Source organism: Nannospalax galili, unplaced genomic scaffold, assembly GCF_000622305.1.
Source record: "Nannospalax galili isolate Female #2095 unplaced genomic scaffold, S.galili_v1.0 scaffold77, whole genome shotgun sequence".
NCBI classification, from domain to species: domain Eukaryota; kingdom Metazoa; phylum Chordata; class Mammalia; order Rodentia; family Spalacidae; genus Nannospalax; species Nannospalax galili.
In genome coordinates this window covers 2,367,591-2,501,221 of record NW_008341457.1, presented here as the reverse complement: position 1 = coordinate 2,501,221, position 133,631 = coordinate 2,367,591, and the positions used below count along the sequence as shown (strand labels likewise).

At 52.7% G+C, this 133,631-nt stretch overlaps 7 protein-coding genes and 1 pseudogene across 23 annotated transcripts in view; 2 read left to right on the top strand and 6 right to left on the bottom strand.

Annotated features, from left to right (window-relative positions):
* Gng7 (G protein subunit gamma 7) overlaps window positions 1-7,206 on the bottom strand; it is a 62,258-nt gene extending 55,052 nt beyond the window's left edge. Inside the window, exon 1 of the mRNA XM_008837089.3 lies at window positions 7,113-7,206. The gene's annotated coding sequence lies outside the window, so the exon portion shown is untranslated. The remainder of the gene's footprint in view (window positions 1-7,112) is intronic.
* Window positions 7,207-13,503: 6,297 nt separating this feature from the next.
* Diras1 (DIRAS family GTPase 1) lies at window positions 13,504-17,309 on the bottom strand. Its single transcript, XM_008837088.1, has 2 exons — window positions 17,241-17,309; window positions 13,504-14,222 (listed from the first exon to the last, which is right to left on the bottom strand). The coding sequence occupies exon 2, from the start codon at window positions 14,164-14,166 to the stop codon at window positions 13,570-13,572; it is 597 nt and encodes a 198-aa protein (XP_008835310.1). The 5' UTR covers window positions 14,167-14,222; window positions 17,241-17,309; the 3' UTR covers window positions 13,504-13,569.
* A 3,285-nt stretch (window positions 17,310-20,594) lies between these two features.
* Window positions 20,595-22,449, bottom strand: LOC103737281 (annotated as a pseudogene).
* Window positions 22,450-25,993: 3,544 nt separating this feature from the next.
* On the bottom strand, window positions 25,994-33,526 carry Slc39a3 (solute carrier family 39 member 3). Of its 2 annotated transcripts, none has more exons than XM_008837086.3 (4): window positions 33,379-33,526; window positions 31,849-31,967; window positions 30,327-30,647; window positions 25,994-26,762 (listed from the first exon to the last, which is right to left on the bottom strand). In XM_008837086.3, the coding sequence occupies exons 3-4, from the start codon at window positions 30,534-30,536 to the stop codon at window positions 26,016-26,018; spliced, it is 957 nt and encodes a 318-aa protein (XP_008835308.1). In that variant the 5' UTR covers window positions 30,537-30,647; window positions 31,849-31,967; window positions 33,379-33,526; the 3' UTR covers window positions 25,994-26,015. The 2 variants fall into 2 exon arrangements, with proteins under 2 accessions (XP_008835308.1, XP_008835309.1); XM_008837087.3 differs by having other exon boundaries at window positions 31,867-31,967.
* A 5,487-nt stretch (window positions 33,527-39,013) lies between these two features.
* Sgta (small glutamine rich tetratricopeptide repeat containing alpha) lies at window positions 39,014-57,291 on the bottom strand. Of its 4 annotated transcripts, XM_029565403.1 has the most exons (14): window positions 57,159-57,291; window positions 56,684-56,860; window positions 55,468-55,579; window positions 49,085-49,219; window positions 48,097-48,203; window positions 47,826-47,910; window positions 46,524-46,623; window positions 44,843-44,947; window positions 44,059-44,197; window positions 43,680-43,742; window positions 42,485-42,522; window positions 41,454-41,540; window positions 41,248-41,370; window positions 39,014-40,020 (listed from the first exon to the last, which is right to left on the bottom strand). In XM_029565403.1, the coding sequence occupies exons 4-13, from the start codon at window positions 49,182-49,184 to the stop codon at window positions 41,253-41,255; spliced, it is 942 nt and encodes a 313-aa protein (XP_029421263.1). In that variant the 5' UTR covers window positions 49,185-49,219; window positions 55,468-55,579; window positions 56,684-56,860; window positions 57,159-57,291; the 3' UTR covers window positions 39,014-40,020; window positions 41,248-41,252. The 4 variants fall into 4 exon arrangements, with proteins under 4 accessions (XP_029421263.1, XP_008835306.1, XP_029421264.1 ...); XM_008837084.2 differs by lacking the exon at window positions 55,468-55,579; XM_029565404.1 differs by lacking the exon at window positions 55,468-55,579 and having other exon boundaries at window positions 47,826-47,898.
* A 7,854-nt stretch (window positions 57,292-65,145) lies between these two features.
* Window positions 65,146-82,387, top strand: Thop1 (thimet oligopeptidase 1). The gene is made up of 13 exons (XM_008837083.2): window positions 65,146-65,301; window positions 69,883-70,095; window positions 73,721-73,869; window positions 76,164-76,271; window positions 77,087-77,189; window positions 77,634-77,794; window positions 78,810-78,945; window positions 79,185-79,551; window positions 79,674-79,875; window positions 80,985-81,171; window positions 81,344-81,472; window positions 81,804-81,940; window positions 82,024-82,387. The coding sequence occupies exons 1-13, from the start codon at window positions 65,286-65,288 to the stop codon at window positions 82,174-82,176; spliced, it is 2,061 nt and encodes a 686-aa protein (XP_008835305.1). The 5' UTR covers window positions 65,146-65,285; the 3' UTR covers window positions 82,177-82,387.
* A 2,148-nt stretch (window positions 82,388-84,535) lies between these two features.
* Creb3l3 (cAMP responsive element binding protein 3 like 3) lies at window positions 84,536-95,304 on the bottom strand. Of its 6 annotated transcripts, none has more exons than XM_017799109.2 (11): window positions 95,167-95,298; window positions 93,790-93,968; window positions 92,335-92,466; window positions 91,661-91,955; window positions 90,264-90,370; window positions 89,305-89,442; window positions 88,192-88,298; window positions 87,454-87,522; window positions 86,656-86,740; window positions 86,256-86,352; window positions 84,536-85,546 (listed from the first exon to the last, which is right to left on the bottom strand). In XM_017799109.2, exons 2-11 carry the CDS (start codon window positions 93,898-93,900, stop codon window positions 85,227-85,229), a joined length of 1,461 nt encoding a protein of 486 aa, XP_017654598.2. In that variant the 5' UTR covers window positions 93,901-93,968; window positions 95,167-95,298; the 3' UTR covers window positions 84,536-85,226. The 6 variants fall into 6 exon arrangements, with proteins under 6 accessions (XP_017654598.2, XP_017654600.2, XP_008835303.1 ...); XM_017799111.2 differs by having other exon boundaries at window positions 91,661-91,904; XM_029565402.1 differs by having other exon boundaries at window positions 85,284-85,556; window positions 86,256-86,308; window positions 95,167-95,304.
* An 8,822-nt stretch (window positions 95,305-104,126) lies between these two features.
* Window positions 104,127-121,306, top strand: Map2k2 (mitogen-activated protein kinase kinase 2). 8 transcript variants are annotated; one of them, XM_008837080.3, is made up of 11 exons: window positions 104,127-104,436; window positions 105,965-106,175; window positions 111,211-111,357; window positions 114,290-114,367; window positions 115,266-115,317; window positions 115,391-115,515; window positions 115,619-115,832; window positions 117,462-117,526; window positions 118,740-118,801; window positions 119,702-119,747; window positions 121,036-121,306. In XM_008837080.3, the coding sequence occupies exons 1-11, from the start codon at window positions 104,345-104,347 to the stop codon at window positions 121,144-121,146; spliced, it is 1,203 nt and encodes a 400-aa protein (XP_008835302.1). In that variant the 5' UTR covers window positions 104,127-104,344; the 3' UTR covers window positions 121,147-121,306. The 8 variants fall into 8 exon arrangements, 6 of the variants coding, with proteins under 6 accessions (XP_008835302.1, XP_029421258.1, XP_029421257.1 ...); XR_003850132.1 differs by having other exon boundaries at window positions 104,165-104,436; window positions 115,623-115,832; window positions 121,036-121,134; XM_029565394.1 differs by lacking the exon at window positions 117,462-117,526 and having other exon boundaries at window positions 104,163-104,436; window positions 115,623-115,832.
* Window positions 121,307-133,631: the final 12,325 nt, after the last annotated feature.

Here is a 133,631-nt window from a genome sequence, read left to right as displayed (position 1 = left end):
TCTCTCTCTCTCTCTCTCTCTCTCTCTCTCTCTGTCTCTCTCTCCTTCCTGGTCACCAGTAGCTAAGCAGCTTTCCTCCACACTCTCCAGCACATCACAATCTAAAAGCAGCATACAGACCTAGCTGACCCGGATTCAGACCCTGCGCGCGCATGGATGCACACACACACACACACACACACACAAGACTAACACACACCCCGGTAAGGAGAAACATGCCCAAATATGCATACTGCACCCTACACAGACCCTCCACGGCCTCAGCCTCCTGTGACCCTCCCTCCTCCACAGACATCTGCAGCCCTGAAGCTTGGGATAGGTATGTGTTTCTAGCATGTGAGTCCTTAGAACCTTCCAGAACACTTAGCAATGGCTAGTTGCTCTGTACTGCTGGGTAAGGATGTTTTGGTCCCTTCTGGTCACACCGACTGGAGTGGGGGACACAGTCAGACACAAATGGGCCGCACTTGCATCTCGGTCCTGGTGAGACCCCAGCCTCCCAAAGGACCCCCGAGTTGTCTCCTGTCTCTACAGGACACTCAGCTCTGAAGGGGTCATTACTACAGTTGTTACTACAGGAACCAGAAGTGTGTTACCCAGAACCGTGTTAACTCCCCAGAGGGAACAGCCACTTAATTACACCTCCACTTGCTGGTCTGGATTCTTCCAGGGACCAGGCCAGCCACATCCCCCGAGAGAAGCAGGGCCCCACATCCAAGTTCAAGTGTGCGTGCATCACCTACATCACCACAATACCACACAAGAGCAGATGGTCCACTCCACACAGTGTTCCTTCCCAGATGTCAATCAAGGATGATGCTGTCCCCCAGGCTCTCGGTGCAACCCTATATGGCTGACACACTGGGTGCTCCTGACACAGCGGAGACTGTAGTCATGGCTCAGTACCCTGCAGGACCAGGATGTCCCACCTGACGTTGATACTGGGGGCTATTGGGGGAGCGTGGGGATAGGGGGTGGAGGTTAGAAGAGGACATCAGATCCCCTGGAACTGGAGTTACAGATGGTTGTTAGCTGCCATGTGAGTGCTGGGAACCGAACCTGGGTCCTCTGCAAGAGCAGCCAGTGCTCTTAACCACCGAACCAGCTCTCCAGCCCCATGATTTATGTTTTGGGTTTTTTTGTTTTGCTTTGCTTTTGGAGACAGTCTCCCTGTAGCCCTTGGCTGGCCTGGAACTCCCTATGTAGCCCAGGCTGACCTCAATCTCACCTGCCTCTGCCTCCCAAGTACTGGGACTAAAGGCATGTGCCATTATGCCTCATTCTTTTTTGAGAGAAGGTCCGTCCTACTGTTGTAGTCCAGGCTGGCCTAGTACTTGAAATCCTTCTGCCTCAGGAAACATGGCCAGCACCGCTGGACAAAATGCCAGCAGAGGGAGCTGCCTGCAGTGGCCGCTCACTGTGGGGACGGGGAGACATAGATGAGGGGCAGCTGCAAACCAGATGGATGGAGACACTCTGCTCAGCAGTCCCCATCTTTACAGACACCCCCAAAGCACTGCTCTCGCAAAGAGCTGCAGATGTACAAAGAGAACCCCACAAGGCACAGAAGCACAAATGGGTGACCTGGGTTTGAGGGTGACTAATGGACCCTCTGAGGGCTTTCTGTAGTGTACTTAGACTAAGAGAGCCCAACACTCATCTTCAAAATAAAATGTGAATAATCTTCCCAATGGGAGGATTTGAAACAGCCAGAAGGTAGAAGCAGCCAAATAGATGAGTGAGCGCACACAATGGGGCCTCTGTACAATGGGATATTATCAGGCTGGAAAACACGATCACAGATAGACCTTAAGACATTAAGCCAGTTAAAGAAGCCAGATGCAAACAGCTATGCCAAATATAAAATGTCAGAGGAGGGGAGAGATGGGAAGTGGATTTGAGGGGTGCCAAGGGGCTGTGGTGGGAGGGGGAGGGATGGGAGTTAATGTTGATGAGAGGCAGAATTTCAGTTTGGGAAGATGTAGCCCAGGCTGGTCCCAACTTCACTAGTAGCCAAGGATGACCCTGAACCCCTGATCCTCCTGCCTCCACCTCCTGAGTGCTGGGATGATAGGCATGCGCCACCTTATCTGGTTTATGGGGTGTTGGGGATGGAACCCAGGGCTCTGTGCATGCTAGACAAGCTCTGCCCACTGGCTAAAGCACTCTTCCCATTGAGCTACAAGCACCCCACCAACTGAGCTATTACAGTAATACCCCATCTCAGTTCTCTCTCTCTCTCTCTCTCCCTCCCTCCCTCCCTCCCTGCCTCCCTCCCTCCCTCCTGGTCTTTTTGAGATAAAGTTTTAGACCTGGCTGGCCTTGAACTCACAGAGATTTGCCTGCCTCTGCCTCTGACCCCCCACCCCGAGTGCTAGGATTACAGGCGTGCACCACCACACTCAGCTTCCAATCTCAGTTCTGACCCTGGGGGACCCTGAGCGATGTCTGTGGTCATGTGTGGCTGTCAAGACTTGAGGAGCTCCTGGCATGGAGTGGGTGGAGGCCAGGGATGCTGCTCAGCACCCTGCAGGGCTCTGGATGTCCCACACCAAATACATCAACTCCAGTAACCCTCCTTGGGGGGATAAAACCCACTTTCGGGTGACATGGAGGAGACTTGCAAACACAGGGGTCTCTGCCCCACTTGTCCCGCTCAAGTAGTGGTCAGTCTCCAGCCCCCACTCCTGGGTCTGTACCCACCTCTCTACCCCCAAACAACTAATTTTGTTGGTTTTACTCTGTGTTGTGCTTTGTTACAAATTTTTTTGCATGTGTGGGCACCTGTGTACACGTATGGAGCCAGAGGAGCCATCAGGTCTCCTGGTCTATCTCTCCACCTATTCCCTTGAGCCAGGGTCTCTCACTGAACCTGGAGCCAGGCTGGCAGCCAGCAATCCTCACATTCTGTTTCTGTGCCCCAGTGATGGAGTTACAGGTGTATATGAGGCCATGCCCAACTTATTATGTGGGTGCTGGGGATTCGAACTCAGGTCCTCATTTACCCAATGAGATGTTTGGGTTTTTAAAGGTATCATCTGGCTGTGTATCCCAGGCTGACCTGGAACTCAAGGTCCTCCCGCCTTGACCTCCCAAGTGCACCCAGGCCTGAGACACCCTATCTCTAAGAGCTGAACGGCATCTCCTGGCTTCTACCCCACTGCAACTCCAGGCCATGAGCACAAGCTCCCCATTCATTCATGTGGTGCTGGGGACCTGGCACAAGTTCTGGGGTTTAAATCAGGCTCACACTGCTTGTGAGAAAGGACTATTTCAGTCAAAGCAGAGATGGGGATGGGGCCAGGAGTTGCACTGTCAGCCAGTCTACAGATTAGATATTGACTATAGTCAGGCAGAGGTAACGTGCTAGAGGGAAAGAGTCTGGGGTCTCAGGGGCTCCCAGCAAAATGACACAGCTTGAGTTCATGTAAGATCAGTTCAGAGAGATAGAAAAATCAAGATAAAACCACCCCAGTTCAGTTCAGTAGGTTCAGTTTACTCATGGCCAAGATAAAGCCACTCTGACCACACAATTCCCAACAATCAAAAGACAGAAACAGTCCAACGATGGACATACAGCATGATCCACCCACACACTGGAGTATCACACAGTCCTGAATAGGAGTTTAGGCTCTGACAGACAACACAGCGTGGAGGGACCCCGAGGGCATCATGCGCAGCGAGAAACCCAGAAACCAAAGGCCACGGTGTGAGGCTACGTGACAGGAAGCGTCCAGAACAGGGGAATCCAGAGACAGGAAGAGTTGATTTGTGGGTGCAGGTAGGGGTGGCACTGGGGAAGGACAGGGTGATGGCTCATGGGGAGAAGAGATATTATTAGGGTGATAACAGTGTATCAAATTGCCAGATAGGAAGATTCATGGCCACATAGCAAGACAAGCTTACCCAAAACCTGAATTATTATGCTTAAAATGGTTGAATTTTAAAATATGTAAATTACACCTCCATTTTAAAAATGAAAAGCTACAAGATTATTTTATAGAGTTCTCAGGAAGAACCGGCAACTGTTTCTAGAAGGCTCTCAGATGCTTCCCCTAAATCTGGCCACCCACCCCAAAAGAAGAAGGCGGGGAAGGGTCTCCCAGGAGCCAGGGAGAAAGTGGCCAGTCCAAGGAGGGGCAGAGCTGGCACATGGAGGTCTGTGGGGAACTAGGGTCACCCATTTGGTTCCAGACCATGATTTTTTGTTTGTTTGGTTGGTTGGTATTCTACCAGGGTCTTACTATGTAGCCTAGTCTGGTCTCAGTCCCACAGAGATCTGCCTGCCTCTGCCTGAGTGCTGGGATCAATGGCATGTGCCAACATAAGAATTTAGTAAATATTTTTTCTTTTTGCAGTACTAGGAACAGAACCCAGGGCCAGGTACAGGCTGGGCAAGAACTCACCACTGAGCCCTGCCTGTCTGCAGCCCAGGAAAGTATCATTTTATTTATTCATTTATCTATCTGTCTATCTATCTATCATCTATCTATCTAACTATCTATCATCTATCATCTATCTATTTATTTATTGGTCTTTTTGAGACAGGGTCTGCCTGTAGCCCCAGCTGTCCTAGAACTCACTATGTAGACCAGACCCGCCTTGAACTCACAAAGATCCGCCTGCCTCTGCCTCCCGAGTGCTGGGATTAAAGGCTTGTACCACCACGCCAGGCCGAAAATGTTATTTTTTTAAAACTATCACTATTTCTAGAAGCAAATAGAAATCTTGTAACAACACCTTGGGGGAAAAGCAGTTTTTTCTGTTACTATATGGCTGCCTGAAAGAAAAAAGAAATTCTATGTTGTGTAAACACAGCTGAGGCCTTTACAGGGAGGGTCATGCTAGCTACTGCTGCTGAGGCCCCACATTTGACAAAATAAAAACAATTATCAGAAGTCTTCAAGATCGTTCACAATTGTAAGTGTGGGCAGACTTCGGAGCCTGTGATGGCGCTGTTAGTCACAAACTCAAAGTCAAAGCAAGGACTCAAGAGCCATGTGGAGCCACGCATCCTGGCGCACACCTGTCATTCCAGCACTAGGAATGAGGCAAAGGAGGAGGATCAGGAGTTCAGGGCCAGCTTCAGCTACATAGTGAGATCCAAGTCAGCCTGGGCTACTGCGACCAGGTCTCAAAAACAAGTCGCATGGAAAAATTCATGTAGAAACAGTATGGGGGTGGGGTGGGGGGGACAAAGTATACTGGCACATATGTTTGTAACACCAGCATCTAGACTGAGGCAGGAGGATTGCCATGAGTTCCAGCCCTATTTCCCACACTGGGGATTCTAAGGCTGTCATGCTACCCGTGAGCCACGCCTCCAGCCCCTCACTGGGGGATTCTAGGCTGTCACTCTATCCTGAGCCACGCCCCAGCCCCTCACTGGGGATTCTAGGCTGTCACTCTACCCTGAGCCACGCCCCCAGCCCCTCACTGGGGATTCTAGGCTGTCACTCCACCCCCTAAGCCACGCCCCCAGCCCCTCACTGGGGATTCTAGGCAAGGGCTCTAAGCATAATTTAAAGTTGTTTTCATAGGAAACAGTTTTGTCAACTTCAGCATCCATGAATCCTAGCCTAGGTCCTTCCTATGGGGTGTCCTGGGCTCTGCAGGGTTCTGAGCATCCTCTTCAGCGTCGGCCCACTCCAGGCTCTCTGAGACAGCCACATATGTCCCATGGGCAGGAGAGTCATCCTAGTGAGAACCAACCTTACAGACCAAACTGACTTATGCTTCATTTACTATTTTGTTTTTTTTTTGAGAGGGTCTCATGTAGCCCAGGCTGGCCTCACATTTACCATCCTCCTGCCTCAGCTGCCTGAGGACCAGAGACCAGGCCTGCCACCACCAGGCCCAGCACAGGGCCACTGTCATTTGCACCCTATCTTATGGAAAGACTCAGGGCAGTTGATGCTTCTCTTCTGTGGCAGACCTGATTTTGCACTCCCACCCACCCTGAAAATGTAGCTGAGCAGATCCAGCCCATACTGGCCCTGGCTGGATACTACGGGCATCGGTCCATGGCCTGTGGCTATCATGCCCGCTGTGCCCCCTCTGACTGGGCGTGAAGAGCAGCGAGCAAGACCTGAACATCGAGCCCTAAAGAAACTGCAAGGACTAGTCTGTGAACTTGATGAACTTGGTGTGGGTCCCTGACACTAGAACAGTCTTCAGGCTCTTAGCAGGCGACCCCCCAACCTTGATTCATCTGCCACCCACCTCCGCCCTGGCACCCCCCAAAACCAGAAAAGAATTAATTGCCACCTCCACACCTGAACATCACTGTCCCTGAAACGCCCACACGCACTTTCTGAAAACTTCAGTCACCCATGGGAGCTCTAGTGCACCCTGAGTTTAACCCTATGGAGTGGAGGCTCCATCCCCAGAATGGAACACAGCCCTTCTCCCATCTCTAACTGCAACCGACTCCTGACTGCACCCCACCCTGACTGCACCTCACTCTTCTGAATGCACCCCAGTCTTCTGACTGCATTTCACTCCTGACTGTACCCCATTCCTGACTGCACCCCCTCCTCTGTACCCCACTCCTCTCTGATTGTACCCCACTCTCTGGTGACCCTAACTCTGCTGCACCCCACTCTCTGATGAACTCCCCACTGTGGCGAACCCCCCTTTCATGCTCCCCACTCTCTGATCAACTCCCCATTGTGATAACCCTCTACTCTCTGATGAACCCCCACTCTCATGCTCCCCATTTTCTGATGAACCCCTTTCAAGCCCCCCACTCTCATGACCCCCCCTCAAGCCCCCCACTCTCATGAACCCTCCCATGCCCCCCACTCCCTGATCAATCCCTCTCATGCCCCCCACTCTCTGATGAATCCCCACTCTCACACCCCCCACTCTCAGGTGAACCCCAACTCTCATGCTCCCCACTCTGATGAATCCCCCTTCCATGCCCCCCATTCTCTGATGAACGCCCCTCATGACCCCACTCTCATGACCCCCCTCAATCCCCCCACTCTCATGAACCCTCCCATGCCCCCCCGCTCTCTGATGAACCCCCCTGATGACCCCATTCTCATGACCCCCCTCATGTCCCCACTCCTGTCCGCGCACCCTGACTTTCCCGCCTGCTCTCTGCTCACCTTCTCCCGCCGCCAATCTGTCGCTCCAGCGCGAAGCTCTGGGTGCTGCGGGGCCTCAAGCTGCTCCTCCGCGGGGCGGGGCCTCCTGGCGAGAGGGGCGGAGCCTCCGTGACCATCCTGTCCTGTCAATCAGGAGCCAGGAAGGCAGAGGCTGCACCGGGGGCGGAGCGTCGGGCAGGCAACCGGGTAGGCTGCGCCCTGTGCAGCGGGGAGGGGCTTCGGGCGAGGGGGTGTGGGGCGGGGAGTGGGGGGCCCGTGTGGCAGCTGCGCTGACCACTCACAGCTGGAGGGCGGGGTTATGCTAATAGGAAGATTGGCAGGTGGGGGAGAGACAGTGAGGGGCCTGCTGTGCAGCCCGAGACAGCACGGTGCCTCTCAGAGTGAGAGTTCAAATTCCACGCGGGGACCCAGATTCGAATCCTACGCCGAGGCGACCGGTAGCAGGAGGGTGGAAATATTAACAATACATATATATTTTTTTTATTTGTTTGCTTGGGATTTTTGGTTTTGAGACAGGGTCTCACTACGCAGGCTTTCCATGAACTCTGTGTAGACCAGGCTGGCCTCAGTCTCAATGAGATCCGCCTGCCTCTGCCTCTGCCTCCCGAGTGAGGGGATTCATAGAGGCCGGAAGAGGACGTCGGATCCCTTGGAACTGGAGTTACAGATGGCTGTTAGCTGCCACGTGAGTGCTGGGAACCGAACCCGGGTCCTGTGCAAGAACAGCCAGTGCTGTTAACTGCTGAGCCCACTCTCCAGCCCCTCTATCTCTAGTTTTAAAATCTTTTTCTCATCTATTTATATATTGGGTTGTTTTTTGTTTTTTTTTTCCAGTACTAGGCATGGACCCAGGACTTCAGGCCTGTGAAGCAAGTGCTCTGCTGAATGAGACCCTCAGCCATCTTTTTACTTTTTGTTTTGAGACGGAATCACACTGAATTGTCCAGGCTGGCCTCGAAGTCCCTCCATAGCTGAGGCTGACTGTGAGCTTGCAATCCTGCCTTGGCCTCCCAAATGCTGTGAATGCTGTGATGTGGCATGGCTGAATATCCTTTTTTTTTTTTTCTAGTCAGGGTCTCATGTAGCCCATGCTGACCTCAAATTTATGTGAGTCCCCATCTCAACACCGAAACTGATTCCCCTGGCTCCATCTCCTGAGTGCTGGGATGACTCTGTGCATCATCATGCCTGGTGCTAGGGATGAACCCAGGGCTGCAAGTGTGCTGGGTTCATTCCTAGCTGGTAGAGCTTGTATCTCTACCCACTGAGCTACAAGCACTCTGCCCACTAAGCTACAAACACTCTGCCCACTGAGTCCCAGGTCCTGTGTATGCATTTTTGCTCCCCTACTGATCTTGCTGACACCAGCAGAGTCTCTGCAGATACCTGTCTATCCAGGAAAAGAACCCAATAGAGTCACCGTGTTGGGTGACCTCAGGATCCTGGTTTAGACATTCTGTGATCACCAGCTGCCAGTCCATGTACTGGGCTTCCCCAGGCTCCTGTGATCCCTCTAGGAACCTTATTGCTACACCCTCGGCTCTGGCCCACTCCGTGTAGGGTTCCATGCTGTGCACAGAGAAACCAGGCTCCTAGCCATAGTGGTTCCCCCTCTGGGCCTGGCACCACCCCTTTCCCAGGCTGTCCTCAGACTATACCCCTCCACCGGAACCACTTAGCAAACAGGAACCACCTGTTAGTGACTCCACATGACATCAGTCCTAGCTATCCTCAAAAGAATTTAAATTTAGAGTGGGCCTTTAAGGGCATATACCTGACATTCCAACACATGGAAGGATGAGGCAGGATCCCCGTAAGTTTGAGGCCTGTCTCAACATCAAAACAAAACAAAACAAAACAAAAACACTAAGAGGGCCTGTGAGAGGGCTCAGCGGGTAAAGGGACTTGCCACCAAGACTGATGAGCTGAGTTCAATCCCCAGGACACACTTGGTAGAAAGAGCGAACGGACTCTGTAATTTGTCCTCTGACCTTCATACATGCATGGTGGCACATACACAATAAATAAATAAATAAAATATAATTTAAAAATAAAGCTGGGTGTGGTGGCGCATGCCTTTAATCCCAGCACTTAGGAGGCAGAGGCAGGTGGATCTCTGTGAGTTCAAGGCCAGCCTGGTTTACATAGTGAATTCCAGGCCAGCGGGGGCTACAGGGAGACCCTGTCTCAAAAACATGCCCCCCCCAAAAAAAAAGATGCTTCAGGGCTGGAGAGATGACTCAGCGGTTAAGAACATTGACTGTTCTTGCAAAAGATCCAGGTTCGAATCCTAGCACCCACATGGCAATTAAACAACTGTCCGTAACTCCAGTTCCAGGGGATCCGCCAGCCTCTTCTGTCCTCCTTGGGCATTACGGGACACAGTGCACTTACCTACATGCAAGCAATACACGCATACACATAAAATGAAAATAATAAAATATTTTTAAATTAAAAATAAAAATAAGCAGGGCAGAAGCTAGAGGGATGGCTCAGCGGTTAAGAATACTGGCTGTTCTTGCAAAAGACCGGGGTTCGACTGCCAGCACCCACATAGCACCTAACAACTGTCTGTAACTCCGGTTCCAGGGGATCTGACAGCCTCTTCTGTCCTCCTGGGGCACTGCATGACACAGGTGCACTTACCTACATGTAGGCAATACATACATACACATAAAAAATAATAAATAAAATATTGTTAAAAATAAATAAGCAGGGCATAGTGGTACATGTTTTGAATCCCAGCACTCTGGAGGCTGAGGCAGGAGAATGGCCAGGAATTTAAGATCTTACAGAGTAAGATTTGATATTTAAAAACTGTGGGAAGCCAGGTATGGTGGCCCACTCCTTTAATCCCAGCACTTGGGAGGCAGAGGCAGGCAGATCTCTGTAAGATTGAGACTGAGGTCAACCTGGTCTACATAGCAAGTTCCAGGCCAGCCAAAGATACAAGGAGGCCCTGTCTCAAAAAAAAAAAAAAGATTGATTTATTTACTTATTTATTTGTGTGTGTGTGTGTGTGTGTGTGTGCCTATTGTTTTAAGGCAGGGTCTCTTCATGACAATGGGAATCTCATTTTCTGTGCTATGCTATAAAACAGCAAGACAGTACAATCCTCCTGCCTCTGTCCCCTCAGAGGTGGCTACAGGTATGCACAGACACCCAACCTGTCATATGGGCACTGGCCTGTTAACCACTGAACCATCTCTCCAACCCGTTGCTGATTTGATAATAAACTAAACGTAATTTTATTTTTAAATTTTGATTTACTTATTTTTATTATATGTGTATAAGTGTATTGTCTGTTTTTTGTAGACAGGTACACCTGTGTCATGAAGTGCCCAAAAATATCAGAATCCAGGGCGTTGGATCCCCTGGAACTAGACTTACAGAAGGTTGTTAGCTGCCACATGGTGCTGGGAACTGAACTCAGGTCCTTGGCAAGAGCAGCCAGTGCTCTTAACTGCTGAGCCATCTCTCCAGTCCCTGTTGCTGCTTTTGCTGTTTGCTTTGGGTTGTTTTTTTGTTTTTGTTTTTTAGTTTTTTAGGGGGGATGTTGTTCGGCTGGTTGGTTTTGTTTGTTTGTTTGTTGTTGTTTTTGAGACAGGGTCTTACTGTATAGTCCTGGCTGGCCTGAAACTTACTATGTAGAACAGTCTGGCCTTGATCTGCCTTTGGTGTTTTAAGACTGTCTCCCCCTGCAGGGCGTGGTGGCTCACTCCTTTAATCCCAGCACTCGGGAGGCAGAGGCAGGCGGATCTCTGTGAGTTCAAGGCCAGCCTGGTTTACATAGTGAGTTCCAGGCCAGTTGGGCTACAGGGAGACCCTGTCTCAAAAAGACCAAAAAAATAAATTAAATAAATAAATAAAAAGAGTGTCTCCCTCTGATTCTGGGATTGTAGGAGCAGCCACACACGGCGTTCCATCAGGATGTCACAGCTGAAGACCTAAGAGCTGAGGACCAGCTCCCCTCCTCCCCTAGCACCAGGGTCAGGTATACAGTGATGCCTATTACACAGCGGATGGATGCATGCATGAGGACTCAGCTCTTCCAGTCTGTTCCTTAAGCAGCAGGTCTTCTGAGATGTCCCCACCTGGGCTGGGGCAGGGGTGAAGGTCGATGCGCAGAACACCTTCCTGGGAAGTAACCAGGGACAGAGGAGGCTTCAGGGAGACGGGGGAGGGGAGATTGAGGGGGGCTTAGAAGGCAGGTGGGAGATGGAGTCTGAGAAGTGGGAGAGGCTGCTGTATCCATTCCTTTGTGTTAGCTAGGGTCCCAGAATGTCTGTGACCTTAGTACCTGTTTCCTTATGTCCCACCCAATCACCTCCTCCATCCCTCCTCCATCCCTCTCCATCCCTCCTCCATCCCTCTCCGTCCCTCCCTCTCCATCCACCCCCTCCCCACCACCTGTGGCCAGCACTTGCTGCCCCACAGAAGCCTTGGAGGAGCAGGATCCACTGCTTTATTGCAGGAAGACTATGTCTACAGCGAATGGTACACGGACCCCACTCGGGGTGGGGCTCCCACATGCGGGGGGCAGGGATGGGTCACTTCAAGCAAGGCCTGGTAGGGTCCCCAGCACCAGAGACACCCGGGCAGGGAGGCCAGAGGGGCCTGGGGTGGTCCCCAGAGATTGTGCTATCAGGGTGTGTCCCTGAGAAAGGGCTGCGATCCCCTCCCCCTGAAACTGTCCAGCCAGGACGGCATCTGTTGGAGCCCAAGACTGGCCAGAGGTCAGGGCTCAGCTATGCTGGACTAAGCTGTGGCCCTGGGGCTCAAACTGCCATGGTCCAGATTCTCCACAGGAGAGTCCAGATGGGCCAGCGTGCAGACTCGGCAGACCATGGGGGTCTGTCCCCTGCCTCTTGTCTCTGTCTCTGTCTCTGTCTCCCTCTGTCTCTGATCTCTCTGTCTCTATATCTCTGTATCTGTCTCTCTCTATCTCTGTCTCTCATACACACAGCCAAGGCCCCAGCCCACAGCCCATATAAGGTAATGAGTACGTTCTCCAAGGGCCGCCATGTCTCTTGTTCTGCAGCACTAGCTGACTGACTTGGTCGGAGCCAGTTTACCACAGACTGGAACAGGACCCAGTGCTCCTTGGACAGGCAGAAAGGACAGGTTTACAGACAAACTGTGCCACCCACTCCCCAAAACACAGAGACCCATGCAGACACACCGCAATGTTGGGGCCACCACAGGCCCTGTGCAGACCCAAGCAAGAATACCCCATCCTGCAACAGACACACACCCAACCATGCACAGCCACACAAACACAATTCCACAGTCACTTTTGCATGTGGGACGCAGCCTCAGTGGTCCACGTGAGTCATCCAGACGCTCACAAACACCCTAAGGCTCCCTGACAGGGAACACGCCCGGCGGACAGCTTCTTGGATGCCCATGGCCAGCAGAGTCTGGCTCTGGAGCCCCTGGGGTGGGCAGGTGTTTGTCCCATCGCCCCACACAAGGCTTCACTGGTGTCTGTCCCCTCAGTCTTCAGCATCCTGGGTCCCCAATCAGGGGTCAGTGCTGAGGTTCCATTGTCCTGATGTCTCTGTCCCAACATAAGGTGGGTGTCCAAGCAAGCATCATCCAGACAACTGCTCCACACTCAGGGTGCCAGGGCCTCTGCACCTCCCCTGGGGGGACTGTTGTGCCTGTACTGTCCCCGGCTTGTGCTGTGGGTGTCTGCTGGTCCTGGGATGACGTTGGGGCTGGTGGGGCGCCGATGCAGGCCCTGTGTTTATTGCCTGGTGACCTGAGGCCCACCCCGAGGGCCCCTCTACCCCAGGATGCAGACGGTGGGGGAGGCGGGAGTATTGGGAACCTGGGGGAGGGGCAGAGGTCAGAGGTCATAGGGATAGAACAGGACCAGGTGAAAGAAAGAGGGTAGTCTGAGGTCAATGGAACTCCCCTGGAAGGTCACAGTGATCGAATGTGGGGGATGGATGCAGGTCTGGCTAGGGACACCCAAGGGAGGGAACATGGGGTCCTCAGACCCAGGTGACAGCCTTGGGCCCCGGCAGAGCCAAGGGGCTCCTGTAGCCCACTCCCTGGTCTCAAATACACAGGGGTAACTCTCCAGCATGTGATTGTGGGGTACAGACAGAACTGGGAGGGGGGTAACAGGGGGATGGGCTGAGGTGGGTGGGACCCACAGCGTTGGTTTCCCAAGACCTGAGTGGAAGAGGGAGGAGAGATGTAGGAAGATGGAGCGGAGGGAGGAGGGAGAGGGAGGAGCAGGAGTCAGAAGAGGAGCTGGGAGGGGAGGAGGAGGAGGAGGGACGTGGGAGGAAAAGAGAGAGTGGTGGAGAGAGGAAGGGGGAGGGGAGGAGGGAAAGCAAGAGAGGGGAGGAGGGGGAGGACAGAGAGGGGAGGAGGGAGAAGGGAGGGGAGGAGGGAGGAGGGGGAGGGAGGGGAGGAGCGGGAGCGGTGGGCAGCTCTGTGGCTGCTACATGAGTGCACACTTGCCCTTGATGCGGTCTGCCCTCTTCTGCTTGCCTGTACGCTTGCCGTCCACGCTGAGGCTGACGTTGCGGCGTGTCTCAAGCGTCAGCAGCTCTTGGAAGAGTTCCTTGACGTTGTGGTTCATCTTGGCTGAGGTCTCCATGAAGCCACACTTCCATGCCTGGGCCACGGCCTGCGCGTCGCGGGTGTCCACCTCACGCTGCGTCTCATCACACTTGTTACCCACCAGCATGACGGGGATGCCGTCCACGCTGCCCTTGATCTGCAGGATGAGGTCGTAGATGGGTCCCAGCTCCTCCAGCGACTGCTTGCTGGTCACAGAGAAGACCAGGATGAAGGCATGGCCCTTGGAGATGGACAGGCGCTGCATGGCCGGGAACTGGTGACTGCCCGTCGTGTCCGTGATCTGCAGTGTGCACACGCTCTTGTCACAGCTGATCACTTGGCGGTAGGTGTCCTCAATAGTGGGGATGTAGGTGTCACGGAAAGTCCCCTTCACGAAGCGCAGCACCAGCGAGCTCTTGCCCACGCCACCCGCACCGAACACCACCACTCGGTAGTCATTGCTTTGTTCTGGCATCTTCTTCCAGAGCCGGCTGGGTGGACAGGGCCGACTGCTCGAACCCCAGACCGACCCTGTTGGAGATGGGACAGTCAGACACTAGAGGCCACCTGGGCTCCAGAGGTCAGGGAGGATGCGACGTTAGTCCCTTCTGCATCCCACCCAGGTATGTCCTCCTGTCCCTGCTGATGCTGCACTTGTGCCCCATGGGATCCCAGCCAACACCATGGTTTGCTTTTCTTCCTGACAAAATATAGGGCCTGGAGCTCCCAGGGAGACTGTGAGCTGGAGGAGGCAGGGGTCAGGCTGGGACACAAAGTTCCTCACACCTTTAGTCCCAGCACTCAGGAGGTAGAGGCAGGTGGATCTCTGTGAGTTGAAGGCCAGCTGGAGTTACAGGGAGACCCTGTCTCAAAGACCAAAAAGGCTGGGCTTGGTGGCGCACGCCTTTAATCCCTGCACTCGGGAGGCAGAGGCAGGCGGATCTCTGGGAGTTCAAGGTCAGCCTGGTCTACATAGTGAGTTCCAGGACAGCTGGGGCTACAGGGAGACCCTGTCCCAGCCTCAGAGCCTCCCCTCAGCCTGGCTTCTCCAGGCTGGCTTCTCCCAACCCCCAGCTCCATCCAGGCAATCTGCCTGAACACCCTGAGTCTGGGTTTCCTCCTGCCCCTTCCTGTGGGCCAAAGACCCCAAGGTGGCAGGATACTGAGGAACAATACCCAAGGTGAACCTCTGTGTCCCCCATGTGCACAGAAACAAACACAGAGAGAAGGAAAGGTAAAAAGGGGGGAATTCCGTTTCATCAGGTGTGGTGGTGCATGCCTGTGATCCCAGAACTTGAGGACTGAGGCAGGAGAAGGGCAAGTTCTGAGCCAGCTGGAGCTACAAAGTGAAATCCTGTTTCAAAACAAACTTAGAGCCAGACATGGTGGTAAACGCCTTTAATCCCAGCATTTGGGAGGCAGAGGCAAGCGGATCTTTGTGAGCTCGAGGCCAGCCTGGTCTACATAGTGAGTTCCAGGACAGCTGGGGGTACAGGGAGACCCTGTCTCAAAAAGACCAAAAAAACAAAGCAAAACAAAACAAAAGCAAAGACAGAAACAAGAAAGTGGGAAAAAAACACCCACACAGAACCAAAAAACCAAACACAACCACCAGCAACAGCAAATCCAAAAAGCATTTCAGGGCCTCAGCTCCAGATGTGCTGCATACTGGCTGGTGGCCCAGCCCTGGGACTTCACAGCGTAAATAGCATTCTGTCCCTACAAAAACGTGACCCAGACACTGGGCACATCCAAGAACTATAATTTCTAAATCATGACTCTCTGACTCCCTGGAGAAAGCTAAAACTGAAGCTAAGTTGAAAAACTATTTGTTCCCTAAACTCTCAGCTCCTGCTCTGTTCCACTGTGTCTCTCACAGAACTCCCCGCGAGGGATTCCTCTGACTCTTCTCTTTGCTCAGAGAGGTTCATTGGTCTCTGAAGGTCACACAGCACAAAGATTCCTCAAGTACTGGATGTTGAGGGGAAACTGGGGGCTTGGAGGGGAGTATAGAGAGCAGAAGGATGGTCCCCTAGAATCAGTGTCCCTCATTTTAACTTTTTTTCATCCTCAAGCTGTTTCCCACAGTATAAGCCCCAGACGTGTGACTCAGGGCAAGCAGGCTGTGTCCCTGGGCCTCAGTTTTCTGTTCTGTGAAATAGGAGCCTTCTCACAGGGGTACTGGACCAGGTTCCTGTACAATCAAAGGACAGAACCTCAGGCCTAGACTGCACCCCCCCCCCAATCAGGAGCCTCCTCCAAGATCTGGAGAGTCAGAAGTATCTTTGCAAACCCCTAGGGTTCTGCAGATAAGACTGTGAGGCCCCCCTATAGGGTCTGAAGATACATTGGGAATAATCAGAAACAATAAATATAGTAAAGGAAAAAAATACAAGAGCTGTTGCCAACCCTGCTGACACGCCATGCAAACTTCTGGAAGCTGGAGACTGACTAATGGGAGGATCTGGATGTGGATTCTACAAAACGCAGGGGTTGCTCAGCCTGGAGAGGAGACTGAGGGGCAGTTGGCATGGGGCTGTCCCTGGCTCAGCAGACTTAACATTTTCCTTGGGGAATAACTTGAGCACTACAGGCTCTGTGACACTGTCCCCCCTGGGTTGGGGGGAGAGTCTGGGGGACATGATGATGGTGGGTTCTTCTGCCCCTCCCAAATGCAGTCGTTGTCTGCCTGTGGGTGCTGAGGATTGTGGTTCCCACCCTTTGGAGAGTTCCCTGGGAGAGATGCTGAGGCCTGGGGTCCTCTATAAAACCTGGGTGCACCTGGTGCTGTGAATACCCATCCCTCAGGGACCAGATACAGAACCTTGAACTTGAAGCTGGTAGATTTCTACTCAAGGTCATGGCATCTTGGCGGTGGCAAGTCTCAGGGGGACTTAAAGCTGGAGGGGGTGCTCTGCTCCACTGCCATGCCCTGGGGAATCTGAGGGTGCTCAGCCACCCACCTCAGGTTACCCAGGCCCTGGGCCAGTCTAGCCAGAGCTCTGAGTCCACCGGTCAGCACAGCCAGGGCCCTGGGACCCTGAAGTCACCTTACATGCAGAAACCTGGGGTGGCCTTGGCCAGGGGAGGGTCTGGTGGTGGTTACAAATGGGGGCACCTGACAGAGGCTGTGGACCAGTGGAGGGGAGTTAACAGACAAGGTATTTTAGGGATTAGGAGAAAAGAGAGGGTTCCCCTGGAATGGGAGGGCGGCCGGAGTGGAGACAAGGGGGTCCTGGCAGAGGGGCTTGGTTGGGGAGGAGTGCAGGGCTCTGTGACTGGTGTTGGGGGATCTCAAGGCTCAGCAGGAAGCTTAGGGAAGGGATTGATGTGGGACCAGGCCAGGGGTCGGGGGGTGGTCCCTGTGGGTGGTCTGGCCAGGCAGAGGTGGGGCGGGCCCAGGAGCTGTCCATGGTGGCTCCCGCAGGCGCAGGGGGACATGCAGGGCCTGGTGAGGGGTCCGGGAGGGTGGGGCCCGAAACAAAGGGATGCGGGTGGCCCTTGGGACCCCTCCCTTCTCTCGGTGGCCGCGGCCGCCCCGCCGCCTACCTGGGCCGCTGTGGTCCCCGCCGCTGAGCTGCCGTCCGCGCCGCCGCAGTCCCAGCTCTGTCTCCGCCCCGGCCGCGCTCCGCCCCACCCGCCCCGCCCGCGGGGACCCGAGCCCCGGGCGCCACCAGCCCAAGGTCACGGTCAGCACCCGCCCTGGCTATCCATCAGCATCCAGGGGGAGGACTGCAAGGCGATGGGAGGACCATTCATCAGCACCCCCACCCCCACCCCCGCACCACGTGGCCACCTGCGCCCCTGGGGACCTCAAGGTGGGTGACAAGGCCTGTGCTTTTCTGTGAGCCTAGATGGATGGATAGCGTCCGAGCTGCAAAGCGGGAGGGCTGGGGGTGGGGGCAGTGTCCTGATCAGATCCATGGGGGACAGGAGAGGGTGATAGGAGGGTGAATGTGAGTCCAGTAACAGATCTACATGTGTGAAGGTGGGGAAGGCAGAGCCAGGGAATTACTGTGAGTTCAAGGCCAACCTGGGCCAGAGTAGGGATCCCTGTAGGGGGAAAAAAGGGAAGGAGGGGGAAGGGAAGGAGGAAGGAGAGAAAGAAAAGAAAAATGAAAGAATAAAAGGAGAAACATCTCAGGGCTGGAGATGGCTTGGCCAATAAGAGCACTGACTGCTCTTGCAGAGGACCCTGGTTTGGTTCCCAGCACCCACATGGCAGCTAACAATCATCCACAACTCCAGTTCCACCAGATGCATGATTATACTTTTTCAAGTGTCTTGTCTTTTTTGAACATATACTAGCATTTTGGATACTTAGGACTTTGGTTTTTTTGGTTTTTTTTTCTTGTCTTTTTGAAGCAGGGTCTCCCTGTAGCCCCGGCTGTCCTGGAACTCACTATGTAGACCAGGCTGGCCTTGAACTCACAGAGATCCGCCTTCCTCTACCTCCCGAGTGCTGGGATTAAAGGCGTGCGCCACCACGTCCGGCTATAAAATTATTTTTTTTAAAAAAAGCACTGGCTGCTATTGCAGAGGACCCAGGGTCAGTTCCCAGCACCCACATGGCAGCTAACAACTCCAGTTCCTGGGGACTTGACGCCCTCTAATGACACTCTCAGGCATTACATGTAATGTGGCACCGCACACAGACACATAAGTTTTAGAATATAAAAAGGAAATGAAGAGCTAAAGAGCTAAGTTCTGGCCTGTGACCCTGGCACTGGAGAGGCTGAGGCAGGAGGATGACATGTTCTGGGGCAACCTGGGCTCTATGAAACTGTAGCTCAATAAAATAAGTGGAGAGTGGGCTTGGGCTGCTTTGTACATCACTGGGGATGGGGATAGCCCATTGAGAGGAATAAGGGCAGGTCGCCCTGGAGGGATCTAGGAGCTGTGGGAAGGTGGGGTTGGGTAAGGTAGGCCAAGCTGGCCTCAATCTCACAGAGATCCACTGCCTTTGCCTCCATGCTTGGGTTTTTTGAGACAGGTTTCCTGTAGCCCAGGCTGGCTACTCGCTATGTAATGAAGGAGGACCCTGAGCCTCTGGTCCCCCTGCTTCCACTTTCCAAGTGCTAGGATGACAGGCATGCAGCACCACATCTGGCCTAAAACAATCCTCATCCATCATTCCAGACCCCCAGACTCCCCCCTCCAGCCTGCCGTTCTGCTGGGCTGCAACACCACATTGCCCATGGTTCCCTTCTCCCTGGGTCAAAGCCCAGCTTCCCAGCCTGGGGTTCAGATGTCTCTGTGGTGTCACCCTCACTCTCCCATTTGTGCCCCATCCGTCATAGGCTTCCTGGAGTTGTCTCCTGAATTTACCCCCTTCCAACCTTGGCCTCCAGGGTGTCTGCTGTCACACTGCCTGCAGAAACGGAGAGAGTCGGCCCCATTCAGGACGACTTCTCCCACAGAGCTGCCCTCAGCCTCAGTTTCCCTGTCTGTGACTCAAGATCTCTGTCACCCCTCAGAGTTGGTGGGAACAAATCCACAGGGGCCTTCCTTTCTGGGGGTGCTGTGTGCTCAGGGTTGGCACTCCAGCTTCCTCCTCTCTGATGGTCACCTGGTCCTGAGTGTCCAATGGGCTCTAGGTCCGGCAGTGGCTGAGTCTCTGGCTCTAGGCCTGGCAAGCTGACTCATGTGTAGAAGCCGGGTACTATTTATAGTTCCCAGGCCAGGCTCTGGGCCTTGGGAGCCACTGGGAGACAAGCCTCAGTTCCCGCCTCTCTCACCCTCAAACCACGGATCAACATCCTTCAGTGGCTGGCTGGGACATATGCTCAGCCCCAGCATGACACGCTGCACAGGGCAGATTTGTGGCATCAGAACTCAGGCGCTGGAACTTGGAGTCCTGGGCCTGCCTGCAAGGCTCTGTACACCTACCACCTCTTTGCCAGGCTCCTGGACACCCCCAGAGGCTGGAGTGGTAAGGAAGGGCCAGGGCAATGGCTCAGTCAGTAAAGTGCTTACAGGCCCCTGGACCTGAGATCCGATTCCCAGAACCCACACAAAAAAGCCTGGCATGGCGGTGCACACCTGGAATCCCAACACTGGAGACACTGGGATCCCTGGGGCTGGCTGGCCTGGCAGTCCAGCTGAATTGGAGAGCTCCAGGCCAAGGTGAGACCCTGCTTCAAAAAAGAAAGTGAGGGCTGGAGAGCCAGCTCAATAGTTAAGAGCACTGGGTGCTCTTACAGAGAACTCAGTTTTGGTTTCCAGCACCCACATGGTGGCTAACAACCATCTATAACTCCAGTTCCAGGAGGATCTGACGCCCTCTTCTGGCCTCCAGGGGCATTGCATGGACATAGTGCATTTACATACCTGCAAGAAAACCACTTATACACATTAAAATAAATAAAACAGCATGGTGGCACACATCATTGATCCCAGCACTCCAGAGGTAGAGGCAGGTGAATCTCTGTGAGGTCCATGCCCGCCTGGTCTACATAGCAGTTCTGGGCCAGCTGGAGCTACAAGGAGACCCTGTCTCAAAAAAAAAAAAAAGTGTGTGAATAAAAAAAATTTTTTTTTTGGTCTTTTGGAGACAGGGTCTCCCTGTAGCCCCAGCTGTCCTGGAACCCACTATGTAGACCAGGCTGGCCTTGAACTCACAGAGATCCACCTGTCTCTGCCTCCCGAGTGCTGGGATTAAAGGCATGCGCCACCACACCTGGCATGAATAAAGATTTTTTAAAAAATACATTATAGCCGGGCATGGTGGTGCACGCCTGTCGTCCCAGCACTTGGGGGACAGAGACAGGCAGATCTCTGTGAGTTCAAGGTTAGCCTGGTCTACATAGCAGTCCTAGGCCAGCTGAAGCTATGGGGAGACCCTGTCTCAAAAAAAAATTGTGAATAAAGATTTTTTTTAATATATTATTTTTATTTTGGGGGGTAAATTGTAATTTTTTTATTGGAAAACAAATATACAACTTGGAATGGATTTGAGGCAAATTGTGCCATAAACAAATTTTCTTTAAGTGGCTAAATAAAGTTTAAAAAGCAAGTAAAAATAAAATGTTTCTGGTACAATACCAGCAGTACAAAAAAACAGTGTAGGAGCACCTGGATAAAACACCCGCTTTGCAATAGTGCAACTTTTTTTTTTTTTGGTCTTTTTGAGACAGGGTCTCCCTGTAGCCCCAGCTGTCCTAGAACTCACTATGTAGACCAGGCTGGCCTCAATGGCCTCAAACTCACAAAAATCCACCTGCCTCTGCCTCTGAAGTGCTGGGATTAAAGGCGTGCACCACCACACCCGGCATCAGTGCAACTTTCAAGTACATATTGTTGACTGTCCATAGTCCATGCAGTTACAACTCCACACTTCAACAACATGCTGACAGTACCTGAAAACTACTTTAAAAAAGGCATAACCCAGATGTTCCCTCATTTGACCAACTCCATCTGAGTTTAGATGTGCAGAAGGGCTTAGACATACCCAGAGTAAGCCACGTGCCACACGCTGTCCTTTGAAGGACAGTGACAGTAGTTAAGGGACGAAAACACGGAGTAGTGAAGTCCTAATTACACACATGCGGTTTTTTTGGCAGTGGGGGAAACTTTTTACAGGTAAGTTACAAAGAAAAGACAAACAATTTCATACAAGATATTTAACACATTCTGTCAATGTCTTCACTTTCCTGTCATCATTTGTACAAACTCTTCCGATGGCCATCACCATCATTATCTGCTTCCCTGATCATCTCATCCACTCTTCACCTGTAACTTCTCTCCAAGGTTTGTCATCACATGGCAAAGCTCTGCTGCACTGATGTGGCCACTGCATCCTTATCAAACCCACGGAATGCTTCTCTCATCTCTTCTTCACTGCCTGTGTCTTTCATTTTTCTTGCCGTCATTGTCAGAAATTCAGGGAAGTCAATTGTGCCATCACCATCTGCATCTACTTCATTAATCATGTCCTGTAACTGCTTCTCTATGGTTCTGCTCAAGAGACCTCATTACAGTTCCCAGTTCCTTTGTTTTTATAGTTCCATCACCACCCTTGTTAAATAGTGAAAAGGCTTCTTTGAATTCTGCAATCTGCTCCTCAGTCAGTTGGTCAGCCATGCTGCAAGGACTACCGGTTTCCAAGATGTTACTGTACAACTGTTCAGCTTGCAGGTATGAGTGTATTGCCTGCATGTATGTAAGTGCACCCGTGTCGTGCAATGCCGCGGAGGTCAGAAGCGGGCTTTGGATTCCCCTGGAACTGGAGTTAAGGACGGTTCATAGCTGCCATGTGGGTGCTGGGAATTGAACCTGGGTCCTCTGCAAGAGCAGTCAGTGCTCTTAACCGCTGAGCCATCTCTCCAGCCCTCTGTGAATAAAGTTTTAATATAAAAGCAGGGGCTGGGCCATGGCCCAATGGGTAAAGTGCTTATAGCTCAGTGGATAGCCCTCTCACCTAGCATGGAGGATGCCTGGGTTCATCCCCAGCAGCACATAAACCAGGCATGATGGTATACACCTGTCATTCCAGCACTGGAGGTGGAGGCAGGAGGATCAGGAGCTCAAGCTTCTTGCCTATATAGGCGAGTTAGAGGCCAGCCTGGGCTACATTTCAAGGGAAAGAAAGAAAGAAGAGCAAGATGGCTCAGTAGATGAAGGTGCTTGGCACCAAGCCTGACAACCTGGGCTCAATCCCCAAAACACACGTTAGAATGAGAGAACTTTCTCCTCCAAGTTGTCCTCTGACCTCCTTTGTGAGTGCTTTGACACAGACACTCCCAACACAGAGACACAGACACAGCTACAGACACAGACACAGACAGACAGACAGACACACACACACACACACACACACACACACACACATTTTGTGGGGGAGGCTGGAGAGCTAACTCTGGTTAAGGGCACTGGCTGCTCTTGCAGAGGACCCAGATTCAGTTCCAAGCCCCCACATAGTGGCTAACAACTATCCCTAACTCCAGTTCCAGGGGAATCCCAACGCCCTCTTCTGTCCTCTGCAGGTACTGCACACATGTGGTGCACTTACATGCATAAACATAAAACCAAACAAGCACTGGACTCTTAAGAGTCCATTTTGCTTGCTAACACCTGCACCCTGCAATCCAGAGTTCCCCTGGGCAACACACCTGCCACCTAGCTCCAGTCCTGGAGAGGCCTGTGCTGTCCCTCCAGCACATATGGGTTTGTTCACCACCACCTGAAGGACATGTGGATACTGGATCTTTCGTCATCATCAATACAAAGCCTCTTCATTGTGTCCAGGCCACTCTGGTCACCAGAAAAGAAGACTGGGCTCTGGGCCCAAGGCCTTTTGCACAATCAGTTTGATGAATTGGAAAATGTGTTTGTGCAGCTGCCTGTGTACATGGAGGCCAGAGATTGGCTTTGGGCATCTTCTTCAGGTGCCTTCTACCTTTTTTTCCTCTTTTTCTTTTTCAAGGCAGTCTCACTATGCAGCCCCAACGTGGCCTAGAACTCGCTATGTAGCCCAAGTTGGCCTCAATCTCTCAGAGATCCACCTGTCTATACCTCCCAAATGCTGAAATTAAAGGCGTGTACCATCATGTCCAGCTTAATTTTGTGTGGGTGTGTGTGGTGGTGTCAGAGGACAACTTGTGAGAATCAGTTCTCGTCTTCCACCATATGGATTTGGGGCTCAAAATCAGATCGTCAGGCTTGGCAGCAAGCCCCTTCCCCCTTGTTGGCCCTGCCCAGTTGGCGGGGGGGCATCCAGTGCTGACATATTAGTGTGTTACTGTCCATCTCTCTCGGTGAATGTGAGCTGCCTTTCCTCAGTTCTAGGATTCACCAGGTGATGCATCCCAGTAGACTCTGACACCTGAGTATATGTGTGACTTTCCAGAGTCCCAGGGTTACTGGCATGGAGTAGGCAGACGCTAGGGACACTGCTCAGCACCCAGCTGGACCTGGGACTCCCCAGAGAACCTGGCCAGGCTGAGCAGCTGCCTAGGGCAGGAAGGGTGGTCAAGGAGGTCTGCATGGAGTACAGGTGGGGCGAGGGGCAGGGACACCGTCTTGCCTACTCACAACTCATGAGATGCAGGAATGGGGGCAGGAGCCTGGCTGTCTCCACCCCACCCACACTAATAATGTCTGTGACAGGAGCACAAACAAGAGACAACAGAAGTTGGCACCCCATTATTAGCAGTGGATCATCCTCAAAGCTGGGCTGAGGGCCCCGCCTTCACCTCCCTCTCTGGGGAACAGGGAGCCCCAACCAGCCTTGTCCCCACTGTGGGTCCCTGCATGGGCCAGTCCGTACTTTGGCCTGAGCCTTGTGAGATGGTGAACAGAGCCTCCCCTCTGATGCTCCCCTAGTGTGACAGACATATGTAGGACACCAGAGCCACAGTCTCCTGACAATCAGAGGACATGGAAAGTGCTTGAGAGGACAGGTTCTCTCATGGTGGCCATGGCTAGTGGGCTGGTGGCTGTGGGCAGTGCCACCCCCCTCATGCAAGCACATGAGCGTACACACATGATCAGATAGGACCAATTGGCCACGTCAGGGAGGGGCCCTGGAGAAGGCTTAGCACCACAGGCCTGTCATATGGGCAAAACGGCCACCCTACCACTTTCCCATCCCAACATGAGCCCCTAGCTCATCACCTGCCCCGAGGGGTGTCCTGCAGGTGAGACGTGAGGTTGGCCACACCCCTTGGCCACAGCAGGCAGGAGGGGTGACCTGGGGCCAAGGGTGGCATAGGGCAGCAAGGTCCCATGGCCATTCCATACCTGGCCAGGCATGGCTGCAGTTTGGGGGCTGGGTAGGTGGGAAGGTGAACAGAAAGGCTGGTGACAAATGTCACAAGGGCCTAGGTCCCCAAATCACTAGGCTGAGACCTCGGATGGAGCCACCCAGACCCCAAAATCTGACTGGAGAGGCCAGTGAGTGGGCACTTGGGGTGGTAAGAACTGGGAGTTCTGGTGGGGAGGACCAGGCCCAGGTGGCAGGCCTGTAGGCTGGCTGGTGTCCACAGGGCTGTGGGGGGGGTGCTGTTGCTTCATACAGTGGGGGATGCATGCTGGAGCTGACTGCACAGAGGACTGCAGCTGTCCTACCCCAGGCCAGCCTTTGTCACCTACAGGCTGGCTCCTCAAAGAGGGACATGGTGACTCCACGTGGGTCTTCTAGATGCCCTGTGGGGGGATGTGGAAGTAAGGAAGGGGTGTTAAAGCAATCATAGGGCACTGTGGCCACATCCCCACACCCACAGGGACAGTTGGACTTGGGACTTGGAAAAGGGTATCCAGAAGGTCCCAACAGAAGTTGCTGGAAAGGAGGTGGCAAGGTCTCGTCCAGCCGTTGGGGTAGGGGCCTACATTTGCCTCAGGTCTGGAGGTGGGGTATCAACCTGGCTTATTTACAATGCTGAGGTGGCCCTGACTTCAGGGGTCTGGGGACAGCACTAGAAGCCCAGCAGTCCCCAAGGCCCTCTCTCCCTGTGCTTTGGGTCCTGTGAGCAGAGCCTTGCAGGAGATACCCTCAGACAAGTCATTTCCAATCCTGCCCCTAGTGACAGGGTCCTGGCAGGATTCTGACATGGGCAGAGTGTTGGGGGGAGTTGGCCCAGCAGATGGGCCTGGACACAGGGCCTTGAGTTGGCAGCAGCCATGCCAGGATGAGTGTCTTCAGTAGAGTCCTTCTTGCACTGTCCCAAGATGCTGGGGTTGCCATGGCGACAGGTAAAATGGCTGCTGGGAGCACTGCTGGGCTGCCTGCTGCCTGCCTCCTGGGTAAGGTTCCCAGAGGGTATGACACCTGCCTCTTATACCCCGCTTCAGGGTCCCAGGAAACCAGGACAGCCCCATGTGGGGACCATGCAAAAGCCAGGAATGGAAGGGGTGCTCTGGAGGGCTCTGGGCTGGTGCAGGACTGCCTGTCCCTGGGAGGTATGGCCTCCAAGCACAGGACAGAAGGCCATTCCACTGACCCCATCTACATGTGAGATTGTTTCAGAAAGTCACGGGGCACCTTGGAACTCCACCCATCCCTGGGGAATCTGGAGACCAGCAGTGGCCAGGGCCTTGGTGGGAGGGACCATAGGACACACTGGGCCCTGGGGCCATGCTGTGCTCTTTGAGGCCAGGATGACTCTACGCACAGGAGCTTGTGTCCCCGTCCCACCTCCTGTGGTACCAGGCCCCACACCCCAGGTGACACAGCCACACAGCTTTGGTACAGAAACTTTTAAGAGGGTTTGAAAGCAGCGTGGCACCCTAAGGTGCAGGGTGATGGTGGGTGGTCTCATGTGGCCATCCAGGATGGCAGGGTCATAGCCTGTGTCCTGCAGGGGCTGTGCTGAGGAGGCGGCCCGCTCACCACTTGAGGAAGACCATGCCAGCCAGAATGGCATAGCCCAGCACCAGGAAGAGGACTTTGAGCAGCTGATCACTCCTCTCCTCCAGCTCCTTGGCTAGAATCTCCAGGAAGGTGACAAACAGGAAAGTGCCACCCGCCAGACCCTGCAGCAGCACTGATGCCACACTGCTGGCCACACTGCGGGCACTCTCAATGCCCAGGCCCAGCCCAATACCCACTGGGATCATGGCGCTCACAGTGACTGCCAGCTTGACTGCATCCCTCAGAGGCACAGCGCTGCGGGCCATGCTGATGCCCAGAGCCACAGCTACGAGCGTTTCGTGGACTGCCACACCCACAAACAGGCTGACTATGCGGTCGCCCTCCTCCTGTAGGCCCAGCGCCAGGCCCTCAAACACAGAGTGGGCAGACAGCGCAAAGACCAGGCTGAGCAGGCGTAGGGGACCCGGGCGCCCCAGCTCCCGCAACCGCAGCCCTGTACCATGGCCATGCGCTGTGGGCTCAGGGTACAGGCCACGGCCACGCATGCCACCCATGCCCACAAATGGGCTCTCGTACTCTGAGTCGCTGCCCGCGTCGGAGCCCGCGTTGAAGGTCTCAAGGTCGATGAAGGATGGCTTCTCCCGGCGGAAGGTGAGGACCAGCTGCTCCAGGAACACGGTGATGAAGAAGCCCAGCAGCATGAGGGTCTCAGCCAGGGGGTAGTCAGTGCTGATGTGGCCGAGGCTCAGCACCTGCTGCAGCTGCAGGGACATGTGGGGGATGAGTTGTCAAGGCGTCAGGCTTCCCTACCCCACCAGGGAGCACTCAGGCTGAGGCAGGAGGATGGCAAGGTGAAGTCCAACCTAGGCTACATGTAGACCTTGTCTCAAAAAGGTGAGCAATATACATCTAATATAAGTGGCAGGATTTGAACATGGCCAGCCTAGGTGCAGAGGGCCAAGGGACAGTGACAAGAGAGAAGAAAATAAGACAACTGACCCTTTCACCACCCAGGTGATGGCCAGGACCTGCAGAATAATGGGAAGAGAACCAAGGCCAAAGTCAGAATACTCTGTAAGATATATATGTTCTCAAGTGGGTTCTAAAAAAAAAGGTGAGCAATAGGCCAGCAGCAGGCAAGTGGCACACAGCTTTAACCCCAGCACTCGGGAGGCAGAGGCAGGCGGATCTTTGTGAGTTCAAGGTCACCCTGGTCTACATAGTGAGTTCCAGGACAGCTGGGGCTACAAGGAGACCCTGTCTCAAAAACAAAAAAAGAAAGAAAAAAAGTTCATTAATACCACAAGTTAAAATAGACAGGGCAGCCAGAGTGTTTCAGAGCCTAGCATGTCAGAGGAGAGGCTCTGGACTCCATCCCCATCATGACAATAAAGTAAATAACTGAAGCTGGGCGTGGTGGCGCACACCTTTGATCCCAGCACTTGGGAGGCAGAGGCAGGAGGATCTTTGTGAGTTCAAGGCCAGCCTGGTCTACATAGTGAGTTCCAGGACAGCTGGGGCTACAAGGAGACCCTGTCTCAAAAAGACAATAATAATAGATAAATAAATACATAAAAATGCCTCTCTCTCTCTCTCTCTGAGACACTGTACAGGCTGGAACTCATTATATAGCTCAGAAACTTTTTTTTTTTAAACAAAATAAAGGAGGGCTGGTGAGATGGCTCAGGGAAAAAAAGTGATTGCTGTCAAGCCTGAGGACCTGAGTTGGAACTCCAGGACCCACATGGTGGAAAGAGAGAATCTGGTCCCACAAGTTGTGCTTTGACCTCCCCTCCACATATGTTCCATAGTGCAGGTACACACACAATAAATAGCTTAAAAATTAAAACAAGGGGCTGGAGAGATGCTCAGTGGTTAATAGCACTAACTGCTCCTGTGAGAACTTGGGTTCAGTTCCCAGCACGCACATGGCAGCTAACAACTGTCTGTAATTCCAGTTCCAGGGCATCCTACACCTTTTTCTGTCCTCCACAGGCACTGCATGACACAGGTGTACTAACACAGATGCAGGCAATACACTCATATACATAAAAATTTTAAAACATTTAAACATTAAAAGGTGGATGACACCTGAGGGACATCACTGAAGACTGTTCTCCATGCATATGTACACACACACACACACACACACACACACACACACACACACACACACCCATCCGGCTTCTGGCCTTCCTCCCAGGTCCTCCTGTGGTCCACCCTGAATGCCATGGTCCACAGAGCTTCCTAGGGACACCTCCATCCCCAGGGGCAATGGCTGCAGTCCATCCACCTGGCCCTCTGAACACACCCACCTGGATGGCAGGTGCTGAGGTGACCCTGTGACCCAGGTGCCTGTGGGACTGAGGATGCCTACTCTAACCTGCCAGTCAGAACCTGCCTGACCTGTGTGGACCATGCCTACCTTGGGAAGGCCTGGGGTCCCTGGCCCATCTTCCCTCTTCTGCCACCTGGTGAAGAAAGGCCCCATTCCAGGCCCCTCCAGGTGCCCTGAGACTTGAGCACCCCATCCCTCTGGGGTATGTGAGGGGCTGCAACTCCTGCCTCATCTCCTGACCCCATGGCCAAGCCTCAGTAGGGCCTTCTGGGCAGCAGCCATCTTGATGGCATGCCAAGGGCACAGGTCAGGTGACAGGCACCAAGTGGCCAGAGACAAGGAAGTTCCACAACCCTAGTCAGGGGTGGATGCTGGGCACCAGGGCCAGACACAAAGAAGTTCCTGGCCAGAGGCACACTGCCGGTTCTGGTTTTTGGGTTGTTTTTTGAAACAGGGTCTCATGTGGCCCAGGATGGCTTGAGCTCACTATGTAGCCAAGGATAACCCTGAACTCCTGATCCTCCTGCCTCAGCCTCCCCAGTGCTGGGGTGACAGCTGTGCATCATCACACTTGGTTATGAGATGCTGGGGATGAATCCACATTTTTTTTTTTTGACTGGGGAGGTGTCCTGGGCCCTGCAGGGTGCTGAGAAGCGTTCCCAGCTTTCATCCACTCCAAGCTGGGCAGTTCACACTGCCACACGTGTGCTGACAGGCCAGGTGCCCCAGAGGGGCAGAACGGTCCCTAGTAATCTCCCACTGTAGAAGGTGTTTCCATGGCGAGGCCACTGGGCAGGCTGAGGGCACATGGACCTGAGTCTTCATGAACCTTGCCTGGGACACTGCAACTCATGGGGACACAGCTGCTCCAGAAATGGACAGTCAGCAGACGGCTCAGCTGCAACATCCAGTGACAAGTGGGCCCCAGGTCTGACAGGCAGCCAGGATGTGAACTGGCCGTTCCTGGTCACACCCCTTGATGGGACCACAGCCCAGGACACATCCTGATGGTTGCCTCATGTGTCCCTGAGATAGAGGACCCCACTAAGCTCTGCCCAAACTCCTAACCCTGCTGTGACCCTGTGAGAGGACACATACATGCCGTGTCACTGGCATTTGTTACACAGCAAGAGCTGACAGATACAGGCAAGGAGGGGCAGCCACAAGCAACTCCAGACATGGTCTGTGTGTTCTGGAATGGGTGTCCAGTGGGTGACTGGGCTGACCCGTCTAGTCTTGACCCTGGTCTAACCCACACCCCATGATTACTAGACAGGGCAGAGGGGAAGCAGCTGACGTGAGGTTACACAGCAGTTTATTTCCTCTTTCCCACTCCACAGCCTCCCTGTTGAAAACCTATCAGAGGGGCTGGGAATGGTTCAGTGGGCAAGTGTTCCCCAGGCCAGTGTGAGGAGCTGGATCCCTAGAATCCACGTAAGAGCTGAGCATGCTGGGATGTGCTTGTAAGCCAGGCACAGGGAGGCAGAGACAGAGGATCCTGGGGCCTGACTAAAAAAGGAACAGGTTTAGTGAGAGACCCTGTCTTGAAACACAAGGTGGGACTGGACAGATGCTCAGCAGTTAAGAGCACTGGTGCTCTTACAGAGGACCCAGGTTCAGTGCCCAGCACCCACATGATGGTTAACAACTGTCAGTAACTGCAGTTCCAGGGGATCCACGCCCTCTTCTGACTCTGGAGGAACTGCACACACACATCACACATATACATACAAAAGACCCACATAAAGATAAATAAAATATTAAAATATTAAAAAAAATAAAGTGGACAGAAACTAAGAAAGACATCATCAGCCTCTGTCCTCTCCACATGCAAGAGCACACTCAGGAGGTGGAGGGTTCCTGAGGGACAGCAGCTGAGGCCACCCTTTGCTTGCACATGCCTGTGTCCTTGTGTACACACACAGAGAAAACCCACCAGCACCACTGGCCCTGAAAGGCAAAAGCCGCATAGCCGGGGAGGCCTCACCTTGTCCCTCACGGCAGGCAGCAGCGCATTGAAACAGGTAGCCAGGAAGACACCACCGCCGAAGCTGTTGCAGAGAGACAGGATCTTCCTGGAGCGGTGTGCCTTCTCGAAGTCAGTCTCCATGACTTTGACGGGCAGCAGGGAGCCCAGCAGCATGAAGAGGAACACGCCTACCATGCACAGCACCTTGGCCACCAGCAGCTTCGACATGGTGTCAGCCTGGGTCACTCGGTCAGTACCACGGGGCCAAAGCACACATGGACCCTACAGGGGCTACCGGACCCAGCTGCATGGCTGGGAGCTCACGGCTCTGTCCGACAGCTGTGAGGATTGGGGCAGCCAAGCCATTAGCTTCATAGTCCATGCCCCCCATCCCACAGAGCCCGCTAATCCTCCCTGACTCATGCAGTCACTGCACATGGTGTCAATTATGTTCAGCTTTCACAGACAGCTATGGAGACACTCTGTAAAGCGCCTGCTGTGCAAGTGTGAGGACCTGAGTTCGAATCCCACGATCCACATAAAATGCCAGCTGTGGTGGTGGTGTGCTCCTGTAATTGTAGCGATGGGAGGGTCCCTGGGGATTGCTGACAAATTAATTAGCCAAATTGGCCACCTCCAGGTTCAGTGAGAGACCCTGCCTCAAAAAATAAGGTGGAAAGGCTGGAGAGACACATCAGCAATTAGGAACACTGGCTGCCTTTGCAGAGGACCCAGGTTCAGGCCCCAGCACCCACATACCAGCTAACAAACATGTAACTCCAGCATCTGACACCATCTTTTGGCTTCTGTGTGTATTGCACTCACATGTGCACAGACACATACATACACATAATTAAAAATAAAATTAGGGGGGCTGCTGAGCTGGCTCAGTGGTTAAGAGCCCAGGCTGCTCTTGCAAAGAAGCTGGGTTTGGTTCCCAGCTCCCACATGGAGGCTAACAACACCTCTAACTCTAGTTCCAGAGGATCAGACACCCTCCCTGGCTTCTGCAGGCATTGCACAACAGGGGTGCACTTACATACATACGGGCAATACATGCTTATACATTTTTTTTTTAAAAAAAGGCTGGGCGTGGTGGTGCCACCTTTAATTCCAGCACTGGGGTGGCAGAGACAGGTGTACTCCTCTAAGTTCAACAAGGCCAGCCTGGGCTACATAATGAGAGAGCCTGTCGCAAAATGAAATAAAGGACAACCTAGCCTCCTCAGATCACAACCTAGGGACCATACTGGTTCAGTGGCTTCCGTGCTGCACTGCAGAAGCACAGAACGTTCCTATCATTGCCAGAATATTCTCAGCGAATTTTAACCTTTACCCACGGGAAGGGTGTGTGTGACAGGTGCTCACCTCCCTCAGCCCACCCCAACTCTCCTGAGATTCAGCATGAGCCCCTCCTTGACCTAGGGCCTTTGCACAGACGGCCCCTCTGCCCACAGCAGCCCAGCTCTGGGCCCTCCCAGCTCCTGCCTCTATCTGCTGGCCCTCAGAATGGTGTCCTCCAGATGAACTCCTGCAGTACCTTATTCTGTGTACCCACCAGGAGGCCTGGTGCAGGACAGGTGTGAGGTGACAGCTAGTTGAGCAGATGCAGCTGTTGTGGAGGCCTTCTCACATGGATCAAGTGGAGGAGACTGTGACCTGCACAAAGACACATCCGCCTTGCGAGAAGACCTGGCTCCTATTGTCTGGGTGGTGCTGACCACCCCCTCTGCTCCCTACACTTCATTAGCCTTTAGGTGTCGTACCACAGATTCCCTGCCCCCACTCCCCACCTTCCTCCTATTCCCAGCATGAGAGGAAAACGTATTTTTTAGGGTATCTCAGCACTCTGGAGGTAGAGATGGGGGACTACCAGGGCAAACTAACAGCCAGACTAGCTAAACTGGAAGCTGGAAAGCTTGGGTTCACATGGAAAGTGGAGGTGCTGGAGAGCTGGCTTGGTGCTTAAGAGCACTGGCTGCTCTTGCAGAGACCTGGGTTCAGTTCCCAGCATCAACATGACAGCTAACAACCATCTGTAACCCCAGTTCCAAAGGATCTGACGCCCTTTTCTGACCTCCACAGGTACTGCACAACAAGGGTGCACTTACATGCAGACATACACTCATTCACATGGAATAAACATAATATTGCAGCTGGGTGTGGTGGCGCACGCCTTTAATCCCAGCACTTGGGAGGCAGAGGCAGGTGGATTTCTGTGAGTTGAAGGCCAGTCACACTCATTCACATGGAATAAACATAATATTGCAGCTGGGTGTGGTGGCGCACGCCTTTAATCCCAGCACTTGGGAGGCAGAGGCAGGTGGATTTCTGTGAGTTCAAGGCCAGTCTGGTCTCCATAGTGAATCCATGCTAGCTGTGACTACTGGGAGACCCTGTCTCAAAAAGATATAAATAAATAATAAATAAATAAATAAATAAATAAATAAATAAATACTAACAATAACAATATTGCTAGGCTTGGTGGCGCATGGTGGCGCATGCCTTTAATCCCAGCACTGGGGAGACAGGCAGGCAGAGTTCTGAGCTCGAGGCCAGCTGGGTTACATAGTGAGAACCTGCCTCAAAATAAATAAATAAATAAAAGATAAATCAATAAATATAGTGAAATAAAATAGAAATAAGTTAAAATGAAATCAAATAAAATTTGAGTTAAATTTCAAAAATTAAAATCAATTTAAAAATGAAACAAAATTTTAAATGAAGTAAAAAAATTAGAAACTACAATAAAGTAAAAATAAATAAATCACTTAACATTGTCCCTCCTCGACCGTGAGAACCAAAGGCAAAGCGAATACAGCAGGCGCCCAATAAATACCTGCTGTGTGTCTGGACCAGAAGGTTCAGGTGGGGTGGGAGTGGCCCGTTGCTCTTTTGGAAGTGGTCAGTTCGGGATGTGGAGGGAACAGACTCATTCATTCATTTAGCATTTATTGAGCGCCTACTGTGTGCCCCGCGCAGCCGCACTGCGAAGCGAGGCCTCCGCAAACCGACAGGCACAGTCCACCGACTCCTGGGCTCCGCCCTGCCGCCCGGGCCCCTCACGTACCTACGCCAGATCCCTCGGCCTCCAGCTGGCGCCACCCGCCGCCGCCGCCCGCCGCCAACCGCCGCGCGGAGCCGACCCCTGCCGCCGCGGACCAAGCCAGCCTCCGGGTTCGGCGCGCCCCTGCTCACGCCCGGCCCATACCCTCTTCTATTGGTCTTCTTGAACGCCACTCAACAAATTCGAGAACGCATTGGCTGTTCAAGATGCCAATCTTTTTGGAGCGCCACTTTTCGGCTCCAGAAAATAGTTTTCCTTTGGCTGAGCGTCAGGTGCAGTTACTAAATAACTCCGATGGGAAACAAGAACTATGAAACAATAATACCGGAAGGGGTTGGCCACCGGCGCTGTCCAGGGGCGCGTGGTGCTGAATGCAGCTGGCATATTGGATAGACGTTTGGAGGGAAGCGACTCTCTACCAGGGAATTGACCTTTCTTGAAGCCCTTCCTGACGGTTTAAGAAGCAGATACATGGGTCCACCAAGTTTCTGTTGATAAGAGGAATAAAGTCAAGCTCAAGAGATCTACTGTGCACCATAGTGACCATGGTTAACAACACGTTTTCTTTGACGTCCACAGGGACCCTTAGATACAAAAACTATGCAATATTTTCTTCGAACCTACAGATGTCATCCATTCGTTGTTCATTTTAAACAAAACAAGATGATTATAACATAAGTTTACAAGACAGTTGCCTTAGTCCATGTGGTATGAGTTGATTTATTTTTAATGGATGAGTAGTAGTCCACTGTATGGGAGCTGTTTGTCTGTTGATAGACACTTGAGTTGTTTCCAGGAAAATACTCTTTCTTTTTCTTTCTTTCTTTTTTTTGTCTTTTTGAGATAGGGTCTCCCTATAGCCCCATCTGGCCTGTAACTATGTAGACCAGGCTGTCCTCCATCTCACATAGATCCGCCTGACTCTGCCTCCTGAGTGCTGAGACTACAGGCATGCACCACCATGCCCAGATTCAAATATCATTTCTAAACTATTACATAAACATAAAAAACATACAGAAAGCCGGGGTTCAATATATATCCTCCCTGTAACTCAGCGAGCCCACTTCTGAATACCTACCCAATAGAAACAGATTTGTTCACAGGAGGACTTGAAGGAACTTCGAATAACAGCATTATTCATAACTGCCTAAGTTCATCAGTTTTCTTCGACTATAACAGACACCCCCAAGGGACTGAATTATAAAGGAAAAAGGGTTTAGCCAAGCATGATAGCACAGGGTTGTCTTCCTACCGCTTGAGAAATTGAAGCAGGAGGATCAAGAGTTGAAAGTCAGGGACTGAAGAGATGGTTCAGTGGTTAAAAACACTGGCTGCTCTTGCAGAGAACCAGGATTTGGGTTCCAGTATCCACATGGTGGCTAACAACCATCTGTGACTCCAGTTTCGGGGATCCAACACCATCTTCTGGGCTCCACAGGTACTGCACGATAGGGCTGCTTTCACATACATGCAGACAGAACACTCATACACATAAAATTTTTAAAAAATAAATTTTGGTCTTTTTGAGACAGGGTCTCCTGTAGCCCCAGCTGGCCTGGAACTCACTATGTAGACCAGGCTGAATTTGAACTCACAGAGATCCTCCTACCTCTGCCTTCCAAGTGTTGGGATTAAAGGCGTGCGCCACCACACCCGGCCATAAATAATTTTTATAAAAGTTAATGGACAGAAACTTCTTATTGTAGAATGAGTTGGATACATGATACCATGTGTCAAAAAAAGGAAAGAAGCAATGAGATGGCTTAATGGGTAAAGACACTTGCTGCATGTAAGCCTGATGACCTGAGTTCAATCCAGGGAACCCTGTAAAGGTGATGTTTTAGGTATTTCACCAGAGAAGACCGCTCAGACAAAGTTTTGCCAAATTAAAGTCATTGTTGACCAGGGCTACCACACAAGTGTGTCAGAATCCAAGTGTGTAGCCCCAAGCCATCTCTAGGGTGAGCTTTTACACAGAGAAACCATAACCAGGGTAAAAAGTTGAAGGTCCCAAGCTTACAGGTGGAGAGCCCCCTTAACAATTTCTATTCTATTAAGTAACAATTACTATTTTGCAGAAGCAAGCCAAGTATAACCTACAGAAGCCATAAATCTGCAGTTAGCAGGTGCACTCTGGGACACACTGACCTGTTTCCAAGACAACTGGGGTCCACTTGACCCCATGTGTTCTCATACCCTGGGCCAACTGCCTGATAATTTCAGAGACTAGAGTCAGCCTAAACTTTAACATGGTGTAGTTATGGTCAAGAAGGTGCCCTATTACAGAGGGAACCAACTCTACAAAGTTGTCCTCTGATGCCAACGCATGCACCTGCACACACAACATACACAACAATAATATAGATTTTTAAAATACATTTTAAAAGATTATTTTTGTCATTTTTAAATTTTATTTGATCGGGTGTGGTGGCACACGCCTTTAGCCCCAGCACTTGGAAGGCTGACAGGGGAATCTCTGTGAGCTCCAGGTCAGCTGGGACTACAGGGAAACTGTCTTAAAAAGAACAAAAAAAATTTTATTTATTTGTAATTTATGTGAATAAGTGTTTTGACTGCATGTATGTATATAAGTTCATTCATGTGTACAATAACTGTATAGGCCAGAAGAGGGTGTCAGATCCCCTGGAATTGGAGTTAAAGATGATTGTTAGCTGACTTGTGGGTACTGGGAACCAAAATCAGGTCCTCTACAAGAGCAGCCAGTGCTCTTAACGCTGAGCAGGCTTTCGAACCTGTTTATTTTTTGAGAGAGGGTCTCATTATGTAGCGCCAGCTGGCCTGGACCTCAGTATATAGATCAGGCTGAGCTTGAATTCATAGAGATTCACCTGCCTCTGCCTCTCAGGTGCTGGGATTAAAGGTGTGTCACCACACCCAGATATCAAAATAAATTTGTGTTAAAGATATAAACTACAGTGTCATCAAACTGAAAATAATCCTAACATGCATTAATATGTGAGTGAATAAAAATATTGTGGTACAATGGAATAGTACACAGCAACTAAAATGACTAGAATAACTCAAAAACACAAGAGACCGTGCTGTGGCTCTACTTCCAGAATATTCTAGGAAAGGCAAGGCTGGGATGACAGAAAACAGATCAGTGTTCTCGTGGTCAGGAGAGGGAATGAACTGTAAAGAGTGCCGGGAACTTATGTTTGTGGGGAACATATATGATTACCAAGCTAAGGTAGCTAATAGCAACCGAGGGCTGATGTCTTCTTACGCCTTTAGCAAGAGCACAAATTGTCTCTATTCTTTGTTTTGCAGGAGGGGAAATTCACCATTGACAGCTCACAACCTGGCTTAATCTAATTTGGGGTCTCTTGGGTGTCGCTATGTGGGTTCGTCTGCAGGCCTCCAGCTCTTCCTGTGACTGGTTTATTTGCTGTAATCCTGTGGTCCACAAGGATGTCCATGGTCCCTTGGCCCACATCATGCACAGGTGGTGCCATCAGTTCACAGATCCCAATCAGGACACTTCATGCCAGTGGGATGTTTTCTCCAACCTTCTGGAAGGAAAACTAGCTCAAAGAGTGGAAGGCTCAAGTCTGGACACAAGTCATTCCTTTTTTTTTTTTTTTAATTTTTAAAAAAATACTTAGCCGGGCGTGGTGGTGCACGCCTTTGATCTCAGCACTCGGGAGGCAGAGGCAGGCGGATCTCTCTGAGTTCAAGGCCAGCCTAGTCTATATAGTGAGTTCCAGGACAGCTGGGGCTACAGGGAGACCCTGCCTCAAAAAAAAAAAAAAAAAAAAATTTGTTATGAGTGTATTGCCTACATGTATATGAGTGCACATGTGTTGTGCAATGCTGTGGTCCGAAGAGGGCTTTGGAATCCCCTGGAACGGGGTTAAGGATGGTTCATAGCCACCATGTGAGTGCTGGGAATTGAACCCAGGTCCTCTGTAAGAACAGTCAGTGCTCTTAACTGCTGAGCCATCTCTCCAGCCCCACAAGAGTCATTTCTAAGCTGCTGGGCAGGTGGACTCCACAGTAGGTGCAGCTGGGTCCATCTCATCTGGATGCTGTGATTGCAGGTACAGGTGCAGCTCCTTAAGGTGGCCTCGGTGCAGGCACGCCCCCTGATGGCCAAGCCAGGAACCGCTTAACTTCTTGACCTGGGGGTTGGGGAGGGAACGACAGCCTGGAACCTATATACCTTTGGTTTTCTTTTTGAGACATGCTCAGTATGTGGCTAAAGGTGGCCTGAAACTATGTAGACCAGGCTGCCTTCAGTCTCACAAAGATCCAGCTACCCCTGCCTCCTGAAACCTGGGACAATTATTTTTTAAGGGTCTCCCATAGCTCAGACTGGCCTCCCAACTTCTTTTAGTTTTGTTTTTGAGACAGGGTCTCCCTGTAGCCCCAACTGGCCTGGAACTCGCTATGTAGACCAGGGTGACCTTGAACTCAAGAGACCCACCTGCCTCTGCCTCTGCTGGGATTAAAGGCATGCACCACCGTGCCCAGCCCTCCCCCCAACTTTCTATATAGCCAAGGATGACCCTAAATTCCAGATTCTCCTACCTCCACCTCCTGAGTGCTGACATGTTAGGTGTGGGTACCACCATGCCTGCCTCTGCCCATGTCCTGAGTGCTGGAACTAAAGGCGTGCGCCACCATGTTCTGCTTTTGTTTTCAAAGTGAGGATATGTGCACAGGTGGGTCAGTCACCAAGGCGGAGCCAGAGAGAAGGCTCAGCAGGTGAAAGGGGCTAACCTAACAACCAGAGGTCAATCCCCGGGTCCTACATACAGGAGAGAACGTCTCCAACACTCATTATTGTGATTCTCCCTGCCGCTGCCCATTACATAACCGGCAAAACAAAAAAAATTGAATTTCTATCCCTGGTTTTTCTGTGGGGCATCCCGGGACTGCAAGGTACCAAGTGGAGTGTGACAGCCACATGTCCCCCGACATAAATGTCCTGGTGGCAGCCATCACTTCTGGTGACCCCCTTGGGTCTGAGGATCCCATTGGCCCCAAGACTCTGCATCCCCTAGTCATCTGTATAAGTCCTAGGACTCTGGACACATGGAAACAGGCTATGAGGGAGGGAGAGGTCAGCCCAAGAGCCAGGATCTGCTGGGAGTCTCCATCTGCCCAAGCAGGGGTGTGTTTAGTGATCTTGTGGGCATGGGTAGAAATCAGTGTTTTTGAGACAGGGTCTCTCTGTAGCCCCAGCTGGCCTGAAACTCACTATGTAGACCAGGCTGGCCTTGAACTCAAGAGATCCACCTGCCTCTCTGCCTTGAGTGCTGGAATCAAATGCATGAGCCAGTACACCCAGCAGAATCAACCTTTTGGTCTGCAGATCTGGTGTCCTGAACTCAGGACAGCTCCTGGTGACACCAGCTGAAACCCAAATGTCCCCAGGGCAGCTGTGTTCCTCTGTCAGCAAAAAGGGCGTGGATAGGCAGCCTGACAACCTGCACCTCAGGCTGGAACCTCATTTTCCATGTGCGCTGGCTGCATCCATGTAAACCTCAACATCACAGCCCAAGCCTGGCTCAAATCCATGCTCCATCAGAGGACCTGGGATCCTCAAACATCAGTTCCCACACACTGGGACAGACACCCACTGACCTAGGTGGGACTCAAAGGACACAGAGGCTGAGGTCACGTCCATTTATTCCCCACGCTGTGCACACTGGACACAGTTGCCGCCTGTGCAGGCGACGTTGGCCGCCGGGCCCATCTTGCTACTGGCTACCTACAACACACATGGCTCTGCGCTACCCACCTCACAGCCCTGACAACACAACCCATGGCCAGTCCCACTGTCCTGTGACCCCTGCAGCCCCCAGAACCCTGAGTGGAGTGGGGACATCATGGTGGCCTCGTTCACTAGGCCCTGACCAAAAAAAGGCTCTGGTGACTGTTTTAGAACTGAGGTGATGGCCCTGGGCGGGAAGGGCACCACCCTGAAATGCCCTGCTGGGGACCCTGGGCCTGTTGGGACACATGTGGGATCAAGGACTGCTGGGGAACATGGATGGGCCAGGATGTCCCAGTATCCCTGTGCCCAAGGATGAGGGCAGAGCCAGACTGGACACAAAACTTGGGTCCCATGGCTGAGGACAGGGAGGGAGGCAGGGAAGAGACATCACTGGTCCACACGCTGGGCAGAAATCACGGCCCACACTCCATCAGGGCCTAGGTAATCCTATCCAGCAGACAAGGGACACCCACCAGGACCTGAAACCCAAGTTCATGGTCAGATCACAGCGTGAGATGCAGGGGCACAGCTGGGGCTGGCAGTGGATGCTTCCCATGGGGCTGGGGGATCCACTCTGCACAGTCCTCAGGATGAGTCTGGGAGGATGGACATGAGGCCCATGTGTCACCTGCCATCCTTGACCCCCAGCCAAGTCCCTGGTGGCAAGAGGTGGCCCAGGGAGGGTGGGACAGGGTGCTGGTAGTGTCCAGCTGGCTCTTTGTTCCAGGAGGGTCTGAGGGCTGGTAAGACACGAAATGGGAGGGGGGAGGACGGACGAAGGAGAGAAGGGGGGAGGAGTCCGTCTAACATGCAGGCCCACTTCCACTCTCTCGGGCAGCCCGGCGGAGATGTTCAAATGGCAGGAACCTTAGTGGCCAGAAGAACGGGGTCACACTGGTCACCTGAGGACCAAGACACAGAGGTGAGAGCTATGACCAGGCTTTGCAAGGGACAGGTTGGGCACACAGACCAGGTAAACCATCATCCTGACAGCCAGTGTGGGAGGTGGGCACAGGAGGATCAGGAGTTCAAGGCCTGCCTGGGGACAAGACACCAAACCCAAAACAACAAAAACAGCCATGAGGCCTGCAGGCAGGGCTTGGTGGATAAAGTGCTTGCTGCAAAACCATGAGGACTTGAATACTGGTCCCAACAAAAAAAAAGGGAAGATAGAAGTGAAGACCAGGTGCCCTGGAAGCATGCCAGCCAGGTGGTAAGGCCAAGAGATCCTGCCTCATGTTGTTCCTTGACTTCCAAAGGGGCACAAATAAGTGCACACACACCGAAATACACACCTACCAAGTAAATATCGGAACATGAAATAAAGAAAAAGGGCCAGGGCATGGCTCAGGAGTAGAGTGACAGCCTAGAATCCATCAGAGAGGAGCTGGGGGTGTGGCTCAGGGGTACAGTGCCTATATGCAGAAGGCCCTGGGCTCATGGACATGACTGAAGGATGAGGAAAAGATGAAAGCGTCCAGGCCCACAGAGCACAGGCGGCCCATCCCTGGCAGGTGTGGGGCTGGATGGACACTAGCTCCCACGGAACACAGGCGGCCCATCCCTGGCAGGTGTGGGGCTGGATGGACACTAGCTCCCACGGAGCACAGGCGGCCCATTCCTGGCAGGTGTGGGGCTGGATGGACACTAGCTCCCACGGAGCACAGGTGGCCCATCCCTGGCAGGTGTGGGGCTGGATGGACACTAGCTCCCACGGAGCACAGGTGGCCCATCCCTGGCAGGTGTGGGGCTGGATGGACACTAGCTCCCACGGAGCACAGGCGGCCCATCCCTGGCAGGTGTGGGGCTGGATGGACACTAGCTCCCACGGAGCACAGGCGGCCCATTCCTGGCAGGTGTGGGGCTGGATGGACACTAGCTCCCACGGAGCACAGGTGGCCCATCCCTGGCAGGTGTGGGGCTGGATGGACACTAGCTCCCATGGAACACAGGCGGCCCATCCCTGGCAGGTGTGGGGCTGACAATAGTTCCCACACAACTGCTGCAGACCAGAAATGGGAGCTGGACTCTGGTGGCATCTGGATGGGGTCCTGACCACCAGGGCAGACCTGACCAGCCCCTGGGTGGAGGGCCGTTGGGGGTCAGCAGGGTCCCATGGTGCCACTCACCGCCATCACTCCTGCTGCTCATCGTTGCTGGCGCTGGGCGTCCGGCTGCGCCCTATGTGACTTCGGATCTGCTCAATGAACTCTGGGTTCTGCTGCTGCATCTGCTGAGCAAACTGCTGGCCCCTGTGGATGGTGCAGGATGGCTGTGCACGTGATGGCTATGCACGGGGCCCCTCCCCCCAGCTTCAGGTGGTACCCTCACTCACGCCTGGATGAGGCTGGCCAGGTCACTCTGTGAGGAGCTGCCTGGAGTGCCCATGGGGTTGTGGCTGCCTGAGATCATACCGGACATGCTGCAGGAGAGGGTGAGGCTGTGTGAAGCTGGTGCGGATGGCCACTGACCTCTGCTGTCCCTGTTCTGGGCTGTGTCTCACAAAGGTCCCCAGGAACATGACAGGTCTCGGGGACTTCTACTGGTGGAGATGGCCAGATAGGCTGCCTGACTGCCACTGCAAAACTGGGGTGGAGTGGCCAGGGAGGCTGTGCCATGCCTTGCAAGAACCAGGATGCCCCACAGAGAATGAGCCAGCGCCAGCACTCAGTGATGGGGCTGAGAAAGTCTTTCATGATTTGAGTGTAAGATCAGCCTCTGTCATTTCTCAGAAAGGCAGAATCACCCCAGTACCAGGACAGTTACCCAGAACTGATCATGACACATGTTTAGACTTTGGCTACCAAGCCCACAGCAGCACTATTCTTAAGTCAGAAAGACTAACCTAGCTACACAATGAAGTATCACACAGCCCCGAAAAGGAACAAGGCTCGGACACATGTCACAGCATAAAGGGACCTCAGGGACATTCTGCTCAATGAGATACCCAGACACAAAACGCACATTGTGTGGGACTCATGGGGATATTTCTTTTTAGGGTGATGAAAGGTTCTAGAACTAGATGGGTGTTAATAGTTTCATGACACTCTGAACATAATGTCACCAAGTTTCATTATTAAAAATAAATCCCAGGGGCTGGAGAGATGGCTCAGCAGTTAAGAGCATTGGCTGCTCTTGCAGAGGACCTGGATTCAGTTCCCACCACCCACATGGCAGCTAAGAACCATCTGTAACTCCAGTTCCAGGAGCTCCAACATCCTCTTCTGTCCTCTGTGGGCACTGCACAACATGGGTGCACTTACATGCAGGCAAAACACTCATACACATAAAACAAAATCTTTAAAAAAAAAAAATGTTTTCTGTAATCTCTTTTGATCAGACAGCACGAAGAACAATGTCACTTACAGCTGCTGAAGTTGGGGATTGTTCATTAGATTTGAAGCCTAAAGAAAAATAAACAACAGATTCATCAGAAAACAGAGGTTCCACATGGCATTCTCCTAAAAGGCTATGGTGATCCCAGCTACACAAAACCTGTGCCTACCTGCCCCTTCCTCAGGGAGGAGATAATATATCCCAGCCCCTGGGATATATTATTTTCTTGAACTGAAAAGGTTTACTTTCTGCAATCTGAGGGTGGAGTCCAGGATCTCACAAACCAACCACAGCTCTGTGTCTGAGTCACATCCCCAATCCCTCACTAAAGGGTTCTAGGCTGTCAGTCTACCCGAGTCATGCTCCCAGCACTTGGTTGGGTTTTTTTTTTTTTTAATATTTTATTATTTTTATTTTATGTGTGTGTGTGTATCGCCTGCATGTAGGTAAGTGCACCCATGCTGTGCAATGCCCATGGAGGACAGAAGAGACTGTTGGATCCCCAGGAACTGGAGTTACGGACAGTTGTTAGCTCCCACGTGGGTGCTGGGATTCAAATCCAGGTCTTCTGCAAGAACAGTCAGTGTTCTTAACCGCTGAGCCATCTCTCCAGCCCCAGCACTTGGTTTATAAAGACAGGGTCTCACTTTGCAGCCTAGGTGGTTCTAGAACTTGCACATCTTCCTGTCCAGTGGTGGGTCACAGCTCAGCCTTTCCTGGTGAAAACTGTTGCTTAACATCCCACATGGCCCTGCTCACCCCCTGGAAGCCAGTGAGAGCCAATGAGGCTCTAGACACAATCCCTGGCTGTCAAGATGAACTGGTTTGGGTCTCACACATTCCTTGCAAGACATGCACAACCCAGTGAGTCCAGATTCTAGCGGCCTCCAGGACCTGCCCAGAGGTACCCAGGTCACTGTGGCTTGCCTGTGACTGCCAGCGAGGCCAAGAGGGTCTCTCTTCCTCTGGGTTCAGACCCCACTGGCTGAGGCCACAACTCACACAGTAGAGTTGCAAGATTGCAGCAACAGCCACACAGGGACAGGTTGCCCTGCAGGGGAATCCACTGGGGACTTTGTCACCCGAGGCTGCATGCCCTTGTCTGTGTGGGCACTGTGTAGAGGGGCACCTGGTGCCCATTCCCTGTTGGTGCTGGCTGTCCCTCTGGAACCTGGGGAGGAAACCCCCACCCAGGGGCTGTGCAAGTGGGAAAGCGTGCTCTTACCATGGTTATAAAGTTGGGATGGTTTAGCAGGCCCGCTATGTCCAAGCCACCTACGCCACCCGTCTAGGAAAAAAGAAGCACGTTAGTGGTATCTGTAGCTAGGGCACATGGGTGACCACGGCCCAAGCCAGGCTTCCTGCCCACCCGTCCCCATAAGCATGCTGGGTCCCTGGGGAAGTGAGGGATGGCCCTGCTCTGAAGATGTCACTCTTCGAGGATAGGCCCTGCCAGGGTCCCTGACAAACCCACCTGCCACATGTGAACCCACCTCCTTGTCCCCATCACCCTGACCATGGTAAGGACCCCCACTCATGTCCCCTGCCACTCTGGGGCCCTGTGTCTCAAGTCGCAGGCCAGCCTCCCAATGTCCCAGGCTCACAGGACTCGGTGCCTCCCGCAGCTTCAGCTCCGCGATCTTGAGGTTGGACTTGTACGTGTCATTGTCGGGGTCGAGTTCCAGCGCTTTCTTATAGTATGCCACAGCTTCCGCATGCTTGTTCAAGCTGGACAGTGCCAGGCTGGACAAGAGTGTGTAGGCTGACTGGCAGGGTCCCTAGGGGACCCGACACCCACCCTGCCCCAGTCACTTTCTGGGGGACTTGCCTGGCTGCAGAGGGGCTCAAGGGGCAACTGTGAGGCCACAAAAGGGGACAGAGACCCACACATGGGGATGGACTCCACAGGGCCGGAGAAGTCAGGGGGCAGTGGGTGCTGAGACCTGGTTGTTGTGCATGTTGCTGACACTACTGGTCATCCTGTGACCAGTGTCACCTACTATCTGCCCCAGTCCTGGGACTAGAGGCCAAAGAGAAATTGGGATGGGACACATATAGCCCAATTAGTCTGGGGGTGTCTGGCCTGAAGTCCCAAACCCCTGCCCAAACCTTGTCCTCCATATATGAACTTTGTAATGAACCACAGAGCATAGGTAACAATTCCCTGTGTACTGAAGGCTGGTCTATTGAGAGGACTGAGGTTGTGGGACCAGCATATCAACTCAGGCAGTCACACCAGGGCCCATCAACAGCTCCTGGGACTCACGAGGTCTCCAAGGCTCAGCCCAGATCGTGTCCGGCTACTGCTGGGGAGATGATCTGTGCCAGACAAAAGCCCAAGCTGGACGGGGCCACACAACAACCCCCCCCAGGCCTCACCACACTCACCCCATGCGGCCATAGGCCTTGCTGTAGCCAGGGTCAATGCCGATGGCCCGTTCGCAGTCCTGCACAGCGCCCACATAGTTGCCCAGCTTGCTATAGGCCGCAGCTCTGGGAGGCAAGGGAGCAGGTAGGTGAGGCTCAGCTGAGGGCCTCACCCAGGGGAGCCGGGTTCCTTGTCTGTAAACCGGCCATATGGGATGGCCAGGTGGCTGGCTCTGAGGGGAATTGGGGACTTTCTGTGAGCGGGCAGTTGGGGGACGTGGATATTAGGCCTAGCATGTGGCAGGAAATTGGGCACGGCACCAGGATCAGAGTCACTGGACTCTACTATATCAGGACCACAGAGGTTCCACAGCCCAGTTCGGGCCACGATGGGCCACGTGCCCCTGCGTATAAGAAAGGATGGTTATTCCATGAAGCCACAGCCCCAGGCATGGCCCAGAAGCACTCGCTATTCCTCATCTGGCAAGCAGGTTCATAGGAATCCTCTTCTGGCTACATGGAGGGGTTCCCTGAGTTAAGTGACAGGAAGTTCCTGGCCCAGGGCTGGCACAGGTCCCAGGTGTGTCCCAGGCACAGCCTCATTCTCCCCAAGTGTGAGGCAAGTATTCAGACAACCCAGCCCCCAGCCTCTGAACACTCTTAATTGCCTTGTCATCACAACTTTTCTGCAAATTTAGAACAAGTAACAGAAAAAAGTCAAGGCCGGGTGTGGTGCACACTTGTCACCCCAGCCCTGGGAGGCAGAGGCAGGAAGATCAGGAGTTCCAGGTCATCCTGGGCTACATGAGCCAAATGAGGCCCTGTCTCAAGTAACAAAAATTAAAAGGAAAATAACAGCCAGGTGTGGTAGCACACAACTTTAATCTCATCAGAGGCAGGTGGATCTCTGTGAGTTCAAGGCCAGCCTGGTGTACATAGCAAATTCCAGGCCAGCTGGGGCTACAGAGACCCTGGCTCAAAAAGACAAAATAAAAAAAATTTTTTTTAATTAAAAAAAAATAAAAAAAAGGGCTGGAGAGATGGCTCAGGGGTTAAGAACACTGGCTGTTCTTGAAGAAGACCCAGGTTTGAATCTCAGCACCCACATGGCAGCTAACAACTGTCCATATCTCCAGTCCCAGGGGATCCGACAGCCTCTTCTGTCCTCTATGAGCGTTGCAGGACATGGGTACACTTACCTACATGCAGGCAACACACACATACACATAAAATAAAAATAATAAATAAAGCCAGGCATGGTGGCACACACCTTTAATCCCAGCACTTGGGAGGCAGAGGCAGGCAGATCTTTGTGAGTTCAAGGCCAGCCTGGTCTAGTAGTGAGTTCTAGGACAGCAGGGGCTATGAGGAGACCCTGTCTCAAAAAGGCCAAATAATAATAATAAATAAATTTTTTTTAAAAAAAGTCAAATAACTGAGTGAGCAAAACCGTACATGTACAGGAAACATGGACCAGCACACCCAAGGGTCCTGGTGCTTGGAGCTGCAATGGGATGATCCCTTGGCTTGGGCTCCCGTGGACAAATCTCACAGCATGGACTCTCCCCACACCCTCGACCCAGTCCTTGCTCCTTGTGGAGGCATGATGCAACACCCATGCTCCACAGTGTGAGGCCCTGGCCAAGCCCACACTCAGCACTCCCAGACCCCATGGCTGCTGCCCTCCCAGGAAGTCCAGCACCTGTTACAGAAGTAGACGGCGTTGGCAGGGTTGAGCTCAATGGCTTTGCCATACAGATGCACAGCTGCCTCGAAGTTCTCCAGCTTCATCTGCTCATTCCCTACAGGGAAGAGGGAGAGGTGCTATTTCCAGCAGCCCCAACCACAGCCTTCTGGGCTGGATTACCACAGGGATCAGACACAAGGATTTTCTTTTCTTTCTTTTTTCACTTTTGAGGTAGGAGCTTATGTAGCTCAGGCTGGCCTAAAATTCACTATGCAGACAACGATGGCCCAGTGCTAGGATAACAGGTGTATGCCACCTCATCTGGTTTCTGGAGTGCTAGGGATAGAGCCTGGGCCTCAAGTGTGCTAAGTGGGTCCTGCCAACTGAGCCCCAGCACGGCTGGCCCTCCCCTCTTTGCTTTGGTCTGCTGGCTGGAGATGGATCCCAGCCTGTCACTCACCTCCACCCAGCAAAGAACTCTGAGGCCATCAGCAGCTGTGCACAACGGCTAGACCAGACACTTATGAAACAAGAAAATGGACATTTTCCACCCCAGTATTTCCCAGATAGCTGCTGAAGTCTCAGGAGCAGAGCTGCAGTCTACTGCCAGCACCTCATGCATGCGCGGTTGCCTGGATGGAAGTGCACTTGTGCATGCAATACTGGTTGAGGCCAGAAGAGGGCATCAGATCCCCTGGAACTGGAACAGTTGTTAGCTGCCATGTTGGTAGTAGGAACCAAACCCAGGCCCTCTCCTCTGCAAAAGCAGCCAGTGCTCTTAACCTATGATCCAGCTCTCTGCCCCCATGCCTGGCTTTTTATGTGGCTTCTGAGGCTGGAATTCGGGTTCTCATGCCTGTGTGGCTACTGCTTTACCCAGAGGTGTCCCTCCACGCCAACCCACACGGTATTTATAAAAGTACATCAAGGGGCTGTAGAGATGGTTCAGTGGTTAAGAACACTGGTTGTTTTTGCAGAAGACCTGGGTTCGAATCCCAGCACCCACATGGCAGCTAACAACGGTCCATAACCCCAGTCCCAGGGGATCCGACAGCCTCTTCTGATCTCCACAGGCATTACATGACATGGGTGCACTTACGTACATGCAGGCAATACACGCATACACATAAAAAATAAAAAATAATTAAAAAATTAAAAAAAAAAAAAAAAAAGCACATCAAGCAAAGCCTGCTGACCCTGTCCCCATAGACTACCTGCTCATGCTCCCTGCAGCCACTGACAAGCACTTCCTTCAACTCATCCCAGGCCTGGGCCTCCGGCATCCTATGCAGGCCTCAAGGGCTGCCTCTCCCTCACCTTCAGTTTTGAGCCGCTCTGCTTCTGCCAAGTCCTCCTCGGGAGGCGGTGTCCGGTCAGGGCCCTGAAAGACCTGTGGCCTCTCCTGTAAGGGCAAGACAGGCCCGCTGTGCCCCACAAACCCACCCCCAGAGGGTGCCACCCTGCTCAGGGGCAATGGGGGACAGTCTCAGCCTGAGACCCCACAGCCAAGGTTAACCGGGAAGCACCCCACATATGTCATCAATGTGGCTCTGGTCTGCGGGTGCAGGTGGGGGGAAGTCCAGCTCACCTTCCCTGCAGCAGCTGCCTCAAATATCTCCGGCAGCGTCTGGGGGAGAGCAAGGTCACTGTCGTCTACTGTCACTCCAAAGGCCGTCTCCAGACACTGGATGGCAACTGTACAGAGGCAAGGTGTGTTGTTGGCCCACACTCTGGGGCTCAAGGCAAAGCCCGGAGGTCGCCTTGGTTTGCTTGCTTCATGAACCAGGACCTCATGTAGCCCAGGCTGGACTCAAACTTGTTACACAGCCAAGGACGACCCTGAACTCCTGATCTTCCTGCTTCTACCTCCCAAGTGCTGGGATGACAGGTGTGGGCCACCTGTGGTGCTGGGGATGAACCCAGGGCCTGGTTAGGCAAGTGCTCTGCCCACTGAGCTACAAGCACTCTCAGTGAGCCCTGTCCAAACCCTCATACATCTTCAATTATGTGCCTGAGAGTCCCCCAAGCACCTGCTGCCTGCTCTCCTCAGTCCTTCTTCCCACTAACCTTAGGTCAGACCCTCTCTTGGTAGACAGGTGCCGCCCTGGCAGGAAGAGGCGGCTCACATGAGGGCTGAGGTGGGTGACCTCAAGTCCCCTATGGGGTCACAATACTGGGGCTCAGCCAGGCCTGAGACAGAAGCGGAGGCCTCCCTCTGCAGCAGAGCATCATGGGGAGGACAGAAGTGACCCCATCCACCCTGCTGACTATGAGAGGGCTTTAGTCCCAGCCCAGAGGGGAAGGTGGGGTCTGGCAGGGTGGCCACCTCCTCCCTAAGGTGGTGTCCCCTCTGAGGATCTGCCTCCCCCAGGGCAATCCCATGTTCCTTGGAGCCCCACTCTGGCTTTTAACGCTCAGAGATGTGGCAGGGCATATGGCACAGGCCCCACCATTGGCAGAGGGCAGCCTAGACAGAGCCCAGTGGCCACCAAGGCCATCCTCAGGAGCCACTGTCCCCTTGGAAAAGCTGGTATCCATAAACACAGGGAGAGGGGCAAGCCAGGCACCCCACTTACCCTCCAAGCTCTCCTGGGCATCAGATGAGAGCCCACCACACCGCAGCTGCTCCTGCAGGAAGTGAACAATGGCAAAGGCCAGGCGCTTCCTGTTGTCCATCTCAAGGCCTGAGGGGATGTAGGCTCACTCAGAATCTGCAGGGCCATGACAGAGAACAGGGTGCTGAGAAGGGAAACCCAATCCAGAACACCACTCACAGCCCCACCACCCACCAATTGCCTCAGGCCACTCTGCCTAGCCCTTTGTGTGCCATGGTACAGGAGAAGACCTCACAGTGCAGGTGAAGACCCCACGGCACAGGTGGGAACCCCATGGCACAGGGTCACAATCCTGCATGCCACAGGAACAATCCAGTTCCAAGGGCCACAGGGCCAGGGATGGGGACACTGCCAGAACCCAGTGCCATGGCCTCTGAGCAAGATTTCCTCAGTTTACTCTTTAGCCATGTGCCACGTCAGGACAACCCTTCTGGGACCTGCTGAGTGGTTCTTTTTGCAGGGACCGCACAGTTCTGACAGGTGCCCTGCCCCTTGATACCCCCCGACCCAATGCCCAGAGCTCTGCAGGCTCTTCAGCTCTGATCCCTGATCCCCAAGATCTAGACAGTTCTGGGTATCTCTGGAAACAGGTGTGAGGCTGCCAACACCAGGTCATAAGGATGGGCCCGATGTGGGGACAGGTACCCCCAAAAGAGGAAGGCCAGGTGAACACAGACGTCACAGATGAACAACACAGGGCCTGCGTGATGTGGCTATAAGGAAGGGCAGCAGGACAGCTGCACCAGAGGTGGGAAGGGCAGCAGGACGATGGCAGCTACACTCACACACAGGCAGGGCAGCAGGACGCCCAAGAGGCCAATCAGACCTGTGGCCTCTGGTCCAACACAGAATTCTGGAAGCTGGCTAACACAGCCCTGCCATGTGACCAGACTGGCCCAGGTCTGAGTGTCAGTCAAAGGCCATGACTCAGATATCCCACTGGGGCCGATGACCATCCAACTGTCCACGCCTGGCCAGGACGACAGGGTGCCCATTGGTCTGGGTATCTCCAGAGCCTGTCTTTCCTCCCTGCTGGACAGACAGTAAGGGAGGGACAAGACTGGTGGTTCTGCCTGTCACGTGCATGGCAGGCCCCCTGTGCTGTGACTGTCACCCTGGGCACCAGCTGGTGACAGACCTGAGATCCCAGGGAGCAGAGGGGCTCTAAGCAGCGGGCAGTGTTGGGCACCAGGCAAGGGGCAGCTGCCAGTCAGGCAGACCACAGCCCCACCTGCCACATAGGTGCCCAGGACCCCAGAGAATGAGCTCCCTTGGAGATGGAATCTTTACAGGGCTCAGCTTAAAACGAGGCCACAGAGTGGGCCCTGATTCAGAAAACAAAAAGGAAAGGGGGGGCATGGTGGTACACACCTGTGATCCCAGCACTGAGGAGCTCAAAAAATAAATAAGGCCAGGTGTGGTGGCGCACATCTTTAATCCCAGCACTCAGAAGGCAGAGGCTGGCGGATTTCTGTGAGTTCAAGGCCAGTCTGGTCTACGTAAGTAAGTTCCAGGACAGCTGGGGCTACAGGGAGACCCTGTCTCAAAGACTAAATAAATAAATAAATAAATAGTAAATGAATTTAAAAAACCAAAAAAGTGTAGGGTCTGAGAGCTGGCTCAGTGGTTAAGAGCACTGGCTGCTTTTGCAGAGGATGTGGGTTCAGTTCCCAGCATCCACATGGTGCCTAACAACTATCTGTAACTCCAACTGGGGATCCGATGCCCTTTTCTGGCCTCTGTGCACATTGCACAACACATACGCACTTACATATGTGCAGGCAGAACACTCATATACATAATTTTGGGGTTTTTTTTTTTTGGTCTTTTTGAGACAGGGTCTCCCTGTAGGCCCAGCTGTCCTGGAACTCATTATGTAGACCAGGCTGGCCCTGAACTCACAGAGATCCTCCTGTCTCTGCCTCCCTAGTGCTAGGATTAAAGGCATGCACCAACATGCCTGGCACATAATTTTTTTTTTAAAGGCTGGGGTCATAGCTCAGAGTGTTCCATCCCCAGCACCCCAAAATATGTGAAAAAAGAGGGAGCTCTGCAGTTGCCACTAGAGAAGAGAAGGCTGTGTGCAAACAGGCAGAAATGGGGGCAGTGGCCTGTAAGCTGCAAACAGCACGGGGCACTGGCCTTCCTAGATGGGCTGGAGTCAGGGCCCCCAGGTCTCAGAAGAGGCCAGCCTGGGCCCATGAAAGAGTAAGTTTCAACTCCTGAGAGGACCCTGTCAGCTCCAAACTGCAGGTCAGCTCTATTTTTAGATCAGTTACCTCAGGCCCACAGCAGTGACCCCACTCAGGGTCACACTGTAAATATGCTAGGCCACTAACACACATGTGGAGCGTGGCTCAGGGATAAAGCAAGGATGGCCAATTGTACACCCCACAGAGCTGCCACAGCAAGACCCTGTCTCAATAAATATATAAATAAATACATAAATAAATAAATAAATAAACAAACAAACAACAGAAACAAGACTTCAGGGTGGTGAGATGGCTCAGTGGATAAAGAGCTTGCTGTGCAAGGATGAGGACCTGAGTTCAAATGCCCAGGACCATAAAAAGCCAGGGGTGGCAACACGCTTGTAACTCCAGTGCTGGGGAGGCAGAGATGGGGCTCGCTATGCAGTCTGCTGGGCCCAATCACTGAGCTCCAGGTTCAGAGAGACTCTCTCAAAAAAATAAGGTGGACACCAATAAGCCCAGCACTTAGGAGGCAGAGGCAAGTGGATCTCTGTAAAAGCGAGCCCAGTCTGGTCTACATAGTGAATTCCAGGTCAAGTTAGGGATACAGAGAGATGCTGTCTCAAGAAAACCAAACCAAAATAAAAAACAAAGTGGAAGGAGATGGAGGAAGACCCCTGATTCAGGAAAGTACCTGATGGCCTCGGAGCTCATATGAGCACATGCATGTGCACACATACCATGACCTCCCTTCACAAAGCTGTGTGTCCCTGTCAGTGGGTGGTGCTCCTGCCACCAGGGGACCCTGGGTGACATGGGAACATGGCCGTCCTGACCAGCCGGGCTCCTGGAGCAGAATGTGGGTGGAGGCTGGGGACATGGCTCAGCACCCTGCAGGACCCAGGCTGCCCTAAAGAAATCAGTGTCTGTCCTCCACAGAGAAGGACCAGAAGACCAAAGATTTGATCCGCCCAGTGGTGACGCCACCTTGAGGGGAAACAGACTGGGGACCAGGAACAAGCCACAGTGCCTGACACAGTAGAGGCTCCCTGCCCTACCACCCAGATTGGTGAGCAGTGCTGTTGAATGTCCCTGTCATGGCCCCCAGTGGACTTCCAGGAAACAAAGACCCTTGTGTCACTCTACCACCCAATTGTGTGCAGCTTGGGCTCTTCAGACCCACAAGTTTCCTCCCCTCCAGGGCTGGCCCAGCACCCACAGGCATGGACCTTCCCCCAGCCCATCTTCCCACAACCAGGACCTGAAGGGTTCTGGCTGTGGGTCAGGCTCTCAAAGACCTATTCTCTCCAAACAGTGAGGCTTTATCAGTGCCACTGCCCACCAGCAAGGCCTGGTCTGAGGTGTGCAGAGGGCAGAGCTAGCCCCAGGGTCAAGTAGGGTCCCAGGGCCCAGCTCCTCCTTGAACCCCTCAGTGCTAAGCCCTGCCCCCTTTTCCTTCCCCTTCCTCCTTGAACCCCTCAGTGCTAAGCCCTGCCCCCTTTTCCTTCCCCTTCCTCCTTGAACCCCTCAGTGCTAAGCCCTGCCCCCTTTTCCTTCCCCTTCCTCCCTTTCATTCTGAGGCAGTCCTGCTGTGTAGCCCAGGCTGGCCTCAACCTTTCCCCAGTGCTGGAATTACAGGCATGTGCCACCACACCCAGGTCACCTTTTCATGTCAGAATTAAAACTCAAACTGAGTAGATGGCTGGGTAGGGCAGAGCACCTGCTGGGTCAGCATCAGGACCTGAGTTTGGATCCCCAACATCTACCTAGAAAGCTGGGCGTGGGGGCTAGAGAGCTGGCTCAGTGGTTAAGAGCACTGACTACTCCTCCAGAGGACTGGGGTTCGATTCCCAGTACCCACATGACAGCTAACAACAGTCCAGTTCCTCTGGCCTCCCATGTGAGCCCGAGCACAGGCACCTCAACACAATCTGTACACAGGCACAGGTGCACACAAATAACTAGCTGGGCTTGGGGACATAGGCCTTTAAGAGACTGAGGCAGGAGGATTGCCAGAAGTTCAAGGAAACCCTGAGCTACAGAGCCATTCTCTCAAAAAAAATGGGGGAGGATGGGGTTGGAGAGATGGCTCACAGGTTAAAGAGCACTGGCTGCTCTTGCAGAAGACCTGGGTTCAACTCCCAGCACCCACATGGCAACTAACAACCACCCATAACTTCAGTTCCAGGGAATCTAATGCCCTCTTCTGGCTTCCACAGGCATTGCATGTACAGGTGGCACATACCTGCACACAGACACAAGCACACAATTTTTTTTTTTTTGGTCTTTTTGAGACAAAAAGCATCCCAGCACTTCGGAGGCAGAGGCAGGTGGATCTCTGTGAGTTCAAGGCCAGCCTGGTCTACATAGTGAATTCCAGGCCAACTGGGGCTTTAGGGAGACCCTGTCTCAAAAAGACCAAAAAAATAAAGTAAAATAAAAAATAAAAAGCTAGGCTAGGGATGTAGCTCAGTTTTGTTAAGAGTGCTTGCCTAGCACATGTGAATCCCCAGGTTCAATTCCTAGCACCAAATACTGGGTCTGGTGTCACAAGCTACCATCCCAGCACTGCGGAGAGGCAAGAGAACTGGGAGTTCAAGGTCAGCATTGGCTACAGAGGGAGTCTGAGACTAGCCTGGGCTATACGAGACCATCTCAAAAAACTGAAAAAAAAGCAAACAATTCCCACATGTAGAGACTGAGGAATGCAGGCTGACGGGGTGGAGGTGACCGGCTGGGGGGAGTCCTGTGCCCTGCCAGGAAGTGTTGAGACAAACCTTGGCTGGAATCCTTGGCCAGACGGGGACTTCCTGGACATCACTAGCACTTGCACACAACTTAAGAGTATTTCAGGGGTCACTGGGCACCTTCTCAACCAGCCAGAGCTTAAAACTCCTCCAGCTCAGCCAGGCCTGGAGACTCAGGCCTGTTATTCCCACATCTGAGAAGCTGTGACAGGAGGATTGCTATGAGTTCAGGGCGAGTTTAGGCAAGACCTGAGACACAGCCCCGCCCTTCCTGCACCATCAGAGGCCAAGGGGAGATGTGTGGGAATCACCAGCTTGGCCCCAAAAGAGAGTCCATGGGGAAAGGATGGGCCCTCCAAGGAGCCTGATGGGTTCCCAGGGGACCTCCATTCACATAAACAGGTTACATGAGATTCTGCCTCAAAAACAGACAGGGCTGGAAAGCTGGTTCAATGTTTAGGAGCACTGGCTGCCCGCAGAGGACCCAGGTTCAGTTCCCAGCCCCCACATGGTGGCTAATAACTGTCCATAACTCCAGTTCCTGGGGATCCAATATACTCTTTTGGCCTCTACAGACATTGCATGTACATGGTGCACTTACATAAAGCACTTGTACACATGAAAATAAAAAGGGTTTTTTTTTTTTTTCCTTTTTTTTTTTTTTGGTCTTTTTTTGAGACAGGGTCTCACTGTAGCCCCAGCTGTCCTGGAATTCGCTATGTAGATCACGCTGGCCTTGAACTCACATTCAGCTAATTAAAAAAATTTTTATTTTTAGCTGGGCATGGTGGTGCACGCCTTTAATCCCAGCACTCAGGAGGCAGAAGCAGATGGATCTCTGTGAGTTTTGAGGCCAGCCTGGTCTACATAGCTAGTTCCAGGCCAGCTGGGGTTACACGGAGACCCTGTCTCTAAAAGACAAAAAATAAATAAAAATTTAAAAAACAGCCAGGCATGGTGGCGCACGCTTTTAATCCCAGCACTTGGGAGGCAGAGGCAGGTGGATCTCTGTGAGTTTGAAGCCAGCCTGGTCTACAGAGCAAGTTCCAGGCAGCTGGAGCTACAGGGACACCCTCTCTCAAAAAGACCAAAAAAATTAAAATTAAAATTAAAAGTACACAAACTATGATGGTCGACAGAAGGCCAACAGCCTCGAGTACAGAGTCTAGCAGGCCCATTCCTTGCCTCAGAGACTGAGTGCAGGTGCACAAAACCACACGCCAGTACGGGACCTACCCAACCAGCCTGGAGGCCACAACAGGGAAGCATCACTAGGCTAGGGCTCCACTTTCCACTGGAGTGTCACTAGATTCCACTATGTAGCACAAGTTAGCCTCAAAATTGAGCAATCCTCCTGTCTTTACCACCTAAGTCCAGGAATTTAGAGGCATGTGCCAATACTGACTTGTATGTTGCATGGGCATACGTGTGTAGCATCTGCATATGTGTAGCAGGCAGAGGTCAACCTTGGGCGTCGTTCCTCAGTTTCGGTCCATTGTTTTCTGGAAACATGGTCTCTAAAAAGGAGAGCAGGCAGGGCTCACCAACTGGGCTAGGCTGGCTGGCTAACAAATGCCAGAGATCCTCCTGTCTGCCTCTCCAGCAAGTTTCAAGTGCAATCACCAAGCCTGGTTTTTTGACTTACTTGATGGTTGTTAGCTGCCATGTGGGTGCTGGGAACTGAACATGGATCCTCTGCAAGAGCAGCCGGTGCTCTTAGCTGCTGAGCCAGCCTCCAGTCCACCCACGCTTGACTTCTGCAGCTAGAACTCAGGTCCTGGTCCCAAGCACTTTCCTGACTGAGCTGTGTCCTCAGCCCAACAGGACTACTCCAGGGCCTTCTCTGGGCCCTGCAAAATGCTGAGCGGCATCCCTGACCTCCACACACTCCATGTCACATAGTAGCCCCTCCAGTCACAGCAACCACAAGTGTCCCCAGACATTGCCCCGGGGATAAGAACAGCCCAGGAGAGGAAAGACAGATGGACCAAATACTACAGACAGGAAAAAGCAAAACCAGGAAAATCATCCCCATGAAGGGATGGACTGCCTACGTGCAGGCAGCTGACTGATGCCCCAGTGACAGGGTCATTCAACCTGCACACCCAGCAAGGCACAGGGTTTAAAACCACTGAGTGTTTGGTTAGGAAAAATTGCTGCTGTTTTGTTTTTTTGAAACAGAATCTCACAATGTAGCCCAAGCTGGCCTTGAACTCATGGCACACCTCCTGCCTCAGGCTCCAACATGCTGGGATGACAGGTCCAGTTTCTAACAGCCTTTAACCACTGGGCCACATTAATGGCCTTTCATCACTACTTTAAAAAATAAATTTGAGGGGTTGGGGATTTAGCTCAGTGGTAGAGCGCTTGCCTAGCAAACGCAAGGCCTTGGGTTTGGTCCTCAGCTCCGAAAATAAAATAAAATAAAATAAATAAATAAATTAACAAAATTTGTTCTTTATTTATTAGGGAGAGTCTCACACTGTGCTCCAGGTTTGTTGATCTCACTAGCCCAAGCTGGGCCTGGAGCTGAGGAGGTAGCTCAGGGTCTCACTCTGTAGCCTAGTCTGGGTCATCCTCTTGCCAGAGCCTCGCGGAGCGCAAGCGCACGCCTAGCTTACCACTATCTGAGGAAAGCAGCTGCTCAGAGGAGGCAAGGGGACCCCGAGGGTGCACAGCAGGCGACAGGTAGCTCCTCCTTCACCTGACGCTCCCACCTTCAGCCTCAGACGGAAAATCTTCCTGGCGACGGGACCCAGTGCCAACACGCGCTCACGCTGGGACGGCGACGACGCCCACTGTATAGACGGGTAAATTGAGGCTGAGCTGCACACTGCTGCGCAAGGTCACGGGTGGGGAGCCGCAACGCCGTGAGGACAGCAGAGCCCCGACGGGTCCCCGCCCCGCGCCTGTGCTTTGGCGTTCTCCACCGCCGCCGGCCTCAGTTTCCCCTCCGCGCCACACGATCACGTGACCCCAGGGACCGCAGAGGCCCCAACTCAGGACTGGCTCCGCCTTCGGAGACCCCGAACCCCGCGAACCCAGAGCCGCGCACCACCACGTCCATCCGGGTCCCCGCAGAGCCTCCCAACTCACCTCTCAGACGACCGAAGCCCCAACCCACCGACGGCTGCGCCTGCGCACCGCGGCGCCCCAAGCCTCGCCCCCAAGGCCTCGACGCCTGCGCAGTAGAAGCCCGTTTCCGACGTGTTCCTTCTGCGCATACGCATTATTGATAGACGGGTCTGACGACGGAAGAGACGTCAGTAGGAGGCGGGAACAAGCGGGTTGTTAACGAAACTGACCGCTGAGACCTCATGGAAACCGGAAATCACGTCTGAGGCGACCTTAGACCCGCTGGGCACGGCGCGGTGCATGGCGGGGCGCAGGCGGACTCCCTTGATGCCAGGGAGGACCACGTGATGCATGGTGATCACGTGATGCAACTGCTTCCGTCAGAGCAACTCTGAATGAGTGCCGCTCACTGTTAACCAGCATGGATTTTTTTTCATTGTTTTTCTTATCGGTTTGGTTAATTTGGAGTTTTTTGACACATGGTTTCTTGCAGCCAAGGCTAGCCTCAAACGCACATTCCTCCTGCCTAAGCCTCCTGGATACCGGAATTACAGATGTGCAGTACAACGCCCGTTATTTTTTTCATTGTTGTTGGGGTTTTTGTTTGTTTTTTGAGACAGGGTCTCCCTGGAGCCCCATCTGGCCTGGAACTCACTATGTCGACCAGGTTGGCCTGAATCTGACAGAGATCCACCTGCCTCTGCCTCCTGGATACTGGAACTAAAAAGGCAAGGCTATACCACCTCGGACAACCCAGCCTTTGTTTTGTTTTTTGAGACAGGGCCTCCCTGTAGCTCCGGCTGGCCTGGAACTAGCTATGTAGAAATCACAGAGATCCACCAGGCAGGCGGATCTCTGTGATTTCGAGGCCAGCCTAGTCTGTGTAGTTAATTCCAGACCAGCTGGGGCTACAGGGAGACCTTGTCTCAAAAAAAAGAAAAAGAAAAAGTATGCACCACCACCCAGTTTCCAGCCTTTAATTCTGGATGTGTGCATGTCCATGCATCAGAATGTCGACATGAGTTCTGCTGCCCACAGCGACCAAAAGAGGGCATTGGATCCCCTGGAACTGGAGTAACAGATGGTTGTTAGCTGCCTATGGGTGCTGAGAACAGAATCTGGATTCTTAACCACTGAGCCCTCTCTCAGGCCCTGTTTTACTTTTTGAGATAGTATCTTACTATGTAGCTGGTCTGAAACTCATAGCAATCCCCCTGCCTCAGCTTCCCCAGTATTGAGATCACAGGTCTCCACCATCTCCTTCCCCCAACACACACATATTGATGTGGTATATGCATGCTTAACACACTGAATTTTCTGGGTTAGGCATTTGAAGTTTGGTAAGTCAGGATAGAACCACCTGGAAGCTCTGGAGGACAGGAGAGAGGAGGATGCTAGGGGTCTCACTGTCAGAGGCAAGAAGGTCCCTGCGAGACATGGGTGCACCGATACAAGAGGCAAACTGTTCATACACATAAAATAAAATTAAAATTAAAAAAGAATTCCAGTGCAATCACCAACTGCTTAAGTCTTTTCTCCCTTCTAGGCTGAAAACAGATTTTTCTAGAAATCTCTTCAGAAAAGTCCATTTACATGGAAAGGACATGACTTAAACCCCTTCTCAACAGCCCTAATGGCTTCTGGTTTTACCTTATTAGATTATAAATCTGTGCTGGTTAGGTCTTGGTTTGCTCTTTAATTTTTTAAGTTATTTTTGTGCATGTAAGTGCACTATATGGGTACAATAGTGGGGTCCATTCCCCAGAACTGGAGTTATAGGTGGTTGGTTGTGCACTGCCCTAACTCCTCCATTATATACATTTACATTGTAATACATATTAATGTTTAAGTATTTTTGTATGTGTGTGGGCCTTTCTACCCCATGTTATGCAATGCCAGCAGACACCAGAAGGGGGCATTGGATCCCCTGGAACTGGAGTTCCAGGCAGTCATTAGCTGCCATGTGGGTGCTGGGAACTCAACCTGGGTCCTCTGCAAGAACAGTCAGTGCTCTTAACTGCTGAGCTAGCTCTCCAGCCTGATTATTCCACAAATGACTGTGCCTCTTCATGAGTTGGTTAAAGGCATTTTCTCCTCATTCCCCCACTTTAGTGAGTCTGTAGCGGACCCACGGAGGGTATGGTGGAGGGATTTGGCTATGGCAGAGAACTCTGGGATTCAGAGTCAGCAAAACCCAGCTGCCCCTAGGAACTCTCAGAGTTGCTTGTTTGTCTTGGGTCTGGGATATCGAGTGGTCACTTGCTTTTGTCCTTCTCCCAACTTCCTCTGCCCTCAGCTGAGGTGATACCCCAAGTAAATGACTTCCTCTTGGTAGATCTGGGCCTTTGTCTTTTGAGACTTTGTACCCTGCCTCTTGTAGGAAGCTCGGCAGTTCTTCAGTCCCCTTTCTTCAGATCTCTCTAGTGGGAGCTGCCAGCAGCAGGTCATCAACGTACCACAGAATGGTGCACCCCGTAGGCCAGCAGTTCTCCAGGTCCTTGGCTAACACCTCCCCAAAGATGGTAGGGGAGTTCTTGAACCCTTGGGGCAGGCGAGTTCCATGTCAACTGCCCTTTGGAACCAGTCTCTGGGTCCTCCCATTCGAAGGCAAACGGGCTGGCTTGCTTCTGTTAACCTTAAGCAGAAGATGGCATCCTTTAAATCCAGGCGTGTGAAGATGGCTGTTGTTGGGGAATATCAGGCTCAGCGAGGGTGTATGGATTGGGGACCACCGGATGTAGCACCTCAGTGGCATTCTGCGCAAGTCTTGAACCGGCCGATAATCATTGGTCCCTGGCTTCTTTATTGGGAGCAAGGGGGTGTTCCATGGAGATTGGATTTCTCGTAGGATCCCTTCATCCTTAAATCTTCTGACATGAGGAGCTATACCAAGCTGGGCTTCAACAGAGATTGGATATTGTCTTTGTCTCACTGGAATAGCACCCGGCTTTAGTGCCACCATTACTGGTGGGTGTCTTTTTGTGAGGCCAATTCTTCCTTGTGTATCCCAGACTTGGGGAAAACGACCTAAGTGACAATTAACATCAGAGAGACCTTTTGCCTTTCCCTCTGGTGTCTCTTGGTGGAGTCTCCACTCCTCTTCTGGATGGACCTCCAGAGTCAGTACAGGCAAAGGGCTGGGGGGTTGCGGGACCTAAATCCATAGTCACTGTAGTGCTGAGTTTGGACAGCAAATTTCTCCCTAGTAGGGGTCCTGGTGCCTCAGGCACATACAGGAGCCAATGCTGAACACAATGTCCTCCCACTACACAGTCATGTGGCTCACAAAACCGATATTTCTTGGTTACTTCTGTGGCTCCTATGATGCTGACAGAGTCTTTAGTTGAGCCTTCCAGTGGGGGAGGTTACCGTCGATACAGCTTTACTAGTGTCCAGTATGAAGTCCATGGTTTGGGCCCCTGAATCAACTCTGACCACAGGCTCACAAAGGCTGATTTTAATTGAGCCCGGTCACTTTCGATCTGATTCAGAGTCCCAAATAGAGTTCTCAGTATCAACAGGCTGCTGCTGCTGCTTGCTGCTGCTGCTGTTGCTGGGAAACGTCTACCACTGCAGGTCTGAGTGCCTCTCGCCTATGGTGTCCTCTTTCAGGATCTCTTGTTCCATCTTCCTTCTCAGGGCATTCATTTTTCCAGTGTCCTTTCTTTTTGCAATATGCACATTGGTCTTTCTCTAGGGGGTTTGGGTGTTTCCCTCCCTCACGTTTGAACCAGGTCCTCCCTGGGTTTCCCATTTCCTGCAGGGCCACAGCCATGATTCTGGCCTTTTTTTCTTGCCATTTTTCCTTTTCTTTTTTAGTAGCTATTTCTCTATTAGCCACCTTAGATGTGATGTCAAGAAGCTGACTTATATTCACTCCAGCAAACCCCTCCTATCTCTGCAGCTTCCAGTGCACATCATAAGCTGACTGCTGGACAAAAGCAATGTTGACCATTGAATGGTTCTCTGGGGCCTCTGGATCAAAGGGAGTAAAGTGTCAATAGACATCACACAGTCTCTCCTAAAACTGACTGGGAGTCTCCTCTCCTTGGATAACTTTGCTCATGCGACTTAGATTGGTCGCTCTGAGGCCCCTGTTCGAGCCCCTTTCGAGGCTGGCATGGTGTCGGTCGCTCTCCAACAGGTACGGCACAGGGAGAGAGGCCAGGACCAGTCTGGGTTCCTCTCTTGGGGGCAGAGCGGGATGGTGAGTGTCAGTGACTCAAAAACCACACCGAGTTGGGAGTCTTGTTGAGGCAGGGACTCACTTTATTGCGTCAGGCATCAACTTATATAGTTTAAGCAAAAGGGGTGTGGAAAAGGGGGTGGGTATAGGAATGTGTCATCTGGGGTGAAGACTGTGGGCCACTGGGAATTTATTACGCCAGTTGTTACTGGGCAGAGGCAATCTTAGGGCACTGCTGAGTCACCTCCACATGGAAGTGACAGGCCAGAGACAGGTCGCTAAACTTTAGCCTGGCTTAGGAAATTATATTAGGCCTCATTTTTTCTCCATGCCATGTGTATGAGGGTCCTGAAGGCCCAACAGCACGGCACATAAGATCAAGAGTCTGAGCCCCCTCCTGGGTGTTGGGGTTCCAATTAGGTTGCTTATTTGGGAAAGCAATGTCAATGAAACGTTCCAGATTTAATGACCCTTCAGGGGCCTGGCTGATGAGCCATGTCCTGGCTGCTTGGACAATGTGCCTCCATTCCTCTGAGTCAAACAAGGTGCTGAGGAGTTGGCAGCAATCATCCCAGGTGGGTTGGTGTGTTTGCATGATGGAATTCAACAGATCAATCACGGCTTGGGGCTTTTCAGAATAAGGTGGTGTGTGTTGCCAGTTGAGGAGACCAGCAAGTACAGTCCCATCTTCCAAAGGATGGATGGCCCTGGAGCCTGGCGGAGCGGGCAAATAGGTACCGGGCCTATAGTGAGGCAGCCTGAATTAGGAGAACGACCCTAATTTTCTGGTAGCAGAGACAGTGCACCTAATGGTGGGGGTGTTTTTTCCTCATGAGGCAGCTGGGTCTCCAGTGAAGGCTGGTGGTGATTAAAGCGTGGGACCACCTCAGTTCTGGCTAACCTCCCTGGCATTTGTTTGTTTGTCCATTGAGAGTTGTTTGCATCTCTGGTGGGGCTGCTTTAGCTTAAAGGATTCCAGGCCGTACAAGGTCAGTGGCTGGAGTGTGGCTTTCCAAGTTGGCGTTCACAGGCAGCAAGTATGAGAGGAGTTCGGAGTCCTGCTCATGTCCTTGGTGGAAGGGAGGGGCGGGGACCTCTCAGTTATCCCAGACTTGCGGGTGGCCAAGACAGCAGGTGCTGGGGACCTCTGGAGGGCATGGTATCTGAGCCAGTCAGGCGGGTAAAGTGCCAGTCTGTACTAAGAGTCTATGTAGGGAATTGATCAGGATATCCTGGGCTGTTGAGACAGACTTCTCTCACTCTCTTAATGGTAGACAGGTGTAGCGTGCCTCCCGTTGGCCAGTTCATGTCAAAAGAAGGCCATTCAACTTTGCAGAAGGTTCTTAATCTGGAGGGTTTCATCTTGGTGCAGTAATCTCCTGCATAGCCTAGCTTAAAGTTGTCCAGCATCACCTGGAAGACAGTCTGGGTCTGACACTTAGACTGGGAAGAATCCTTTTGAAATTTTATATGTGCCTGGGATGTGTGTAATGTGTGCACAGGAGGGGGTGGAGAGCATTAGTCTCTCCCTTGTTCACATGCCTTCCTGACCAGCCACCTCTTGGTGACTTAAAAGGTCTTACCTTAGGGCCACACATAATTCCAGTGCTCGGTCACCTGAAGATGAGTGCCCCTTTAGGTTACACGACTTCAGTGGACCCACAGGGTGAGGCCCACTCAGATTCTGTAGCTGCGCAGAGCCGTGGAACCGATACTTTCACTCTCACATTCAGAGTTTAAGACAGTTGTTCCCTAGTTATTCCCACTAAATTCCTGTTCTGCCTAAAACGGGGCTAGGACCTCAGAATCACATCGAGGTTCAGTTGTGGCCGGGTTTCCTGCCTTGTTGGAGGTCAGTGCCACCCTGGTATCATGTCAGGGCTTTGTATGCAATCTCCTATGGGTGATCAGCCTGCACAGGCTCCTGTTTGTCTACCCCAGGGCTTTTACCTGGACTTGACATTCACTCTGGTCTCCATCCACTCTGGTCTCTGTTTTGCTTCACCTGAGGAGCAGCTCTGGTCCAAGACTCCAAAGCTCTTTCTGGCCACCTGGAAGGAGACCCTGGAGAGAGAATTCTTCCGGGGTGGGCACTTCTCTGTTCCAGGGGCCGTGTGGGGCTGCAGGGCCCAGGAACAGCAGCCCCTATCACCAACAAGTGTATGGTGACTTGATCTCGCTGGGGCCTCCAGAAATGTTCCAGGAAAATCAGAGACCAGGAGCCAAAGTCAGGAGAGGAGAGGGATTTAATTTTATGCTAGCGGACTGACCCACGAATCCTTCTGTAAAGGAGCTGGTCCCCCCTCCAGGTTTAGGGGTTTTATATTCATGTGAGGATGTACAAGTAAAAGACAAAGCAGCACATAGGTGACAAGTAAAAGGTACATGTGATAATTAAGCAAGGTAAGTATGGCCACAGGAGTTACAAAGACTTCCTTCCAGGACCATAGGGGGCGGGATGGAGGAAGACTCCTGCTCACCTTCCCCATACCTCTCTCTTATCCCAGAGTTTTCTAAGCTTTGGAGAACAAAAGACTTCTATCCTGGGTAACCACAGGAGGTGGGGGAGAAGACTCCAGCTTATCTCCCCAGTGTTATCTCTTGTCTAGGAGCTCTTGCTGCTCCAAAGTTCTTAACTACCATTTCCATTATACTAGTACTGGAATTGTGGGTGTGTGCCTCCAACTCTTGTCAGAAGAATTGATCTGTGGGGGCTGGAGAGATGACTCAGCAGTTAGAGCACTAGCTGCTCTTGCAGAGGACCCAGGTTCAGTTCCAAGCACCCACATGGCAGTTAATAACCAGCCATAACTCCAGTTCCAGGGGATCTGACCTATTCTTGTGGCTCTCATGGGCACTACACAACACAGGTGCATGTAAGTACATGCAGGTAATGCACTCACACACAAAATAAAAAATCCCCCCCCAAAAAAATTGTGCGCTCACACATAAAATATCAAAAAAAAAAAAAAAGGATGCAATGCTATACACTTGCCATTCCATCAACCAGGAGGCCAGGGAAGGAGGATTTCTGAATTTGAGGCCAGCCTGGAGTGCACAGTGAGTTCCAAGCCAGCTTGAGCTACATAAGATCCTGTCTCAATTTTTGAAAGGGGGGGGGGAAGGGGGGTGGGGTTCATCAGTCCCAGCCTATATGGAGAGTTCCAGGCCACTGAGAGACACTGTCTCCAGAAAAATAAAAGAGATAGACACTGCCTAAAGGAACAACACCCAAAGTTATCCTCTGGTATCCATATGTGCATTCATGCATACATATGCACATATACCTGTGTATCTGCACATATAAACTCATATACACGCACTCAACAGGAGGAGGAGGAGAAGGGAAGGAGGAGAAGGGGGGAGAGGAGGGAAAGGAGGAGGAGGAAGAGAAGGGAGGGGGAGGGGGAGGGGAAGGAGGAGGAGCAGGTGAGGAGCAGCAGGAACAAGAGGAGCAAGAGGAGGTGTCTTGGGGCAGGGGAAGGAGCAACTGGAGGAACCGGAGGAAGTACAGGGCGGGGGGGGGGCAGGAGGTTCAGTACAAAGGCACCCAAGTGCCTTCAAGGAGGCTCAAGCTGCAGAAAACAGCAAAGAGGTGGAAAGTGTGTGAAGTTTCCGTAGAAACTCAGTTTCTAAGACATCTGGATGCCTCTAAGAGAGGTGGAGCCTCGTGGCCCCGCCTTCTCTCTGTAAACCAATCATGGGGCGATCGGGCAGCTCCTGTAGCCAACATGGCCGCCGCCAGGAGACGCGTGCGCAACTCCTGCGCGCTCGGACCGCCTCCTTCGTGCGCACGCGCGTTCCGGGCCGGCGCCCTCACGCGCGTGCGCCCTCGCAGCATGTTCAGAGCGCGCGGGCGGCGATTGCCTGAGTCTGGTGGAGTCGCCGGCTGTGGAAACGCGTGTTGCTGAGAAGGCTGAGGAGACCCAGGCGGCCCTGGCGTGAGAGAGCGGCCGGCCGCCATGAAGCCGCCCGCAGGTACCGGCCGCCCCTCGCCTTGGCTCGGGGCCTGTGGGAGTACGGTAGCAACCCCTCTGACCGTCGTCTGCCGAGGTCAGAAGCCAAGGTTCCCGTGACTTGTCCGCGTACCAACCTGACGTGAAGGCAGCCTTCCCCTCGTGCGTGGGGAACCCGGGACCACCAGCCAGGCGCTGAGTAGAGCTGAGGCGACTCGGTGGCCCGGAGGAGGTGGCTGGGAACGTGGAGGGTCAGGGAGTATTCAGGGAGGTCGGGGTGACGCCTCCCAGCAAGTCTTCCAAAGAGATCTATTTTTATTTATTTACTTACTTTGACATAGGATCTCACTGTGTAGTCCTGGCTGGCTTGGCGGTGGCCACTTAGACCAGGCTGGCCTCAAACTCTACATGCCTCTGCCTCCTGAGTGCTAGGATGAAAGGTGTGCGCGCCGGGACTCGCTATATTTTGTGTATGAGTGTTTGCCTACGTGCGTGTAGATGCACTGGTGTCGTGAAATGGCTGCGGAAGCCAGAAGAGGACGTCAGATCTCCTGGAACTGGATTATGGACAATTGTTAGCTGTCATGTGGGTGCTGGGAACTGAACCCTGGTCCTCTGCAAGTGGTGGCAGATCGAGGCTAGCCTGGTCTACATAGGGAGTTCCAGGCCAGCTGGGGCTACAGGGAGACCCTGTCTCAAAACAGTTTAAAAAAAAAGTTTAGTTTGGCTTCAACCCAGGAAGATGGGAGATTCTTATTTTAAACTCTACATTTATTTAGGGTATGTGGATGACTGTGTCCATGCTATGGTGTGTGTGTGGAGGCTACAGGACAACCTGCAGGAGTTGTGGCATCGGGATTGAACTGTGGCCAGGTCCTCAGACTTGGCCACAATCACCCCTATCCACTAAACCATCTCGCCAGCCCAGGAACTCGTATTTTAAAGAAAAAGGAAGCTAAGCAAGCCTGGGGCCACAAGCACATCACATCATCTTAGCTGTTTGGGAGGCTGAGGCTACGCAGATCAGAAGTTTGCAAGGCTAGCCTGATCACCTTAGCAAGACCCTAACTTTTTGTCTTAATGGGGTTTTGTTGGTCTTTTTGAGACAGGGTCTCCCTGTAGCCCCAGCTGGCCTGGAACTCACTTTGTAGACCAGGCTGGCCTCGAACTCACAGAGATCTGCTTGCCTCTGCCTCCCGAGTGCTGAGACTAAAGGCATGTGCCACCATGCATGGATTATTTTAATGTTTATTTATTCTTTTTCTGTGCACATGAGTGTTTTGTCTGCATGTGTTCACCACAGGTGTACAATGCCTGAAGACACCAGAAGGTGATGTCAGATCCCCTGGAACTGGAGTTAAGGACGGGAGTTAAGGTTGTTAGGCCCCATATGGGTGCTGGGAATCGTACCCAGGTCATCTGCAAGAGCAGTCACTGGTGTTATCTGCTGAGCCAGATAACATGTCCAGCTCCATGTTTTCTTTATTTTGAGATAGGGTTTCACTGTATCCCCCAGGCTGCCTTTGAACTCAAAGAAATCCACCTGCCTCTGCCTCCCAAGTGCTTGGATTAAAGATGTGTACCACCATGCCTGACTTGCAAACCCTGTTTTTAGAAGAAGAGGGCTGGGGATGTAGCTCCATGTGCATGTCTGGCTCTTGGCTCCTTCCCTGGCACATCCTCCAAAAAAAAAAAAAAAAAAAAAAAAAAAGCAAATACAAGCAAAGCAAACCCAAAGGGCAGAGGTGCTTTATGACCTGGACCCTGCATTTTTAGCAAACGGCTGTCATGTGCCGATTCTTGGCCTACATCCATGAATCTTGTCTGCCCTGTCTGGCCTCTTTCAGTCCTGGTTGTGTTGACTGTAAAAGTAACAGAGTTGTTCCTATGTGAGGGAGGCAGGAAGATGTCCTGGCTGATTTGTAGCTCTAACCCAGAATGGGACAGGTAGTGGAAATATTTACACAAAGGTGTTGAGATTTTAGCTTCTACAAACTTTGCACACTTGCAAGTTCTCTAGCTGACCTCCTCTCCCAGCCCTTAAAATCTTCTGTGTGTGGGCCCGGTGTTGGTGGTGCACGCCTTTCATCCCAGCACTTGGGAGGCAGAGGCAGGTGGATCTCTGTGAGTTCAAGGCCAGCCTGGTCTACAGAGTGAGTTCCAGGACAGCTGGGGCTGCAGGGAGACCCTGTCTCAAAAAGACCAAAAAAAAAAAAAAAATCCTCTGTGTGTGTTCAGGCGGTGAGGGTGTGTGCATGTGGAAGCCAGGGGTCAACATCAACTGTCTCAGTCACTGTCTAAGTTGTCTTTTTGTTTGTTTTCTGGTTTTGGTCTTTTTTTTTTTTTTGTATTTTGTGTGTACGAGTGTATTGCCTGCATGTATGTAAGTGCACCCATGTCATTCAATGCCTGCAGAGGCCAGAAGAAGGCATGAGATCCCCTGGAAGTGGAGTTAGGGGTGTCTTTGTTAGCTGCCATGTGGGTGCTGGGAACTGAACCCCGGTCCTCTGCAATTGTCTTTTTGAAACAGGGTCACTGTAGCCTCAGCTGGCCTGGAACTCACTATGTAGAACAGGCTGGCCTTGAACTCACAGAGATCCACCTGCTGTGTCATGCAATGCCACGGAGGTCAGAAGATGGCTTCAGATTCCCCTGGAACTGGAGTTAAGGATGGTTCATAGCCACCATGTGGGTGCTGGGAATGAAACCAAGTTCCTCTGTAAGAGCAGTCAGTGCACTTAACCGCTGAGCCAGCTCTCTAGCCCCAGAGGTTTTTCTTATTTTAAAAATAATTTTAAATTCCCAATATGTGATGAGTCCTAATTTTTAAAAATTTTACCATTTTTATTTTTTGTGTGTACGAGTGTATTGCCTGCATGTATGTAAGTGCACCCATGTCATTCAATGCCTGCAGAGGCCAGAAGAAGGCATGAGATCCCCTGGAAGTGGAGTTAGGGGTGTCTTTGTTAGCTGCCATGTGGGTGCTGGGAACTGAACCCCGGTCCTCTGCAATTGTCTTTTTGAAACAGGGTCACTGTAGCCTCAGCTGGCCTGGAACTCACTATGTAGAACAGGCTGGCCTTGAACTCACAGAGATCCACCTGCCTCTGCCTCCCAAGTGCTGTGATTAAAGGCGTGCACCACCACGCCCAGCTTATTTTGGTTTTTTTTTTTGTTTAAGACGTGGTCTCAGGCAGGAACCCTGGTGCATACCTTTAACCCCAGCAGAGGCAGGCGATCTGTGAGATCAGTCAAGGCCAGACTGGTCTACATGGCAAGTTCCAGGCCAGCCAGGGCTACACAGTGAGACCCTGTCTCAAACAAAAACACAATGACAGGTTCTCATATAGCCTAGGCTGACCTCAAACTCTATGTAGCTGAGGCTGACTTTGAACTCCTGATCCTCCTGCCTCCATCTCTGGAGTGCTAGGATGACAGGTGTTCACCACCATGCCTGGTTTTATGTGGTGTTGGGGATGAACTCAGGGCTCACCATGTAGCCCACATGGGCCACAGACTGAATCCTGCTCCAAGCTTGTCTGCCCTTGAATAACATACCCAGCCTGCCTGGCCGGCTAATGTCCTTTCCTGTCCCATTTCCTGGGTCCACCTTGCTGTCTGGTTAGCTTCACCTCCCTCTCCGCCTCCTGGGCACACACACCCACCCACTATTGTTTACATGACCACAAACTAGCAGTGAGTTGTACATGAGACAGAGAGACGCAGGGCACTGGCTTCAGCTGAAATGTTTGGCACTTTCCAGAATAGGTCACAGGCCCTGGGTGACTGTTGAACAAGTCCTGCTGGGTCTCGAAGGGTCAGGTGCTGGCAGCTGGCAGTGTCATATGCTCTGTGCCTGGTCACACCACTTGCCCTCCAGCTGGCCCTCTCCTGGCCATCCCATGGCCTGCCAGCCTGACTTCCACACCCACCTTTGTCTGTAAGGCCCTAGTGTGTGTATGCATGGCCTTAATTACACCTCTGCAGCACCCATGCATACAGAGGGCCCACCTCCTCCTGAGTGACTAATAGATGGCTCTGTGTTCCCAGCATGCATGGGGTCACAGAGGAGCAAGCAGAGGGACTTTTCTTCTGTGTGGTGGTCCTGGGCTTCCTTGTTTGTGAGGAGTTAGTGGCCTTGTCAGGAGATGCTGCAGGCCAGGATCCTTGCTTCAGTTTCTAGGACTTTTGTGTCCAACAGCAGAATTGCTCAGTATTAGAGTCTGAGACTAGAATCCCCAGTGAGGGGCTGGGGGTGTGGCTCAGGGGTAGAATGACAGCCTAGAGTCCCCAGTGAGGGGCTGGAGGTGTGGCTCAGGGGTAGAATGACAGCCTAGAGTCCCCAGTGAGGGGCTGGGGATGTGGCTCAGGAATGGAGTGACAGCCTAGAGTCCCCAGTGAGGGCACAGAGAAACATCCCTGTAGACACTTCATACCCCTACTGTCCTAACTCTAGTAGGGTCGGGGGGCAGGGGGATCCTGTAGTGTCAGTGTATCTCCTTCCCACAAGCCCCCTGAGCATTACTCCCCTTTCCCCCAATTCCTCCCACCCCAGCCTGTTAATCTGCTGAGCCTGACTATCTGACACTTCTCTTTCCTGAAGCCTGTGCAGGGGATGTCCTGGATGCAGCATCCCCATGCTCCGTAGTCAACCATCTGCGCTGGGACCTGAGCGCACAGCAGATCGAGGAGCTGACCAAGGAGCTGATAGAACAGACCAAGCAGGTGTATGACCGAGTGGGCTCCCAGGCCTTCGAGGACGTGTCTTACGAGAACACACTGAAGGCCCTAGCCGATGTGGAGGTGACCTACACAGGTGAACAGGATGGGCCACATGTGTCCTGCCCCTCGAGCACCCAATCATGGAACCAGTTCGGCAGCCAGAGCTGGTTCCCCACTCCCAGGCCTGAAGGCAGGGTGGCCTGTCCAGCCACCTGCTGGGCACCAGCCCATACCCTGCTCCCTACCCACCATTCAACACGCTGCTCCTTACACCTCAGGTGGAAGGAGCCAGCTCTCCCATGACAGCTCTGAAACCCGAGTCCCTTCTGACCCTGTTTCTGTCACAGTGGGTGTTGGCTTTCCACCTGGGCTGCTGAAGGTTGTTTATTTTTGTTTTGTTTTTAATTTTTTTTTATGTGTATGTGTGTACTGCCTGCATGTATAGGTAAGTGCACCCATGTCACACAATGCCCTCAGAGGTCAGAAGAGGCTGTCAGATCCCCTGGGACTGGAATTACAGACAGTTGTTAGCCACCATGTGGGTGCTGGGATTCGAACCCGGGTCTTCTGAAAGAACAACCATTGTTCTTAACCGCTGAGCCATCTCTCCAGCCCCGATTTTGTTTTCTTTTGAGACAAGGTCTCCCTGTGTAGCCCATGCTGATCAAAAATTTGCTATGTTCCTGCCTCAACCTCTGTGTTCTGGGATGACAGGCATGGGTTAACACACCTGATTTTGGTTTGGTTTGGTTTTGAATTATTTATTTTTATTTTATTTTGAGTGTCTGCCTGCATGTTTCTAAAGTGCAGTGCCCAAGGAGGCTAGAGGAGGGCGTCGAATCCCCTGGAACTGCAGTTACAGATATTTTTTAGCTGCCATGTGGGTTCTGGAAACTGAACCCAGGTCCTTTGTGAGAGCAGCCAGTGCTCTTAACCGCTGAGCATTTCTCCAGCCACTGTTGTTACATTTGTGTGTGTCTGCGGAGGTCAGAGGGCAGTGCAGCTCTCAGTTCTCTCCTTTCATCTTGTGGGGTCCAGGAACTAAGCTCAGGTTGTCAGGCTTGGCTGCAGCCCCTTTACTCACTGAGCCATCTCACAGCCATAACTTTGTTTTGAGATACCTTGTTTCTGTGCCACCCAGGCTGGTGTTTTGCCCCTAAGCCCAGGCCATCCTGCATCAGCTTCCCAAGTAGCCGGGTCCTCAGCACACCCTGTACTGTAACCCTACACCCATTTCCACAAGTTTTAACAGCGCTGCCTATGCTGGCCCTTTGTGAGGTGTGTTTGGCTGTGCCCCAAGAGGCCAGGAGATCTGAGATCAGCCACATCTCGTGAGGCCTGAGCCATGGTGGACCGTGCAAGCCTGGGCCCTGCCTGCCGTACCCCTTTTCCATTTTGTCCTCCAAACTATAACTGCCTGTAACCTGGTGCCAGGTGTCCCCAGTGCCTCTGTGACTGACAGCAGATACTGGTACAGGCCGTTGAGGCCTCCCCTAGCAGAGCCTTTGTCCTGTGTCCCCAAGGTGACAGATACAGCCTTGCCACTGGCCTGCAGCATCCAAACCCAGGAGGGCAATGCTGAGACAGACAACCTTCCATGCCTTGTGGGTGCATGCACCTCCGCTCTAGTGGTAGGTGGGAGGGGTGTTGCCCAGGCCTGGCTCAGTTTCCCCTCCTGTCCAGCAACCACCCCTTCCCTGTCGCCTCCAGCGGGTGTCTCATGGGATATTGCCTTGTGAGGCTTCTTCTCTCTGGTCTAGCATCACTTTGCCATCCTTGCCTTCATGTCCCACAGCCTTTCCTCCCATCTCCACAGGAGCCAGAGCAGTCGGAAAGCAAGCAGAATGAAGCAGCCTCTGATCTCAGCACTCAGAGACTGAGGCAGGAGGATTGCCCCAAGTTCAAGCCTAGCCTGGGCTATGTAACCAAGACCTTGTCTCCAAAAAAAGAAAGAAAGAAGGCCTGGGTGTTGTGGCACATGCTACATCCCAAGAGACAGAGGCAGGTGGGTCTCTGAGATGGAGGCCAGCTGGGGCTACAGGAAGACCCTCTTTCAAGTAGACAAAAAAACAAAACAAAACACCAAAAAAATTGGAGCAAGTCTAGGCCGCCCCCTTGGATTCCTAAGCCTCCCTTAATGTCCTGCGCCCCAGAACATGTGCTCCCCTCTCAGCCTTCCCACTAACCCAGGCTTCCAGTCCTCAGCATCCACTGACCTGGGGAACCCGCCCACACCCTGCACTGTGACCTCCAGCACCAGTTGCTGGTTAAGGCAGCTGAGTCCTGACCCTTTCTGCACTGACCAGCCTGGTCCTAGTGTCTCTCTATGTGACCAGGACCGTCCACCTGGCCAACAGGTTAGACACATGGGACCAGACATGGGGAGTGGACCAAGGCCAGAGTACTGACCAAATTGACCACAACGCAGTTCTCTCTGTGGCCCTGAATGTGCTGGGGAGGGTCTGAGTGTCAACCTTTGCCCTGGTGAGTTCCTGGGCCCCAGCGGCCTCCTACTGCAGCCTCAGGCACGGCCACTTTGTCTGAGAAACTTTCTTCTCCTCTGTGCTGCTAAACTTCTGTCTTAAATATAATTTACATAGTACACAGTTCTGTTTGAGGTCCACATGCAGTGGCATGTTCACAGATCCCCCCACCCTCTTCCATGCTAGCATATACGACCAGCCTCCCCCACCATCCAGAATGAACTTCATCCCTTATCCATCACCCTGTCCTATTCCCAGCCCCTGACACCAACAAATCCACTTCCTTTTTCTGGATTCTGCTCTGGATATTCCCTGTCATGGAGTCCCACACTGCGTGACCTTTTGTATCTGGGTCTCTCACTGATCACAATGTCCTCAGGACCACACTGTGGGGTGTTTCAGAGCATCACTCCTCTTCAAGGCTGTATAATAATGTGGATTGGACCCTTAGATCTTCACCTTTGGCTGCTGATTGCACACACACATTTCTGTGGTGACAGGTGCTCTTGTTCCTCTTGGCTTTCTGCCTGGGAAAGGAACTGGGCTATAGGGCAAGTGTAAAACTCAAGTTTGTGTGCCTCCCACACTCTTTAAATCTGTTCATTTGTTTTTATTATTATTTTGGGTATTTTTTAGATAGGATCTCCCTTTTGCCCTAACTGGCCTAGAACCTGCTATGTAACCCTGGCTGGTCTGGAGCTCATAGAGATCGCTCCCTGCTTCTACTTCCCTAGTACTGGAAGTAAAGGTGTGTGTCATCACACCAGGATGTCTAGGTTTTTTAGGGGGGGGGGCCTTTTGAGACATGGTCTCCCTGTAGCCCCAGGTGTCCTGGAACTCACTATGTAGACCAGGCTGGCCTTGAATTCACAGAGATCCCGCCTGCCTCTGCCTCCCGGGTGCTGGGATTAAAGGAGTACGCCACCACGCCCAGCTATGTTTAGGTTTTTTGAGATAGGGTCCTACTTGGTAGCCCAGGCTGGCTCTGAATTCATGTAAGGTCCTCTGCCTCTGTTACAAAGTGAGCAAGTACCCATGCCTGTATGTTTGACATGGAACTGTGGTGACTCTCTGGGATGGAGCTGGTTAGCATAACGTTGCCTCCCAGCATCTCCTGGCATCCCTTAGGTCGGGGTCCCAGCATCCAGCCTGCTGCAGAGGCTACTGGCAGGGTGGGGTCACCCGGAATGCTCACAGGCCTCTCCTTTCACTCTGTGCCTGCTCTCTCCCCTTCAGTACAGAGGAATATTCTGGACTTCCCCCAGCATGTGTCACCCTGCAAGGATATCCGCATGGCCAGCACAGAGGCCGATAAGAAGCTCTCGGAGTTCGACGTAGAGATGAGCATGCGGCAAGATGTGTACCAGAGGGTGGTATGGCTGCAGGTGGGTGTCAGGGCTGCCACGCATCAGCATAGGTGCTCAGCTCTGCTCTGCTGCTTTCCCAAGTAAAGGAAGCTGTGGCTATAGGGGATGCAAAGAGCGGAGCAGAGATGGGGGCTCAGTCAGTGCACTGCTCACTATGTGATGTCGCTGGGGTGTCTAGACACAGCATCCAGCCATGTGAGCTGGGCTGGGGGACATGTCCTTTGCCTTTGCAGCACATGGAGAAAGCACAGGGGAATGGCCCACACCCCCACCAGCACACTGAGGCTTTTGCTGTGTGTTCTGCTGTCAAGGTTTTGTTTATGTATTTGTTGGTCTCCTTGTAGCCCCAACTGGCCTGAAACTCACTATGTAGCCCAGGATGACTTCAGTCTCACAGAGATCCACCTGCCTCTGCCTCCTGAGTGCTGCAGTTAAAGGTGTGCACCACCACGGCTGGCTTTTTTTTTTTTTTTTTTTACACACATATAAAAAACCGTGTGTGAGTGTTTTGCCTACATGTATGTATGTGTTGTGCAATGCCTGCAGAGGCCAGAAGAGAAACTGGAGTTGAGGACAGTTGTGAGCTGCCATGTGGGTGCTGGGAACAGAACCTTGGTCTTTTTGTATAAGAGCAGCCAGTGCTCTTAACTGCCAAACCAACTTTCCAGCACCTGTTTTTGCACTTTTGTTGAGACACCTCTAAGTTCATATTTAGTTATAAGACTTAACACATGGCAAAGTGTGGGCAGCACACCTTCCTGGCGTTCAGAAGTGAAGGCAGTAGGATGAGAGTTCAAGGGCCGACTGGAACACAGAGCCAGAGCCGCTTAGTGAGGCGCTCTCATTAAAAAGTAAAGAGAAGGCTGGAGAGATGGCTCAGCAGTTAAGAACACTGACTGTTCTTGCAGAAGACCCAGGTTCGAATCCCAGCACCCACAAGGAGCTAACAACTGTCTGTAACTCCCAATTCCAGGGGATCTGACAGCCTCTTCTATCCTCCACGGGCATTGCACGACACGGGTGCACTTAACCTATATGCAGGCAATAACACACATACACATAAAAATAATAAATAAGAGGCTGGAGAGATGGCTCAGTGGTTAAGAGCACTGACTGCTTTTGCATAGGACCCCAGTTCAGTTCCCAGCACCCACATGGTGGCTATGAACTGTCCTTAACTCCAGTTCCAGGGAAATCCGAAGCCCTCTTCTGACCTCCGTGGAATTACATGACACGGGTGCACTCACATACATGCAGGCAATATACACATAAAATAAAAATAATAATTTTTCTTTTTGTCTTTTTGAGACAGGGTCTCCCTGTAGCCCCAGCTGTCCTGGAACTCACTATGTAGACCAGGCTGGCCTCGCGCTCACAAAGATCCACCTGCCTCTGCCTCCTGGGTGCTGGGATTAAAGGTGTGTGCCACCACGCCTGGCCCAAAATTTTTAAAAATTATTAAAAAAATAAATAAATAAAGAGACAATGGGGTATGGTGGGCCATGTCGATCCCCCCAGTCCCCCAGTAATTTGGAAGTGCAAGGTGGCCTGGGTTACATGAGACCCTGTCAAAATAAATTAATCAACAGAGCTGGGGTCTTAGCTTATCAGAACCCCTGCCTAGAATCCCTTAGTTAAGGACTTGGGGCATGACTGGGTAGTAGGATCAGTCTAGAGTCCCCAGTGGGGGGCTGAGGTGTGGCTCAGGTAGAGTGACAGCCTAGAATCCCCACTGGGGCTGGAGGTGTGGCTCAGGGGTAGAGTGTCAGCCTAGAGTACACAGGATTCCAGGTGCTTTTGCCCTGTCTCTGGCCTCCTTTAGCTGTGCTGTGAGCAGCTTCAGTGCTCTGTGGGCAGATTGACCCCTCTCTGTCCTGTGGGGCACTAGCCAGCTCTGAGGGAGCCCTGTGCTCAAGCTTTAGTTTTGTTATGTTGGTTCACACAATGTTTTTATGTTTTCTGGGTTGACTGGGGATTGGAATTTTTCCACCTCAGCCTCTGGAAACCTGGGTAACCCCATGCCTGGCTATATAACTAGGCTTTTAACATTGATTTATTTTGGGAGGGTGGGTATGGAGATGAGCTGGTCACTTGCAGGAGTTGGTTCTCTTCTACCATGTGGGTCCTGGGGATTGAACTCAGGTTTTCAAGCTTGGCCCTTTACCTGCTGAGCCATCTTGCCAGCCTGTGGTCAGGTTTTTAAGAGGCATTCGGCCTATTAAAGCCATGGAAGGTGACAGGCTTCCCTGGCTTCTTGTACTGTGCACGGTGCCCTCAGTCTGAACGGAGTTCTTTTGATGGGCTGTTTCTAGGAAAAAGTCTCAAAGGATTTCTTGCGGCCAGAGGCAGTGCGATACCTAGAGCGGCTGATCAAACTAGGCCGGAGAAATGGGCTCCACCTGCCTGAGGAGACGCAGGAGGTGAGTGGACCCTGTGCTCAAATGGGCTTGTGTGTGGAGGGCTGAGTCCTAGCCTGATGTCCCTGGACACTTCTGCCTACTGTCCAAGGTCTTGATCTTAGATGCCCGTCTATACACAGCTCCTGAGCCCCATCTCAACTCTGCTGTGCCCAGAATGTGGGGACCCTGAGCATCCCTTTGCCTGGGCTGGCTTGAGGGTGTCAGTGTGTGCAGAGACAGAAATAGCACTTTGGTCAAACGTCTTGTCGGTGTGGACAGCTGTGAGCTGCAGAGGAACAATGACTTGGGGACCTAGGCCCGCTGGCAGGACACAGGCGCATGTGTGGGCAGAGTGGGCCTGTGGCATTGCAGGAAGGACCAGGCAGTGGCCAGAGGAGGTAGCTGGCTCTGGAGTGAGGTGGCCAGTGTCCTGCATGTATCCCAGAAAGGAAGTCAGTACATAGGTGCCATGCCTAGGTGTGTCTTATGAAAAGCTCGCTTCTGTGCCACAGCATTAGCCCAAGCCGTGGCTGATGTGGCCTGCACCTGCAATGTTGCTTAAGATGGTAACATCCCCAGTAGAGTCTAAGGCAGTGAGACCCTAGGAGCCGTGTGTCTGTCACACCATGTGGAGTAGCAGCAGGTCAGTCTCAGGACCATGCAAGTCCCAGCCCTGAGCGCAGAACATAGCTCAGCAGTGTGGGGTATCACTGAGCCATGGCCCCCAAGAGTCCCCATGATGGTGGACAGTGCCGCCCACCTGCTCATGATGGGCAGGGCAAGGGCAGAGGTGCCATCTCCCCCTTCCCCACACTGCTGTCTCCCACGGTCTGCAGAAGATCAAGAGCATCAAGAAGCAACTCAGCCTGCTGTGCATCGACTTCAACAAGAACCTGACTGAGGACACTACGTTCCTGCCATTCACACGGGAGGAGCTGGGTGCGTGCGCAGCATGGGTGCCAAGGATAGGAAACCCCTCCAGAGCCTTCCTGGGAAAGGCGATGGCCCTACTCACCTGCTGGCCGCCCAAGCCCTGAGCTGTTGGGGCATCTCCCCACACAGTGTGTTTTAGCCTCAGGATGAAGGGGAGGTGGGTATACATGACTGTGTCTCCCTCCTTGGGTTTACCCTGAGCCTGTGGAAGTTTCTGGAGTTTGCTGTGTCTATGGACACCTGCCCGTCTTAACCCCTTTGGCATCTGAGGTACCTGGTGTCTCTGCCACCATGCCCACCTCTCCCCAGCATCCTCTACCTGGAGGGACGGCCCCAGCTCGCAGCCCCCAATCCTCACCAGCAGATGGTGCAGGCACCTTGCCAGGGTTGGGGCTCTGCCCTAGCCTTGAGACCCCATCCTGAGAAACTGCCCTGACTGGGCACACACAGGTGGTCTCCCTGAGGACTTCCTGAACTCGCTGGAAAAGATGGAAGATGGCAAGCTCAAGGTCACTCTCAAATACCCACACTACTTCCCACTGCTGAAGAAGTGCCACGTGCCTGAGACTCGGCGCCAGGTGGAGACAGCCTTTAATTCCCGCTGCAAGGAGGTGGGTCTCAGCCTGTCCCTACCTCCTTCCCTTAGACACAGCACCCTGCCCTTCCTCAGCACTGTGCTATAAATGACCCTATCAGACTCACTGGAACCAGACTGTCTCGCCCCAGCTGCCTACTGTGGCTGTGTGGAGGCCGGGCGGCCTTTGGGTGGGCGGTCTCCTTCTGTATCTGGAGGAGGTGGGGGGCAGTATGGGCTTCTCTGGTGACACATCAGCCAAGGAGCCGTGGCTATGAGGCCTGAGGTGCAGCTGGAGAGGGTGCAGGGGCCCTGATCTTAGAGTCTGAGATGTGGACCTCTGCCGCTCAGTAGCAGACCCAGGACTCAGGATGCAGTTAATTGTCCCCTATGTACTGTGAGCTCGAGTCACCCTCAGACCCCAGACTGTGGGGCACCCTTGGACCCCAGACTGTGGCACTGCCTCCCTGATGACTGGGGTGGACTGACTGGGACTGTTTAACCTGCAGGAAGCAGCACCCACAACCTGTCAGCCTTCAGGGCTCTGCACCCCCTATCCTACCCTGGTCCCCATGCCTGAGTCCAAGTGGCAGAGGAAAATGTGCTGGGGTTCAAGGGACCCACCTGTGGCTGCTGCCACCTCTAACCTACCCCTTGCCTGACCTGGAGCTCCCAGCTCCCAGGGTGTTGAGTTGTTCTGCAGTGCTGGGGTGAGCCAGACTCCACCCTTGCTAGGGAGACCCCCACTGCTGGGGCTGCACCACTGCCCTTGGCCTTCTGTGCATAGGCGCACTCAATGGCCCTGTTGCTCCCTTCTTGTGACTAAATGACTCATAGGACTGTCCTGGGTCCCACAAGTCCCCCAGTTGGCTGTTGGGTGGTCCGGGGGACAGTCTGCTTTCTGAGTGTGGTGAGGTGGGGACGCCCCACCCTTGCACCCAGGGTGTTATATGGTTCTGGAGACTCAGGCTCTATAGATCTGGGACTTCACAAAGTACCTGCAAGCCCCAACTTTGGGAATGGCCGGCTCATGGCTGCCGTTGTCTCTGCAGGAGAACTGTGCCATCCTTAAGGAGCTGGTGGCCTTGCGCGCTCAGAAGTGCAGTCTGCTGGGATTCCACACACACGCCGACTATGTCCTGGAGATGAACATGGCGAAGACCAGCCACACTGTGGCCACCTTCCTTGGTAGCTGCTGGGCGAGGACCAGGGCTCCTGCCCCTGGACCAGCCCTTCCAAGCCCCACTTGGGTCCCTGGTGTCTCACTGTCAAGTGTTGTAGTGACCTCAGCTGGCCTCCATATGCTGTTGGCCCTGCCATGGTGTCTAGGGCTGCTGGGGGTGACAGTGCAGGCTAGTGTCACCAGTGGGGACTGTGCTCCCTCCCGGGGGACCAGCCAGGGTGATGGCAACACGGTGTCCCCACAGACGACCTGGCGCGGAAGCTGAAGCCACTGGGTGCTCAGGAGCGTGCCGTGATCCTGGAGCTGAAGGAGGAGGAGTGCATGCACCGTGGGCTGCCATTCGATGGGCATATCCATGCGTGGGACATGCGCTACTACATGAATCAGGTGGAGGAGACACGCTACCAAGTGGACCAGAACCTGCTCAAGGAGTACTTCCCCATGCAGGTGGTGACTCGAGGCCTGCTGGGCATCTACCAGGAGCTGCTGGGCCTCACTTTCTCCCTGGAGGATAGCGCCAATGCCTGGCATGAAGACGTGCAGCTCTATTCTGTGCGTGATGCCGCCTCTGGGAAGGAGATGGGCAAGTTCTACCTGGACCTGTACCCCAGGTGGGCACAGGGACCCTCTTGCCATCACACCCCCACATACACACTCAAATGTGGGAGCCCGGGGCCTTTCGGGAGGGCTTCCTGTCCCTGCCCACTGCCATTGACCCCCACCTCATCCCCAGGGAAGGCAAGTATGGTCACGCGGCCTGCTTTGGCCTTCAACCTGGCTGTCTGCGGCCAGATGGCAGCAGGCAGCTGGCCATCGCCGCCATGGTGGCTAATTTCACCAAGCCCACGGCCGACACACCGTCACTACTGCAACACGATGAGGTGGAGACGTACTTCCACGAATTTGGCCACGTCATGCACCAGCTCTGTTCACAGGTGCCACTGGGGCCTTGGGCAGGGCCAGGGGATGCTGCTCTTTGTTGATGTTTTTATTATGTTTATTTTGTTTGTGTGTCTGTGTGGGTGCATACCTGAACCATGGCTCACATGTGGAGGCCAGAGGACAGCAAAGCACTGTTTCTCCTCCCATTGTGTTTGAACTCAAGTCCTCAGGTTTAGCAGCAAGCTCCTTTGCCCACAGAGCCCTCTCACTAGCTCTCTTTCTCCCTCCCATTCTATATTTAATCCCTTTTTTGCAGAACACCAGACCCACTGGAGCAGCCCCCTGTACCCACACTTCCCCCTCCTTTCCTCCTGACAGACCATCCTCCACATACTCAAATTCTGAGGTAGCTTTGGGAGACAGCTGAGGCTAGGACTGAGCGGGGCTATGTGGCTCCCATCAAGTTTTCTGGGCCTGACCAGGGCCCTGTGCCCTGGATCTCCCATCCTGTCACATCTGTTGTCTCACACAGGACATGCTTTCTCATGGCAGACAGGCTGTTCAGAGTTCAACAGGAGTATGTATGTACGTGTATGACATGCAGGTCTCTCTCTGTAACCCAGGCTAGCATTGAGCAGGCATTAGATCTGCCTGCCTCAGCCTCCCAAGTTCTGGGACTAAAGTTGTGCGCCACCAGGCCCAGCACCCACGAATTCCCTTGCTAGATTCCCCTGCTCTGGACATTTCCTATCATGGAGTTCCACACTGTGTGACCTGTGTGTGGGTCTCTGCTGAGCACAATGTCACCGACATCCCTTCAGGCTCCTGTTCATGACAGAGTAGTACTCCAGCATGTGAATGGATGTATCACTTAACTGTGTCTTTGATGAGCACAGTTGTCTCACTTGGAAGTAATTCAGTTCAGAAGCTTCTATCTCACTTGTGTGTCTTTGTGTCTTGTCAAAGACATGTCACCTACCACACTGGTTTATCTGCCTCTGGTGAGCTGGGAAAGCTCAGCCAGCCCAGGCCTGGGAATATGTCTTCCTCTTCCAGGTGTTCCGGGCTGGGGGAGGAGGGCCACCCCACCTATCACTGCAGACCCAGATGGGTCCCTATGAGGCCAGGCATTCTGAGGTCCTGCCCTCACCCCCTCATACAGGCTGAGTTTGCCATGTTCAGTGGGACCCACGTGGAGCGTGACTTTGTGGAAGCACCATCACAGATGCTGGAGAACTGGGTGTGGGAGAAGGAACCACTGCTGCGCATGTCCCAGCACTACCGCACAGGCAGTGCCATACCACAGGAGCTGCTGGACAAGCTGGTCAAGTCCCGCCAGGCCAACACTGGTGAGGCTCATGACAGACCCTGTATACCTGGCCCATACCACAGGCCACACCCAAGATCACATCCACACCCAAGAGCCCCTACTGGCAAGGAGGAGTCTGCAAGTGGAGTTGCCCTGCCTCCACCCCCCGCTTCCCCCCTTACTGGGGCTGAGGCTGATCTCTGACCCCACAGGTCTCTTCAATCTGCGCCAGATTGTGCTGGCCAAGGTGGACCAGGCTCTACACACACAGACCAACGCAGACCCTGCTGAGGAGTACTTTCGGCTCTGTCAGGAGATCCTTGGGGTCCCTGCCACCCCAGGTAGCTGCTCACAAGCCAGGCCCACCTAGAATTTGGGGTCCCAGCAAACCAGGAGCCCACCAGGGTTAAGGTCATGCAAGCCCCCAGGGGACTGCATGGGGACCGCTGGCACAGGGCAGTGTCCACCCAAAGGGCCTGCAACAGGGACAGCAGCCACATCCAAAATGGTTATGGTTGTCACGTGGCCCGAGGTAGGTGGAGGGTGGGAATACCATCTGCAGCCTGTGGCACCTAGGATGCCCCCAGTAGGATGCGTCGCCGAGGGCACCTCACTGTCCCCACCCAGAACAACCTTTTCGGGCCATGGCCTCAGCTTCACTGTGTCTCGTAGGGACCAACATGCCAGCCACATTTGGTCACCTGGCGGGTGGCTATGATGCACAGTACTATGGCTACCTGTGGAGCGAGGTCTACTCCATGGACATGTTCCAGACACGCTTCAAGCAGGAGGGCGTGCTCAGCCCCAAGGTCAGGACGGGTGGGGATGCTGGGCGCCAGGGATAGGCTGGCCACTGCTCCTGCAGCCTGTGCTGACTACAGTGTGCCCACAGGTTGGCATGGATTACCGGAGCTGCGTGCTCCGACCTGGAGGCTCTCAGGACGGCAGCACCATGCTGAAACAGTTCCTGGGTCGTGAGCCTACACAAGATGCCTTCCTGCTGAGCAAGGGCCTACAGCTGGACACTGAGCCGCCTGCTAGCTGACCTCGCTGACCACCGTGTCTTAGCCAGCTCAGCCTGGCCGCCACAGCCCCTCAGACCTGTGGACTGCGCAGATCAGCCTGGCTTGGGGTTCCCTGTGCTCAGGGCCCATGGGGGCCCCTGCTAGGCACCCCTCTCTTGCACTAGCCCCTCCCCAGCAGCCCTGATGTCAGACACAGACCCCTATATAGCCATTAAACTCCACATGGCAACTCCCGCCTGCTCCTTGCCTCTACCCCTTCCATCCTTGTACCCTTAGAAGCTCCAGAAACCTCAGATCCTATTTCCCCAGCCCACAGGCTTCACCTGCTGCTGATCCTGGGCTCTTAGGGCTGGGACCTATGGCAGTTTAGGTTCCAGCTGAGCTATTGGAGGGCATCAAATCTTGCCAGAGGAGGCTGAGAAAGACCAGAATAGGGTGCCAGGGTCACCCCCTTCATGGCACTCAGCATCATTCTAGAAAGTTCCTTCCCTTCCACATCCCACCCCAGAGCCAGGAGTCTGGGGCAGCCTGGTCCCCAGGACAAGCAGCCTGGTTGGAAAGCCCAGTTCACTCCGCCAGCTGGCCAGGACTGCAAAGCCTTGGCCAGCAATAAGCCCCCAGGAAGGCCAACCACGGGCTTGATGCTGACCAGAGCTCAGTGACCCTCATTCCGGCTTACAAAACCCAGGGCCCCAAACTGGCCTGTGGGGCACAGAAGTCTCTGGTGGCTCAGCAACAAGCCCACGTGAACGCCATGCCTTAGGGGGAGTCCAGAACAGGCCTTGGCGCAGGGCTTCAGGTGCCCCATGTGTCCACCCCCTGGCCTCATGTAAAACCCCAGCTTTCCTCGGCTCTGATATGAATGAAGGCTTTCTGGGAGTTTCCATGCCCTGAACACACAGGCCAGGTAGCCTTTCCAGATTGGCAGCTATGGCCTGGGCTTGGGGAGACATGGCCCAGGGGCTTCCATTTCTCTGCTCTGCAGTGGTCACCAGACCAACTTAAAGGAGATGGAGCAGCATTGGAGAGGGTGGACACAGGACAGTGATGCTTCCTAAGTAGCGTCACCTGAGGGTCTGTGATGGATGGACTGCTGATGTGTCACCAAGTAATCGACCCCAAGCCAGGTGTGGTGTACACCTGTCATCCTAGCACTTGGGAGGTGGAGGCAGGAGGGTCAGGACCTCAGTCATCATTGGCTACATAGTTTGTGGCCAGCCTGGGCCACTTGAGAACATCTTTTTATAAAAAATTAGTGGATTGCTGGGCGTAGTGGCGGCTTGCCAAGACAGTTTTTAATGGCTCAGCAGTTAAGAACACCGGTTGTTCTTGCAGAAGACCTGGATTTGAATCCCAGCACCCACATGGCAGCTAAAACTGTCTGTAACTCCAGTCCAAGGGGATCCAACAGCCTCCTCTGACCTCCGCAGGCATTGCACATGGGTAAATAAAACACACATCAGGCATGCTAGAATCTACCCCTGAGCCATGCCTCCAGGCTGACCCTGGCATTTTGTAAGACACTCACCGGTCCGCCTACCTTTGCCTCCCAAGTGCTAGGATTAAAGGCATGTGCCACCACGCCTGGCTTACATTTCTTTCTTTTGTCTGCACAGTGCACATGTACAGGTGAGGATAGTTGGCAGAAGTCAGGTCTTGCCTTCCATCCTGGGGATCCTGGGAATCGAACTCAAGTCCTTAGGCTTGGCAGCAATTGCCTTTAACTGCTGAGCTAGCTTGCCATGTGCCCAGGCTGCACATCCCTTAGAGATTGAGACCTTTCATCCCTGAGCACTATGCACAGGCCACAATGCAAAAACTCCATCCACCCCCATGTGGGATTTTCTGTGCCTTCATCTATGAACCAAACAGTGAGAAGCTGGAAGTAGGTGGGTGTCAGCCTCAAAGCTCTGGAGGGCCCGCCAGGTCTTCAAACACCCCACTCTCCAAGGTGCTAATGCCACCCAGGCCCAGGGGGATAATATGCCCCTTCCCAGGCTGCCTGTCCCAATATCTGAAGCTCCCCAAAACTGCATGAACCCTCACCCAACTCCATCTGCACACCATCGGTCTTCTCTCAAAATGCTTTTTTTTTTTTTCCTTTTGTAGCGACTTGGAGTTATACAGTCCAGACTGTCTTTGAACTTCATATGTAGCTGAGGATGACCCTGAACTCCAGACCCTCCTGCCTCCACCTCCCCAATGCTGGGATGAGAGGCATGCATCACCCTACCCAGTTTATGTGGTGCTGGGGATGGAGCCAGAGTTTTGTGTATGTTAGGCAAGCACTCTACCCACTGAACTACAAGCACTATGCCCAGCTAAAAGCACTCTACCCACTTAGCTACAAGCTAAGTGCTTACTGAATCACAGCCTCAGCAATGTTAAAATACTTTATTGAAGGTCACAGCAGTCTTAGAAAATAGGGTGTTTACCTTGGCCTGGTGGAGCACACCTTTTATCCCAGCACTTGGGAGGGAGAGGTAGGTGGATCTCTGTGAGATCTAGGCCAGCCTGAGCTACATGGTGAGACCCAGTCACAAGAAAAAGGAAGAAAGGTGGGTGTTTTCCACAGTGCCCGCTCGGGTCCAGCAGGTTCCCTGGTGTTGGGGAGCCTGGGTCCCCACGGGTTTTGCACATTCACAGTGACTGAAGGGGACACTGCTGAGACATAAGCTCTGGGGCTGTATCAGCAAACAAACAGGTAACTAGCTCTTTTTAATATTGTATTTATGTGTATGAGTGTATTGCCTGCATGTGTGTAAGTGCATCATGTTGTGCAATGCCTGGGGAGGCCAGAAGAAGGCATCAGATCCCGTGGGTCCAGAGTTACAGATGATGTTAGTTACCATGTGGGTGCTGGGAACCAAACCCAGGTCCTCTGCAAGAGCAGCCAGTGCTCTAATTGCTGAGCATCTCTCCAGCCCAGGTCTCTGACTCCCAGGCTTCCCCACTGGGCTCCATCAGTTGCTGGGGTCCTCTGTGACCCTCTGGATCGCCATACCTCTGCTCAGAGCACCCGCAAAACACCCCTGGAGCAGGGGGACCCTAGCCACAGTCCCTGTGATGTTCACAGCTCCTCTCCAGCTGTGTCCAGCCCCCCACGTCCTGGGCTAAGCAGCTGTTCTGAGGCCACCCAGTCCAGCAGGGTGGCCTGGCCCAGGTCCTCCGTGGAGTTGACCAACACCAGGGTGGAGTTGTCGAGTTCATCTGTTGAATTACCCAGCACTGGTATTTCTAGAAAGTTCCCCCAGTCTGTACTGAGGCTGCTGGGAGGAGAACCTTTGTGGGGTGTGCTGACGTCGGGCCAGGGTCCTGGGACCTCGGAGCCTGGGACAGTGTCTCGAGCCACGCGGGATGCAGCGTAGTTGTGCAGGGTTCTGGAAAACACTGAGAAGAACTGGAGAGTCACAGAGATGGAGGTGGATGAAGGTCAGTCCTGGGGATTAAGCTCTGGCATAGCCACAAACCCCCTTGCCTGCTGAACTATCTCACCCCTTAACCCATCTCAACCCTTCCTTTTTTTTTTTTTTTTGAAGCAGGGTCTCCCTGGAACTCACTGTCTCCTGGAACTCACTATGTAGACCAGAGATCTTGAACTCAGAGATCCTCCTGCTTCTGCTCCCCGGTGCCGGGACTAAAGGCGTGTGCCACCATGCCCGGCTAGTGTTTTGTTTTTTTTAAGACAGTGTCTCCCTATTGCCCCAGGTGGCCTGGTACTTGCTATATAGACCATGTCTGCCTCTCAAGTGCTAGGAATAAAGGCATGTGCCACCATATCTGGCTGGTTTTGGTTTTTTGATATAGGGTCCCATGTAGCACAGGCTGACCTCAAACTATGAAGCCCAGCATAGCCTTGAACTCCTGATCCTCCTGCCTCTACCTCCTGAATGCTGGGATGACAGGTATGTACCACCATGCCTCGTTTGTGTGGTGCTGGGGATGAACCCAGGGCCTCATGCATGCTAGGTGAGCTCTACCCACTGAGCTACAAGCACTCTTCTCACTGAACTATAAACATTCTGCCCACTGAGCCACAAGCACTCCACCCACTGAGCCCCAGCCCCCACCCCGAACTTGGGGAGACATGATCACCTACCTCGCATGGGCGCAAAATCTCCGGGATTGTCGGCTTTGTTGGAGGCGAAGGGGCTGACAGAAGGGAGGATGATGAGGACAAAGGACAGCAAAAGGACCTGCCAGAGATGGGGCAGGGTCACCCCAAACCCCAAACATCCACCTCCCTAGTGAGTACACTCCCTTTAGAAGCAGGGAAGGACTAAGCTATTTTTCTTCGTGGGGTGTTAGTCACTGAAACTCTGTCTCACCACAGCTCAGACCAACCCACCTGGAGCACTCCCCCACCTCAGCTTCCCAAGGCCTATGATGGCAAGCCTGTCCCACTGTGCCTCACCTCTCACTTCCCCACTTCCATTTCTAAGAACACCAAGGACTTCACCTGTCCTGGGGTTCCCCCAGAGCCTGGGGTCAGGACTTACCGCTATACAAGTGCCCGTCTGGGCTGACTTGCTGGTGGACTGGACCACAAGGGCCTGAAGTTTCTTCAGTTGTTCGAGAAGAGACCTGGGAGGGACAAGATGCTTTGATTGAACCCTCAGAGGTCTCTGTCCATCTTTCTTGGGTTCCCCCCACAGCCTGGCTGATACCCGAACTCCATCCTTCCACAGGAACCCATCTCCCACCATTCATGGCCTGCCTGTGTCTGCCCTGGACGCCACATGCAGCCCTTCCACAACACCCGCTGCTTCTGCCCACGGTTGGGCCTCATCCCCACAGTTGAAAGGGGAACCCATGGCTCCCACTACCCTGGGCTTCCCAACTAAATTGAAGTCAAAGCCCAAGTCCTCCCTGCAGCCCACAGGGCCCTGCCCTCCCTGTCCCATCCTTCCTGCCTCATCCCCTCCCACTCTGCCCCTCAATCTTTCTGCTCCAGCAACACAGGGCTCCTCAACGCTCCTCCATCATTCCAAGCTCTCACCTGCCCCAGGGCCTTTGCACTGCTGTGGCCTCTGTTTAAAGCACACTCTTTCCACACATCTGTCAGCTGGTTCTTGTTTAGGCCTCTGTCCTTCCCTTTACCAAGGCATCTCTGTTCTAGTAAACTCTTATCCACCCCTCAAAGCCACAAACTCAAATGCCCTTGATGCAGCCCGCCTCCATTGTGGACTGTGAGCTCTCATCTCCTCAGTTTTTCGGCCCATGGAGCCTGAATGAGCCCTTCTTCTCCAACAAGGCCCTCTGGGGGCCACGCCCAGCCTGGCTCAGCAAACACTTACAGGTTTTGCTTTTCCAAGTGTAGAACTTTCCTCTGCAGCTCCTGGTTCTGGGCGGTGCAGGCTGACATCCTGTGGGGACAAGGACCCCGTAACATTGGGAAGATGCATGTTACCTACCAGCCCCAAAGATGTTTCCAGGGGAGGCTCCACCCAAACCAGAGAAGCCAAGTGACTAGCCTGAGGACACACAGCATCTAGGATAAGACCAGAATGTGTTTTTGTTGTTTTGTTTTACATGCCCAAGAACATGGGGACTAAAGGTCAACACTGGGTGTCTCATTTAATCCCCTCCACCTTGTTTGTTGTTTTAGTTTCTGAAACAGGGTCTCCCTGTAGTCCCAGCTGGCCTGGAACTTGCTATGTAGACCACGCTGGCCTCGATCTCACAGAGATCCTCCTGCCTCTGCTTTCCAAGTCCTGCGATCAAAGGTGTGAGCAATCATACCTAGTTATTTTTTATCATTTTTTACTTATGTGTGTGTGGGGGTTTGTACATGTGCATGCAGTGCCCGTGGAGGCTTGATGGGGGTGTTGGATCCCCTAGAACTGAAGTGACAGTAAGCTGCCGTGTGGGTGCTAGGAACCGAACCTGGGTCCTCCGCAAGAGCAGCCAGCTACCACACAAGACTTCTGGGTTTTGTTTGTTTACTAAGTCTCCAGGTCTGTTAAGAGGTGAAAACCGTGACCATGTGCGGGCTGCCTGGGCTTCCCAGGTGGGTGTGCAGCGCCGGCCTGTACCGTATCTCTAGGCCATCGATGTACTCCTTCTTCTTCTTCCTGCTTTCTTGAGCTGATTGTTTGTTCCGGATCTTTCTGCGGATTTTTTTCAGCACCCTCTCCTCATACTGCAGAGAGGGAAGGGGAGGTGACTTAGAGGATCGGCCCCTCTGCTGTCCCCACCCCATGTGAGCAACCCCAGATCCCAGGAACTGCAGTCGGCTCTCTTGTCCAAGTCTTCTCTTTGTTTTCCGACAGGGTCTCATGTAGAACAGGCTGCCTTGATCTCACTATGTAGCCCAGATTGACCCTGAACTCCTGGTCCTCCTGTCTCCATCTCCCAAATGCTGAGATGACAGGGAGCACAATCAGGCTGGCCAGAGACTTCAATCTAATTTTTGAATTTATTTTTATTTTATGCATATGTGTGTTTGCCTGCACATACGTAAGTGCACCACATGTGTGCAATGCCCAAAGAGCCCAGAAGAGGGGGTCAGAACTAGAGTGACACAGTTCTTAGCTGCCATGTGGGTGCTGGGAACAAAACCTGGGTCCTCTACAAGACCAGCCAGTGCTCTGAACTGCTGAGGCAGTCTCCAGACATCTCATTCTTAACAAATACATAGTTGCCACCAGGGCTTAGTGCCTGAGAATATACAAAAATAAGAATGATAAACCCAGCTTATGGCTGTAGTTCAGTGGGCAGAGTGCTCACCTAACACTCAAGAGGCCCTGGGTTCATCCCCAGCACCACATAAACCAATCCTGGTGGTGCATGTCTGTCATCCCAGTACTTAGAGATGGAAGCAGTTAGACCAGGAGATCAGGATCCTTGGTTATGTAAGGCTGTGGAAGCCGTCCTGAGCTACAGAATGAGACCTTATGAAATGTAATTGGTTCCAGTCAAAACACATCTGTAGGACAGTCCAAGCTGGTATGGACTCAATATAAAAGCTGTGGCCACAGACAGGAACAGTGAGCACTGATTTCACCCTATGAGTCCCACACTGGTCCCTGGATACCTCAAAGTTGGACTACAGATGGGAGCCAGGCCACAAGTGCAGGTACTTTAACGGTGGAACGTGGGCTCAGGACATGGAAACACAGACCTGGTGCCCAGGGTCCCACACACACCTTGGTAAGGGGCAGCTGTGTGGGAAGCGCGACACCTTCCTTAGCCAGAAGTTTCTTCTCATCTTCAGTCAATACCAGCTCCTGACAGTGTCCATTCCCAGGTCCCAGCAGGTGGGAGGCAGCCGGGTGATGCTGTTGCTATGGAAACCAGGGGACTTCATTGGAGGTGCACAGACTTCAAAGCTATGTAAAATCCCCCAGTGAGGGGCTGGGGGCATGGCTCAGGGGTAGAGTGACAGCCTAGAATCCACAGTGAGGGGCTGGAGGCGTGGCTCAGGGTAGAGTCACAGCCTAGAATCCACAGTGAGGGGCTGGGGGCGTGGCTCAGGGTAGAGTCACAGCCTAGAATCCACAGTGAGGGGCTGGAGGCGTGGCTCAGGGGTAGAGTGACAGCCTAGAATCCACAGTGAGGGGCTGGGGGCGTGGCTCAGGGTAGAGTCACAGCCTAGAATCCACAGTGAGGGGCTGGAGGCGTGGCTCAGGGGTAGAGTGACAGCCTAGAATCCACAGTGAGGGGCTGGGGGCGTGGCTCAGGGTAGAGTCACAGCCTAGAATCCACAGTGAGGGGCTGGAGGCGTGGCCTGACACTGGATCACTTGTTTAGCCTGTGCAAAGCCCTAGGTTCACCCCCAGCCCTACCTAAATATCGAAGGCCTTTGTTACTTGGAAAGCAGTCACCCACCTTGACCATATCCTTCTAGGCTTGCTGGCGCCCACCTACAGGAAGTCCTCCTAGACTCACTAAGACCTAGTACCTAGTGGTGACTCCCACTGGTACTCCTCTGTGATCCCTGAGCTGCCTGCATTCTGGAATGTCACTGGCACCACTAGATCCCACTCCATTTTCTTTATACTTTGCTAGAAAGCAGCTCAGCCCAGGACAGTGACACAGCCTCACTACGGAATTGTGCCCTGGGAACCTCCTTGGAGTGCTGGGATTATGGGGACAGTGTGCTTACCAAGTCCCCGCCGCTGCTCGATAGCAGAAGATCCTTCACGGAGAGGCTGAAGCGGGACAGTGAGCTCGACTGCTCCTCTGCATATAGGCCCTCCCCAGTCCACGGGTCTGGCCAGGTGAGGAGGGGACAGCAACAGAGAGGATACCACATGGATCAGCCTCAGCTCCCAGCCTGCAGCAAGTCCCTTCCCCAACCTCAAACATACAGACTTTAGTCACAGTATAGGGATCCCCGAAGCTGGAAGCAGAGAGAATGGGATTCCATTCTCTCTGCTTCCAGCTTTAATGATCCCATGCCTGTTTCCCCTCTGCTATAAGACAGAATGCAGGGTTGGTTGAGCATGGTGGCACACGCCTTTAATCCTGGCACTCAGGAGGCAGGAGACAGGTAGATCTCTGAGAGCAAGTTCCAGGCTAGCTGGGGCTACAGGGAGACCCTATCTCAAAAATTAAATAATAAAAACAAAGACTGTTAATTCCTCTTGTTATTTCAGTCTGCTCCCCGGTTATACAGGCAAGGACACTGTAGGGACACATAGCCAGCACAACAGGGAGTGAATGTTACCACCCAGGAGTACAGGACAGGGACAAGATCCAATTCACATCCAGCCTGTCCCTCTGGTGGCCAGCACACAGTTGGCATGCTGCTTAACATCACGAACCTATGGCCTATGCCCTGACCAGGGTGAGAAGAGCTATGTGACTTCAAGTAAATGAATTTACCTCTCTGAGCCTAGTCTTAAAAATTCTCCAATGGGCCGGGCGTGGTGGCACACACCTTTAATCCCAGCATTCAGGAGGCAGAGGCAGGCAGATCTCTGTGAGTTCAAGGCCAGCCTGGTCTACATAGTGAGTTCCAGGACAGCTGGGGCTACAGGGAGACCCTGTCTCAAAAAGACCAAAAAAAATTTTTTTTTTCTCCAATGGGATGCATAGTGTCTTATAAAATGCCAGGGACAGCCTGGGGGCATGGCTCAGGGGTAGATTCTAGCATGCCTGATGTCTGTTTTATTTCCCAGTACCACACTCACACAAACCCAGGTTCAAAGGACAATGACAATGCCCCTGGGTCCTTATATCTCCAGCTATGGCTCTGCCTGGCCAGGGGTGTGGATCAATGTCTCTGAAGTAAATCATTATTGATCTTCAGGGGTGGCCTCTGATAAGCTGTCTTTCCCAAGGCATTATCTGCACACAGTACCGGATGCTGTGGAATATCCTGTGCTCTTATTGAGCATCTACTTTATGAACCAGACATTGCAGGAACAGAGATTAAGGCCACACTGGCTTTGCACTGTGGCTGTCCGCCTGGTGTCTCAGTCTCCAGTTGTACCACCTCTGAAATGGGCACCACAGAGTCCTCCTCCTACCAACGGTGTTTGTATGTCCAGTACTCACCCAGGTCGATGGCCACAGAGGACTCAAGAACTGGTGCCTGGGGAGCCACAGGGCATGGGGTCCTGGGGACATAGGATGGACAGAGCCCTTTGCCAGGCTCGGCCAGATGACACCTGGTTGTCGTATCCACTGTCCCCCCACTGCTGCGAGGAGGGATGTCCTGGGCATCAGAGGGCAGATCTTCAGAAATGCCACTGTCACTGGCAGCCGGAGACCAGATGGGGGAAGTGGGGTCAGAGTCTCCCTGTCCCAGGATGGAATTTAGGAAGTCATCAGAGTCAGAATTTGGTAGAACCTTTTGGAAGTGGAAGGGGGAGAGCCAAATGAATGTTCAGTGCTCAGTCTTTCAGGTTGCTCTGGGACTCTGTGCAGATTGCTGGCCCTGTCTGTGTGTTAGGGAGAGAGTGGTTCTGCTGTGAGTCTTGAGTGTGAATTCAAACTTGGCTCCAAATCATTTGGTTGTGTGACTTTGGGTAAGTGTTTTGCCCTCTCTGAGCCCCATTTCCCCCACCTGCTAAGGGGAGGAAAATATCTAGGTATAAGATAAAGCATTGCTTAAATGAACTCCGTGAGCTATTTGCGCTTCCCAGGGCTGAGCACTGGCCAGCAGGGCCATAGGCTCATCCAGCACCACCCCACTGTCACCCAGAGCACCATCAGTAGGTGGCCCTCACCTGCTCCTCCGTGGTGAGGCTCCAGTCCTCCCCCACCTCTATGTGTCGCAGGATGCCATCCTGCCTGTCGAATAGAAGGTCTAGAAGCTCCAGGCTGTCCAGGGAACCCATTGCGCAGGTGGGGGAAGCCATCTAAAGGGACGAGGGACGGAACAGCCAATTACATATCCTTTCCCTGTCCACAGCACCCCAAATCCTGGCTCAGACATGGTACCCACTTAGCCCCTGGCCTGAGCTGCCATGGACTCTGTCCAGAGTCTCCATCAGTGAATCTGCCCAAAAGACAGACATAGAATCAGGCCAACCTGGTCTACCTAGCAAGACACTGACTCAAAAAAACTATTTGGTGTGGTGGCACACACCTTTAATCTCATCACACGGGAGGCAGAGGTAGGTGGATCTTTGTGAGATCAAGGCCAGCTTGGTCTACAGAGTGAGTTCCAAGCCAGCTGGGGCTACACAGTAAGACCCTGTCTCAAACAAGCAAACAAACAAAAAAGCCAAATGAGGGGCTGGCAACGTGACTCAGCAGGTAAAGGTGATTGCCACCAAGCCCAACTGACAGCTTCAGTTTGATCCCTGGGACCCACCTTATAGAAGGAGACAAGAGATTCCAAAGATTATACACAAATATAATTTTAAATTACATACATACAAAATTTGTAAGGTTTGACACCTGGATCAAGCCTGTCCTAAAGCCCTTGCCTAACCCCAGTCCTCCTCTAAGGAAACTGTGTAGTCCCATTCCATTCAGTCTCCAGCCTCAACCTTCCCATCTGTGGGATGGGGCTGCAGTTTCTCTATAGCCTTGTCAGCTGGGAACTCCCTCAGCATGGCATTCCCCCCCCATCAAAGTTCCTCACCTTCTCAGCTGTTAAGTTCCCATCCATGAGCCCAGACAGCTGTGCAGCAGGCCTCTTTCCCAAGTCCCTGCTGCTACCTGGCTGGTCTCTTAGCTGGATCTCCACCCCCTAAAAGATGCTGAAATACTGGCCAGGAACTTCTAGGCCAGCCCTGGACCCTGGTTGGGGCACAGAGGAGATTGACAGGACCAATGACCAATGATATGTGAGCATATGGGGGCGGGGAGAGAGGCCCTTTATCTCACTGTTTTGTGCTTTTTCCATCCCTGCAGGGAGCAAAGAGCAAAGTCTGGGGTGTCACAGGTTTGTGTGACCTCTCCCCTACTTATGGAGACTGTTTCTGTCCAGAATCAGCCCATGTCAGGTCCCCAGTAAAACCTGGGGTACTTGATTGGGGTCACACCTAGCCCAGGGACAGAATTCTGTCCCCTCACACCAGGTGACAGTCTCTCACAGTACAGGACTGGAGTGCAAGCCATCTGCCAAGTGACACCAGCAGTTCAACCTGGGTAATCAATTTTTTCTGGAATCATCTGGCCTTCATGACAAATATTTATAGAACAGAGCTTCCCAGATCCCAGGGTCTTTGCACCTGCTGCCCAGCTTCCTGGAAGTCCATCTCCAGCTTCCGCATCACTAGCTTGCCAGGACAGAATCTGTTGTTCATGGCTTGTTTTCCATCATCCAGGAGAGGGCTTGGCATACAGTTGGTACTCCATCAAGGCTTATTCATTGTGCACCTACTGTGCGCCAGCTACCGATAAACAAGGCCTAGAGCGGGGATGTAACATGAGGGAACAGCTTGATAGTCAAGGTCCACCAAGAAACTAAATGTCCATAGTGAAGAGTTAGGGACAGTTAGAGTCCTGAAAGGTCAGCCGAGGGCACCTGTGCAAATGAGGGGGGAGGAAGGGAAGGGATGGGGTAGGGCAGTTAGGGCTTGATCTGTGTCACGGAGTTCATTTGGGATTAAATCTATCAGGAAGCTGATGCAAATTTAATGGATGGATGAATTAAGTGAGCCAGGTTGTGAGGAGCCCAGGGTGTAACTCAGAACTAAGACACCTTCATTGCAGAGAAGAAACTGACTTTCTGAAATGCATTTGCCAGTGGCATGGAGTGGGTAGACACTGGGGATTCAGGTCAGCGTCCTGCATGGCCCAGGACATCCTACTGAGAATCACTCAGTCCTGTCCGCACAGTGCTGGGGTGTTCCTGAGCACAGCCAGAACCCGCTGGGTCCTCGGCCCCAACATTTTCCACAGTCCCTAAGGTACCATCCATGTTTGCTTCCTTAGGCCTAGTTTGGTTTGGCCAGAATGAGTGATCACAAGGTGATATTTAGTTATAATTTGTGTGACGGCTTCTTACCAAACCATTGATGCCAGAGGATGCACCATGCGGTGGCTAAGGCCTGTATCCCAGGACCCAGAGGAAGAGGCAGGTTGGCATGGCAATTTAGCAAGACCATGTTTCCACATTAAAATTAAGAGAGACCAGCACTTGGAGACAAAGGCAGGAGGATCTATGTGAGTTTGAAGCCAGCCTCCTTTACATAGCAATTTCCAGGTCAGCTGGGGCAACAGGAAGACCCTGTCTCAAAAATAAATAAACAGTGGGACTAGAGAGCTGGCTGAGTAGTAAGGAGCACTGACTGCTCTGGTAGAGGACCCAGGTTCGGTTCCCAGCACCCACAGGCAACTAACAATCATCTATAACTCCAGTTCTAGGGGATCCAATACCTTCTGACCTCCACAGGCATTGCACAACACTGGTGCACTTACATACACGCAGGCAAAACATTCATAACACATAAAATTTCAAAAACATTAAAATTAAAAAACTGGGGGCATGGCTCAGGAGTGGTCCCTGCCTAGAATCCCCCCAGTGAGGGACCAGGGACATGGCTCAGGGTAGAGCAACAGCCTAGAGTGAGGGGCTGGAGGCGTGGCTTAGAAATGAATCTTACCCATCATACAATGCAGCCCTGATTTTTCAGAGTTCCATCCTCAGCAGTGAAAAGGTTAAATGCACTGATCGATTAATTCAATGCTGTGTGTCTGCTGCTAGCTGCTTTATGACGACAGCTTATCCGTGAGAAGCACAAAGCACACAACATCCTTGTGATACCCGGTGGCCTCCCATCCCCCACCCCCACCCCCACGCCTGGCTGCCTGAGCCCTTTGTCTAGGTGGGTCAGGACAGTCCGAACTGTGCACAGGACAGAGTGCCTAATAGGGATGTGAGTCACTGTGGCCAGAGGATCAGCTGCCAGGGAAAGCCACACCCAATCCCCTGTTCTAGGTGGCTTATCCCAAAGTTGCTAATTCCTCCATCATATCATGGGAGGGTCTCCTCTACACACTTCATTCTGGGCCCCTTGAGGGTGGAGTCCTCCTCCTCTCTCTCCTCCACTCCGCTCCAGGACCCTCCTTCCCTTGGGACACAGCCAGGCATGAGTAACCATCTTGTGACAGCGACAGGGGCGTGTCTGTGCAGCCACAGCGACTCTGCTCCATCTTGGGTAACACTGAGTGAGGCTTCATCCCAAGCCTGTCCAGCTGCAGACTCTGGAATCAGGACGACTCCAGGAAGTCCTGGCCCCTGTACTACCTGAGGGAGGACAGAATACTCCAGCCAAGACGTCTGAATTCTATGAGGAGTCTACAAATCCCTCTCTGCCATCTCTAAGGGAGCAAGTTGACCTGAGTATTCATTCATCCACCCATCCATCCACCCATCCATCCACTCATCCATGTACCCATTCATCCACCTGCCATCCATCCATGCACCCATCCATCTACCTGCCATCCATCCGTCCACCCATCATCCATCCATGCATCCATGCATCCGCCCACCCATGCATCCACCTCCCATCCATCCATGCTTTCTTTTTCATGAGTATGTGGCATCTAGAATAGCCCTCATGTGCTGTTCCTCAGGACCACCTCCTTTTTACTTTTATTTTTTTGGTCCTTTTGAGATAGGGTCTCCCTGTAGCCTCAGCTGTCCTGGAACTCACTATGTAGACCAGGCTGGCTGTGAACTCATAGAGATCAGCCTGCCTCTGTCTCCCAAGTACTGGGATTAAAGGCATGCGCCACCACACCTGGCAGGACCATCTCCTTTGAGACAGCCCCTCTCATTGAACCTGGGTGGCATGGCTGGGAGCCCCTCTTGTCCTCTCTTCCCCAGAGCTGGGTTACAGCCCCATTTCATCTCAGCTGGTTGTAGTTACATGAATGCTGGGGATTCAAATTCTAGTCCTCATACTTTTATAGTAAATGCTTTACCAGGTAAGCCCTCTCCTCCATCCCTGTATGCAAGGTTTGGGGGACACATAGAAGAAATTAACTGACAAACTTTCCTGTACTCCCCACCATAGTAGAGCTGTTGTTATAAGGGGTAGAGAAAGATTCATGGTAGAGCCAGGCATGGTACACCTGTCATCCCATCACCATACAAGTGGGGATGGGGAGTGGTCAGGCATTCCAGGGATGATATGGCTTACAGTTTTACCTGTGGTAGACATGGGAAGGGAGGGAGGAAGTCAAGAGGGCGTTCATGGAACAGTATTTAGAGAGTAGGAACGACCAGTGCAAGAGTCCTGAGTTTAGATATCTGTGGAATTGCAAGATAATGTGGTTCAGAGGAAGGGAGGACAGAAAGGTGACCAAAGTTCTGGTGGCAGGGACAAAAGGCTGGGATTTCAGAGAAGTCCTCAAAGGGTCTGTCTCATGATGGATGGATGGCTCTAGAAGATTCTCCAGGGCAAGTGCATGTGGACAAAACTGGGAGGCCCAGCATGTTGTGGGGACTAGGTTCCCCAAGCTGGGTCATCCCATTCTTCCATTGTGGGTCATGTGAAGGAGGTACCAAGTTTTGCCCCCTGGGTCAGTGTCCGACAGGAGCAGCCTCTGCTCCATCTCCTGGTACACAATCCACTGGGACCATCCCCAGCCATACTTGTATGGCCATCTTATTCCACCAATTGCTTTCTGGCTGGGGCTGTGAAAGTCAAGGCAAAACTTGTTACTGGGAAAAGGGACTGAAGAGGCCACACAAACAGCAAATGCAGAAATCTCAACATACTTTTCCAAGGCTGGAGGGGTTGTGGAGTTGGGGGACAGTGTCTCTATGTCTGAGTGAATTCCTCCCTACCCTCTGTCACCCTCTGTGTAAGCTATTATGGGCTTTAATTTTAATTTTGTTTATTATTTGTATTTTACGTGTATGAATGTTTTGCCTGCATTTATGTAAGTGCACCCGTGTCATCCAAAGGCCTCAGAGGCCAAAAGAGGGCGTTGATCTCTTGGAACAAGTTACAGAGAGTTGTTAGCTGCCCTGTGGGTGCTGGGAATTGAACCTGGGTCTTCTGCAAGAGCAGCCAGTGCCCTTAACCACTGAGCCAACTCTCCAGCACCACTATTTATTTTTGAGGCAGGGTCTCCTGTAGCTCCAGGTGACCTGGGACTTACTATGTAGACCAGGCTAGCCTTGATCTCAGAGAGATTTGCCTGCTTCTGCCTCTGAGTGCTGGAATTAAAGGTATGTACCACTATGACAGCTTATTTATTTTATTCTTTTGTTGTTGGTTTGTTTTGATATTTTGAGGGTCTCATGTAGCCCAGGCTGGCCTCCAACTCTCTATGTAACCAAAATGACCTTGAATTCCTCACCTCCGTCTCCGCAGTAGTGGGATGACTATTCCCTGTCTCAGTATATGACTTATTTTCACAGGGAGGCATTTCAGACCGGGTCTCCCTGTAGCCCCAGCTAGCCTGGAACTCCCTAGTAGATCAGGCTGGCCTGGAACCCACAGAGATCCACCTGCCTCTGATTCCAAGTGCTAGAATTAAAGGTGTTTGCTGCCACCACACCCAGAGTATATGACTTTTTAAAGAAAATTACTCAGCCTTATTCTAATTCATCTACTCTGAGCCTCTAAATATGGGATGTAAGAAAAGACCTTCTGGCTCAAAAAGAAAATAGGCCTGGTCCCAAGGTCTCCACATTCATCCTGCCCAGGCTGAGCTGCAGCCGGGTTCTGGCGCCCTCTAGCGGTCGCCAGGCACAGGTGTGGCTCAGCCTCCCAGTCCCGGCGTCTCCTTGCAGATGGAGGACTCAACCAGGGCTTCCCACGCTGGGTGTGGTGGCTGAAGATGGGGTGTGTTGTTTACCCCTGCGCATGCCCCAGGAGCTTATGCACATGGTCTTGTCTCTGCCCCTCATCTTCCCAGGCTGAGGGTTGGATCATAGATGTGAATTACCATGACTGGCTTTATGTGGGTTCTGGTGGGTTTGAACTAGAGTCTCCACAGTTGCATGGGAAATGCTTTACTCAATAAGCTGTCTCCCTTTCCAATTTAAGTTGTATTAAATAAAGAAGTCAAAGAAAGACCACTAGCCAATTTCTTTATATTTGGTTGGTTGGTTTTTGGTGGGGGTTTTTTGTTTTTTCTTAGTCTTTTTGAGACAGGGTCTCCCTGTAGCCCCAGCTGTCCTGGAACTCACTATGTAGACCAGGCTGGCCTCAAACTCAGAGATCCACCTGCCTCTGCCTCCCAAGTGCTGGGATTAAAGGTGAGCGCCACCACGCCTGGCTTTGGTGGGGGTTTTTTGTTGTTTTGTTTTGCTTTTTGTATTTGAGACAGGGTCTCCCCATAGCCCCAGCTGGCCTGAAATTTACTATGTAGACCAGGCTGGCCTCAATCTCACAGAGATCTGCCTGCCTCTGCCTCCCAGTTCTGGGATCAAAGGTGTGCGCCAGGTCCCAATAGTCAATTTCAGTGGTGTCCTCAGAGCCACACATCAAACTGGTTTCTCCAGGGTCTCTTTCAGAAGCTGTTCATCTGCATAGATATGCCCACAAGACAGAAAACAGACTAGCTCTTCTATCTTCACGGTCTGGACATAGCATAGCCAGATGACATCATGAGGAAACTGCTAGAGCTAGCCCCAAGCAGACAACTTGTATATTCTGTTATCTGCCCTCCATGTTCTGGAACCTTCATCTCCTTCTGACTTGCTAAGCCCGGGCTCTCTGTGATTTGGAGAATCAGGTGCTATTGCATGAAGTAATCGGTTGGGGGCCATATTCCTTATCCCTGCCTGACCCAGGGAGAGGTGGATGTTTGTTGGATGAATACTTGTATGTTGGGGAGGGAACATAGCTGTCTCCTGTGGATAAAGGCAGTGCTATGGAAGTTTCATTTTTTATTTTTTGTTCCTTTTTGAGACAGCGTCTCGCTGTAGCCCAAGCTGTCCTGGAACTCACTATGTAGACCAGACTGGCCTCAAACTCACAGAGATCTGCCTGCCTCTGCCTCCCAAGTGCTGTGACTACAGGCGTGCACCACCACGTCCAGCTGGAAGTTTCATTTAACGATACCTGTGTATATGTGTGTGCTAGTTACTGACTTAAAGGATGTGTAAACCCATAGTATAAAAGCAATAAATGTATCGGGCGTGGTGGTACATGCATTTAATCCCAGCACTCAGGAGGCAGAGGCAGGCAGATCTCTGTGAGTTCAAGGTCAGCACGATCTCCACAGCAAGTTCCAAGCCAGCTGGGGCTACAGGGAGACCCTGTCTCAAAAAGACCAAAAAACTAAATAACTAACTAAGTAAAGGCAGTAAATGTGAGCATTCACCTGTCACCCAGCACTTGGCAGGCTGAGGCTTGAGGATCAAGAGTTCAGAGCCATCCTCAGCTACACAGTGAGTTCGAGGCCAGTCTGGACTATAAGACCTTATCTTACAGGCAATGGTTCTGTCCTTCATGTGGGTATTGGAAATTGAATGCAGGTCCTCAGGTTTGGCTGCAATCACCCTTTCCCACTCAGCCATCTCACCAGCCCCTCTTTCTGGGGGCGGGGAACAGTGTTGGGGATTGAACCCAGGACTTCTCCCATTGAATCCCACCTGCAGCCCTCAACATTGGTCTTTTTTCTTTTTGCAGTCTTGGGGGTGGAATCCAGGACCTGAGGCATGCAGGTTAAGTGTTCTAGAGGCCCACCCAAGACCCGTGTTCTAGACGCCCACCCAAGACCCATCCTAAGGACTTGTAAATATATAATTCAATGGCTTTTTTCCTGTGGCTGTGTGGCCATCACCTCTATTCATCTCCAGAATGTTTCATCTCCCCATACTGAAGCTCTGACCCCCCATTCCACACTAAACCATCCCCTCCCCTGCACACAGCACCCATCCTCCCACTTCCTGTCTGTGGCTCTGAGGACTCTGGACCTCCTGGGAGTGGGAGCCTGTGGTGTGTGTCCTTCTGTGTCTGGCTCCTGTCACTGACTACCGTGTTCTCAAGGGACATTTTTTGTGTGTCTTCTTCGTGCTTGCTCCTCTCCCTCGCGCTCGTGTGCTCGCGGTAGACATATGTATGTGCTCTCTCTCTCTCTCTCTCTCTCTCTCTCTCTCTCTCTCTCTCTCCTCTCTCTCTCTCTCTCCTCTCTCTCTCTCTCTCTCTCCAGTGTCTCATGTAGCCCAAGCTGGCCTCCAATGGGCTATGTGGCTAAGGATGACCTTGAACTCCTGATCCTCCTGCTGAACTTCTTGTGGTGGGATGACAGGCCTGCAACACCATACTTGGTTAATGTGATGCTGGGAATGGAACCCAGGACCTCCTGCATGCTAGGCAAGCACTCTACCCACTGAGACACAAGCACTCCACCCACTTAACTACAAGCACTGTATACAAGCACTCTACCCACCGAGCTACCCATCCAGTCCCATGCCACCTAACAGTTGGAGGACAGGTGCACATACCTCCTCACCCACCCTCACAGCCTCTCCCAAATGCTTGACAATACTGAATCATTTTCATTTAATAAAAATGGGGCTAGGAGAGCCAGGCATGGTGATGCAGGCCTTTAATCCCAGCACTTTGGAGGCAGTGGCAGGTGGATCTCTCTGAGTTCAGGGCCAGCCTGGTGTACATAGCAAGTTCCAGGCCAGCTGGGTCTACAGGGAGACCCTATCTCAAGAAGACCAAAAAAAAAAAAAAGGCGGGGGGTGGGGAGTTGTGGCGGGTCTGATGACCTGAGTTGGATTCCTGGGACCTACATGGGGGAAGGAGAGAACCAATTCCTTCAAATTTCTTCTAACTTCCACAATTTACACATACAAAATAAGTGACTGTAACAATTGCTTTTTTAAAATATTTATTTATTTTTTGTCTTTTTGAGACAGGGTCTCCCTGTAGCCCCAGCTGTCCTGGAACTCACTATGTAGACCAGGCTGGCCTTGAACTCACAGAGATCCGCCTGTCTCTGCCTCCCAAGTACTGGGATTAAAGGTGTGTGCCACCATGCCTGGCTGTCTGATAGCATGCCTGGCTGTCTCAAAAAAACCGAAAAAAAAAAAAAGGTATCAGACAGATGGATCTCTGTGAGATTGAGGCCAGCCTTGTCTACATAGTAAGTTCCAGGCCAGCTGGGGCTACAGGGAGACCATCTCAAAAAAGAAGAAGAAAAAGAAAAATAAAGCTATGCGTAGTGGTGCAAGCCTTTTAGTTCAGCACTTGGGAGTTTGAGGAAGGCTGATCTCTTTGAGATTGAGGCCAGCCTGGTCTAACATAGAGTTTCCAGGCCAGCTTGGGGCTACAGGGAGACCCTGTCTCAAAAATTAAAAAAAAAAAAGAAAAAAAAAAGATAAATAAAAAGGAAGAGCCAGGTGTGGAGGCAGAGACAGGCAGATCTCTATGAGTGTGAGGCCAGCCGGGTCTACAAAGTCAGTTCCAGGCCAGCTGGGGCTACAGGGGGGACACTTCTCAAAAAGACAAAAAAAAAAAAAAAAAAAAAAAAAAAAAAAAAAAGGAAGCCATTGCATATTTATTTTGTAAGAGAAGCAACTGAGACACACCCAGGTATCTGGAACCAAGACAGGTGTACTAGGAAAAATGTCTTTCGAACTTGTGATAAGACCCAAGATCTGGGATAGGAAAGGTCACCAGGAAAAAGCAGTGGGTAGTAAAGATACAGAGGGCCGAGCATGAGGCGCCCTGTGACCCCAGCCATAAAAACTCCAGAGTGATAAGCTTTGCTAGGAATCAGGGGGTCAGCACCCTAACACCCAGAACAGGAACACCCAGTTCAACCCTAACAACCACAGCCACCACGTTCAAGGAGCTGGCCTCACATGGGGACAGATCCGACACCCTGTTCGTCTTAGAAAAGCTCACAAGCCACAAAACAAGGTCATAGAATCTCATAGATGAGTAAGCGAGCAGTGACGGGCGAAGATCGGGAGCTGAACCAGCGACTCCAGAGGCAATCACAGTGCCAATGATTATTATTATTATTGTTATACCAGGAATGTACCCAGGCCTTCTCAGTACTCTACCCTGAGCCACACCCCCAGCCCCTCACTGGGGATCCTAGGCAGGGGCTGTACTCCTGAGCCATTTTCGCATCCTTCTCTTCTTACTTTGAGATAAAATCTTGCTATCTTGCCCAAGCTACCCTCTGATATTCTATCTGTAGCTTAGGTTGTGCTTGAATATTTGATCTTTCTCTTTCTCCCCCAAAGTGTGACCCAACTTTCTGGGATCTCAGGTTCATTCAGTTAAAAACTCAGTTAAAAGCCGGGCATGGTGGCAAACGCCTGTAGTCCCAGCACTTGCGAGGCAGAGGCAGGCGGATCTCTGTGCGTTCAAGGCCAGCCTGGTCTACATAGTGAGTTCCAGGTCAGCTGGGGCTACAGGGAGACTCTGCCCAAAAAGACCAAATAAATAAATAAATATAAAACAAAACAACACTTCAGTTAACCAGGTGTGGTGGCGGTGGTGATGCACGCCAGAGGCAGTCAGATCTCTGTAATATAGAGGTCAGCCTGGTCTACATAGTGAGTTCCAGGCCAGCCAGAGCTACACGGTGAGGTCATGTCTGAAAAACAAAATAAACTCATGCTCAGTGCCTCTGTGGGCAGAAGGGAAGGATTCACAGGGAAGATGGGGTCAGTCTGCAAGATGGGTGTTGTCCCATGGGTGTGGACTATCGTAAAAATTCATGGAATTGAATCTTCAGTAGCAACGTGTTAATTATTTCTATACTGTAGCCCAATAAAAAGATTATATAGCGCAGAGGATAAAACAGGATGAAGAGGCAATTGGGGGCGGGGGTCACAGTATACCAGAGCCAAGAAAGGTTCCAGGTGGGTTCGAAAGTCCATGCATGTTCCTTAAAATGAATAGAGGGTGGTGCTGAGGAACAAGGAAACCTGCGTAGCCAAGATGGCTCAGTCAGTGAAGGCGCTTGCAGCCAAGCCTTATGACCTGAGCTCAATTCCCAAGACCCTCAGGGTGGAAGGAGAGAGGAAATTTTGTCATTATCTACTCAGGAAGGCAGCTGATGGAGCAATACTTTCAATTAGTGGAAACTGTAGTTAGGTATATATTGCTTTTTCAGGGAGTGATGGCAAACGCCTTTAAATCCCAGAACTCAGAGGAGGCAGAAGCAGGCAAATCTCTGAGAGCTCAAGGAAGATTAGAAAGTTCTGGAGGAAGTGGAGTGTCTGTTCTTGAGGCTAAGACAGGACAGCTGGTGCTTAGGGTAGGGCAGTTTGTATGATACACTGATTATCAGGACAGTTTGGGCTACAGAGAGCTTGTTTCAGAAAAAAATCCTAAAAATGAAAACAAAGTTAATTTGAATGTGGCCGATCAGGTGAGGTGCTCGGAACCCCACTGTATAGCCTGGCGCAGCCTCACAACACAAGCAGGCTGGGGTGTGCCCTCTCTGCCCGCCAGGCTGTCCATCAGCACTCATAACCCCGCCCACACGTGAGGCGCATGCGCAATGCCGTGCGGGAGTGGGCTTGTACCACGCAACTCTCCTCGTCCTCCGCCCTTTTCCTGGGAGGGGGCGGGATCCGAATGCCGCGCATGTACTTTAGTCGTGGGCAGGGCGTTCTGTGACCAGTTCTCGCGAGATCCTGGCTCGCGAACTCGTGGCCGCCCCCTGCTCTACAGCCTCCGGCTGCGCTGCAGCGTCAGCCTCACTTGGCCTCCGCGGCGGCCCTCCCCTCACCCGACCCGCCCTCCGCCGCCCGCCCGGCCTAGGCCTCAGCCCCGGGCTCGCGTCGAGTCGCCCCCTATGGGACCCGGCTGAGGCGCCACCGCCGGCTGCAGAGCCCCGATGCTGGCCCGGAGGAAGCCGGTGTTGCCGGCACTCACCATCAACCCCGCCATCGCCGAGGGCCCGTCCCCCACCAGCGAGGGCGCCTCAGAGTGAGTGGGCGGGGCTTGAAGGGGCGGGGCCTGAGAGGAGTTAGGACGCGGGTCCTGTGAGTCCAGAAGTGGGACCTAAGGTGAGGGGCGGGGCCTGAGGGAACCAGGGCGTGGGTACTGTGAGCCTAGAAGGGGGGCCTAAGGTGAGTGGCTGGGCATGAGAGGAGTTGGGGCGTGTGGGTCCTGAGGCAGAAGTAAGGCCTGAGGTAAGGGGGCGGGGCCTGGTAGAAGAAAGAGGGTTGGGTCTCAGAGGACGAGGGGGAGGAGCCTGAGGGGGAAGTGAAGGGAAGGGGCCTGAGGGAAGAGGGGGCTGGACATAGGGGGGAGAGTGATGGATCCAGTGAGGGGTGAGGGAGGACCTGGGAGGACAGAGGGGGCGGGATCTGAAGGTAGAGGGGTGGAAGCGGTGAGAGGGAGGTAAGGCCGGACGTGAAGGGAGAGAGGGGTGGGCCTGATGGAGACGGGGCGGGGTTTTGGAGGGGTGGGACCAGGGAGTTGAGGCAGGATCTGTGGAGAGGGCCAGGGCCTCTGTTGCCAAGAAGCTGAAATTGAAAGAGGCAGAGCCTTTTGTTGGGGTAAAGAAAGGGGAGGAGCCGGGTGTGGTAGCCCACTGGAGGCTGAGGCAGGCAGATCTCTGTGTGTTACAGGCCAGCTGGGGCTACAGGGAGACCCTATGGGGCCTCTTGGGCCAGCATGGGTAGAGAGACTAGTGTTAGAGAGCAGGGCCGGTTATCCAGTCCAGGGTTTAGGAGGGGAACAAAGGTCTCAAGGAGAGGAGCATGGACTTGTAGGGGCAGAGGGAGGGAACCTGTTAAAGGGGTGGGGTAATCCAGATTTGCAGGTGGCCTGGTGACATGGTGGAGATGGGATAGGGGAGGACCTGCTGGGAATTGGGCCAGATACCATGGGATGTTGGTTTGGGGGCCAATGAGCTCACTGTGATGAGGTGGGATGAGGAGTCCACAGGAGTACAAAGTCCGTGAAGGAGGTCAGGCCTGGAGAAGGTTCATCAAGGAGATTAGGTACCAGGGCTTCCTGGGAGGACAGCGAGAGGAAGGCTGGGCTTCCAGAGGTGAAAGAAGGGGTCTGCATGTGATGAGATGGACACAGTGGGTTTCCTAGTGCATGGCACCTGTGATAGAAAATGGTAGACCTCTGTACAAAAAGATTGGGTAAGGACACCTCCATGGGAATCTGTGACGGATTTCCCAGAGTGGCCAGAGTGAGGGCCTCCCCTGTGAGAACAGGGCAAGGTGAAGGGCTGGAGGCATGGCCCAGGGGTAGAGTGACAGCCTAGAGATCCCAGTGAGGGGTTTGGACTGGACTAGGAGGTAGACTACATCCCCAGCTAGCATAGGCACCCTGACTTTGTTGTTTCCTCCTGTGTCTGGAGCCTTCTGGGTTTCCTGTGATCTCTCTGCCTGGGGATCTGGCCTGTGTATCTGGTGGAGTACGTCCTTTTGTACTTGGGACCCTGGAGCACATGTGTAGGGTGCGGGGCCTGTCTGACCTTCCTTCTGCTTCTCAGGGCGAACCTGGTAGACCTGCAGAAGAAGCTGGAGGAGCTGGACCTGGATGAGCAGCAGAGGAAGCGGCTAGAGGCCTTCCTCACTCAGAAGGCCAAGGTTGGTGAACTCAAGGACGATGACTTCGAGAGAATTTCTGAGCTGGGTGCGGGCAATGGCGGCGTGGTCACCAAGGCCCAGCACAAGCCGTCGGGCCTCATCATGGCCAGAAAGGTGAGCAGGTTGAGGCGAGTTTGGGTTCTACCCCCAAGCTCTGCTGTCAGATGTGTGTGGTGGGAATGGCTGCTGGAGCAGGGTCTCCCTGTAGCCCAGGCTGGCCTCAGTCTCACAGTGATTCTCCAGCCTCTGCCTTTCAAGTACTGGGGTTACAGGCATGCACCACCACACCTGGCTGGTAAGCTCGTCTTTGGATGGAACCACGCCTTACAGGATATTCTAAATTCAGATTTGGGGGATGGGGGTGTTGCACATTGGTGAGCGCTTGTGTAGCCTGTCACAGACCATAGTTTCCTCTCCAGCCAAATTAAAATTATTCCTAGGACTGAACTCCCATGGATGCACCACTGATCTATAGCAGAAAAAGATCTGGAATGGAACTTTCATGTGTGTTAATCTGTTCAGGTCTTTTGGGGCTGGGCTGAGTGGGTTGAACGTTTATAGCTTAGTGGGTAGAGTGTTGACCTAGCACGCACAGAGTCTTTGGGCTCATCGCCAGCATCACAGAAACCAGGCCTGGTAGCACAGGCCTGTCATCCCAGCAGTCAGGAGGTGGAAGCAGGAGTCTTTGTTGGAGTTGGAGGCTAGCCTGGGCTATGTGAGAAAAGGATAAAGTTCATCATTAGGATCTCCAAAATGCTGGACTGGACTGGGGTGGGGTGGGGGTGTGTGTGCATGTGTGTGTGTGTGTGTGTCTGTGAGAGCATGTACGTGTGAATCTGTGTGTGTGTGCCTGTGTGTGAGTCTCTGTAAGTTTGTAAGTGCATGCGAGTACATGTGTATGAGTCTATGAGCATGTGTTTGTGTGAGGGTGCATGCACTCAACAGAAAGGTTGGCTTTAGTGTGGGGCAGTGCTGGGATGAAGCCAAGGCCTCCGCTGGCCAGGGCTGACCCTGAAGCAGAGAAACCACTGGTGCCGGTGGCCATGGACCTGCACATTCAAGTTTTTAGGGCCTGCTGGAACCTCAGGAGAGTCCTGGAGGCTGCTTCTGCAGTGTCCCCACTTCCTGCCTTCCACATCTTGGGCAAGGCCCACCAGGGTCACAAGTCACCTGCTGTACTGTGATGTGAACAGTCATGTTGGCAGATTGCTGTCCTCAAGGTAGAAAAACGTGTGTGAGCACACACATGGGTTCCTGGGCTTTGACTGATGGGACACAAGAAACCGAGCTGTCCCCCTGGGGGTTCCACCCAGCTGAGGACTGGTCTAACTGAATGGCATGACGTCCCCAGGTCTCAAAGGAGAGCTACCTCTCCCTGCCCAGTGCCTGTGTCCAGCCCAGGCTGGCCTTAAACTTGTGGCAATCCTCCTGCCTCTGTCTCCCAGGCTGACATTCCACACGTGCTTCACTGTGTCCAGTCCAGACAGAAATTCCAAAAGAGCACTTCTGAAAAATCTTGGCCTGCCTCACCCAGAGCACTGCCGTGGGATTGAGAGGGCAGCAGGGGACCTTGAGGAAAGGGCCCAGGTCACTGTGCATGGGGACCCAGAGCCCTGGCATCTTTCCAGTGATCCCAAGGTACTGGGGTCATCGATAGCTGGATTGAATGGGAGCCGGTGCTTGCTCCATAGCCAGTGTCCCTGCTCTGTCTACCTGCCTGGTGTGCAGGATTGTTTCCAACAGTGACATGGACCCAAGACCCCAGGTGCCCCAGGGTGACTGTGCCATCCCTCAAGTCTCCAGCATCCTCCTTTGCCTTGGGTCATGGCATGAGCCAGGCAGGGCAGTAGCCTGGTATATCCAACACTGCTGGTGGTGAAGCTCTTCTTGCAGAAAACCTCTCATCTGCCCATGGCTGTGTCCCTGCTCTGCCTTCTGCAGTCTCCAGGCCACCACTCCATGCCAGCCACCCTCTGGTAAGGGGCAGCATGAGCAGAGCTGGTGCACGTGTGCTCAGTGAAATGTGACAGGTCATAGTACAGGTGAGGAGAGTGAGGCTGGGTTGCTGTACACAACATGGAACTCTGAACAACCCTATGCTCTGTGGATCCGGCCTCTGTGGACTGCTCTCCGCAGACTGGCTATTGTTAATCCAGCCTCCATGGATCTGGGCTCTGGCATCTGTCAAAGGCGGAACTTCTAGAATCACCTGGCTCATCTTGCTAGCTCCCTGCCTTTGGTCACGGAGGAAGTCCACTCCTAAACCCCATCACTGGTTCCCCAGACGGAGGACAGTTTTGCACCAAGGTGGGACATTCGGGACCTTGCACTCAGACCCATACCCAGGACAGGTAGCATACTACACACCTTTGTGAACTTTCTGGGAACAGATGAGATCCAAAAGTATCCTTTGCCTGCGGTCGAGTCCTCTTGAGGAGCGTGCTACATCCTGCCTCAGTGTATGGTCCCCTGGTGGCCCCTTATGCTACGTGACAGCCACTTGTGTATTCAGACTGCTGTAGACAGGTCACACTCTGCTGTCTAGACCTCATTCTTGGGCTGCCAGTGTGTGGCCTGTGGTGACTGAAGAGGTGGCAGAGAAGGTTCTAGATCAAGTGATAGGCAGTGGCTTGGCAGATCCCGCCAAGCTCAGCTAAGACCAGTGACGTCCATTCCCCTTTCCCTGCTTCCACCAGAAATTCAATTCTCAGTCTGTGACTGAACTTCATTTGAGACCATGGAGGTGGGAACACCTGTTCCCTGGACCTTGTCATCAGGCAGTTGGCGTGCACACAGGGGTTCACCAATGCTGTCCCCCCTCCTGTTGGCCACCTTCTTCCAGTGTAGTCCAGTGTCTTCCTGTCCATCCATGTCCCACAGCCATTAGACAGATCACATTGTGGCCTTCTGTGGCAATGGACAGCAGCCCCTGTCTCTGACCGCGGGTCCAACAGGTCACCAGTTCCCAGCCTTCAGGTGCCATGTTACCCCTCTGGAAGGTCCGATGCCCTCTGGATCTTGGCTCCCATGTTTTCTGCTGGACTCTTTCAGCCCCTAGTCATGTGGACCACCAAGCAATTCAGCTGTCGTACATCCCACCACACAGGTCCACGTGTAAGGGCTGAGGTAGGAAAGACTCAACCTTCCTTTGCTCAAGTGAGCTAAAAAGTCATTGTTGAACACACTGAGTTAGTAACACCAGAGCCCAGCACTGTGGAGACAGACCATGGCAGGAGCCTGGAGTGTTCAGGTCAGTCTACACACAGAGTAGGATGTGTGGAGCCCCTGGGGTTCTGGAATACCACCCTCAGTTGACGGTGTTCAACTGTGGTGTGAAAAATGCTATTTTACCTGTTTTTGGTGGGGTGTTTTTGTGGTGGTGGTGTTTTGGTTTCGAGACGTCTTGCTCTATAGCCTAACCCCGGGACTTACTGTCCTGCCTCAGCCTGCAGAACCCAAGAACTTCAGGCGGGCATCCTTGTCCCGACTATGCTTTGTTCCTTCAGGTTTTTATTTATTATTTTTATTTTCTGTGTATGAGTGTTTTGCCTGCATGTGCGTGAGTGCACCTGTGTGCAATGCCTGCAGAGGTCAGAGAGAGTCAAATATCCGGGAACTGGAGTTACAGATGTTTGTTAGTTGCCATGTGGGTGCTAGGATTTGAACCTGGGTCCTCTGCAAGAGCAGCCAATGCTTTTAACCACTGAGTGTCTCTCCAGTCCCTTTTGGTTTTTAACTCCTGACACCTAGGTTTCTGATGAAACAGGTGCCCATGTTTCCTGAGACAGCAAGCTTTGCCCAGTGGTCAGGCCCTGCTGTTCATAGGCCTAGATCTGCTCTTTGCCAGAGTTCTCACATGCTGCAGCCCCCACATCAGACCCTTGCCAGCGTGTGAACCGCATGTTGGGAGGAAGGAACATCTTGGCTTTTGGGTGCTGATTGGCCTGCTGGGGTGGGCAGGGCTGGAGGCATGTGGCCATGGCCCCGCTGGATAGAGAGCTGAGACCCCCAAGGCAGGGTGGGTGTGCTGATTGGTCTGACACCAGAAGGCCTCACGAGGTCACGTGGATGTTCCCTGTGCACCCTAGCCATGGTCAGGGTGGTAAGTTAGGGTTAGGGTTAGTCAGTGCCTACCACAGATGGCCTTGTCACCCTGTGTGGAAAAGCCTTGCCCACCTGTCCTGTCCACTCATTCCAGTTGACTAGAGGCTCAGCCCCAGTGCCATCATTGTGGGGTCCCCATGGTGGTTTCAGTCCCAGCACCTTTTCACCAACCCCTGACCTCTGCCTCCTGCATCTCTTGGAGTCACCAGCTTGCCCCACAGCCAACAGTGTGTCCCAAATCCATGGTGGATCTTGTTCTCCAGGATACCGGGTGTGAACCCAGGGCCTTGCATGTGGTTTAGGGACTTGATTCTCCTGTGAGACTGGTGGGCAGGCGGGCATTTTTCCTTCCTCTGGCATTTTTCCTGTGTCCCCCACCCAGGAAGTGTAGTGGGCTATGGCACTGGCCTTTGCCAGTCCTTCCAGGATGACTCTGCAATGGCAGGTTGGGGAAGGGGCTGAGGTACCACTGTTATCTGGGGCACAGGGCAGCAGGGTCCAGAGTAGACCTTCTTGTACTGCTCAGTGATGTTAATTCACGTAGGTATGATGTATTTTTTAATCAAGTATAGAACCCAATGGTTTTTCTGTTTTGGGAATATTTTCTGTTGTGTATCTGTTAGCTACAGTTCATTTGGGGCCATTTCTAATAATCTGAGAAGACAGTGTGTGCCCATACACTGTCCCTCCCCAGCACCCACAAATCCTCTTCCTGTCTCTGGATTTTCCTGGTATGGACACTTCTTTCATGGATCCCCATACTGTGGCTTTTTCTGTCACTGAGCTTGATGTCTTGAGGTTCCCTCCACCCTATGGCATGTCAGAGCCTCGCTCCTGTTCAGGGCTATGTGATATTCCAGTGTGTGAGCAGACCGCATTGTGCATCTATCGTCCATACGGGGACCTAGTGTTGCCCCGTTATAGGCCACTGGGAATGACTGATGCCGTGGGTGCCCCACTTCCGTGCTCTCGGGTATACAGGCACAAGTGGGATGTTCAATCCCCCCCACTAAGCATGACTCTCCCTCTTTCCTTCCCGCTGTAGCTGATCCACCTGGAGATCAAGCCAGCCATCCGAAACCAGATCATCCGAGAGCTGCAGGTGCTGCACGAGTGCAACTCGCCTTACATTGTGGGCTTCTATGGAGCTTTCTATAGTGATGGCGAGATCAGCATCTGCATGGAGCACATGGTGAGGGGGTGAGGCTGGGCAGGGCCAGGCAAGGTGTGGCATCCTAACCATGGGGGACACTGGGATGTGTGGTCCCACCACAGGCACCCTGTGCTAAGCAGCTCAGGCGCTCTGTGGAAAATGGACTTCTGTGTCCAGTAGCACTTTGCCAGCCATCCTGAGCTGTGTAGGAGACACCCAGTCTCAGCTATAGCCTGGGGACCTGGCTTTCTATGCCACTGTGGGTCTTCAGAGCTGAGTGGGATGGAGTATCATAAAGCAGAAGGGTACCAGGAAAGCTTACCAGCTCCTCACCCAGCCCCCTGCCCCTCAGCCCTGAACCAGCTGCCAGAACCCTGCAGATGACCCTGTAAGGACAGGTGGCCGCTGTGGACCTCAGCCAGTTTTGTATGGAAATAGGAAGTGAATTTGTGCAGGTCAATCACATGTAACTATGGGGAGCCCCTTTCTTTCCTGGAGTTGGGGTCAGCCCTCTCCAGCCTGCCTCAGGGATGTGCAAGCGCTGGGCATGTAGCCCCCTCCTCCTGTCCTCTGTAAGACTCATGACCTTTGTCTAAGCAGGGTTTACCTCATGTGTCAGGGAACTTGACTCTGCTTCCCAAGCCGTCAGTTGCCTAGCCAGGTTCTGAGAAGCCTGACACTAACCCTGCTGGTTTGTGGGCACCTCCCACACCATGGGGACACATGTTAGGACAGGAGCCCATGACCCATGTGCAGAGATCTAATCCCACCACTGAGGCAGGAGGATTGCCTTGAGTTTCAGGCCATCATAGCTACATGGCAAGGCTCTGTCTCAAAAAATAAATAGGGGCTGCCAGACATGGTGGGCACGCCTTTAATCCCAGCCCTCAGGAGGCAGAGGCAGGAGGATCTCTGTGTGTTCCAGCCCAGCTGGGACTACATGGGAGACTCTGTCTCAAAAAGACCAAAAAATAAATACATAAACAAATAAATAAAAGGGGGTAGAGAGATGCTCAGTGGTTAAGAGCACTGGCTGATCTTGCAGAAGACTCAGGTTTGGTTCCCAGCACCCACATGTCAGCTAAGAACTGTCTGTAACTCCAGTTCCAGGGGATCTGATGCCCTCTTCTGACCTCTTGTGGGGATTGTACGTGCAGGTATACTTACGTACATGCAGGCAAAACACTTCTACACATACATAGAACAAAATATTTATAAATAAATAAACCCAGCCAAGTGTGGTGATGCATTCTTAACCATCCCAGCACTCAGGAGGCTGAGGCTGGAGGATCAGGAGTTCAGGATCATCCTCAACTACTTAGTATGTTCAAGGCCAGCCTGAGCTGTCTCAAAAAAGTAAGAAAGAGCCCACTTAGGTGTGGCCCTCTAAACATTTTCTTATTTTCCTGATTTTAAAGCGTGGGTTGCCCTGGCAAGGGTGCATCTTGAGAGATGTTTCCCATGAGTTTGGCTGTCCCCATAGTCCACTGAGTTCTGTGTAGGGGACACCCCAGCAGGTGACAGGGAACAGTGTGATTGGCTTGTGATTCTAGAGGCTGAAATCCTGAGCAAATGTGACTTCCTGGCATGCCGCAGAGCTCAAAGTAGCCAGCTCAGCACATGTTTGGGAAGATGACACCCAGGCCACAGCCATGTCCATGTGCCGTGGGCAGCCCTGAGCCATCAGGTCCTTTGCTCTCTGCTGGCAGAGCTGGTTGCAAATGAACTCTCATCTCCCATCTGGAAGGTTCCAGTCCCATCTTGAGAATAGACTCCTGAGGAAGCAAAGCTGCTCTGCTCACAGCCAGGAAGCCAAAGAGACAGGGATGGGAGAAACGGGCTGCCTCCCCTTCAGGGACCCCATACACTGCGGACCCTCGACAGGGCCTTGCCAGGACCTGTTTCTCTGCGCAGACCAAGAAACGCCCTAACCTGTGCCATTAAATGGGCGACATGCCACAGGACACCCACTACAAGGCCTAAACTCTTCCCAGTGTGTGTGGGTGTGTACAGAGGCACAGAAAATTCTAGAAGCATTTCGGTCACATGTTGGAGGGAAGTAGAAGGGTCTCGAGGCTCAGCTGGATTATCTATGTTCCTTTTCTTAAATTTGATACAGGATCTCTCTGTGGCCCCAGCTGGCCTGGAACTTGCTATATTGCCTAGGCTGGCCTCAATCTCACAGAGCTCTGCCTGCCTCTGCTTCCCCAGTACTGGGATCAAAGGTATGTGCCACCACACCCAGCTTTTGTTTTTAATTTTTTGTAAGAAAAACATTAACGCCTCTATAACTTTGATGAGGCTTCCAGAGCATCAAAGGCCTGGGGAGTGCTTTTCAGCACACATACCAGTTGGTACCTTGGTTCTCTGTCCTACCCTGGATGCATCCTCCAGGCTGGGGTCCTCTACCACAGGAAGCATCTCACTTCAGGGACCCTCAGTCATGTCCAGACACACATGTGGGTGTCACACTGGGAGCTCCTGGCATGTGGTGGGTGGAGACCAGGAACCCTGCTTAATCCTGCAGGACCCAGCATGCCTACCCCAAAGTGATGGCCTTGGTGTTCCCAATCCTGAGCTACTGATGCCTCCCAGCTTGTTGTCTGTGACAGTAGTTCATATGGAACTGGAGAACCCAGCCCCTCCTCCTGCAACCTGTCCTCTTTCTGGTTGATAAGTCACCTGTGCAGCCTATCTGCCAGGTCTCCCTGAACCTCTTGTGCTAAGAGGAGGACTCTGCCTCCTGTCCCAGAGCAAAGCCCTGGGGTTCCAGGAAAACACAGAGGGGACTCTTCACCTCACCTTGAGGGCCTGCTTTCCTGTGTCTGGTTCCTAAGGGTGGGGGTGGGGTGCTCCTTATAGGCTACCCCTCCCCTCAGCCTTTGAACTTCACGTCCAGTCCTCAGCCTGCCCCAGGGGCAGATCAACAGACAGACCTGTGCTCCCTGCTCAGCCACTGTGTCTCCCACAGGATGGTGGCTCACTGGACCAGGTGCTGAAGGAGGCGAAGCGCATCCCTGAGGACATTCTGGGGAAGGTCAGCATCGCGGTGAGTGTTACCCAGATGCCTTTAGCCTGCATCTTGTCCCTTGAGGGCTCTTGGATGCCCAGGTGCCCGGTGCGAGCGTTGAGTTCTCCTAGCTCTTAGGATCCTGTGCTTACCCCGCCATGCTGCGGGCCTGTGGCCACACCCCATTCCCTGTGTAAAACTGACTGTATATGACAGGTAGCACATGGCCTGTCAGCCCAGCACTCAGGAGGCAGAGACAGGCAGATCTCAATCAAAGTCAGCCTAGGTTACATAGTGAGGCCCTGCTTCAAATTTAAAAAATAAAGCAAAAACAAAACAAAATGCCAGGCCTGTTGGCACATGCCTGTCATTTTAACACTTGGGAGGCTGGGGCAGGAGGATTACAGTGACTTTGAGACCAGCCTGGGCTACATAATGAGACCATCTGAAAAAATCTAAAATCTGAACTGGGCAGGTGGCACATACCGTTAATTCCAGCACTTGGGAGGCAGATGGACAGGGACCTCTGAGTTTAGTGGTTAGAGCACTGGCTGCTCTTACAGAGGACCCAGGTTCAGTCCCTAGCACCCACATAGCTTCTGACACCTGTCTCTAACTCCAGTTCCAGGGGATCCAATGCCCTCTTCTGGCTTCTGTGAACATTGCACACACATGGTATACTTATATTTCACATTTGTAGGGAAACACTCATAAAGCACATAGTAAATTAATTAATTTTACAAAATGCTTGTGGGAACTATGTGTCTCCACCCCAGCCTGGCAGAGCACACTGTTCCCAGGACCCCAAGACTTGCTGTTGTGTGGCACAAGCATCCTTGCCTCTGCCTGGGTGTCCTGTTGGCTGTGTCCCCCTGGCTGTGACACTGCCTAAGGATGGGGAGCCTGCGGCACTGCCCCTCACTGTCCTGTCCCTCAGGTGCTCCGGGGCCTGGCGTACCTCCGTGAGAAACATCAGATCATGCACCGAGGTAAGGGGGCTCCAGGCCTGTTGATGGGTGGGCCGGGCACACACAGAGCATCAACCCCTCACCCTGTTCCCAGATGTCAAGCCATCTAACATCCTGGTGAACTCAAGAGGCGAGATTAAACTCTGTGACTTTGGCGTGAGTGGCCAGCTCATTGACTCCATGGCCAACTCATTCGTGGGGACAAGGTCCTACATGTCCGTGAGTGTCCCTTGGGTAGGGAAAGGCTGTGGTGACCCCTGCACCGTCCCTGTGTCCCTACCTTGCTTGCCAATCCCAAGCCCTGTCCCTGTCTCTTTGACAGCCAGAGCGTCTTCAGGGCACACACTACTCAGTGCAGTCGGATATCTGGAGCATGGGGCTGTCACTGGTGGAGCTGGCCATTGGCAGGTATCCCATCCCCCCACCTGACGCCAAGGAGCTGGAGGCCAGTTTTGGCCGGCCTGTGCTGGACGGGGCAGATGGAGAGCCACACAGTGTCTCCCCACGGCCTAGGCCCCCTGGACGCCCCATCAGTGGTAAGGGCCAAAGCAGCCACCCTTGGGGGTGGGAGGGCACTGGGTGGCGACTGCTGGCCCTCTGTTGGCATCAGCTGTTCCAGACAGGTTGCGCTGTGGTCAGCAGTCCTCAGATGGTCCTAGGCTTCCTGGGGACAGAGCTACAGACAGTCACTGCCCTAGCCCTCTGTCCAAGGCAGCTGCACCTGTTGCTGCCAGCTGGAAGGTTCCGGAAGCTTCACTCCCAGTCCAACTGTTGGCTGGCTAGCTGGTTTTCCAACATTTTGTCATGAAAATGTGCAAATGGGGGTTGGGCTGCAAAGGGGAGCTCTGTGCTTGTCTGCCATGGATGGAGCCTGGGTTCTGGAGAGTCCCCAATGCAGGGGTGACCTTCCAATGTCCCAGTGGTTCATGCTGGGCCTGGATGCTCAGGATGTGCACACTGGAAGGAAAGGGAAAGTTGCCAGAGTCTTGGGGAACACCCCAAAGTGGCTGTGGCCTTGGCCACTTAGGGGAGGGGTGGGGCACCTGGTACAGAAGCTGGAGTTCAGCAGTGCCTGGGTGCTGGGATTTAAGTCACTTGTAAGGGTGCTGGCATGTAAGTCCCTTATCAGGAAGTAGCTGAGCTATTTCCGACCATGAAGGAGACAGTGCGGGTGGCATAAGAACTTTATTGAGATACAGCTTAGAGATCATGTAGCCTGCTTTATGAGGGCATGTGGCTCAGTGGTTGGCATGCTCACAAAGGATTGCAGACATCACCTCTGTCTGATTCCAGAACATTCTACTCCAAAGGAGGTCCTGTCTTCATGAGCCATCACCCTGTCCCTTCCCCCAGGCCCACTTCCCCTGTCTGGATTTTCCATGGAGTCCCATGCTGCATGACCTCTCGTCTCTGTTGAGGGCCATGTTCTCAGGGTATCCCCACAGCATGTGTCAGAGCCTCTCTCCTGTTCATGGCTGTGTGATACTTCAGCATGCATCCGGCCTTCACTGTGCCTGTCCCTTGGGCGAGTGTGATGTTTTTAATCAGGGAGCCCCTGTCCCTTCTTGTGCCTACCCTGGCTGCACGCTTGCCTGCCCTGACACCATCCTAGAGGAAGTGTCCTGTGACATTGTCCTCAGGCCAGCCCCTCCTACATGGCATCCAGGTCCTGTCCTTTGGCAAGGTGAGAGGACACTCCAGGCCACCTCATCTGCCCATGCCTCCCCTGCTGAGACCCAGCTTGGCACCCAGCAGGATAGGCAGAGGCTGGGTCCAACTACAGTCCTTACCTGACCATCTGGTTCTTGGGCACAGGTCAGCCTCCCACCAGCCTCTGTTCTGAATGGCATCTGAGGCCTGCCACTGTGCCCAGCAGCAGCCCTGCAAGGCCACACCGCTGTCCTTGCCTGGCCGCCAGTCCCCTCCCCCACCTACTAGGGCCCAGGCGCCAGGGCTGGTGACTGGCACAGGCTAGATGCAGCCCCAAGCCAGATGAGCGTCCTCTTGGGTTGTTTCCACCCTGAAAGCCAGAGGGGGTGGGGAGGAAGGGGTGTCTTCCCAGCGGGGTTGGAGTAAGGCCAGGCAGAGACCAGGGTCTCTCTAGGCTCTGCCCAGCTCCTCCCAGGATCCTAGTTGGTCATCTGTCCTCTCCTCCTGCCATGTAGGTCATGGGATGGATAGCCGGCCAGCCATGGCCATCTTCGAACTGCTGGACTACATTGTGAATGAGGTGTGTGCCTTGGCCGGCAGGGCATTTTCACTGGAGAATTAGCTGGTCCACTGCAGATGCTGCTGAGGAGGAACTGCAGCTCAGCAGGGGTTTGGGGGGTAGAGCCCAGGTTACTTGGAGGCCCCTCAGTAGAAAAGAGTCAGGTGTCACTGTCAGCCCTGTGCTACCCAACCCAGTCCTGAGCAAATGAAGGTGAAACCTGGCCAAGTCCAGCCTGTGTTGGCCTGTGATCCCAACAGCTCTGGTTGGTTGAGGCAGAAGATCAGCAATTGAGGTCAGCCCAGGGTAGAGTGATTTAAAGACATATTAGAGTGACTTTATCTTATAAAGAAGAAAAACTATTGCATGTGGTGGTGCACGCCTCTAATCCCAGCACTCGGTAGCCAGAGGCAGGCATATCTCTGTGAGATCAAGGCCAGCCTGGTCTGCATAGTGAGTTCCAAGTCAGTGGGGGTTACAGGAAAACCCTGTCTCAAAAAACAAAACCAACAGAAAAAGGACTGGGGATGTGGCTGGGGTAGAGCCCCTGCCTAGACTCCCAGTGAGGGGCTAGGTTCTGTCCTCAGGATCTCAAGTATCTCAGTGGAGACTAGATGCCCTCATCTCTGGACAGGATTCAAACATCTAAGAACAGGCTGCTTCCAAGTAGAGGATGACCCCTGAGTTCAGTGCCACATTAAGTAGGTTCAGTGTCAGCCACAGTGTAGGGCCCTGAGTCAAAAGGAAAAGCAGTAATGAAGCAAAATCCGAACATGCTTCTGTTAGGGCCTGAGGTCTCCTGCATGTGCAGATGGCTGTCCCCAGAGGCTGGTACAGGGACCCCCAACCCTCTTTGTGGTGTCCAGAGCTTGTCCTTGCTGCCTGTCAGAGTTGTGGTGAGCAGGCAGCTGCCGCCTACATCACTGGGCTTGGTGTGGGGCTTGCAGGCCCTGGTGAGTCCATGCTCCAGCATTGCAGTCCCTACCTAGCCCTGTGCCACAGGGTGGTCCCTACCTAGCACAGTGCCACAGGGTAATCTCTTCCCAGCACAGTGCCACGGACCACTGGGCCCCCTATTCCTCAGTGCTCCTGGAACTTGGGAACCAGTGTGTGTGCTTGGGACCCCAAGTGGATAGTGTTGGGGGAGACTTAAGCAGGAGAGCCCAGCTCAGTTACGGGGGTGGCCAGGTCCCCTCCTGCAGCTACCCCAGTGACCCTGATGTGTCCTCCACAGCCGCCTCCTAAGCTGCCCAGCGGTATGTTCAGCTCGGATTTCCAGGAGTTTGTGAATAAATGGTGAGGGGCTCTTAGGGGGGTGGGGGACATAGGGTGGCCTACTCGGGGACCCAGGATCCATATGAGACTATCGGGCTTGGGTGGTCACATAGTTAACCATGTGCTAACTGGAGGGATCTGTAGCTTCTCTGATCCCTGACCCAGAGCCCCCCAACTGGCAGGTACCTGGGAAAGTACCCTGAGCTACTTGATGCTCTGGCCCTTAAGGACTACACATTGGTTCATTGTGTTTGTGACAGGGCATCACCTAGCAGTGGGCTGCAGGCACCTGCCTGGGAACACCCATTACCTGTACCTGCTGGTCTCGACCTACACTGTCCTCCTGTCAATCAGCTTAGCCGGGGTGGCGCACGCTTTTACTCCCACACTTGGGAGGCAGAGGCAGGCGGATTTCTTTGAGTTGGAGGCTAGCCTGGTCTCCATAGCGAATCCAACCCAGCTGGGGCTACAAGAAGACCCTGTCTCAAAAAGACCAAAAATAAAATAAAATCCTCCAGCTTAGGGAGCTGCCTTCACCTCCTGGCTCTGCCTTCCCAGAAGGGAAAGTTGGGCTATGAGGCCAGCCTCTTGGAGTTCATCAGAAATTCAACCACGGCGTGTGGCTGGGCTTTGAGCACAGTGCTTGTAGCTCAGTTGTAGAGTGCTTGTAGCTCAGTGGACAGAGTGCCTTAGCTCAGGGACCACTGTTAGGCATCTACCTGTTGCGATGGGCCATTCTCAGTCCCCAGATCTTGCCCTCCCTGGAGGGCATCAATGGTGCCCAGTGTCCATCCAGCAATGCCTGGCTTACACAACCCCAGATATCCTGGCCTGGTGGGGGCCTGGCTGAAGGGCAGTGCAACCTGGCCCAGGGGCGTTGACTCAGAGCATCCTGCTAATGCCCCATCTTGTCCCTGGCAGCCTCATTAAGAACCCAGCAGAGCGTGCTGATCTGAAAATGCTAATGGTAAGTGACAGGCATGTTCCAGGGTTTCCTGGGCACACAGGACCTTGGCAGGGGGACAAGGTGGGGCTGTCTGTGGGGACAGGACAGGCCTGGATGGATAGTACTAGGGTCTTGGTCACCAGGTAGCAGGGACCATGCAGAGCCAAGGTGTCTAGGTGTCATCTGCCCCCAGGCCACTCTGTCATGCTCAGGGTCTGAACCAGTGACTGCCCCCTGCTGCCCCCTGTGCTGAAGCCCATCCCATAGGATGGGGACAGCACCTGCCCTGAGCCCAGCAGGTACCCAGCCTCATGGGGCAGGTCTTAGGACACCGTGTCCTGGGTAGGCTTAATCAGGCTTAAGATGCCATCTGTCTCTTGGTCTCCAATCCCAGAGTGGTAGTGCCCACCCACCATCCCCACACTGGTAGAGGCTGAGACAAGAGGATTACCATGAGTTCAAGGCCAGCCTCAGCTAGAGTAAGATGCTGCCTCCAAAATTTCAAAGCCACATGTGTGTCACCTAAGCTACATAGAGTTCAAGGCTACCCTGGGCTACAGGAGACCGTCTCACAAAAACTAAAATCTTGGAACTGGAGAGCTAGCTCAGCTATTAAGAGCACTGGCTGCTCTTGCAGAGGACCCAAGTTCAGTTCCCAGCACCCACATGAGAACTGACAGCCATCTGCAACTCCAGTTCCAGGGGATTTGACACCCTCTTCTGGCTAGGCTACCACAGGCGTTGCACACATAGGTGCACATACATACTTGCAGGCAAAACACTCATACAGTACAGATAAATAAAGATTAAATAAAACATGCCGAGCATGGTGGCGTACGCCTTTAATCCCAGCACTCAGGAGACAGAGGCAGACAGATCTCTCTGAGTTCAAGGCCAGCCTGGTCTACATAGTTCCAGGCCAGCTGGGGCTACAGGGAGACCCTGTCTCAAAAAAAAAAAAAAAAATTTTTTTAAATCCAAAAGAAGTGACCAGGGTCAGCCTCGTCCTCCTGTCACCCAGGCCAGCTGAGGCCTATGTGTCCTTGAGTTTCCCAGGCAAACCTACTCTGAGCCAAGGGGGTCCCCGAGCAAGGTGGAATCTCTACAGGGGTGACCTACCTGGCGGTCCCCCTGCAGCACCTGTCCCCCAGCCTGTTTTTGGGATCTTAGGGACAGAAGACTCTGAGGGACCTCCTGTGGGACTTGTCCCAGGCACCTTCAGCCATCTGTGGGGACATGCAATGGGAGGTGGTGGGTGTCCCCCGGAGAACTCTAGGTCTCCAACAGCACCTCACTCTGCCTCTTTCAGAATCACACGTTCATCAAACGCTCCGAGGTGCAGGAAGTGGACTTTGCAGGCTGGCTGTGCCGAACCCTGCGACTGAACCAGCCCAGCACGCCCACGCGCACTGCCGTGTGACAGCCAGCACCCAGGAGCCTCAGAGTCTGAGTCCTCTGCCCTGTCTTATGTTGTAGGCACTGTTGGCATGGTGGCCGCCTCTGGGGATGGTGACGCTGTGTGTGGTGGTGGGGGACCTACTTCCATAGGTTCAAAAAACCCAACTAAATAGGGAGAGAAAGCAAGCGTCCAGTGTGGTCATTGTCCCTCCGTTCACCCAGGTGGAAGGCAGAGGCTAGGAAGGAGGACAGAGGCTGTCCACACAAGCTTTGGACTCCACTGTCTGTCTCACCTCCTTCCCAGGGTCCTCTGCCTCCTAGGATGTGGCCTCCTCCTTCCCTGAGTCCTCTGCCTCCTAGGATGTGGCCTCCCTCCCTGGCAAAGGGTACAGGAGCTGGGGTTCCCTCTGGGCCCTGTTAAGCTCCAGAGTACACAGTGCCTTTCTGGCTTCTCAGCCTGTGCTGACTCAGCGCTGTGGAAAGGAAGCGCCCAGTACCCCTCATGTGATGGAAACCCTGGCAGATTTGGAGATGAGGTAGATAAGACTCCCCACGAGCCCCACAGATGGGGTGGTGTCACCCCTCGCCTGCCAATCACATCAACCCAACTGTGTATGTCACATGTACCCACAGTGGGCTGGCAAGCCTTGAAGCCTTCTACCCTATTTGGTATCAAGCCCTGCTCTGTGGGCCCCACCATTCCCAGGACCACCAGGTGTTCCCTAAAGACCCTGAGGTCAGAGCAGACCCCCCCAACACTTCAGGAGTCCCCAAATGCCAGGGCTGATCAGGGTAGAGCGCAGGTTCTGGCGGTGCCCCCAGCTTCTGTGGGAGGAAGGAGCTTGTGGTTCTCTAGTCCCTGTCGCCTTGGGAAAGCAGAGACTGGGCGCCTCCTGCCAACAAAAAGCTTTCTAGTTTGTGTTCCCTCCCCAGCTTCAGGTGACTAAAAAGACATTGGAGTTCTTGAAAATCTTAAGCTGCCCTGGGGGTGATTTGGGGGCTGGTGCGTCCCCCAGCCTCTTGGTCTCGGAGACTTGACACTGTCCACCCCAGACATTGCTTGGTCAGCCCTGTGCACCTGGGGACAGGCATCCACTGCTCTAAATGCAACCCCCCCACACTATTGATGGAAGACAGCGGGGCCCTAGGGGAACAGGAAGGGTACAGGGTTGAGGCTGTCTGCCTGCAGCTGCCCCCGACCTGTTCATCTATTCTTCAGCCATCATGGGGCCTGGTGGCACCCTAAAAACTCAGGGGCCCAGGCCTGTCACCCCAACACGGGATGGGGAAGCAGGAGGATGGCAAGTTCTAGACCAGCCTATGTAGTGCCCTCCCAACTTGAAGCTGGTGGCCTCGGACAGGTTGCCAACCCCATGAGATTTTCACAAGCTTCCACACTCGGCCATCCGTGGGTCAGGTTGGAGCTGACCCATGTATTAGATGTATAGAGAATTGGGGTTTTTTATTTGTAGCAATGTTGGGGCACCTGTGGGCTCGATGGCACATGCCTCTAATCCCAGCACTCAGGAGGCAGAGGCAGGTGGGGGAGGCAGAAGAGGGAAGCCAGCCTGGTCAACATAGCAAGTTCCAGGTCAGCTGGGGCTACGGGGAGACCCTGTCTCAATTTAAAAAATTTAGCTGGCTCAGTGGTTAAGAGATTGGCTGTTCTTGCAGAGTTCCAGGGGATCCAACACCCTCTTCTGACTTCTGCAGGCGTATGGACACAAGTGCATCTACATACAACCAGGCAATGCACGATAGAATCTGTCTAGATAGGTAGGTATATAGGTAGATAGTTGTGGTCTCACAGAACCTTTTAGGTGGTCAACAGGGTGCCAAAGATGTGCCCTTGCAGGAAATCCCCCAGTCATGGCCATCAGTGGGTTAACCAAGTTCAAAGGAAGTGACAGCTTCCCAGCAGGCCCTGCTGAGGTGGGCAACAGGACAGACTGGCTCAAAGCAGAATCTGCTCCACCCCCTCCCCACCCAGGCCTGTTCTTACCGCCCCCCCAGCAGGTGGTCCACCCCTGCTACACCTGCAGCCACGGGCAAGCTGGCCCTTCCCTCAGGTGTGACCTGTTCCCAGGTCCCTTAGGCTGCAGAGGAGATGATTGGGCTCCAGCTTCTACCAGTTTCCAGGGTGGGGAGGAGGCTCAGGGCCCACCCTGGGTCCCTGGGGACAGAAGTGAGGGAGGAGCCCAGCCTTGCTGAGGGACCTGCTCACCACCTGCTCCCTGCTACACTGCCACACCTGCACACCATGACTCACCTGCCTGCCTGGCAGCAGGCCTCCTGCTGGGTGATCATGATGAGGCCACTTAGCCAAGACCCTGGGGGCAACAGGCACCCTGCTTGCCTCTGTTTCCCTTCAAGTCTAAAGCACATGGGCATATCCTAGGGGCCCAAGTCTGAGATGTTTCTGTGTTTGGTTTGAGTAAATTTTTTTGGTTTTGGCTTTAGTTTGTTGAAACTATGTCTCCCTGTAGTTCCAGCTGGCCTGGAAGTGGCTATGTAGACCAGGCTGGCCTTAATCACAGAGATTTGCCTGCCACTGCCTCCTGAGTGCTGGAATGACAGGTGTGCTCCATTACACCATCCCTGGTTTATGTGGTACTAGGGATGAACCCAGGGCCTCCTGCATGCTAGGCAAGCACTCTGACGCAGAAGTCTGTTTTTAATAAGTTCCCCACCACCATCACCCTTGCCCTCCAAGAAGTGGGTAGAACAAGTTCCCCCATCTCTCCCAATCAGCCCTGCAGTAGGGAAACCCAGGAGAGTTGAGGGACTTGCCCCAGGTGATGTCACACCATCCCACAGGGTGGTCCCTAGCTCTGATCTCACACAAGCTCCTGCAGCCCTGCTTAGATCTCTAGCAACACAAACATTTGGGGCTCCTCTGCAGTGGCCCAGGGGGTCCCTAAATGTCAGAGACTTAGCTGTACTGCCATGAGGGCCAGGGGCTTAACCGTGAGACCCCCCCCAGGAGCCCCAGGAGGAGTGGACATTTCCAGGCAGCGGGGGGTCAGACTTTGGAGGACCCAGAGAAGCACACCTGGGACCCAGGAATGGGGTGCAGAGCTGCCATCCCAGCACTCTGGATGAAAAGCAGGAGGATCAGGTGTTCAAGGTCAGCCTTAGCTACACAGAGTTGGAAGCCAGCCTGTGCTACATTAGACTCCATCTCTGAAGAGGGGGACCTGGGACTTGGCTCAGTGTTGAGTAATTTCCTAGGTCCTCCAAAGGCATTGAGTTCCACCCCTAGTAACCCCCCCCCCAAAAAAAACAAGCTAGCTGGCTGTATTGGAATTGGTGTCTAATTCCAGAATTTGAGTTAGAGTTATAAGCTAGTCTGGCCATCCCACCTCTTCTGAGCTTCCTCCTCCCCTACTATAGCCCCCTGAATGTCCCTCTCTTCTAGCCTTTTCCAAAACAGGGACTGGGGAGACAGCTCAGTCTGAACTGCGCATGCCATGTAAGCATGAGGACCTGAGTTCGAGGACCTGAGTTCAAATCCCTGGTACCCATATAAAAGCCAGGCATAGCAGTGTGCTCTTGTCATCCCAGTACCTGGGAGGGTGGACTGGAGGATCCCTGGGGCTCCCTGGCCAGACATTCTGGCCTACATGTTAAGTCCTAGGTTCAGTGAGACTGTCTCAAAGCAGAAGGTAGAATGCTAGAGAGACGGCTCAACCATTAAGGACACTGGATGCTCTTACAGAGGACCCAGGTTCAGTTCCCAGCATTCACATGGTGGCTAACAACCTATAACTCCAGTTCCAGGGGATCTGACACCCTCTTTCACCTCCATGGGCATTGCACACACATTGTGCACTTACACACATGCAGACAAAATGCTCATACACATAGAATAAAAATCAGACAAGGCAGAGCGTGCTTGCAGAAGACACAAGGTGGAGCTCTGATCTCTGCACAGGAAAGATAAAACTCCAGGCATGGTGGCACATGCCTCTCATGTGTGGACCCCTGAACCCCTGAATGTGACTGATGACCAAGTCCAGAGATCACAGCTGTAAAGCAGTAGGTTCCACCTACAGCTAAAACAATCTAGAACGCTCTCACCAAGAATGTGGCCCCGTGGGCAGGTCCCTTCATCAATGGTCTGTGCCCCTGCCTTCCACAGACCCACCTCCCCTCCCTCAAGCCTTGGGGAATTCCTTTAACGATCTATTTTCTTTTAATAAATTTTATTTTTATGTTTTTATTTTTACTTTATGTGTGTCTATTACCTGCATGTAGATAAGTGCACCCATATTGCGCAATGCCAAGGAAGACAGAAGAAGGTATTGGATCTCCTGGAACTGGAGTTACAGTTGTTAGCTGCCATGTGGGTGCTGGGATTCAAACCTGGGTCTTCTGCAAGAAGAGCCAATGTTCTTAACTGCTGAGCCATCTCTCCAGCCCCAAATATTTATTTTTTATGTGTATGAGTGTTTTGCCAGCATGTAAGTGTACCTATATTGTGCAATGTCTGTGGAGGCCAGAAGAGGGTGCTGGGTCCCCTGGAACTGGAGTTATGGATGGTTGTTAGCCACCATGTGGATGCTAGGAATGGAACCCAGGTCCTCTGCAAGAGCAGCCAGTGCTCTTATGTCTAAGCATCTTACTATAACTCCTGAATTTTAAAAATTTTATTTATGAGCCAGGCATGGTGGCGTACACCTTTAATCCCAGCACTCAGGAGGGAGAGGCAGGCGGATCTCTGTGAGTTCAAGGCCAGTCTGGTCTCCATAGCAAATCCATGTCAGCGGTGGCTACAGAGAGACGCTGTCTTATAGACCAAAAAACAAGCTGGGCATGGTGGCACATGCCTTTAATCCCAGCACTTGGGAGGCAGAGGCAGGTGGATCTCTGTGAGTTCGAGGCCAGCCTGGTCTACAGTGAGCTTCAGGCCAGCTGGGGCTACAGGGAAACCCTGTCTCAAAAAGACAACAAAAAAAGAGTATTCACTTTCAAATTTTGGGAGTCAGTTCTCTCTACCATCTGGGTCCCAGAGATCCAACTTGGGTCATCAGGCTTGGCAACAAGCTCCTTTAGCTACTGAGCCCTCTTGTTGGACCTTCAGGACACTTGTGCCCACTGTCTGCTACCCCATTCCCACCTGTCCCTGGTCCCCCTGGGGGACCCATGAAGATTCCCTCACACACTTCCCATGTCATTAAGCCTCTGAGCTGCTGTTCACTCTGAAGCCACAAACACCAGCCAGCCAGGGACAGAGTGGGGTTTCAGGGTACTGGTAACACAGAAGGGTCTGCTGCTTTCTGAGCGTTCTGTGGCCAAGGGTCAGGAGCACTAGAGTGCCTAGGGGAGACTGCTGCAGGTGAGAGGGCACCCCACCTACACCAGAACCCCAAAGAAGATGTGCTGTCTCTGATTTATGCCCCCATGAAAGAGCCACCCCTCTTTTCTTCCCTCTGTCCCCTTAATTTTTCTCTTCCCTCCATCCCTCTCCACATGAGCTGAACAAACCACCACCCACAGCCTGTCCATTAATCATCACCCCTGCAGCTGGGAGCCTACCCAGGCTAGTGTGTGTACCTTGAGCTAGCCTGGGCCAGGTAGGCAAGGGCTTTCTTGGGAGCAGCTGGGCACTGTCTCCTGTAGTGGACATTTTCTGTGTGCCTTGTGTGCTGGAGAGGTGGCTCAACAGTTAGGAGACTGTGTCAGGCTTCCAGAGGACCCTCACATATGTTCTGTTTCCAGTACCCATATCTGGTGGTTCGCAACCTCCTTAACTCCGGCTCCAAAGGGATGCAAGGCCTCTGGCCTCTGTGGGCACCTGCATACGTGTACACACACACAATTACAAATGAAATAAATCATGGTCTTGTGTGGTGGCCCAGGCCTTTAATTACAGCCTCAGGAGGCAAAGGCAGGTGGATCTACAGCCAGCCTAGTCCACATAGTGAGTTCCAGGACAACGGAGGCTACATAGTCTGGAAAAACAAACAACAAAAACCTATCTATCTATCTATCTATCTATCTATCTATCTATCTATCTATCTATCTATTTATTTATTTATTTTGGTCTTTTTGAGACAGGGTCTCCCTGTAGCCACCATGCCCGGCTAAAAACCAAATCTTTAAAAAATGATTTGTGCTGAGTGTGGTGGTCCCCTACCACACCACTAATTCCAGCATATGGGAGGCATAGGCAGGTGAATCTCTGTAAGATTAAGGCTAGCCTGCTCTACAATAGTGATTTCCAGGCCAGCCTGACTATAGGGAGACCCTGTTTCAAAAAAAGACCAAATAATAATAATAAATTTGAGCCAGGTGTGGTGGCACAGGCATTTAGTCCCAGCACTCAGGTTGCAGAAGCAGGTGGATCTCTGTGAGTTCGAGGCCAGCCTGGTCTACATAATGAGTTCCAGGACAGCTGTCTCAAAAAGACCAAAAAAAAAAAAAAAAAAAAAAAAAAAAAAAAAAAAAAAAAAAAAAGAAAGAAAGAAAGAAAAAGAATAATTTATTCAGCAGAACAGGAGGTGAGTCTACCTCAGGGCCTTTGCACAGCTAAGCAAGCAGTACCCATTAAGTTACACCTCTACTCTGATCTTTTCATGAATTTATGTTTGTTTATTTTTGGAAACAGTGTCACATGTTCTGACTGGCTTAGAACTTGATTTGTAGACCAGGATGGCCTCACAGAGGTCCACTGGTCTCTGCCTCCCAAGTGCTGGGATTAAAGATGTGTGCCCCACATCCAGCTCTCCTTCAACCTCTACATGGGTTCTGGGATCAAACTCTCATCTGGATGTCTAGCAGCAAATCCCTTAACCTGCTGGGCCCTCTCACTAGCCCTCCATCTTGTGTTTTGAGGCAGGGTCTTTCTATGAGCCTGAAGCTCGGGGACTGAGTGAGGCTGTCATGTCATGAGCCCCAGGGATCCTCCTGTCTGCTCTTAGCACTGGAGTTACAGGTGCACCCCCCCCCGCCCAGCTTTTTATGTGGGTACTGGGGATTCAAACTCAGGTCTTCATGCCTGGGGGTGCTGGCTTGTGGGGATAGGGCCTCTCTTGAAGGTGACAGAATGTTCTGGAAGTAGAGGAGATCATTGCCCCATCCAGTAAAAAGCGCTGAACCTGTTCAAAGAGGGTGAAGGAAATATAGCAAATTCTCTGTCTACACAGTCCTTCATAAAAACTCCACCCGGTTTGCCTTCGAACCCCCAACCTCCAAAGAGGTTAAATGAGGTGCAGGGGGTCAACTGGTGGTTATCACACACAGAACACACCCATTTTTAACTGCTGCCCCCCTTCAGTCCTCAACCCTGCATAGCCCCGCCCCTACTCAGAGCCACCACCCCAAGTTACTCCCCTGTCCTGTCTGACCGGTCTCCCAGCACCTGCCCAGCTCTAACCAGGCCCCACGGGGGCGCTAGGGTGACCCAAGTACCTGAGTCCCAGTCTCTGCCGTCCTTGGCCACCAGCCAGACTTATCCAGGGGTGTGTCTGTCCTCAAGGCCGAGGGACCTGGCAAGCCAGGCTTGGTCCCCACCTGCAGGGAAGGACGTGGAGGCAGGGTGGGCCTCACCCCTGTGACACAGGGAGACAGTGGCCATGCAACACGGGTCTCGGGAAGTCTTGGGGACAGGCCTTGGCAAGACCCGCCAACCACCTTCAGGCTAGCCCTGGACACAAGTCTCTGAGGACTGTGTGCCCAGGATGACCCCTCCCTGTGGGGGTGACATTCAAGGGACATGACCAGGTCACACTCTACAGAGTCACAATCTGTCCCCAGCACCTCTTGGGGAGGGGCGACTCCGAACCCCAGTTGTGGAGAGGGAGCAGAAAAGGTGGGGAACTGAGATGGACAAGGGTCTCCCATTCAGTGCACAGGGGCAGTTTGACTTTGACCCCTTGACCTTGACTGAAGGGAAGGAGATGGATCTGGTGGAGTTGAGCCACTCAAGGACAGGGGTGCTGAGAGACCTGCCCTGGGGAACCCTGCACCTGTCGCTCCACCTCCCTGTTCTATCCCCGCTCTTCTGTTCCTCACAGCCTCTCTCTCCCGGACTTGAAACTGAAACCCCGGACCAACCATAGTGAACTGAAACTAGACCCGGGTGCAGCGGGACAGGAGGGGACTCTGGGACTGTGGGCCCACGTGGCAGGCCAGTCAGAGGGAGGGAGGGAGGAGGCACCCTCTAAATTGTGGTGATTTAGAAAAAAAAGAAGGAACCGGTGTGGACTGCTGCCCCCGCCACTGCCACGTCCTCTCCTAACCCTGCCTGACCTGCCAGCCTTGAGCTCCAAGCAGCCCAGGTGTCGGCTTCCCACTTCTGCACAATCAGGGTGCCACTGGAGAGACCTCATTCATTCGGGGGTCACCCTTAATAGAACCCAGGTCTCCTTCCAGCCTGGATACAGGCTGCCGTGATGGGCGGGGTAGGGCGGCCAAGGCTCTGAGTTGTCCACAGACATCTGCAGCATGAAAGAATGAGGTTAGACTCCAGTCAGTCTCACCTTCTCTGTGGGACATCCTGGGCCCTGCAGGTGCTGAGCAGCATCCCTGATCTCCACTCACTTCCTGCCAAGGATTGGCCCATTTTCGGTGGCCACAAATCCCCCTAGATATGGTGGAAGGGTCCTTGGGGTAAGAAGGCCTGGGCTTGGAACTGTGAATGGCCCCAGATGGCCATGAAGGGAGGGTTTTGGTCTGGGAGGCTTTGCCTCTATAAGGTAAAACCAGCCTTTAGCATCTGCCAGGGCCCAGATGGGGAAACTGAGCCACACACAGACCTTCCACAGAACTGAATACAGTCTGCTTCCACCTTCTATCCTAAATTGTGCATGCGTGTGTGTGTGTGTGTGTGTGTGTGTGTGTGTGTGTGTAAGACAGGGTCTCCTGTAGCCAGGCTGGCCTCCAACTCACTGGGTAGCTGAAGATGACTCCAAAACTCCTAATACCACTAAAAGGCACCTCGGCCACTTATGGGCAAATGAACCAAGGTTCTAAGCAAGCACTATGAACCAGAGGCCTGGGTCAGCCTGCTACTCAGAAAATATATTCCAGGAGCTGTAGTGCAGTGGGTAGAGTGCTTGTAGCTTGGTGGGCAGAGTGCTTGCCTAGCATGTACTGAGTCCTGGGTTCACCTTCAGCACCACATAACCAAGTGTGGTGCATATGCTTGTCACCCCAGCACTTGGGAGGCTGAGGAAAGAGGATCAGGAGTTCAGGGTCATCCTGGGCTACAGAGGGAGCTGGAGGTTAGCCTGAACCACATGAGACCCTGCCTTGAAAGGGCGGGGGGACTGGAGAGATGGTTCAACAGTTAAGAGCACTGACTGCCCTTGCAGAGGACCTGGGTTTGAATCCCAGCACCCACATGGCTGCTAACAACCATCTGTAACTCCAGTTCCAGGGGGTCCAACAGACTCTTCAACACCTTCTTTTGTCCTTCCTGGGTATTTTAGGACACGGGTGCACTTACATACAAGCAGGCAAAACACCCATACACATAAAATTAAAAATAATAAAATATTTTTAAAAACAACTCCCCGAACCCCCCAAAACCAAAACAATCCAAGGCTTTTCATGATGCCTCACACCTTTAATCCCAGCACTGGAGGCAGAGGTAGGCAGATATCTGTGAGTTTGAGGCCAGCGTGGTCTATTTAGGGAGTTCCAGGCCAGCTAGGGCTACAGGGAGACCCTGTCTCAAAAAGACCAAAAATAATAATAATAATAATAATCAAGTAATTTTCGCTTCCTGTGGTGTTCCTCCCTGAGTCCCCTGGGTGATATCCACAGTGGTCTCCTGACTGTTGCTGACATGGTAACCAAAGTTGGACCTCAAGGCCTTTGCATGGCAGTTCCACCTAATTGGGAACCTATCCCCAAGTTGCCCTGACCTACTCCATCAGATGAATTTATATATCACTTCCTTGCCTATCATTTAAAAATAACCATTTAAAAATAACTGTTGGCCCCCCCAGGCAAAGCTGTGTGCTGTGTGGCCACACAGCCTCTCTGAGCTTTTTACCACCTTTGGCCCACTTCCCCACTCCCTAATTTGTACAAAACTGATAATCTGACCACTGTCCATGGAAAACCAAATTTAAACTTCAGAATCATCCCTTCAAAGGTTTTCCAGTGTCCCTTGTAAATATCAATGGATGGTTCTCAAAATTTTCTTTTCTAAATAAACATCTTTCTGTCCTTCAATTAATGAATTCATAAAACCTTTTCACTCCAGTCCAATTATTTGTATTCCTGAAAAAACAAAAGGAGCGGGGCTGGAGAGGTGGCTCAGCGGTTAAGAACACTGGCTGTTCTTGCAGAAGACCCAGGTTTGAATCCCAGCATCCACATGGCAGCTAACAACTGTCGGTAACTCCAGTTCCAGGGGATCCGACAGCCTCTTCTGACCTCCGCGGGCATTGCAGGACATGGGTGCACTTACCTACATGCAAGCAATACATAAAATAATAAAATATTTTTTTAAAAAACCGTGTAGGGGTTGGGGATTTAGCTCAGTGGTAGAGTGCTTGCCTAGCAAGCACAAGGCCCTGGGTTCAGTCCTCAGCTCTAAAAAAAAACAAAAAAACCAGTGTGGCTCAGTAGCTCAGTGGCAGTAAAACAAAACCATTAACTAGCATGTTCAAGGCTCTGGGCACCATCTGTACTGCAAAGTCAATCAGTTAATAATTGATTAATCAGATGTTTCAGAGGCTTCGGTACCGCCCTTCCATCCCTCTGATTTGAAGTTGTGTGTGCCTTTGTTTTTGAGACAGGGTCTCACGTAGTCCAGGCTGGCCTGAAACTTGCTAAGTAATCAAGGATAACCTTAAATTCTTGATCCTCCTGCCTCAGCTCCCAAGTGCTTGGATGAATGGAGTGGGTTTGGTTTTCTGTCTTATTAGAATGATTTAGCTTAACGTCAGACCAGGCATGGTGGCACATACCTTTAACCCCAGCACTCAGGAGGCAGAGGCAGGCAGATCTCTCTGAGATCAAGACCAGACTGGGCTCCATATGAAATTCCAGGCCAGCTCAGACTACAGGGAGATCCTGTCTCAAAAACCCAAAAAATATATACATACATAAATAAGTAAAACACATGCTGACCCATGAAATTATCTGTCTGTCTATCTACCTACCTATCTACCTACCTATTATTATGTTTTGACCAGGTCTCCCTAGTCCCTGCCTGCCTGGAAGTCACTATGTGGGCCATGCTAGCCTTGATCTTACAGAGATTCCCCCTGCCTCTGCCTCCCAAGGGCTGAGATTAAAAGCATATGCCACAATGTTCAGCTGTTTAAACTTCTTTATGTGTATGCATGTATTGCCTGCGTGTAGGTAAATGCGCCTGTGCAATGCCAGAGACGCAGAAGCGACTGTTGGATCCCCTAGAACTGGAGTTACGGACATTTGTTAGCTGCCATGTGGGTACTAGGATTTGAACCCGGGTCTTCTGCAAGAACAGTCAGTGTTCTTATCCACTGAACCATCTCTCCAGCCCCCTCAGCTGTGTAAACTTGAGATAAGGTCCCATGTATCCCAGGCTAGCCTCAGATTTGCTCTGCAGCTGAGGATGACCTTGGACTAACTCCTAATTCATCTGCCTCCACTTCCCAAGTGCTGGGATTCTAGGTGTGTACTATCACACCCAATTTATTTATTTATTTATTTATTTATTTATTTGTTTGTTTGTTTGTTTTCTTGTTTTGACCTCATGGGTCTTGCTATGTTACTTAGGCTAGCCCTGAGTTCCTGGATTCAAAGCAATTCTCCAGCCTCAGTCTGCATTTTTATTTTATTTTATTCTTTTAAACAGGGTCTCTCCCTATAGCCCAGGCTGACCTTGATCTCATAGAGATCCCCTTTCCTTCCTCTCCTGAGTGCTGGGGTGACAGGCATGGGCCACCATGCCAGCTTTAAATTTTTTTCTTTGGAGGCATGGAGCATAGGCTGAACTTTAGAGGTGAGGATGAAGTTCTGACCCCATCTCCATCATCACCAGGCTGGGGGGGTGCATGGTCTCGGGATATGCCTGCCTGTAGTTCTAGGAAGGATCCCACCAGGTCCCCAAGGATGGTACAGCCCCCAGTCCCTACTGGAGTTGGCAGAGGGAGGCAGAGGCAGGCAGAAGTCTGTGAGATCAAGGACAGCCTGGAATCTCTCCTCTGTCCCCAGCCTGTTTCCGCCTACACCAGTAGTTTGTGCTGGGGACACTGAAGAAGTGGCAGGATTAGACCAGATGTGGAACGTCCATCTTGGAATTCTTCAGTGTTCTTGGGGTGCCTCTCCCGTGGAGGGAAATTGGATGGAAGGCCAGGGTGGCTTAAGGAAGGGCAGCCTGGAATTGATCCTGGGACCAAAGTTCCTGGTCTCCACCCACACCCTGAGCCCACGTGGTCCATTCCAGTCCCTTCCCATCTACCTGGCTGGTTTCCCTGCCAGGCCCGGGGCTTTGCGGTTTTTGGTTTCCTAGGTTCCCCCACAAAGACAATTTATCAATCCCAAATCCCAAATCAGTCCATT

Coding starts and splice junctions, on each gene's coding strand:
- Diras1 (XM_008837088.1), bottom strand. CDS start 14,166: ATGCCAGAACAAAGCAATGACTACCGAGTGGTGGTGTTCGGTGCGGGT.
- Slc39a3 (XM_008837086.3), bottom strand. CDS start 30,536: ATGTCGAAGCTGCTGGTGGCCAAGGTGCTGTGCATGGTAGGCGTGTTC. Junction 26,763..30,326: donor TGCCTGCCGTGAGGGACAAG/GTGAGGCCTCCC, acceptor ATGTCCCTGCAG/CTGCAGCAGGTGCTGAGCCT.
- Sgta (XM_029565403.1), bottom strand. CDS start 49,184: ATGGACAACAGGAAGCGCCTGGCCTTTGCCATTGTTCACTTCCTGCAG. Junction 43,743..44,058: donor TGCGGGAGGCACCGAGTCCT/GTGAGCCTGGGA, acceptor CTTTTTTCCTAG/ACGGGTGGCGTAGGTGGCTT. Junction 42,523..43,679: donor ATCCCAACTTTATAACCATG/GTAAGAGCACGC, acceptor ATTTTTCTTTAG/GCTTCAAATCTAATGAACAA.
- Thop1 (XM_008837083.2), top strand. Junction 70,096..73,720: donor TGTGGAGGTGACCTACACAG/GTGAACAGGATG, acceptor TCTCCCCTTCAG/TACAGAGGAATATTCTGGAC. Junction 81,172..81,343: donor GTCCCGCCAGGCCAACACTG/GTGAGGCTCATG, acceptor CTGACCCCACAG/GTCTCTTCAATCTGCGCCAG.
- Creb3l3 (XM_017799109.2), bottom strand. CDS start 93,900: ATGCCAAGCCCTCTCCTGGATGATGGAAAACAAGCCATGAACAACAGA. Junction 90,371..91,660: donor CTCTGTGGCCATCGACCTGG/GTGAGTACTGGA, acceptor TCACCTGGCCAG/ACCCGTGGACTGGGGAGGGC. Junction 85,547..86,255: donor AGATTTTGCGCCCATGCGAG/GTAGGTGATCAT, acceptor AGTTCTTCTCAG/TGTTTTCCAGAACCCTGCAC.
- Map2k2 (XM_008837080.3), top strand. CDS start 104,345: ATGCTGGCCCGGAGGAAGCCGGTGTTGCCGGCACTCACCATCAACCCC. Junction 114,368..115,265: donor TGGGGAAGGTCAGCATCGCG/GTGAGTGTTACC, acceptor CCTGTCCCTCAG/GTGCTCCGGGGCCTGGCGTA. Junction 119,748..121,035: donor CTGATCTGAAAATGCTAATG/GTAAGTGACAGG, acceptor TGCCTCTTTCAG/AATCACACGTTCATCAAACG.